General features: G+C 36.1%; 1 protein-coding gene and 2 long non-coding RNA genes across 23 annotated transcripts; 1 reads left to right on the top strand and 2 right to left on the bottom strand.

Annotated features, from left to right (window-relative positions):
• Positions 1 to 31,523: 31,523 nt before the first annotated feature.
• Positions 31,524 to 53,996, bottom strand: LOC138856187 (uncharacterized). Of its 5 annotated transcripts, none has more exons than XR_011395269.1 (3): positions 53,982 to 53,996; positions 31,844 to 32,072; positions 31,524 to 31,786 (listed from the first exon to the last, which is right to left on the bottom strand). It is a non-coding gene; the product is annotated as an uncharacterized lncRNA (long non-coding RNA). The 5 variants fall into 5 exon arrangements; XR_011395266.1 differs by lacking the exon at positions 53,982 to 53,996 and adding an exon at positions 42,812 to 42,940; XR_011395270.1 differs by lacking the exon at positions 53,982 to 53,996 and adding an exon at positions 42,812 to 42,830 and having other exon boundaries at positions 31,844 to 31,978.
• Positions 53,997 to 70,632: 16,636 nt separating this feature from the next.
• On the bottom strand, positions 70,633 to 140,014 carry LOC138856186 (uncharacterized). Of its 15 annotated transcripts, XR_011395252.1 has the most exons (5): positions 122,396 to 122,410; positions 112,791 to 114,436; positions 104,886 to 105,807; positions 73,178 to 73,398; positions 70,633 to 73,120 (listed from the first exon to the last, which is right to left on the bottom strand). It is a non-coding gene; the product is annotated as an uncharacterized lncRNA (long non-coding RNA). The 15 variants fall into 15 exon arrangements; XR_011395251.1 differs by lacking the exon at positions 122,396 to 122,410 and having other exon boundaries at positions 112,791 to 114,724; XR_011395253.1 differs by lacking the exon at positions 122,396 to 122,410 and having other exon boundaries at positions 113,515 to 113,529.
• Positions 95,201 to 104,364, top strand: LOC138856185 (uncharacterized). Of its 3 annotated transcripts, none has more exons than XM_070106616.1 (2): positions 95,201 to 95,721; positions 103,375 to 104,364. In XM_070106616.1, exon 2 carries the CDS (start codon positions 103,381 to 103,383, stop codon positions 103,999 to 104,001), a length of 621 nt encoding a protein of 206 aa, XP_069962717.1. In that variant the 5' UTR covers positions 95,201 to 95,721; positions 103,375 to 103,380; the 3' UTR covers positions 104,002 to 104,364. The 3 variants fall into 3 exon arrangements, with proteins under 3 accessions (XP_069962717.1, XP_069962718.1, XP_069962716.1); XM_070106617.1 differs by lacking the exon at positions 95,201 to 95,721 and adding an exon at positions 95,735 to 96,338; XM_070106615.1 differs by lacking the exon at positions 95,201 to 95,721 and having other exon boundaries at positions 101,428 to 104,364.
• Positions 140,015 to 144,179: the final 4,165 nt, after the last annotated feature.

Here is a 144,179-nt window from a genome sequence, read left to right as displayed (position 1 = left end):
TTTTGTTTTGCATATTGAACTTAAGAATATAAAGAAGAAATACAAAAAAGAATTGAACTGAATTACCTATTAACATTGTGCCGAAATTTGTTTAGAATGCTGGAAAACACACATAGTATATGAATAATTATAATGTATAATAACACAAAATATAATGTTTTTACAGGTGTAAAACAAATATGCATTAAAATCTTAATTTAAAAAAAATTAAACATAATATCTCGTAGTGGACGGCATTTTAGATTTCATGACAAAAATAGCACACTAAAACTGTTTGTTATATGTAGAAATAATAAAACTCGAGCTTTTAAAAATTAAAATAAAATTTAGTTTACTTGTCGACTATTCTAAATATTCTGTATTGCATCGACAGTATTCAGACATAAACAAAACATGTTACAATAGGCGTGTTTTATTTGACCAGCACGTTAAGCTATTAGCTTATTGTGTATGGGAGACTTAGCCAACGTATTTATATTAGCTTGTCAAAACCTATCTTAGCTTGTATGTATATTGCACTAGAGTCATAGCGCCTGTTTGCTCCTTTGAACCGTTTAAAATTTTAGGAGGATGACAAAAAAATATGTATATGTATAGAATGGAAATAACAGAAATTTAATTGTTTTACAAATGTATTTTTTGAAAAATAAAATTTCACAGTTTAAGATAATTGTTGCATATAGTTTATTTACTAATTCAATAATTAAATATGAGCAATAACATTTACATGTGCCCACAATTATCATTAAACTAATAACTATAAACATAAAAACATATATTTCTATTTAATAACTATTTTCCATAATTTTGAAAACTTATGTTTTGAATACTACTTTGCTAAATTGGAGACAAACCACCAAAATTACAGTTAATTGCTAGCAATGTATGGCATGAAATATATTCAGACATCAATTGCTAAACATAAGCAATATGCAGTATCTGTTGGCAATATTGTTAGCAATTCAGATTTTTAGCAATCTTTAATTGCATGGCGAGATGCCCCGTTACGTTGCTCGAATGCTCCCATTCTGTCCTATTGCTGAAAACAGTCACCGACGCAAAACGGTAGACCGAATCAGCTGATACAACATATCTTATGAGTGCCCAATGTATGTGTTGGGGTGATGTTAAAATTTAATGAACTTTTAATTATTTAAAATCATTGGGTTTTGCATCGATTCGCAAAAAGTTAGGGTTTTTTTTTCGCTTAATAATTTCAATTCGTCTAGATTTTCATTTATAAATGGCTTTCGTTTTTGGTACCACACCTTCATCCATTCTTTTTCTTATTCCAGGAGCCATTTTGAACACGCGAGATATGTATGAAAATATTGAAAGAGGAACGATTCCAATAATAACTTGAAACGATTTGTCAGTAAAAACGAGCAAGCTGTTTCCACATGTATTCGGTACTCTTCCAGAAAAAAACAGGTTTTTACATTGAAATTGGGATTGGTAAATTTTTACGCTAGATGTAGCCCGAATTTCGATATAAAGAAAATGTTGTGATTAATTTAGCAATTAATCGAATAATCAGAACAAAATATTCGATGCAATTGAAGCGCTTTTTAAAGAAAAATACGCGATTAAAGCTAATCATTTGATTAATCTTGCTATCCCTAGATACGAAGTCGGTTCTACTACGTCGAAATTAGCAACGTAGTAATGAAATCGGAATAGAATAATTACTGCAGCTTGCCATATCAAGTGAGAACCACGTCCTCTTAATAAAATATTTTGTGACCAAACCTTGATCCGGGATGACTCTTATCAGCACCGTACACCGACCATACAAAATTTTGAGCCGTTCGCCTAAATACTTTGCGATAGAAATAAAATAAAACAATTGGCGCTGTTGATTTTATGCTGGTTGATGCCCTTGCATGAACCTGTTAAAAACGGCCCATTTGAAAATTTGCATTTTCAAACATAAAAATGTGCGAAATACTTATTAATATTCTCACTGACGAGTAAGGTAGCCAAAATTATCGATTTATATTGGAAAAAAACAAAGAGATAATGAATCGTGTAACACAAAAGAAATTTTTTAATTGCGAATAGTTTTGAAATCAAACGGATTATTCCAAAAGTGATAGCTTTAGTGCATTTGACGCAATCTATTTATTATATATATTATACTATAAATTAAAACAAATAGACAAGTATAATAAAACAATAATACAAAAGTTATATTTAACATAAATAACTTACAATACTATTTTAGCTAGCACAGTTGGTTTTTGTGCAACTACTTTTCAAATGTTGCAAGTTGTGCGCAAAGTTGTTGCAACAGTGATGCTTTTTCGAAGTTTCAATTTTCGCAAAGCTGCCAGGTTTGCTTTTATGAAATGGTTGCATGCATACTACGCAGTTTGCGTTACCGAAAACTCTTGAAGTGCAAGTTTCCATTGATCGTCTGAAGCGAGCTTTTATCTCACCACCTACGACTATATACCATAGGGAGAGGGTACGGTGGCAACATTACCAACTCTAAAGACCCATTCACATACGACTTTCTTCGCTTTACGTGATAGATCATACTGAAACAACGAAGCGCAGAAAACAAAAGGTATGACACAATGAACGCGTTGTATTCAGTGCTTCTCTCTTATATAAATGACGACGGCTGCTGGGCAAAGCATAAAAAGATGAGAGTTGCCCAACATTTTGCTTGGCTTCGCGTCGAAAACTTTTTATGTGAACGTATTCGTTCAAAAGCGTACAGAAAATTTAAATGATAATGTTCTGTCAAAACGTCGATCGACGTAAATCGAGACAAAAGTTCTATGAGAATTGGCCATAATACGTTTTGGGTGTGCTATCTGTCATTATTCAAATAGCTACATACATATGTACATATATACTTATATCCTAATAAGTGCCTATATTTGTTTTAATAAAATTTGCAATCGTGTTTTCAATGCGTTATCATATTTTCTTATTTGAAATTTAATTAGAAGATTTTTCCATAGATGTAATTTTTGACCTTTTATAATTTACCACAATAGCCGATTTTTTTTAGTATGCTGGAAAATACACATAATATATGAATAATTATAATGAATAATAATACAAAATATAATTTTTTCACAGGTGAAAAACAAATATGCATTAAAATTTAAAATTAAAAGAAAATTATACATAATATCTCGTAGCGGAATTTTAGATTTCATGACAAAAATAGCACACTAAAACTGTTTGTTACTTTGTAGAAAAAATAAAACTCGAACTTTTAAAAAATTAAAAAAAAAACTTAAGGCCACTTGTCGACTATTCTAAATATTCTGTATTGCATCGACAGTATTCAGACATAAACAAAACATGTTACAATAGACGTGTTTTATTTGACCAGCACGTTAAGCAAATAACTTATTTTGTATGGGAGACTTAGCCAACATATTTATATTGGCTTGTCAAAACCTACCTTAGCTTGTATGTATATTGAACTGTTTGATCCCTGGAACCGTTTAAAAATTTTAAGTGGATGACAAAAATGTATATGTGTAGAATGGAAACATTAGAAATTTAATTGTTTTACATATGTATTTTTTGGAAAAATAAGATTTCACAGTTTAAGATAATTGTTGCATATAGTTTATATACCAATTCAATAATTAAATATGAGCAATAATATTTACATATGCTCACAATTAGTTTTACACATACAAACATATGTTTCTATTTAATAACTATTTTCCATAACTTTTAAAACTTATTTTTTGAATACTACTTTGCTAAATTGGAGTTTACGCAAAAAAACATAAAATATTGGCATTTCATCTTTGCTGGCATTACGCATGTATATGTTGCCTATTCAAAATTAGTGTACAAATCAAAACTGCTGTGTCAAACCACCAAAATTACAGTTAATTGCTAGCAATGTATGACATGAAATATATTCAGACATTAATTGCTAAACATAAGCAATATGCAGTCTCTATTGGCAATATTGCTAGCAATTCAGATTTTCAGCAATCTTTAATTGCCTGTCGAGATGCCCTGTTACGTTGCTCGAACGCACCCAAAACAGTCACCGACGCAAAACCGTAGACCGAATCAGCTGATACAACCTATCTTATGAGAACCCAATGTATGTGTTGGGTTGATGTTAAAATTCAATGAACTTTTTATTATTTAAAATCATGGGCTTTGAATCGAATCGATTTCGCTTGATAATTTCAATTATTCTAGAAGACTTTCATCTTTCATCATCATTTACATTCTTTTTTTCAATAAAACAACAACAGCCGCTTCCGATCACGACATGACAACCGAACGCTGTGAGAGTCAATATAAAATGATGTTTGACGTAATTTATTCGAATCCTTGAGGGCAGGTACAAATGAAGTTCACCCACGCATATGTAATGCTTGAATCAATAATTTGATCATATCCATGGGTCTTTATATAGACGACTAGGAATGGCAACAAACAAACCAAATTATTAACCTATTAATGAATCAAATAATTAATTGTAGAAGCAAAACAGTGATTTCAATTAATTGCAAGATATTAATCGAATAATCGTTAATGTTAAAAATTGAAATAGCTTCATTTCAATTTTTATATAGATTATAACCGCATACATTATACATATATGATATTGTACAAAACTGACATAATAAATATACATATTTTCCAACAAACTCCTGCTACTGAACAGTATTGCCTTATTACTCTCTTCAATTGCTTTCGCTACGGCATTATTGCTGGTATATGACTGCGGCACCGAAAATGTATGAAAAACTTATCTATGCATCTTTTATTATAATTCATTTATACTTAAGCTTTATTTGTTGAATCATGTTGGTTATGTTATTTGAAATCTTCTGCTTTTTCGCACAAAAAGTACATTTTACAAAATTTGCATCGTCGGTTGTTGTGAAACATTTCCAAATTTTACTGTACACAGGAGCCATTTTGAACACGAGAGATATGTATGAAAACATTGAAAGAGGAACGATTCCAATAATAACTTGAAACGATTTGTCGGTAGAAACGAGCAAGCCGTTTCCACATGTATTTGGTTTGAAACTCTTCCAGAAAAAAACAGTTTTTTACATTGAAATTGGGATTGATATATGTTTAAGCGAGAAAATGTTGTGATTAATTTAGTAATTCATCGATAATCACAACAAAAAATTCGATGTAATTAACATGCTTTCTGAAGAAAAAGATTAAAGCTAATCATTTGATTAATCATGGCATCCCTAAATACGAAGTCGGCTCTACTCCATCGAAATTAGAAACTTAGTAATGAAATCAAAACAAAAAATTACTGGAGCTTGCCATATCAGGTGAGAACCACGTCCTCTTAATAAAATATTTAGTGACCAAACCTTGATCCACGATGACTCTGTGAGTCATTATCAGCAACGTACACCGACCATACAAAATTTTGAGCCGTTCGCCTTAATACTTTGCGATAGGAATAAGAGACAACAAATGGCTTTTTCGGTAATTCAGTAAATACAGGCAACGATACGTAGTTTGTGCTGTTGATTTTATGCTAGCTGATGCCCTTGCATGAACCTGTTAAAAACGGCGCATTTGAAAATTCGTATTTTCAAACATAAAAATGTGCGGAATACTTATTAATACTCTCACTGAGGAGTGATATAGCCAAAATTATCGATTTATATTATTCAGGTACAAAAAGATAATGAATCGTGTAAAAATAAAATTAATTTATTAATTGCGAATAGTTTTGAAATCCAACGGATTATTCCAAAAGTGATAGCTTTAGTACATTTGACGCAATTTATTACTACTATATCCTATAAATTAAAAAAAATCCACAAGTATAATAAAACAATAACACAATAATTATATTTTACATAAATAACTTACAATAATATTTAAGCTAGCACAGTTGGTTTTTGTGCAACTACTTTTCAAATGTTGCAAGTTTTGCGCAAAGTTGTTGCAACAGTGATGCTTTTTCGAAGTTGCATCATGCAAACTACGCAGTTTGCTTTACCGAAAACGCTCAAAGTGAAAGTTTCCATCGATCATCTGAAGTAAGCTTTTATCTCACCATCTACGAATATATACCATAGGATGAGGGTACGGTGGCAACACTACTAACTCTAAAGGCACATTCGCATAAAACTTTCTTCGCTTTACGTGAACGTAGAACAAAGAAGCGCAGAAACCAAAGGGTATGCCACAATGAACGCGTTGTATTCAGTGCTTCTCTCTTATATAAATGACGACGGTTGCTGGGCAAAGCATAAGAATATGAGAGTTGCCCAACATTTTGCTTGGATTCGCGTCGAAAAGTTTTTATTTTAACGTATTCGTACAAATTTAAATCATAATTTTCTGTCAAAATAAATGTTCGACGTAAATCGAGGCAAAAGTTCTATGTGCATTGGCCATAATACGTTTTGGGCGTGCTATGTGTCATTATTCAACTAGCTACATACATATGTACATATGTATATAATTATATCCTTATAAGTGCCTCTATTAGTTTTAATAAAATTTGCAATCGTGGTTTCATTGCGTGATCATATTTTCTTATTTGAAATTTAATTAGAAGATTTTTTCATAGATGTAATTTTTTACCTTTAATAATTTACAACAATAGCCGAATTTTTTTAGTATGCTGGAAAATACACATAGTATATGAATAATTATAATGAATAATAATACAAAATATAATGTTTTCACAGGTGAAAAACAAATATGCATTAAAATTCAAATTTAAAAAAAATATATACATAATATCTCGTAGTGACGGCATTTTAGATTTCATGACAAAAATAGCACACTAAAACTGTTTGTTTCTTTGTAGAAAAAATAAAACTCGAGCTTTTAAAAATTAAAAAAAAAAAACTTTAGTTTACTTGTCGACTATTCTAAATATTCTGTATGTATAGAATGGAAACAACAGAAATTTAATTGTTTTACAAATGTATTTTTTGGAAAAATAAGATTTCACTGTTTAAGATAATTGTTGCACATAGTTTATTTACTAATTCAATAATTAAATATGAGCAATAACATTTACATATGCTCACAATTATCATTAAACTAATAACTATACACATAAAAACATATGTTTCTATTTAATAACTAGTTTCCATAATTTTTAAAATTTATGTTTTGTATACTACTTTGCTAAATTGGAGACAAACCACCAAAATTACAGTTAATTGCTAGCAATGTATGGCATAAAATATATTCAGAAATCAACTGCTAAATATAAGCGATATGCAGTATCTGTTGGCAATATTGTTAGCAATTCAGATTTTCAGCAATCTTTAATTGCATGTCGAATTGCCCCATTACGTTGCTCGAACGCACCCATTCTGTCGTAATGCTGAAAACAGTCACCGACACAAAGCCGTAGACCGAATCAGCTGATACAACATATCTTATGAGAGCCCAATGTATGTGTTGAGGTGATGTTAAAATTTAATGAACTTTTAATTATTTAAAATCATTGGGTTTTGCATCGATTCGCAAAAAGTTAGGGTTTTTTTTCGCTTGATAATTTCAATTCGTCTAGATTTTCATTTATAAATGGCTTTCGTTTTTGGTACCACACCTTCATCCATTCTCTTTCTTATTCCAGGAGCCATTTTGAACACACGAGATATGTATGAAAATATTGAAAGAGGAACGATTCCAATAATAACTTGAAACGATTTGTCGGTAAAAACGAGCAAGCTGTTTTCACGTGTATTTGGTATGCAACTCTTCCGGAAAAAAACAGTTTTTTACATTGAAATTGGGATTGGTAAATTTTTAAGCGAGATGTAGCCCGAATTTCGATATAAAGAAAATGTTGTGATTAATTTAGTAATTAATCGATTGATCAGAACAAAAAATTCGATGCAATTGAATCGGTTTCTAAAGAAAAATACGCGATTAAAGCTAATCCTTTGATTAATTTTGCTATCCCTAGATACGAAGTCGGTTCTACTACGTCGACATTAGCAACGTAGTAATGAAATCGGAATAGAATAATTACTACAGCTCCCATATCAAGTGAGAACCACGTCCTCTTAATAAAATATTTTGTGACCAAACCTTGATCCGCGATGACGCTGTGAGTCATTATAAGCACCGTACACCACCCATTCAAAAATTAAAGAAAACAAATGGCTTTTTCGGTAATTCAGTAAATACAGGCAACGATGCGCTGTGCAATTGATGCTGGTTCATGCATGGGCATCAGCATGAACCTGTTAAAATCGGCGCATTTGAAAGTTTGCATTTTCAAACATAAAAATGTGCGAAATACTTATTAATATTCACAGTGACGAGTAAGATAGCCAAAATTATCGATTTATATTATAAATGTAGAAAGAGATAATGAATCGTGTAAAAAAAAGGAAATTTATTAATTCCGAATAGTTTTGAAATCAAACGGATTATTCCAAAAGTGAAAGCTTTAGTACACTTGACGCAATCTACTTCTACTATATCCTATAAATTAAGAAAAAAAATCCACATTATAATAAACAATAGTATACAAATTATATATAAAATAAATAACTTACAATAATATTTAAGCTAACACAGTTGATGTTTGTACAACCACTTTTCAAATGTTGCAAGTTTTACGCAACAATTACAACAGTGATGCTTTTTCGAAGTTTCAATTATGGCAAAGGTGCCAGGTTTGATATTTTGAAATGGTTGCATCATGCATACTGCGGAGTTTGCGTTACTGAAAACGCTCAAAGTGAAAGTTTCCATCGATCGTCTGAAGTGAGCTTTTATCTCACCACCACCGACTGCATACCATAAGATGACGGTACGGTGGCAACACCTCCAACTATAAAGGCCCATTCACATACAACTTTCCTCGCTTTACGTGACAGTTCATACTGAAACAACGAAGCGCAGAAAAAAAGGGTATGCCACAATGAACAACGCGTTCAGTGCTTCTCTCTTAAAAAATTGACGACGGTTGCTGGGCAAAGCAAAAAAATATAAATGACTGACCTTAAGCGAAGCAAAAGTTCTAGGTGAGTTGACCATAATACGTGCAACCCAGCCATGCAACCCCACACCATAATTCCGCCACCTTCGTGTTTAACTGTACCATCAAGATTTTGCTTTTCAAGTTCAGTTCCTGACTTGCGCCACACAATTTAGGCCAAAAATGCAAAATTTACTTTCATCCGAAAATATTACTTGTCTCCAGAATTCCGGCGACTTATTTATATAATTATGAGTAAATTCAATGCGCTTTCGCCTGTTTACAAGTGAAATATATGGTTTCTTTCGAGCGACTCTACCATGATATCCAGCTTTTCGTAAAATTTTTCTAGTAGTTTCGGCACAAATTGTTTTTTTAATAGTTATATTTACGTTTTCACTAATCTTTGTGGACGTAATTCGAGGGTTAACTTTCCCCATATTTATTATTTTCCGTTCTTCCTGGGCTGATAATATTTTCGGACGGCCAGATCGCGGTTTTGACGTTAAAATTCCGGTTTTTTTTAAATTGTTTATGACGCCCCGGACCGAAGAATACGTTCTTCCAATAGTTTGCCCAATTTTTCTGAAACTTTCGCCATCTCTCCACAACTTAATTATAATTTTTCTTACCGACAGACTAATTTTTTTTCCTTTGGATTCCATTATTTTAAATATTATTAAAACGCGTCACGAGCTCTTTAAACGACTAAATATATTAAGACACAATAGAATCTACGCAAAAAGAACGAGCAAATACATGAGAAGTAACGGTATTTTCAATTCAAGCTAACTGAACGCAGACTTAATGGTGCCTATGTTTACTTGTTCTTGTACTAAAATCCCGTTATCACAAAAATGAAAATTGGAATATACATGTTTGTTTTGCATATTGAACTTAAGAATATAAAGAAGAAATACAAAAAAGAATTGAACTGAATTACCTATTAACATTGTGCCGAAATTGGTTTAGAATGCTGGAAAACACACATAGTATATGAATAATTATAATGTATAATAACACAAAATATAATGTTTTTACAGGTGTAAAACAAATATGCATTAAAAGCTTAATTTAAAAAAAATTAAACATAATATCTCGTAGTGGACGGCATTTTAGATTTCATGACAAAAATAGCACACTAAAACTGTTTGTTATATGTAGAAATAATAAAACTCGAGCTTTTAAAAATTAAAATAAAATTTAGATTACTTGTCGACTATTCTAAATATTCTGTATTGCATCGACAGTATTCAGACATAAACAAAACATGTTACAATAGGCGTGTTTTATTTGACCAGCACGTTAAACTATTAGCTTATTGTGTATGGGAGACTTAGCCAACGTATTTATATTAGCTTGTCAAAACCTATCTTAGCTTGTATGTATATTGCACTAGAGTCATAGCGCCTGTTTGCTCCTTTGAACCGTTTAAAATTTTAGGAGGATGACAAAAAAATATGTATATGTATAGAATGGAAATAACAGAAATTTAATTGTTTTACAAATGTATTTTTTGAAAAATAAAATTTCACAGTTTAAGATAATTGTTGCATATAGTTTATTTACTAATTCAATAATTAAATATGAGCAATAACATTTACATGTGCCCACAATTATCATTAAGCTAATAACTATAAACATAAAAACATATATTTCTATTTAATAACTATTTTCCATAATTTTGAAAACTTATGTTTTGAATACTACTTTGCTAAATTGGAGACAAACCACCAAAATTACAGTTAATTGCTAGCAATGTATGGCATGAAATATATTCAGACATCAATTGCTAAACATAAGCAATATGCAGTATCTGTTGGCAATATTGTTAGCAATTCAGATTTTTAGCAATCTTTAATTGCATGGCGAGATGCCCCGTTACGTTGCTCGAATGCACCCATTCTGTCCTATTGCTGAAAACAGTCACCGACGCAAAACCGTAGACCGAATCAGCTGATACAACATATCTTATGAGTGCCCAATGTATGTGTTGGGGTGATGTTAAAATTTAATGAACTTAAATTATTTATTTAAAATCATTGGGTTTTGCATCGATTCGCAAAAAGTTAGGGTTTTTTTTTCGCTTAATAATTTCAATTCGTCTAGATTTTCATTTATAAATGGCTTTCGTTTTTGGTACCACACCTTCATCCATTCTTTTTCTTATTCCAGGAGCCATTTTGAACACGCGAGATATGTATGAAAATATTGAAAGAGGAACGATTCCAATAATAACTTGAAACGATTTGTCAGTAAAAACGAGCAAGCTGTTTCCACATGTATTCGGTACTCTTCCAGAAAAAAACAGGTTTTTACATTGAAATTGGGATTGGTAAATTTTTACGCGAGATGTAGCCCGAATTTCGATATAAAGAAAATGTTGTGATTAATTTAGCAATTAATCGAATAATCAGAACAAAATATTCGATGCAATTGAAGCGCTTTTTAAAGAAAAATACGCGATTAAAGCTAATCATTTGATTAATCTTGCTATCCCTAGATACGAAGTCGGTTCTACTACGTCGAAATTAGCAACGTAGTAATGAAATCGGAATAGAATAATTACTGCAGCTTGCCATATCAAGTGAGAACCACGTCCTCTTAATAAAATATTTTGTGACCAAACCTTGATCCGGGATGACTCTTATCAGCACCGTACACCGACCATACAAAATTTTGAGCCGTTCGCCTAAATACTTTGCGATAGAAATAAAATAAAACAATTGGCGCTGTTGATTTTATGCTGGTTGATGCCCTTGCATGAACCTGTTAAAAACGGCCCATTTGAAAATTTGCATTTTCAAACATAAAAATGTGCGAAATACTTATTAATATTCTCACTGACGAGTAAGGTAGCCAAAATTATCGATTTATATTGGAAAAAAAACAAAGAGATAATGAATCGTGTAACACAAAAGAAATTTTTTAATTGCGAATAGTTTTGAAATCAAACGGATTATTCCAAAAGTGATAGCTTTAGTGCATTTGACGCAATCTATTTATTATATATATTATACTATAAATTAAAACAAATAGACAAGTATAATAAAACAATAATACAAAAGTTATATTTAACATAAATAACTTACAATACTATTTTAGCTAGCACAGTTGGTTTTTGTGCAACTACTTTTCAAATGTTGCAAGTTGTGCGCAAAGTTGTTGCAACAGTGATGCTTTTTCGAAGTTTCAATTTTCGCAAAGCTGCCAGGTTTGCTTTTATGAAATGGTTGCATGCATACTACGCAGTTTGCGTTACCGAAAACTCTTGAAGTGCAAGTTTCCATTGATCGTCTGAAGCGAGCTTTTATCTCACCACCTACGACTATATACCATAGGGAGAGGGTACGGTGGCAACATTACCAACTCTAAAGACCCATTCACATACGACTTTCTTCGCTTTACGTGATAGATCATACTGAAACAACGAAGCGCAGAAAACAAAAGGTGTGACACAATGAACGCGTTGTATTCAGTGCTTCTCTCTTATATAAATGACGACGGCTGCTGGGCAAAGCATAAAAAGATGAGAGTTGCCCAACATTTTGCTTGGCTTCGCGTCGAAAACTTTTTATGTGAACGTATTCGTTCAAAAGCGTACAGAAAATTTAAATGATAATGTTCTGTCAAAACGTCGATCGACGTAAATCGAGACAAAAGTTCTATGAGAATTGGCCATAATACGTTTTGGGTGTGCTATCTGTCATTATTCAAATAGCTACATACATATGTACATATATACTTATATCCTAATAAGTGCCTATATTTGTTTTAATAAAATTTGCAGTCGTGTTTTCAATGCGTTATCATATTTTCTTATTTGAAATTTAATTAGAAGATTTTTCCATAGATGTAATTTTTGACCTTTTATAATTTACCACAATAGCCGATTTTTTTTAGTTTGCTGGAAAATACACATAATATATGAATAATTATAATGAATAATAATACAAAATATAATTTTTTCACAGGTGAAAAACAAATATGCATTAAAATTTAAAATTAAAAGAAAATTATACATAATATCTCGTAGCGGAATTTTAGATTTCATGACAAAAATAGCACACTAAAACTGTTTGTTACTTTGTAGAAAAAATAAAACTCGAACTTTTAAAAAATTAAAAAAAAAACTTAAGGCCACTTGTCGACTATTCTAAATATTCTGTATTGCATCGACAGTATTCAGACATAAACAAAACATGTTACAATAGACGTGTTTTATTTGACCAGCACGTTAAGCAAATAACTTATTTTGTATGGGAGACTTAGCCAACATATTTATATTGGCTTGTCAAAACCTACCTTAGCTTGTATGTATATTGAACTGTTTGATCCCTGGAACCGTTTAAAAATTTTAAGTGGATGACAAAAATATATATGTGTAGAATGGAAACATTAGAAATTTAATTGTTTTACATATGTATTTTTTGGAAAAATAAGATTTCACAGTTTAAGATAATTGTTGCATATAGTTTATATACCAATTCAATAATTAAATATGAGCAATAATATTTACATATGCTCACAATTAGTTTTACACATACAAACATATGTTTCTATTTAATAACTATTTTCCATAACTTTTAAAACTTATTTTTTGAATACTACTTTGCTAAATTGGAGTTTACGCAAAAAAACATAAAATATTGGCATTTCATCTTTGCTGGCATTACGCATGTATATATTGCCTATTCAAAATTAGTGTACAAATCAAAACTGCTGTGTCAAACCACCAAAATTACAGTTAATTGCTAGCAATGTATGGCATGAAATATATTCAGACATCAATTGCTAAACATAAGCAATATGCAGTGTCTATTGGCAATATTACTAGCAATTAAGATTTTTAGCAATCTTTAATTGCCTGTCGAGATGCTCGAACGCACCCATTCTGTCGTAATGCTGAAAACAGTCACCGACGCAAAACCGTAGACCGAATCAACTGATTCAGCTGATACAACCTATCTTATGAGAGCCCAATGTATGTGTTGGGGTGATGTTAAAATTTAATGAACTTTTAATTATTTAAAATCATTGGATTTTGAATCGATTCGCAAAAAGTTAGGGTTATTTTTCGCTTGATAATTTCAATTCGTCTAGAAGATTTTCATCTGTAAATGGTTTTCGTTTTTGGTACCACACCTTCATCCACTCCTTCTTCTTATTCCTATTTAGATATTTTTTTTCAATAAAACAACAACAGCCGCTTACAATCACGAAATGACAACCGAACGCTGTGAGAGTTAGTATGAAATGATGTTTGACGTGATTTATTCGAATCCTTGAGGGCAGGTACAAATGAACTTCACCCACGCATATGTAATGCTTGAAGCAATAATTTGATCGTATCCAAGGGTCTTTACATAGACGACTAGGAATGGCAACAAACAAACCAAATTATTAACCTATTAATGAATCAAATAATAAATTGTAGGAGCAAAACAGTGATTTCAATTAATTACAAGATATTAATCGTTAATGTTAAAAAATGAAAAAGCTTCATCAATCTTTTATATAGATTATAACCGCATACATTACATATATGATACAAAACTGACATAATAAATATACATATTGTGACGAACACGGATGATAGAACAAAATCGAATCAACAATAAACTGCCAGAAGCAACTAGTTAACGAATTCGTAGTTGCCAGAATGTTGTAGAAGCAATGTTTTGTTACAGATTTACTATATAAGGGCTGCCGGATTGTGCAGCAAACACAGTTCTAGTTAGGGTGTTATCGTGATAAGAACAATTGAGACATAAGCAAGAAGTTGTAAGCTCGAATGACGAGCAATAAGTGTTAAGTTGTTGGAATTAGAAATAAAGATAAGTGTGTAGCCATTAAATTGGGACTTTTATTTAACAATCCAGTGATCGAACTCAAGAGAGAGTTACAGGTAGACGATATATCGAGGAATCCCTTACAATTGGTGTCAGAAGTGGGATTGTCAAATAAATTCCCAAAGAGAGAATTGTTTGAAAATGGCCAAGTTTAACGATCTGAAGATTCCACAACTGAAAAAGGAGCTGCAAAAACGTGGCTTGGCAACAAAGGGAGTAAAGTCCAAATTACAGTCGCGGTTAAGAAGAGCCATGGAAGCAAAGAACATTAATGTTGAGGAATATGTCTTTAGATCGGAATTAGAGGAAGAGACAACAAAGAAACAAGAGAAGGAAGTGACTCAATATTCAGTAGAGGTTATTTGTGCTGCGTTGGAATCGTTCTTTGAGGATTTTTCAGCACAGCTGTCAGCAGCGAAAGAGCTGGACGTGCATATGTCAGCGCAGGTATACTCACAGTTGGAAGTGGAGGAAGCGTGTGAACCATTGTCTTCACAGTATGAAGAGCAAGAAGCTTGTATACCAGCACAAGTGTCCTCGCAGTCGGAAGAACTGAACGAGCGGACAAGGGTCCTTACAGTCGGAAGAGCTGGACGTGCGTATGTCAGCGCAGGTGTCCTCGCAGTTGGAAGAGGAGGAAGCATGTGAACCAGTAAATGGGTCCTTACAGTCAGAAGAGCAAGAAGCTTGTATCCCAGCACAAGCGTCCTTACTGTTGGAAGAGCAAGAAGTGTGTATACCAGCACAGGTCCCCTCACAGGTGGAAGAGCAGGATAAAATTAAACCTTAAACGGATGACTCTTTGGAAAAAGGTCCAGAATTTTCGATAGAGGTTATTTATACTGCGTTGGAATCCTTCTTCGAGAGTTTTTCAGCACAGTTGTCAGCACCGAAAGAGCTCGCCGAGCATATGTCAGCGCAGGTATTCTCACATTTGGAAAAGGACGAAGCATGTGAGCCAGGATCTTCACAGTATGAAGAGCAAGAAGCTTGTATACCAGCACAAGTGTCTTCGCAGTCGGAAGAACTGAACGGGCGCATGCCAGCACAGGTGTCCTCACAGTCGGAAGAGGAGGAAGCGTGTGTACCAGTACAAGGTTCCTCACAGTTAGAAGAGCAAGCAGCTTGGATACCAGTACATGTCCTTACAGTTGGAAGAGCAGGAAACGTGTATACCATCACAGGTGGAGAAATAACTACTGGAAGGCCAGTCACAAAATCATATTGGGCAGAACGGAGCAGTTTAAAGTTAGTAAATGGCTGCTTGCATCGAGTATGGAAAAGTGAAAATGGGCAAACCTTCCGAGTACTTATGGTTGTTCCAAGGGTTGTAATTCCTGATGTTCTTAACGTGCAGTACAAATGTCCAAGAGGAGGGCACTTGAGAGACATGAAATCCTTGGAGCATTTGAAGCAAAGGTTTTATTGGACTGGTTGTCAATCAGCTATAAAAAGGATTGCGAAATATGCTGACTTCATCGTAGCTAAAGGATCAAGGTCCAGGAGTCATGGGCAGATGAAACAGCACAATTCGCGTGCGCCAGTTGAAAAAATAGGCGTATATGAAGATGGTCCATTCCCCACCAATAAATTAGGAAATAGTCATGTTTTGGTAGTCAAGGACCATTTCAATAAATGGCCACAAGTATACACAATTCCTAACCAAGAGACTAAACTAGTGGCGGAGGCATTCATCAACAGTGGGTAACGAGATTCGGTGTTCCAATGGAGTTACGTTCTGATCAAGAATGGAATTTCTAGTCAGCTTTAAATCAATGGATGTACCAGAAACTGAGTATCCGGAAAACGGATGAAATCAACTCCAAGAAGAGAACGACGGCTAACGATGTCAACACCAGCCTAGAAGACGAAATGGGGGACATAAAAGCTTTGTGTTTGGTACCGCAAATATGTCTAATCGGGACGATCAGACTTAGGTGGAGAGTAGTGTGACGAACACGGATGATAGAACAAAATCGAATCAACGAGAAACGCCCAGAAGCAACTAGTTAGCGAATTCGTAGTTGCCATGTTCTAGAAGCAATGTTTTGTTACAGATTTACTATATAAGGGCTGCCGGATTGTGCAGCAAACACAGTTCTAGTTAGAGTGTTGTCGTGATAAGAACAATTGAGACATAAGCAAGAAGTTGCAAGCTCGAATGACGAGCAATAATTGTTAAGTTGTTGGAATTAGAAATAAAGATAAGTGTGTAGCCATTAAATTGGGACTTTTATTTAACAATCCAGTGATCGAACTCAAGAGTAAGTTACAGGTAGACGATTTATCGAGGAATCCGTTACAATATTTTCCATCAAACTCCTGCTACTGAACAGTATTGCCTTATTACTCTCTTCAATTGCTCTCGCTACGGCATTATTGCTGGTATTTGACTGCGGCACCGAAAATGTATGAAAAACTTATCTATGCATCTTTTATTATAATTCATTTATACTTAAGCTTTATTTGCTGAATCATGTTGGTTGTGTTATTTGAAATCTTCTGCTTTTTCGCACAAAAAGTACATTTTACAAAATTTGCATCGTCGGTTGTTGTGAAACATTTCTAAATTTTTCTGTACACAGGAGCCATTTTGAACACGAGAGATATGTATGAAAATATTGAAAGAGGAACGATTCCAATAATAACTTGAAACGATTTGTCGTTGAAAACGAGCAAGCTGTTTCCACATGTATTTGGTTTGAAACTCTTCCAGAAAAAAACAGTTTTTTACATTGAAATTGGGATTGGTAAATGTTTAAGCGAGATGTAGCCGTAATTTCGATATAAAGAAAATGTTGTGATTAATTTAGTAATTCATCGAATAATCAGAAAAAAAAATTCGATGTAATTAAAATGCTTTCTGAAGAAAAAGATTAAAGCTAATCATTTGGTTAATCATGGCATCCCTAAATACGAAATCGGCTCTACTCCATCGAAATTAGCAACGTAGTAATGAAATCGAAACAAAAAATTACTGGAGCTTGCCATATCAGTTGAGAACCACGTCCTCTTAATAAAATATTTTGTGACCAAACCTTGATTCGCGATGACTCTGTGAGTCATTATCAGCAACGTACACCGACCATACAAAATTTTGAGCCGGTCGCCTTAATACTTTGCGATAGAAATAAAAGAAAACAAATGGCTTTTCCGGTAATTCAGTAAATAAAGGCAACAATGCGTAGTTTGTGCTGTTGATTTTATGCTAGCTGATGCCCTTGCATGAACCTGTTAAAAACGGCGCATTTGAAAATTCGTATTTTCAAACATAAAAATGTGCAAAACACGTATTAATACTCTCACTGAGGAGTAAGATAGCCAAACTTATTGATTTATATTATTAAGGTACAAAAAGATAATGAATCGTGTAAAAAAAAAAAATTTATTAATTGCGAATAGTTTTGAAATCAAACGGATTATTCCAAAAGTGATAGCTTTAGTACATTTGACGCAATTTATTTCTACTATATCCTATAGATTAAAAAAAATCCACAAGCATAATAAAACAATAATACAAAAATTATATTTTACATAAATAACTTACAATAATATTTAAGCTAGCACAGTTGGTTTTTGTGCAACTACTTTTCAAATGTTGCAAGTTTTGAGCAAAGTTGTTGCAACAGTGATGCTTTTTCGAAGTTGCATCATGCATACTACGCAGTTTGCCTTACCGAAAACGCTCAAAGTGAAAGTTTCCATCGATCATCTGAAGTAAGCTTTTATCTCACCATCGACGACTATATACCATAGGATGAGGGTACGGTGGCAACACTACTAACTCTAAAGGCCCATTCGCATAAAACTTTCTTCGCTTTACGTGAACGTAGAACAACGAAGCGCAGAAAACAAAGGGTATGCCACAATGAACGCGTTGTATTCAGTGCTTCTCTCTTATATAAATGACGACGGTTGCTGGGCAGAGCATAAAAAGATGAGAGTTGCCCAACATTTTGCTTGGATTCGCGTCGAAAAGTTTTTATTTTAACTCTATTAGTTTTAATAAAATTTGCAATCGTGGTTTCAATGCGTTATCATATTTTCTTATTTGAAATTTAATTAGAAGATTTTTCCATAGATGTAATTTTTTACCTTTAATAATTTACCACAATAGAAGAATTTTTTTAGTATGCTGTAAAATACACATAATATTTGAATAATTATAATGAATAAGAATACAAAATATAATGTTTTCACAGGTGAAAAACAAATATGCATTAAAATTAAAATTAAAAAAAATATATATACATAATATCTCGTAGCGGAATTTTAAATTTCATGACAAAAATAGCACACTAAAACTGTTTGTTTCTTTGTAGAGAAAATAAAACTTGAGCTTTTAAAAATTAAAAAAAAAACTAGTTTACTTGTCGACTATTCTAAATATTCTGCATTGCATCGCCAGTATTCAGACATAAACAAAAAATGTTACAATAAACGTGTTTTATTTGACCAGCACGTTAAGCTATTAACTTATTTTGTATGGGAGACTTAGCCAACATATTTATATTGGCTTGTCAGAACCTATTTAAGCTTGTATGTATATTGCACTAGAGTCATAGCGCCTGTTTGCTCCCTGGAACCGTTTAAAATTTTTAGGAGGATGACAAAAAAATATGTATATGTATAGAATGGAAATAACAGAAATTTAATTGTTTTACAAATGTATTTTTTGAAAAATAAAATTTCACAGTTTAAGATAATTGTTGCACATAGTTTATTTACTAATTCAATAATTAAATATGAGCAATAACATTTACATGTGCTCACAATTATCATTAAACTAATAACTATACACATAAAAACATATGTTTCTATTTAATAACTATTTTCCATAATTTTTAAAACTTATGTTTTGAATACTACTTTGCTAAATTGGAGACAAACCACCAAAATTACAGTTAATTACTAGCAATGTATGGCATGAAATATATTCAGACATCAATTGCTAAACATAAGCAATATGCAGTATCTGTTGGCAATATTGTTAGCAATTCAGATTTTTAGCAATCTTTAATTGCATGTCGAGATGCCCCGTTACGTTGCTCGAATGCACCCATTCTGTCCTATTGCTGAAAACAGTCACCGACGCAAAACCGTAGACCGAATCAGCTGATACAACATATCTTATGAGAGCCCAATGTATGTGTTGGGGTGATGTTAAAATTTAATGAACTTTTAATTATTTAAAATCATTGGGTTTTGCATCGATTCGCAAAAAGTTATGGTTTTTTTTTCGCTTAATAATTTCAATTCGTCTAGATTTTTATTTATAAATGGCTTTCGTTTTTGGTACCACACCTTCATTAATTCTTTTTCTTATTCCAGGAGCCATTTTGAACATGCGAGATATGTATGAAAATATTGAAAGAGGAACGATTCCAATAATAACTTGAAGCGATTTGTCAGTAAAAACGAGCAAGCTGTTTCCACATGTATTTGGTACTCTTCCAGAAAAAAAACAGGTTTTTACATTGAAATTGGGATTGGTAAATTTTTAAGCGAGATGTAGTCCGAATTTCGATATTAAGAAAATGTTGTGATTAATTTAGCAATTAATCGAATAATCAGAACAAAAAATTCGATGCAATTAAATTGCCTTCTGAAGAAAAATACGCGATTAAAGCTAATCATTTGATTAATCTTGCCATCCCTAGATACGAAGTCGGTTCCACTTCGTCGAAATTAGCAACGTAGTAATGAAATCGGAATAGAATAATTACTGGAGCTTGCCATATCAAGTGAGAACCACGTCCTCTTAATAAAATATTTTGTGACCAAACCTTGATCCGCGATGGCTGAGTCATTATCAGCACCGTACACCGCCCATTCAAAAATTAAAGAAAACAAATGGCTTTTTCGGTAATTGAGTAAATACAGGCAACGATGCGCTGTTTGCGCTGTGGAATTGATGATGGTTCATGCATGGGCATCAGCATGAACCTGTTAAAATCGGCGCATTTGAAAGTTTGCATTTTCAAACATAAAAATGTGCGAAATACTTATTAATATTCACAGTGACGAGTAAGATAGCCAAAATTATCGATTTATATTATAAATGTAGTATTTAAGTAACTAATAAGTTAATTTTACCTTCACTCACCGTTAGCAAATAATAATTAAAAAAGAAAGAGAGTCGATTTAGGCGGGTGCTCAAAGAACTGATCGCTAGCGAGTCGATGAAAAAAGGGAAGCGGGATCCTTCTTTTAGTCCCTTATATATCTGTTGATGTCTTCATGGTGGTGTGATCGGTGTTAAGTTGTATTTGTGTGCGTGTTGGTGCATGGTGTAGTGATGTGGAATGTATGGTATGTAGGTGTGGAATGTATGGTATGTAGGTGTGGAATGTATGGTAAGTAGGTGTGGTGAAGTGGATGTGAATTGGTGTAGTGTGACAGTGTCTTACGGTGCGGGGGATTGAGTGGTCATTTAGCCATCCCGGCCCCCTAGGCAAATTATTAGCCTAGTAGTCGATGCAGCTGTTGTAACGTTTCCACAACGCTGCTCAGACCATTGGAACGACGTGGTGGCGGTCTAGGCTGTCGACGCCGTGGTGTTACATTCCGCGGGTGTACCGCACGAGTTGAGGGTCGAGGTCCTGTTGCGCGGCTTCGCAGAGTAGGTGGCCGACCAACGTCGCGCCTCGAGATGCGCTGAAGTAGTGTGTGATGTGGTCTGCTGCAAATTTGGCACAGACCCGTGGACACACACTCTTGAGTCCCATGCGTGTGCGATAGGCAGTTTAGACAATGCCCGTGTGCCTTGGCAACTTGCTGTCGTTGCAATGGCCGCATACTTCTGAAAATCCCACAATGTTGCAGGCGATGTGGGCGCCGACAAATGGGACATCGTATGCGAGGTGCCTCTGAAGGCGGCGATGATAGCGTCGGTGAAGGTCGCGTGCCACCGCGAGGAATTGGTGCTGACATCGGTGTCGTTGCAGATGCGCTTGCAGGGGCAGCTGCAGCTGCAGATCGGGGCGTTGGGGTAGGCCCCGTGCGTGGCACGTTGGTAGCCGACCGCACAGTTGGCGTGGGAGTAGTTGGCGTATCCACATCCATGTTAATCTGTATGAAAGAGTTGTTTAATTATGCAGATTTGTCATATAAAGGATATGGATGCTCGTGCCACGTTATGGGGCATGAATGGGTCATCGTATTGATCGACCATTTTTTTTATTAGTTATTTGTTATTTTTAACGGTTATTAACGAGTTTTTCGGTTTTTTGCTTCTTGATTTGATTATTTTATTGTATTGCGGTAGTATCGGTTGATTGTTTGCGATTTGCTGTGTCGCAATTATCGGCGGTTGGGAGAAAGCATAGCTTCACGAGCGGTGTGGTTAGCATTTCGATTTGTGTACGAAGATCAACCACTCGTATGTGACCGTCGGAGCCGTAATGTAGCTTTTCAATGCGCCCAAGCCGTCATTCGGTAGGGGGTCGACAATTATCAGCCGTGAATTGAGAACGGCTTCAGTTCGAATTAATAATGTCGTGAATTCTTCGTAATTGAATTTGTAATTTCAAGCTACTTTTTTGAAGTGGGATTTGAAGCTTTTTACAGTTGATTCCCATAAACCACCCATATGAGGAGCGCTTGGGGGATGAATTGCTAATTAATGCCTTGGAGCGCGTACTTTTGTACAATCTCAGGTGAGACTTGGTTGATAAAGTCCACACAGTGTTTTTCGGTGGCTCTTTGAGCGCCAATAATTGTTTTACCATTATCGCTCATGATCTTCGCTGGAAAATCGCGTCGACCGACGAAGCGAGCAAATGCCGCAAGAAAAGCCTCCTTCGTCAGATTAGTACAAAGCTCAAGGTGCACTGCTTTTGTCGTAAAACAGACAAAAATAGCCACATAGCCTTTCATCAGAGTGGGAGACCTAAACATGGACGCCTTTATTTGAAAAGGCCCAGCAAAGTCGACACCTGTGATGGAGAAAGGCAGAGCGAAGTTGCAGCGTTCCGGGGGAAGTGCTGCCATAATCTGTGTTCTCATCTTTTGCTTGTGCGTGGTACAGATTTTGCACAAGAAAATTCCTGGCGGACCATATGTTGCATGAGGCGATGTTCGGCATGAAGCATTAATATGTGGACATAATTGATGAGTAGTGTGGCAAGTCGAGACTTCTCTGGAACAATTATGGGATGGCGTTCGTTATACGTTAGGCTTGAATTGGCAAGCCGACCATTCACACGAAGAAGACCTTTCGTGTCGAGGAATGGGTTTAGAACTAAGAGGGGACTTCTCCTGTCAATAGGTTTTGATTCTCTCAAAAGTGATATATCGCGGCTGAAGTAGCGCGCTTGCGTAGATGCGATAAGAGCGACCTTTGCTTTTTGTAAGTCTAGGTGCGTCATTGTATCGCATTGGGAGTGTAATAAAGTTACTCTTTTAAGTTTAATTTTGAGTCGCTCTATGAACTTGAGCATGTAAGCGATTACCCTGAGTGCTCGGGGATACGATGAAAATCGTTCGAGGATGTCAGTATCATCCACTGTTGTGTGAAAAGAGTCGACTTTTCGACTTTCTGGGCCAATTATATTGCGCATGGGCGATTGTGGCCAAGAATCGGGAGATTCTGTTAACCATCGGGGGCCATTCCACCAGAGGGTGGTGGTGGCAAGATGCAGGGGTTTGCATCCTCTTGTACCTAGATCAGCAGGATTGTCAGCACTGGCTACATGTCGCCAAGTGGCTGATCCTACTAGGTCAAGTATTTGAGACGTTCGGTTGGAAATATACGTCTTCCATGCATGTGGTGGTTTTTCTAACCAGGCTAGTACAATTTCGGAATCTGACCATAGATATAATTTATATTGTGCCATGTTTAAATGCGTTTGTACGATGGACACGAGTTTGGCTAGTAGTAGCGCTCCACATAATTCAAGTCGTGGCAGACTTATTGTTTTTAAAGGAGCCACTTTTGCTTTTGCTACTAGTAAGTGGCATGTGGTCGCAGTGTCGTTTTGTGTGCGAACATATATAGTTGCGCAATATGCCTTTTCAGAAGCGTCCCAGAAGCCGTGTAGTTCGACTTTGTGCTCTGGGGCATAATTTACCCATCGTGGGATTTGTATCTGTGAGATATCGTTTAGATTGCTCGCAAACTGGGACCACTTTTCTAAACGAAGTGGTTTTACTTGTTCATCCCAGTCGGTTCCATCTAACCATAATTCTTGTATTAGGATTTTGGCTTGTATCATAATTGGCGAAAGCCATCCTGCGGGGTCGAAAAGTTTTGCCACAGAGGATAAAATTTGGCGTTTTGTTATGGCGGATAATGCTGATATTGACTCTGTAGTGTATGAAAACTGGTCAGATATCGCATTCCATTGGATCCCCAGAGTTTTTGTTGTACTTTCCTTTTCGAATTTTAGGAAATTAGTATCTAACAAATTTTCATTAGGTATGTCCTTTAAAATATTAGGGTGGTTCGCCGTTATCTTTTTCAACGGAAAAGTTTTTGTTGTACTTTCCTTTTCGAATTTTAGGAAATTAGTATCTAACAAATTTTCATTAGGTATGTCCTTTAAAATATTAGGGTGGTTCGCCGTTATCTTTTTCAACGGAAACCCTGCGGTTTTGAGGGCTTTTACCACTTGTGAGAGTGACTCGTATGCTTGTGGAAGACTGTGACTTCCAGACAAGATATCGTCTACATATGTTTGTGTTTTTAACACTTTGGTTGCCAGAGGAAATTCTGACTTTGTGTTTTCTGCCAGTTCGTGGAGTGTTCGAATGGCTAAATATGGAGCACAGTTGACGCCAAAGGTAACTGTTTTAAGTTTATAGTCGCGTAGTGGACTATTAGGAGATTTTCGGAAAATAATTCGCTGAAAATCTTGATCGTCTTTATGTACGACTATTTGCCTATACATTTTTTCGACGTCTCCGTTAAGTACGTATTTGAATATACGCCAATTTAAAGTGAGTAGCATTAAATCTGGTTGAGCGTGGGGAATTCCCCGAGCTAGTAGATCTTTATGCATTAAAAACAACTCTTACTTTAGTTGTTTTTTTGTCTGGCTTTACCACTGCATGATGCGGCAAGTAAAATGAGTGGTATTTGCCGTTGATGATTTTTTCGCATGGACTTACTTCCTCCATGTGGTCTAAATGGAGATATTCTTCCAACACACCATCATATACTGGTTTGAGTTCGCCTTTTTTAAGTAGGTTTTTTTCCATACTTTGAAACTGCTGTATTGCAAAGGTGCGAGAGTGACCTAAGGCGATTGTGTTGGGAAATTGTTGTTTTAGTGGTAGTCGTACGACGTACCGACCATTATCTGATATAGTAGTTGTGGCTTTGTAAAAGTCTTCACAATACTGATCTTCAGGGGTTGTGATTGATATGGGGGGAGCTCTTCTAACTCCCAAAATTTTTTCAATTGTGAATTAAGGTATTCGTTTGAGATTTCCTCAACTTGAGTGGTCATAGTGGTAACTGGTTCCGTAACTAGTCCACTTAGGATCCAACCAAAAATAGTATTTTGTGCCAATAGTGTATTTGAAATTTTCTCCATACCCTCGAGTATTATCTGTGGTATGAGATCGCTGCCTAATAGAAGATCTATTTGAGCAGGAGTGTTGCAGTTGGGATCTGCTAGCTTTAGGTGTGAAAGCTTTTGCCAATGCTTGCTATTTATGTCATAGCTAGGAAGCATATTTGTAAGTTGCGGTAAGACTATAGCTTCTGCTTGTATGTGCTTATCTGCTTGGGGGGAAATTAGGGTAATGGGGCAGATTTTATTTGAGTTTTGGACAACTCTTCCGGCCATTCCCGTGATTTCAAAATTGGCTAGTTTTGTTGGCAGTTGTAGCCTATTTTGAGCCCTAGACGCTATGAAAGATCGTTGTGATCCTTGGTCTATTAAGGCTCTAAGTTTAAACAGCTCTCCTCGGTGTTCGATGGAGACAACTGCTGTGGGTAGTAGTACTCTACTTTGAACTTCGCTGTGTACAGTTTGAGTTTTTAATGCCTTTGCATGGTGCTTCTTGGCAATTTTCGGGATTTCGCACTTCGGGATTTGCTGTTGCAACTAAACCAGTGGCTCTTTTCATATTTGCGCTGTTTGGGGGTGAGCTGGAAAATGTGTTGTAATGCAGCATTGAATGATTCGTTTATGACAATAAACGCAAAAATGTTCCTATCGACAATATTTAATTTTTTGAATTTATCGCAAGATTTAAGTTTATGCCCTCCTGTACACAGTTCGCATGACGTTTGTTTATACTGCTCGGACGTGAACGATTGATTTAAAAAAAAAAATTCTATTTAAATGGTTATTGCTACTGGTTTGGGGTCTATTAACGCTTCTATTGAGGTCGTTTTGAACGTTTTTAGTTCTAACTAGTTTTTTGTCTACCCTTTCTGCTATTTCATTTTGGGTAGTTAGAAATTCTTTCATTTGCTGTCACGTTGGCATTTTTTCCGAGATGAGAGCGATTGCGCCCACAAAAGTAACGATTTTTCTGGTAATGCCGCGGTGCATATATTTACCAGAATAGGGTCCCAGCTGTCTGTGGGAATATTTTGTGTCGATAAAACCGACAAACAATTAGAAACAGTGGATTGTAGTCTAATAAATTCATCACTTGTTTCTTTCGGAATTTTAGGCAAGTTCATTAGTATCGTTACTTGTTTATCGACCAATATTCTTTCATTTTCGTATCTCGCTTTTAGAGCTTCCCAAGCCAGATTGAAATTATCGTCATTTAGTGCGAACTATTTGACTATGACGCCTGTTTGACCTTTTGTTTTGTATCGGAGGTGATACAATTTTTGTGCATTTGTTAATTTTGGGTGGTTTATGTAAACGGCTGTAAACATGTCCCGGAAGGAAGGCCATTGTTCATAACCACCATGAAAGATTTTTGTATCACATGTGGGCACCTTGAGATGGATGCCTGAATTTGACTCTTGACATTGAATTTGTGGCAGCTCTACTCTCGGATGTCTGCTCCACATCCTATGTGCTATGGCTTTAATTAATTTTAATTGATCCGAAATCATTGCTTTTGTTTCTTCAAACTGGTCTAAGCAGTTTTCGTACTTGGCCGAGGATTTAAAATTTTCAGGTAGATCTGAGTCGTCAGATTCTACTATTGCGTCATATGCAGCTTGGAGACGTGTCCAGAAATTATCAAGATTTTCCTTTTTGATTTCTAATACCGATTCAGAATTGTCCTGAATCGGCGAAGATGAGAATCTAGTGCAGTATCTTATTAAACTGTCACTTTCCGAAATGAATTTAGTGTAATTGTTAGTAAAATGTCTTTACCCCTCTTTTGCTTTGTAGCACCTTGCTTTGAGCGTGTAGCTTCTGCAGGTGTACATAGACTTTTATCATTTGAAATCATCTTTGGTACTTTTAACAACTGAGATGTTTTTGATTCTTTTGGGTCTGAGCTCATTTAAAAATTGTATGAAATAAATTCAAAATTCCTCAGTGTCGACTGATGGATAATTCAGGAAATTTCTTTGTATATAGAAATGTGTGAACGAAAGTTCTTTTTAGTGAATAGAGTTTTCCACTTTGAACAAAATTAAGATTAACTTTCGTATATATGTATAACCGCAAAAAATTTTTTTTTTGTTAATTAGCGTTCTTAATTTGAAATAAATAACTGAAATACCCGGATTCAGTTGTTATAGATACCGGTTCGTATTTATTTTTAATTTAATTTAACAATTTATTGAATAAATTGTTCATCTATTTTAATTTTTATTTTTAAGTGTATGTATTATTTGTCCGTAATTCCTATAAGGTATACCTATAAGCGGATCAGCTGATACATATGTACTTGTCGTTATGTGCAATTGAGAGCTCGTCTTAGAGATCAATGCACTTTGTACATATGTATCTTTGTATTATATTATGTTTTGCGCAACTCTGCTTGTTTTTGTTTGTCAAAGAACAAGGGGTATTGCGAATATGTCCCAATGTGGACTTAGAAGCGAAATACGTATGTATGTTTGTATACCTGCGCCGGTATGTATATATATATCTACGCAGTGCGAAAAGACCGCGAAAAGGAGAATAATTGACCGCAGGTATTCTCGTTAAATGTATGTATACATAGATGTATGAACGCTGTGCGGGAAGAGCGAGAAATTGCAATTGGTAATGTGCCGATATTTTACCGTATGCACTTACATATATACGTATCAATTTATAATCTTGTACACGTATATTAAAAGATAAAATTGAATTTATGGATGTATATGTATTGCTCTTGGCAATTATATAAAATGTATTTTCAGATATATATGTATATGGTTGTTGTTAGATTAAGTATATATATGTAAAAATGAATATGTGCATATGAATATGTGCTATATTGTATGTACGTATGTATATATTTTTGTAACTATATATATATGTATGTATGTAAATTGCTGCTTGTTTTTTTTTATGTTTTCTGTTAGGTTCTCAATTTGCCTTAGCTTACTTGGTTTGACGCAATCCTGCTTATTGCTTTGTTAAGCGTAAGGGGTATTGCTGGAAAAGTTTGCAAGTGAATACTTGAAATATTTTGGTGTGTTGTTGGAAACGTAAAGTGTGTTTTTAATACACAAATGTAAGCATACAAGGAAATCACCCTATTTTTCGATACACGTATATATATCTATATATATGTAGAGATATTTTTATTGTTTTATGTGTTTTTAATATTTATTGTGCTTTTATTATTTTTTTTTTGTTTAACAGCATTCTAGTGATGTGTGTATATGCACTGCACTGCACTTATTGCACTTATTGTGTTTTTCTTTTGTAACAGCACTTTGTTTTAAACTAAAGCGTTTTTTTTTCCTTTTTTTGTAACGGCACGTACACTGTTACGTTACTGTAATTTTGCTTTTTTTTCCTGTTTTGGTAACTGCACTGTATTTCTTCTTATTGTTTTTTCCTGTTTTTCACTTATTTTTGGCCATTTCACAGCCTTTCACTTTAGGTTTTTTTTTTTTATAAATGTTGTTTTTTGTTTTTTTTTTTTTTTTTAAACACCCATAGTGCCGTCCACTAGGGCGCGAAGGACCATAATTAAGTAACTAATAAGTTAATTTTACCTTCACTCACCGTTAGCAAATAATAATTAAAAAAGAAAGAGGGTCGATTTAGGCGGGTGCTCAAAGAACTGATCGCTAGCGAGTCGATGAAAAAAGGGAAGCGGGATCCTTTTTTTAGTCGCTTATATATCTGTTGATGTCTTCATGGTGGTGTGATCGGTGTTAAGTTGTATTTGTATGCGTGTTGGTGCATGGTGTAGTGATGTGGAATGTATGGTATGTAGGTGTGGAATGTATGGTAAGTAGGTGTGGTGATGGGGATGTGAATTGGTGTAGTGTGACAGTGTCTTACGGTGCGGGGGGATTGAGTGGTCATTTAGCCATGTAGAAAAAGATAATGAATCGTGTAAAAAAAAAGAAATTTATTAATTCCGAATAGTTTTGAAATCAAACGGATTATTCCAAAAGTGAAAGCTTTAGTACACTTGACGCAATCTACTTCTACTATATCCTATAAATTTAAAAAAAAATCCACATTATAATAAGCAATAGTATACAAATTATATTTAAAATAAATAACTTACAATAATATTTAAGCTAACACAGTTGATTTAGGTACAACTACTTTTCAAATGTTGCAAGTTTTACGCAACAATTACAACAATGATGCTTTTTCGAAGTTTCAATTATGGCAAAGGTACCAGGTTTGATATTTTGAAATGGTTGCATCATGCATATGCGAAGTTGCGTTACTGAAAACGCTCAAAGTGAAAGTTTCCATCGATCGTCTGAAGTGAGCTTTTATCTCACCACCACCGACTGTATACCATAGGATGACGGTACGGTGGCAACACCTCCAACTATAAAGGCCCATTCACATACAACTTTACTCGCTTTACGTGACAGTTCCTTCTGAAATAACAAAGCGCAGAAAAAAAGGGTATGCCACAATGAACAACGCGTTCAGTGCTTCTCTCTTAAAAAATTGACGACGGTTGCTGCGCAAAGCAAAAAAATATAAATGACTGACCTAAAGCGAAGCAAAAGTTCTAGGTGAGTTGACCATAATACGTTTTGGGGACATAGCGCGAGTCATTATTACAACTAGCTATGTATATATGCACATACACATAGCCAATAAAGTCTGCGTTTACTCGACACTATTTTTTAAGTGAAGTAAAAACACAATGTAAATAGGTAATTCAGTTCAAATATTCTACATGTTTTTTTCTTTATATTCTTAAGTTCAAAATCCAAAAACAAAAATGTATATTCCTATTTTCATTTTTGTGATAACGGGATTTTAGTGTAAGGAGAAGTAAACATAGGCACCATTAAGTCTGCGTTCCGCTTTAAAATTAGTTACAAAAGTATTAAAAATTATAAAGAAAAATTAAATTCAATAATTTGTTGGATAGCTGCGTTGTTTTAAAACCTCGCTCAATCGATTTGGCATTGATCTTACTAACTTATCTCATAACACTTCGCAAAGCCTCTTTACTTGTTATTGTATGCTGACGAATTATTTTTCCCAACAGATCCTATAGATATAGCTGCTCAATAGGATTGAGGTCAGGTGATTGAGGGGGCGTTTTAAGTTGTCTAGAAGTATTATACAAGAGCCAAAGTCTAACTATTTCGCAGTATGCTTCGGGTCATTATCTTGTTGGAACCAAAACGTCGAAGATTATCCAAGATTCTCTGCACTTTGTTTCAAATTGTTTTTAAAAATGTTCAAATAACCCCGTTTATCCATTGTGGATTCAATAATTTCAAGCTGACCCACAACAACCAGCCGCCATGCAACCCCACACCATAATTCCGTCACCTTCGTGTTTAACTGTACCAACAAGATTTTGCTTTTCAAGGGCAGTTCCTGACTTGCGCCACACAATTTATGGCAAAAATGCAAAATTTTCTGGGTTATATTTACGTTTCCAATAATCTTTGTGGACGTAATTCGAGGGTTAACTTTCACCATATTTATTATTTTCCGTTCTTCCCGGGCTAATAATATTTTCGGACGGCCAGATCGCGGTTTTGACGTTAAAATTCCGGTTTTTTTTTAATTGTTTGACGCCCCGGACAAAAGAATACGTTCTTCCAATAGTTTGCCCAATTATTCTGAAACTTTCGCCATCTTTCCACAACTTAATTATAATTTTCTTATAATCTTTGGTTTCCATTTTTTTAAATATTATTAAAACGCGTCCCGAGCTCTTTAAATGACTAATTATATTAAGACACAATAGAATCTACGCAAAAAGAACGAACAAATTCATGAGAAGTAACGGTATTTTCAATTCAAGCTAGCTGAACGCAGACTCAATGGTGCCTATGTTTACTTGTTCTGAAAATTGGAATATACATTGCTTTGAAAATTGGAATATACATTTTTGTTTTGCATATTGAACTAAAGAATATAAAGAAGAAATACATGCAGAAAATTTGAACTGAATTATCTATTTACATTGTGTTTTTACTTCACTTAAAAAAATGTTTCGGGTGAACCCAGATTTTATGGGCTATGTGTATATATTATCCTTATTAGTGCCTCTATTAGTTTTAATGCAATTTGCATTCGTGGTTTCAATGCGTGATCACATTTTCTTATTTAAAATTTAATTAGAAGATTTTTTCATTGATGAAATTTTTGACGTTTAATTTACCGAAAATCTTTTATAATGGAAATTACATATACGAATAATTACTAAATGGAGCACATAGATTACTCTCAAATTTAATTGCCTTTGTGCTATTCTGATTACACTGATCAATGTAATATAAAAAGTTATGCTGAGTTTTCCGTTGATTCCATCCATCCTTCACTATCATCATCAGAATCTGATTCCTCCGATTCGGAAAGTTCAATGGCAACTCGTCTAGCCAAAATAGAAGCTACATCATGTAAGGCCGTGTTCCTTTCGATTTCCTTTTGCTCACATTTCTCCACTTTCCTAAGAGTAATACCTAAACACAAAATATTAATTAATAATAAGAAATACCTTACAGATAAATGCATTTTACCATCCCGAATTGCTTTCATAAGATCGGTCCGGGAATCGTAAAATGGGGGCAAGTGCTTTTTCTTATCAACTGTCTCTCCAGTAATTCTATTATTAACGTCCCCATTTATAGTAGAAGTTACGTCCACTCCAGAGCCTTGAGGTATATATTCAGTTTGTAAAAGAGGTGGTGGTGGTGGAGGGGGGGGGGGGGGGGGTGGTCCCACAATAGCTGAATTTGGTTTAGAATGCTGGAAAATACACATAGTATATGAATAATGAATAATAATAACACAAAATATAATATTTTTACAGGTGTAAAACAAATATGCATTAAAATCTAAATTAAACAAAAAATTATACATAATATCTTCTAGTGGACGGCATTTAGATTTCACCACAAAAATTGCACACTAAAACTGTTTGTTTTTGTAGAAATAATAAAACTCGAGCTTTTAAACGTTGAAAAAAACTAGTTTACTTGTCGACTATTCTAAATATTCTGCATTGCATCGACAGTATTCAGACATAAACAAAAAATGTTACAATAGGTCTGTTTTATTTGACCAGCACGTTAAGCTATTAGCTTATTTTGTATGGGAGACTTAGCCAACATATTTATATTGGCTTGTCAAAACCTATCTTAATCTTAGCTTGTATGTTTATTGAAATAGAGTCATAGCGCCTGATTGCGCCCTTGAACCGTTTAAAAATGTTATGAGGATGACAATATATATATGTATTGAATGGTAAAATTGGAAATAAAACTTTTTTAAAAATGTATTTTTTGGAAAAATAAGATTTCATATTTTAAGATAATTGTTGCATATAGTTTATTTACCAATTCAATAATTAAATATGAGCAATAATGTTTACATATGCTCACAATTATCATTAATCTAATAACCATACACATACAAACATATGTTTCTATTTAATAACTATTTTCCATAATTTTTAAAACTTATGTTTTGAATACTACTTTGCTAAATTGGAGTTCACGCAACAAAACATAAAATATTGGAATTTCATCCTTGCTGGCATAACGCATGTACATGTTGCCTATTCAAAATTAGTGTACAAATTAAAACTGCTCTGTCAAACCACCAAAATTACAGTTAATTGCTAGCAATGTATGACATGAAATATATTCAGACATCAATTGCTGAACATAAGCAATATGCAGTCTCTATTGGCAATATTGCGCGAACGCACCCAAAACAGTCACCGACGCAAAACCGTAGACCGAATCAGCTGATACAACCTATCTTATGAGAGCCCAATATATGTGTTGGGTTGATGTTAAAATTAAATGAACTTTTTATTATTTAAAATCATGGGCTTTGAATCGAATCGATTTCGCTTGATAATTTCAATTATTCTAGAAGACTTTCATCTGTAAATAGCTTTCGTTTTTGGTACCACACCTTGAATCCTTGAGGGCAGGTACAAATGAAGTTCACCCACGCATATGTAATGCTTGAAGCAATAATTTGATCGTATCCAAGGGTCTTTATATAGCCTACTAGGAATGGCAACAAACAAACCAAATTATTAAGCTATTAATGAATCAAATAATTAATTGTAGAAGCAAAACAGTGATTTCAATTAATTGCAAGATATTAATCGAATAATCGTTAATGTTAAAAAATGAAATAGCTTCATTTCAATTTTTTATATAGATTATAACCGCATACATTACATATATGATATTGTACAAAACTGACATAATAAATATACATATTTTCCAACAAACTCCTGCTACTGAACAGTATTGCCTTATTACTCTCTTCAATTATTGGTTGTGTTATTTGAAATCTTCTGCTTTTTCGCACAAAAAGTACATTTTACAAAATTTGTATTGTCTTTTGTTGTGAAACATTTCCAATTTTACTGTACACAAGAGCCATCTTGAAACCGCGAGATATGTATAAAAATATTGAAAGAGGAACGATTCCAATAATAACCTGAAACGATTTGTCGGTAAAACGAGCAAGCTGTTTACACATGTATTTGGTTTGAAACTCTTCCAGAAAAAAACAGTGAAATTGGGATTGGTAAATTTTTAAGCGAGATGTAGCCCGAATTTCGATATAAAGAAAATGTTGTGATTAATTTAGTAATTCATCGATAATCACAACAAAAAATTCGATGTAATTAAAATGCTTTCTGAAGAAAAATATTAAAGTTAATCATTTGATTAATCATGGCATCCCTAAATACGAAGTCGGTTCTACTCCGTCGAAATTAGCAACGTAGTAATGAAATCGAAACAGAAAATTACTGGAGCTTGTCATATCAGATGAGAACCACGTCCTCTTAGCAAAATATTTTGTGACCAAACCTTGATCCGCGATGACTCTGTGAGTCATTATCAGCACCATACACCGACCATACAAAATTTTGAGCCGTTCGCCTTAATACTTTGCGATAGAAATAAAATAAAACCAATGGCGCTGTTGATTTTATGCTGGCTGATGCCCTTGCATGTACCTGTTAAAAACGGCGCGTTTGAAAATTTGCTTTTTCAAACATAAAAATGTGCGAAATACTTATTAATATTCTCACTGAGGTGTAAGATAGCCATAATTATCGATTTATATTAGTAAGGTACAAAAAGATAATGAATCGTGTAAAAAAAAAAGAAATTTATTAATTGCGAATAGTTTTGAAATCAAACGGATTATTCCAAATGTGATAACTTTGGTGCATTTGACGCAATCTATTTATTATATATATTATACAATAAATTAAAACAAATAGACAAGTATAATAAAACAATAATACAAAAATTATATTTAACAAATAACTTACAATACTATTTTAGCCAGCACAGTTGTATTTTGTTGTTGCAAACACTACTTTTCAAATGTTGCAAGTTGTGCGCAAAGTTGTTGCAACAGTGATGCTTTTTCGAAGTTTCAATTTTCGCAAAGCTGCCAGGTTTGCTTTTATGAAATGGTTGCATGCATACTACGCAGTTTGCGTTACCGAAAACTCTTGAAGTGCAAGTTTCCATTGATCGTCTGAAGTGAGCTTTTATCTCACCACCTACGACTATATACCATAGGGAGAGGGTACGGTGGCAACATTACCAACTCTAAAGACCCATTCACATACAACTTTCCTCGCTTTACGTGACAGTTCATACTGAAACAACGAAGCGCAGAAAACAAAGGGTATGCCACAATGAACGCGTTGTATTCAGTGCTTCTCTCTTATATAAATGACGACGGCTGCTGGGCAAAGCATAAAAAGATGAGAGTTGCCCAACATTTTGCTTGGCTTCGCGTCGAAAACTTTTTGTTCTGTCAAAATGTCGACCGACGTAAATCGAGGCAAAAGTTGGCCATAATACGTTTTGGGTGTGCTATCTGTCATTATTCAACTAGCTACATACATATGTACATATATACTTATATCCTTATAAGTGCCTATATTTGTTTTAATAAAATTTGCAATCGTGGTTTCAATGCGTTATCATATTTTCTTATTTGAAATTTAATTAGAAGATTTTTCCATAGATGTAATTTTTGACCTTTAATAATTTACCACAGTAGCCGAATTTTTTTAGTATGCTGGAAAATACACATAATATATGAATAATTATAATGAATAATAATACAAAATATAATTTTTTCACAGGTGAAAAACAAATATGCATTAAAATTAAAATTTAAAAGAAAATTATACATAATATCTCGTAGCGGAATTTTAGATTTCATGACAAAAATAGCACACTAAAACTGTTTGTTACTTTGTAGAAAAAATAAAAATCGAACTTTTAAAAATTAAAAAAAAAAACTTTAGTTCACTTGTCGACTATTCTAAATATTCTGCATTGCATCGACAGTATTCAGACATAAACAAAACATGTTACAATAGACGTGTTTTATTTGACCAGCACGTTAAGCGCTTAACTTATTTTGTATGGGAGACTTAGCCAACATATTTATATTGGCTTGTCAAAACCTATCTTAGCTTGTATGTATATTGAACTGTTAAAATATATATGTGTAGAATGGAAACATTAGAAATTTAATTGTTTTACATATGTATTTTTTGGAAAAATAAGATTTCACAGTTTAAGATAATTGTTGCATATAGTTTATATACCAATTCAATTCATTCATTCATTCATTTGAAGCAAAGGTTTTATTGGACTGGTTGTCAATCAGCTATAGAAAGGATTGCGAAATATGCTGACAACATTGTAGCTAAAGGATCAAGGTCCAGGAATCATGGGCAGATGAAACAGCACAATTCGCGTGCTCCAGTTGAGAAAATAGGCGTATATGAAGATGGTCCATTCCCCACCAATAAATTAGGAAATAGTCATGTTTTGGTAGTCAAGGACCATTTCAATGAATGGCCACAAGTATACACAAATCCTAACCAAGAGACTAAACCAGTGGCGGAGGCATTCATCAACAAGTGGGTAACGAGATTCGGTGTTCCAATGGAGTTACGTTCTGATCAAGAATGGAATTTCGAGTCAGCTTTAAATCAATGGATGTACCAGAAACTAACGATGTCAACACCAGCCTAGAAGACGAAATGGGGGCATAAAAGCTTTGTGTTTGGTACCGCAAATATGTCTAATCGGGACGAACACGGATGCTAGAACAAAATCGAATCAACGATATCAAGAGCCATGGAAGCATAGAACATTAATGTTGAGGAATATGTCTTTTGATCGGAATTAGAGGAAGAGACAACAAAGAAACAAGAGAAGGAAGTGACTCAATATTCAGTAGAGGTTATTTGTGCTGCGTTGGAATCGTTCTTTGAGGATTTTTCAGCACAGTTGTCAGCATCGAAAGAGCTGGACGTGCATATGTCAGCGCAGGTATACTCACAGTTGGATGTGGAGGAAGCGTGTGAACCATTGTCTTCACAGTATGAAGAGCAAGAAGCTTGTATACCAGCACAAGTGTCCTCGCAGTTGGAAGAACTGAACGAGCGGACACGGGTCCTTACAGTCGAAAGAGCTGGACGTGCGTATGTCAGCGCAGGTGTCCTCGCACACGGATGATAGAACAAAATCGAATCAACGATAAACTGCCAGAAGCAACTAGTTAGCGAATTCGTAGTTGCCAGGATGTTGTAGAAGCAATGCTTTGTTACAGATTTACTATATAAGGGCTGCCGGATTGTGCAGCAAACACAGTTCTAGTTAGAGTGTTGTCGTGATAAGAACAATTGAGACATAAGCAAGAAGTTGCAAGCTCGAATGACGAGCAATAAGTGTTAAGTTGTTGGAATTAGAAATAAAGCTAAGTGTGTAGCCATTAAATTGGGACTTTTATTTAACAATCCAGTGATCGAACTCAAGAGAAGGTTACAGGTAGACGATTTATCGAGGAATCCGTTACAATATTTTCCATCAAACTCCTGCTACTGAACAGTATTGCCTTATTACTCTCTTCAATTGCTTTCGCTACGGCATTATTGCTGGTATTTGACTGCGGCACCGAAAATGTATGAAAAACTTATCTATGCATCTTTTATTATAATTCATTTATACTTAAGCTTTGTTTGCTGAATCATGTTGGTTGTGTTATTTGAAATCTTCTGCTTTTTCGCACAAAAAGTACATTTTACAAAATTTGCATCGTCGGTTGTTGTGAAACATTTCCAAATTTTACTGTACACAGGAGCCTCTTGTACCTAGATCAGCAGGATTGTCAGCACTGGCTACATGTCGCCAAGTGGCTGATCCTACTAGGTCAAGTATTTGAGACGTTCGGTTAGAAATATACGTCTTCCATGCATGTGGTGGTTTTTCTAACCAGGCTAGTACAATTTCGGAATCGGACCATAGATATAATTTATATTGTGCCATGTTTAAATGCGTTTGTACGATGGACACGAGTTTGGCTAGTAGTAGCGCTTCACATAATTCAAGTCGTGGCAGACTTATTGTTTTTAAAGGAGCCACTTTTGCTTTTGCTACTAGTAAGTGGCATGTGGTCGCCGTGTCGTTTTGTGTGCGAACATATATAGTTGCGCAATATGCCTTTTCAGAAGCGTCACAGAAGCCGTGTAGTTCGACTTTGTGCTCTGGGGCATAATTTACCCATCGTGGGATTTGTATCTGTGAGATATCGTTTAGATTGCTCGCAAACTGGGACCACTTTTCTAAACGAAGTGGTTTTACTTGTTCGTCCCAGTCGGTTCTATCTAACCATAATTCTTGTATTAGGATTTTGGCTTGTATCATAATTGGCGAAAGCCATCCTGCGGGGTCGAAAAGTTTTGACACAGAGGATAAAATTTGGCGTTTTGTTATGGCGGATAATGCTGATATTGACTCTGTAGTGTATGAAAACTGGTCAGATATCGCATTCCATTGGATCCCCAGAGTTTTTGTTGTACTTTCCTTTTCGAATTTTAGGAAATTAGTATCTAACAAATTTTCATTAGGTATGTCCTTTGAAATATTAGGGTGGTTCGCCGTTATCTTTTCCAACGGAAACCCTGCGGTTTTGAGGGCTTTTACCACTTGTGAGAGTGACTCGTATGCTTGTGGAAGACTGTGACTTCCAGACAAGATATCGTCTACATATGTTTGTGTTTTTAACACTTTGGTTGCCAGAGGAAATTCTGACTTTGTGTTTTCTGCCAGTTCGTGGAGTGTTCGAATGGCTAAATATGGAGCACAGTTGACGCCAAAGGTAACTGTTTTAAGTTTATAGTCGCGTAGTGGACTATTAGGAGATTTTTGGAAAATAATTCGCTGAAAATCTTGATCGTCTTTATGTACGACTATTTGCCTATACATTTTTTCGACGTCTCCGTTAAGTACGTATTTGAATATACGCCAATTTAAAGTGAGTAGCATTAAATCTGGTTGAGCGTGGGGAATTCCCCGAGCTAGTAGATCTTTATGCATTAAAAACAACTCTTACTTTAGTTTTTTTTTTGTCTGGCTTTACCACTGCATGATGCGGCAAGTAAAATGAGTGGTATTTGCCGTTGATGATTTTTTCGCATGGACTTACTTTCTCCATGTGGTCTAAATGGAGATATTCTTCCAACACACCATCATATACTGGTTTGAGTTCGCCTTTTTTAAGTAGGTTTTTTTCCATACTTTGAAACTGCTGTATTGCAAAGGTGCGAGAGTGACCTAAGGCGATTGTGTTGGGAAATTGTTGTTTTAGTGGTAGTCGTACGACGTACCGACCATTATCTGATATAGTAGTTGTGGCTTTGTAAAAGTCTTCACAATACTGATCTTCAGGGGTTGTGATTGATATGGGGGGAGCCCTTCTAACTCCCAAAATTTTTTCAATTGTGAATTAAGGTATTCGTTTGAGATTTCCTCAACTTGAGTGGTCATAGTGGTAACTGGTTCCGTAACTAGTCCACTTAGGATCCAACCAAAAATAGTATTTTGTGCCAATAGTGTATTTGAAATTTTCTCCATACCCTCGAGTATTATCTGTGGTATGAGATCGCTACCTAATAGAAGATCTATTTGAGCAGGAGTGTTGCAGTTGGGATCTGCTAGCTTTAGGTGTGAAAGCTTTTGCCAATGCTTGCTATTTATGTCATAGCTAGGAAGCATATTTGTAAGTTGCGGTAAGACTATAGCTTCTGCTTGTATGTGCTTATCTGCTTGGGGGGAAATTAGGGTAATGGGGCAGATTTTATTTGAGTTTTGGACAACTCTTCCGGCCATTCCCGTGATTTCAAAATTGGCTAGTTTTGTTGGCAGTTGTAGCCTATTTTGAGCCCTAGACGCTATGAAAGATCGTTTTGATCCTTGGTCTATTAAGGCTCTAAGTTTAAACAGCTCTCCTCGGTGTTCGATGGAGACGACTGCTGTCGGTAGTAGTACTCTACTTTGAACTTCGCTGTGTACAGTTTGAGTTTTTAATGCCTTTGCATGGTGCTTCTTGGCAATTTTCGGGATTTCGCACTTCGGGATTTGCTGTTGCAACTAAACCAGTGGCTCTTTTCATATTTGCGCTGTTTGGGGGTGAGCTGGAAAATGTGTTGTAATGCAGCATTGAATGATTCGTTTATGACAATAAACGCAAAAATGTTCCTATCGACAATATTTAATTTTTTGAATTTATCGCAAGATTTAAGTTTATGCCCTCCTGTACACAGTTCGCATGACGTTTGTTTATACTGCTCGGACGTGAACGATTGATTTAAAAAAAAAAATTCTATTTAAATGGTTATTGCTACTGGTTTGGGGTCTATTAACGCTTCTATTGAGGTCGTTTTGAACGTTTTTAGTTCTAACTAGTTTTTTGTCTACCCTTTCTGCTATTTCATATTGGGTAGTTAGAAATTCTTTCATTTGCTGCCACGTTGGCATTTTTTCCGAGATGAGAGCGATTGCTATCACAAAAGTAACGATTTTTCTGGTAATGCCGCGGTGCATATATTTACCAGAATAGGGTCCCAGCTGTCTGTGGGAATATTTTGTGTCGATAAAACCGACAAACAATTAGAAACAGTGGATTGTAGTCTAATAAATTCATCACTTGTTTCTTTCTGAATTTTAGGCAAGTTCATTAGTATCGTTACTTGTTTATCGACCAATATTCTTTCATTTTCGTATCTCGCTTTTAGAGCTTCCCAAGCCAGATTGAAATTATCGTCATTTAGTGCGAACTATTTGACTATGACGCCTGCTTGACCTTTTGTTTTGTATCGGAGGTGATACAATTTTTGTGCATTTGTTAATTTTGGGTGGTTTATGTAAACGGCTGTAAACATGTCCCGGAAGGAAGGCCATTGTTCATAACCACCATGAAAGATTTTTGTATCACATGTGGGCACCTTGAGATGGATGCCTGAATTTGACTCTTGACATTGAATTTGTGGCAGCTCTACTCTCGGATGTCTGCTCCACATCCTATGTGCTATGGCTTTAATTAATTTTAATTGATCCGAAATCATTGCTTTTGTTTCTTCAAACTGGTCTAAGCAGTTTTCGTACTTGGCCGAGGATTTAAAATTTTCAGGTAGATCTGAGTCGCCAGATTCTACTATTGCGTCATATGCAGCTTGGAGACGTGTCCAGAAATTATCAAGATTTTCCTTTTTGATTTCTAATACCGATTCAGAATTGTCCTGAATCGGCGAAGATGAGAATCTAGTGCAGTATCTTATTAAACTGTCACTTTCCGAAATAAATTTAGTGTAATTGTTAGTAAAATGTCTTTACCCCTCTTTTGCTTTGTAGCACCTTGCTTTGAGCGTGTAGCTTCTGCAGGTGTACATGGACTTTTATCATTTGAAATCATCTTTGGTACTTTTAACAACTGAGATGTTTTTGATTCTTTCGGGTCTGAGCTCATTTAAAAATTGTATGAAATAAATTCAAAATTCCTCAGTGTCGACTGATGGATAATTCAGGAAATTTCTTTGTATATAGAAATGTGTGAACGAAAGTTCTTTTTAGTGAATAGAGTTTTCCACTTTGAACAAAATTAAGATTAACTTTCGTATATATGTATAACCGCAAAAAATTTTTTTTTTGTTAATTAGCGTTCTTAATTTGAAATAAATAACTGAAATACCCGGATTCAGTTGTTATAGATACCGGTTCGTATTTATTTTTAATTTAATTTAACAATTTATTGAATTAATTGTTCATCTATTTTAATTTTTATTTTTAAGTGTATGTATTATTTGTCCGTAATTCCTATAAGGTATACCTATAAGCGGATCAGCTGATACATATGTACTTGTCGTTATGTGCAATTGAGAGCTCGTCTTAGAGATCAATGCACTTTGTATATATGTATCTTTGTATTATATTATGTTTTGCGCAACTCTGCTTGTTTTTGTTTGTCAAAGAACAAGGGGTATTGCGAATATGTGCCAATGTGGACTTAGAAGCGAAATACGTATGTATGTTTGTATACCTGCGCCGGTATGTATATATATATCTACGCAGTGCGAAAAGACCGCGAAAAAGAGAATAATTGACCGCAGGTATTCTCGTTAAATGTATGTATACATAGATGTATGAACGCTGTGCGGGAAGAGCGAGAAATTGCAATTGGTAATGTGCCGATATTTTACCGTATGCACTTACATATATACGTATCAATTTATAATCTTGTACACGTATATTAAAAGATAAAATTGAATTTATGGATGTATATGTATTGCTCTTGGCAATTATATAAAATGTATTTTCAGATATATATGTATATGGTTGTTGTTAGATTAAGTATATATATGTAAAAATGAATATGTGCATATGAATATGTGCTATATTGTATGTACGTATGTATATATTTTTGTAACTATATATATATGTATGTATGTAAATTGCTGCTTGTTTTTTTTTATGTTTTCTGTTAGGTTCTCAATTTGCCTTAGCTTACTTGGTTTGACGCAATCCTGCTTATTGCTTTGTTAAGCGTAAGGGGTATTGCTGGAAAAGTTTGCAAGTGAATACTTGAAATATTTTGGTGTGTTGTTGGAAACGTAAAGTGTGTTTTTAATACACAAATGTAAGCATACAAGGAAATCACCCTATTTTTCGATACACGTATATATATCTATATATATGTAGAGATATTTTTATTGTTTTATGTGTTTTTAATATTTATTGTGCTTTTATTATTTTTTTTTTGTTTAACAGCATTCTAGTTATGTGTGTATATGCACTGCACTGCACTTATTGCACTTATTGTGTTTTTCTTTTGTAACAGCACTTTGTTTTAAACTAAAGCGTTTTTTTTTCCTTTTTTTGTAACGGCACGTACACTGTTACGTTACTGTAATTTTGCTTTTTTTTCCTGTTTTGGTAACTGCACTGTATTTCTTCTTATTGTTTTTTCCTGTTTTTCACTTATTTTTGGCCATTTCACAGCCTTTCACTTTAGGTTTTTTTTTTTTATAAATGCTGTTTTTTGTTTTTTTTTTTTTTTTTAAACACCCATAGTGCCGTCCACTAGGGCGCGAAGGACCATAATTAAGTAACTAATAAGTTAATTTTACCTTCACTCACCGTTAGCAAATAATAATTAAAAAAGAAAGAGGGTCGATTTAGGCGGGTGCTCAAAGAACTGATCGCTAGCGAGTCGATGAAAAAAGGGAAGCGGGATGCTTCTTTTAGTCGCTTATATATCTGTTGATGTCTTCATGGTGGTGTGATCGGTGTTAAGTTGTATTTGCATGCGTGTTGGTGCATGGTGTAGTGATGTGGAATGTATGGTATGTAGGTGTGGAATGTATGGTAAGTAGGTGTGGTGATGGGGATGTGAATTGGTGTAGTGTGACAGTGTCTTACGGTGCGTGGGGATTGAGTGGTCATTTAGCCATGTAGAAAAAGATAATGAATCGTGTAAAAAAAAAGAAATTTATTAATTCCGAATAGTTTTGAAATCAAACGGATTATTCCAAAAGTGAAAGCTTTAGTACACTTGACGCAATCTACTTCTACTATATCCTATAAATTAAAAAAAAAATCCACATTATAATAAGCAATAGTATACAAATTATATTTAAAATAAATAACTTACAATAATATTTAAGCTAACACAGTTGATTTGGGTACAACTACTTTTCAAATGTTGCAAGTTTTACGCAACAATTACAACAATGATGCTTTTTCGAAGTTTCAATTATGGCAAAGGTACCAGGTTTGATATTTTGAAATGGTTGCATCATGCATATGCGAGGTTGCGTTACTGAAAACGCTCAAAGTGAAAGTTTCCATCGATCGTCTGAAGTGAGCTTTTATCTCACCATCACCGACTGTATACCATAGGATGACGGTACGGTGGCAACACCTCCAACTATAAAGGCCCATTCACATACAACTTTACTCGCTTTACGTGACAGTTCCTTCTGAAATAACAAAGCGCAGAAAAAAAGGGTATGCCACAATGAACAACGCGTTCAGTGCTTCTCTCTTAAAAAATTGACGACGGTTGCTGCGCAAAGCAAAAAAATATAAATGACTGACCTAAAGCGAAGCAAAAGTTCTAGGTGAGTTGACCATAATACGTTTTGGGGACATAGCGCGAGTCATTATTACAACTAGCTATGTATATATGCACATACACATAGCCAATAAAGTCTGCGTTTACTCGACACTATTTTTTAAGTGAAGTAAAAACACAATGTAAATAGGTAATTCAGTTCAAATATTCTACATGTTTTTTTCTTTATATTCTTAAGTTCAAAATCCAAAAACAAAAATGTATATTCCTATTTTCATTTTTGTGATAACGGGATTTTAGTGTAAGGAGAAGTAAACATAGGCACCATTAAGTCTGCGTTCCGCTTTAAAATTAGTTACAAAAGTATTAAAAATTATAAAGAAAAATTAAATTCAATAATTTGTTGGATAGCTGCGTTGTTTTAAAACCTCGCTCAATCGATTTGGCATTGATCTTACTAACTTATCTCATAACACTTCGCAAAGCCTCTTTACTTGTTATTGTATGCTGACGAATTATTTTTTCCAACAGATCCTATAGATATAGCTGCTCAATAGGATTGAGGTCAGGTGATTGAGGGGGCGTTTTAAGTTGTCTAGAAGTATTATACAAGAGCCAAAGTCTAACTATTTCGCAGTATGCTTCGGGTCATTATCTTGTTGGAACCAAAACGTCGAAGATTATCCAAGATTCTCTGCACTTTGTTTCAAATTGTTTTTAAAAATGTTCAAATAACCCCGTTTATCCATTGTGGATTCAATAATTTCAAGCTGACCCACAACAACCAGCCGCCATGCAACCCCACACCATAATTCCGTCACCTTCGTGTTTAACTGTACCAACAAGATTTTGCTTTTCAAGGGCAGTTCCTGACTTGCGCCACACAATTTATGGCAAAAATGCAATATTTTCTGGGTTATATTTACGTTTCCAATAATCTTTGTGGACGTAATTCGAGGGTTAACTTTCACCATATTTATTATTTTCCGTTCTTCCCGGGCTAATAATATTTTCGGACGGCCAGATCGCGGCTTTGACGTTAAAATTCCGTTTTTTTTTAATTGTTTGACGCCCCGGACAGAAGAATACGTTCTTCCAATAGTTTGCCCAATTATTCTGAAACTTTCGCCATCTTTCCACAACTTAATTATAATTTTCTTATAATCTTTGGTTTCCATTTTTTTAAATATTATTAAAACGCGTCCCGAGCTCTTTAAACGACTAATTATATTAAGACACAATAGAATCTACGCAAAAAGAACGAACAAATTCATGAGAAGTAACGGTATTTTCAATTCAAGCTAGCTGAACGCAGACTCAATGGTGCCTATGTTTACTTGTTCTGAAAATTGGAATATACATTGCTTTGAAAATTGGAATATACATTTTTGTTTTGCATATTGAACTAAAGAATATAAAGAAGAAATACATGCAGAAAATTTGAACTGAATTATCTATTTACATTGTGTTTTTACTTCACTTAAAAAAATGTTTCGGGTGAACCCAGATTTTATGGGCTATGTGTTTATATTTATATCCTTATAAGTGCCTCTATTAGTTTTAATGCAATTTGCATTCGTGGTTTCCACAATAGCTGAATTTGGTTTAGAACGCTGGAAAATACACATAGTATATGAATAATGAATAATAATAACACAAAATATAATATTTTTACAGGTGTAAAACAAATATGCATTAAAATCTAAATTAAACAAAAAATTATACATAATATCTCGTAGTGGACGGCATTTTAGATTTCACCACAAAAATTGCACACTAAAACTGTTTGTTTTTGTAGAAATAATAAAACTCGAGCTTTTAAACGTTGAAAAAAACTAGTTTACTTGTCGACTATTCTAAATATTCTGCATTGCATCGACAGTATTCAGACATAAACAAAAAATGTTACAATAGGTCTGTTTTATTTGACCAGCACGTTAAGCTATTAGCTTATTTTGTATGGGAGACTTAGCCAACATATTTATATTGGCTTGTCAAAACCTATCTTAATCTTAGCTTGTATGTTTATTGAAATAAAGTCATAGCGCCTGATTGCGCCCTTGAACCGTTTAAAAATGTTATGAGGATGACAATATATATATGTATTGAATGGTAAAATTGGAAATAAAACTTTTTTAAAAATGTATTTTTTGGAAAAATAAGATTTCATATTTTAAGATAATTGTTGCATATAGTTTATTTACCAATTCAATAATTAAATATGAGCAATAATGTTTACATATGCTCACAATTATCATTAATCTAATAACCATACACATACAAACATATGTTTCTATCTAATAACTATTTTCCATAATTTTTAAAACTTATGTTTTGAATACTACTTTGCTAAATTGGAGTTCACGCAACAAAACATAAAATATTGGAATTTCATCCTTGCTGGCATAACGCATGTACATGTTGCCTATTCAAAATTAGTGTACAAATTAAAACTGCTCTGTCAAACCACCAAAATTACAGTTAATTGCTAGCAATGTATGACATGAAATATATTCAGACATCAATTGCTGAACATAAGCAATATGCAGTCTCTATTGGCAATATTGCGCGAACGCACCCAAAACAGTCACCGACGCAAAACCGTAGACCGAATCAGCTGATACAACCTATCTTATGAGAGCCCAATATATGTGTTGGGTTGATGTTAAAATTAAATGAACTTTTTATTATTTAAAATCATGGGCTTTGAATCGAATCGATTTCGCTTGATAATTTCAATTATCCTAGAAGACTTTCATCTGTAAATAGCTTTCGTTTTTGGTACCACACCTTGAATCCTTGAGGGCAGGTACAAATGAAGTTCACCCACGCATATGTAATGCTTGAAGCAATAATTTGATCGTATCCAAGGGTCTTTATATATACGACTAGGAATGGCAACAAACAAACCAAATTATTAAGCTATTAATGAATCAAATAATTAATTGTAGAAGCAAAACAGTGATTTCAATTAATTGCAAGATATTAATCGAATAATCGTTAATGTTAAAAAATGAAATAGCTTCATTTCAATTTTTTATATAGATTATAACCGCATACATTACATATATGATATTGTACAAAACTGACATAATAAATATACATATTTTCCAACAAACTCCTGCTACTGAACAGTATTGCCTTATTACTCTCTTCAATTGCTTTCGCTACGGCATTATTGCTGATATTTGACTGCGGCACCGAAAATGTATGAAAAACTTATCTATGCATCTTTTATTATAATTCATTTATACTTAAGCTTTATTTGCTGAATCATGTTGGTTGTGTTATTTGAAATCTTCTGCTTTTTCGCACAAAAAGTACATTTTACAAAATTTGTATTGTCTTTTGTTGTGAAACATTTCCAATTTTACTGTACACAAGAGCCATCTTGAAACCGCGAGATATGTATAAAAATATTGAAAGAGGAACGATTCCAATAATAACCTGAAACGATTTGTCGGTAAAACGAGCAAGCTGTTTACACATGTATTTGGTTTGAAACTCTTCCAGAAAAAAACAGTGAAATTGGGATTGGTAAATTTTTAAGCGAGATGTAGCCCGAATTTCGATATAAAGAAAATGTTGTGATTAATTTAGTAATTCATCGATAATCACAACAAAAAATTCGATGTAATTAAAATGCTTTCTGAAGAAAAATATTAAAGTTAATCATTTGATTAATCATGGCATCCCTAAATACGAAGTCGGTTTTACTCCGTCGAAATTAGCAACGTAGTAATGAAATCGAAACAGAAAATTACTGGAGCTTGTCATATCAGATGAGAACCACGTCCTCTTAGCAAAATATTTTGTGACCAAACCTTGATCCGCGATGACTCTGTGAGTCATTATCAGCACCATACACCGACCATACAAAATTTTGAGCCGTTCGCCTTAATACTTTGCGATAGAAATAAAATAAAACCAATGGCGCTGTTGATTTTATGCTGGCTGATGCCCTTGCATGTACCTGTTAAAAATGTGCGAAATACTTATTAATATTCTCACTGAGGTGTAAGATAGCCATAATTATCGATTTATATTAGTAAGGTACAAAAAGATAATGAATCGTGTAAAAAAAAAAAGAAATTTATTAATTGCGAATAGTTTTGAAATCAAACGGATTATTCCAAATGTGATAACTTTGGTGCATTTGACGCAATCTATTTATTATATATATTATACTATAAATTAAAACAAATAGACAAGTATAATAAAACAATAATACAAAAATTATATTTAACAAATAACTTACAATACTATTTTAGCCAGCACAGTTGGTTTTTGTTGTTGCAAACACTACTTTTCAAATGTTGCAAGTTGTGCGCAAAGTTGTTGCAACAGTGATGCTTTTTCGAAGTTTCAATTTTCGCAAAGCTGCCAGGTTTGCTTTTATGAAATGGTTGCATGCATACTACGCAGTTTGAAGTGAGCTTTTATCTCACCACCTACGACTATATACCATAGGGAGAGGGTACGGTGGCAACATTACCAACTCTAAAGACCCATTCACATACAACTTTCCTCGCTTTACGTGACAGTTCATACTGAAACAACGAAGCGCAGAAAACAAAGGGTATGCCACAATGAACGCGTTGTATTCAGTGCTTCTCTCTTATATAAATGACGACGGCTGCTGGGCAAAGCATAAAAAGATGAGAGTTGCCCAACATTTTGCTTGGCTTCGCGTCGAAAACTTTTTGTTCTGTCAAAATGTCGACCGACGTAAATCGAGGCAAAAGTTGGCCATAATACGTTTTGGGTGTGCTATCTGTCATTATTCAACTAGCTACATACATATGTACATATATACTTATATCCTTATAAGTGCCTATATTTGTTTTAATAAAATTTGCAATCGTGGTTTCAATGCGTTATCATATTTTCTTATTTGAAATTTAATTAGAAGATTTTTCCATAGATGTAATTTTTGACCTTTAATAATTTACCACAGTAGCCGAATTTTTTTAGTATGCTGGAAAATACACATAATATATGAATAATAATACAAAATATAATTTTTTCACAGGTGAAAAACAAATATGCATTAAAATTAAAATTTAAAAGAAAATTATACATAATATCTCGTAGCGGAATTTTAGATTTCATGACAAAAATAGCACACTAAAACTGTTTGTTACTTTGTAGAAAAAATAAAAATCGAACTTTTAAAAATTAAAAAAAAAAACTTTAGTTCACTTGTCGACTATTCTAAATATTCTGCATTGCATCGACAGTATTCAGACATAAACAAAACATGTTACAATAGACGTGTTTTATTTGACCAGCACGTTAAGCGCTTAACTTATTTTGTATGGGAGACTTAGCCAACATATTTATATTGGCTTGTCAAAACCTATCTTAGCTTGTATGTATATTGAACTGTTAAAATATATATGTGTAGAATGGAAACATTAGAAATTTAATTGTTTTACATATGTATTTTTTGGAAAAATAAGATTTCACAGTTTAAGATAATTGTTGCATATAGTTTATATACCAATTCAATTTATTCATTCATTCATTTGAAGCAAAGGTTTTATTGGACTGGTTGTCAATCAGCTATAGAAAGGATTGCGAAATATGCTGACAACATTGTAGCTAAAGGATCAAGGTCCAGGAATCATGGGCAGATGAAACAGCACAATTCGCGTGCGCCAGTTGAGAAAATAGGCGTATATGAAGATGGTCCATTCCCCACCAATAAATTAGGAAATAGTCATGTTTTGGTAGTCAAGGACCATTTCAATGAATGGCCACAAGTATACACAAATCCTAACCAAGAGACTAAACCAGTGGCGGAGGCATTCATCAACAAGTGGGTAACGAGATTCGGTGTTCCAATGGAGTTACGTTCTGATCAAGAATGGCATTTCGAGTCAGCTTTAAATCAATGGATGTACCAGAAACTAACGATGTCAACACCAGCCTAGAAGACGAAATGGGGGACATAAAAGCTTTGTGTTTGGTACCGCAAATATGTCTAATCGGGACGAACACGGATGCTAGAACAAAATCGAATCAACGCTATCAAGAGCCATGGAAGCATAGAACATTAATGTTGAGGAATATGTCTTTCGATCGGAATTAGAGGAAGAGACAACAAAGAAACAAGAGAAGGAAGTGACTCAATATTCAGTAGAGGTTATTTGTGCTGCGTTGGAATCGTTCTTTGAGGATTTTTCAGCACAGTTGTCAGCATCGAAAGAGCTGGACGTGCATATGTCAGCGCAGGTATACTCACAGTTGGATGTGGAGGAAGCGTGTGAACCATTGTCTTCACAGTATGAAGAGCAAGAAGCTTGTATACCAGCACAAGTGTCCTCGCAGTCGGAAGAACTGAACGAGCGGACACGGGTCCTTACAGTCGAAAGAGCTGGACGTGCGTATGTCAGCGCAGGTGTCCTCGCACACGGATGATAGAACAAAATCGAATCAACGATAAACTGCCAGAAGCAACTAGTTAGCGAATTCGTAGTTGCCAGGATGTTGTAGAAGCAATGCTTTGTTACAGATTTACTATATAAGGGCTGCCGGATTGTGCAGCAAACACAGTTCTAGTTAGAGTGTTGTCGTGATAAGAACAATTGAGACATAAGCAAGAAGTTGCAAGCTCGAATGACGAGCAATAAGTGTTAAGTTGTTGGAATTAGAAATAAAGCTAAGTGTGTAGCCATTAAATTGGGACTTTTATTTAACAATCCAGTGATCGAACTCAAGAGAAGGTTACAGGTAGACGATTTATCGAGGAATCCGTTACAATATTTTCCATCAAACTCCTGCTACTGAACAGTATTGCCTTATTACTCTCTTCAATTGCTTTCGCTACGGCATTATTGCTGGTATTTGACTGCGGCACCGAAAATGTATGAAAAACTTATCTATGCATCTTTTATTATAATTCATTTATACTTAAGCTTTGTTTGCTGAATCATGTTGGTTGTGTTATTTGAAATCTTCTGCTTTTTCGCACAAAAAGTACATTTTACAAAATTTGCATCGTCGGTTGTTGTGAAACATTTCCAAATTTTACTGTACACAGGAGCCATTTTGAACACGAGAGATATGTATGAAAATATTGAAATAGGAACGATTCCAATAATAACTTGAAACGATTTGTCGGTAAAAACGAGCAAGCTGTTTCCACATGTATTTGGTTTGAAACTCTTCCAGAAAAAAACAGTTTTTTACATTGAAATTGGGATTGGTAAATGTTTAAACGAGATGTAGCCGTAATTTCGATATAAAGAAAATGTTGTGATTAATTTAGTAATTCATCGAATAATCAGAAAAAAAAATTCAATGTAATTAAAATGCTTTCTGAAGAAAAATATTAAAGTTAATCATTTGACTAATCATGGCATCCCTAAATACGAAGTCGGCTCTACTCTATCGAAATTAGCAACTTAGTAATGAAATCGAAACAAAAAATTACTGGAGCTTGCCATATCAGGTGAGAACCACGTCCTCTTAATAAAATATTTAGTGACCAAACCTTGATCCACGATGACTCTGTGAGTCATTATCAGCAACGTACACCGACCATACAAAATTTTGAGCCGTTCGCCTTAATACTTTGCGATAGGAATAAGAGACAACAAATGGCTTTTTCGGTAATTCAGTAAATACAGGCAACGATACGTAGTTTGTGCTGTTGATTTTATGCTAGCTGATGCCCTTGCATGAACCTGTTAAAAACGGCGCATTTGAAAATTCGTATTTTCAAACATAAAAATGTGCGGAATAAGTATTAATACTCTCACTGAGGAGTAAGATAGCCAAACTTATTGATTTATATTATTAAGGTACAAAAAGATAATGAATCGTGTAAAAAAAAAAAAATTTATTAATTGCGAATAGTTTTGAAATCAAACGGATTATTCCAAAAGTGATAGCTTTAGTACATTTGACGCAATTTATTTCTACTATATCCTATAGATTAAAAAAAATCCACAAGCATAATAAAACAATAATACAAAAATTATATTTTACATAAATAACTTACAATAATATTTAAGCTAGCACAGTTGGTTTTTGTGCAACTACTTTTCAAATGTTGCAAGTTTTGAGCAAAGTTGTTGCAACAGTGATGCTTTTTCGAAGTTGCATCAGGCATACTACGCAGTTTGCCTTACCGAAAACGCTCAAAGTGAAAGTTTCCATCGATCATCTGAAGTAAGCTTTTATCTCACCATCTACGACTATATACCATAGGATGAGGGTACGGTGGCAACACTACTAACTCTAAAGGCCCATTCGCATAAAACTTTCATCGCTTTACGTGAACGTAGAACAACGAAGCGCAGTAAACAAAGGGTATGCCACAATGAACGCGTTGTATTCAAAAATATAATTTTTTTACAGGTGAAAAACAAATATGCATTAAAATTAAAATTAAAAAAAAAATATATACATAATATCTCGTGGTGAAATTTTAGATTTCATGACATAAATAGCACACTTAAACTGTTTGTTTCTTTGTAGAGAAAATGAGCTTTTAAAAATTAAAAAAAAACTAGTTTACTTGTCGACTATTCTAAATATTCTGCATTGCATCGCCAGTATTCAGACATAAACAAAACATGTTACAATACAAGTGTTTTAATTGACCAGCACGTTAAGCTATTAACTTATTTTGTATGGGAGACTTAGCCAACATATTTATATTGGCTTGTCAGAACCTATTTAAGCTTGTATGTATATTGAACTAGAGTCATAGCGCCTGTTTGCTCCCTGGAACCGTTAAAAAATTTTAGGAGGATGACAAAAAAATATGTATATGTATAGAATGGAAATAACAGAAATTTAATTGTTTTACAAATGTAAAAAGTTTAAGATAATTGTTGCACATAGCTTATTTACTAATTCAATAATTAAATATGAGCAATAACATTTACATGTGCTCACAATTATCATTAAACTAATAACTATACACATAAAAACATATGTTTCTATTTAATAACTATTTTCCATAATTTTTAAAACTTATGTTTTGAATACTACTTTGCTAAATTGGAGACAAACCACCAAAATTACAGTTAATTACTAGCAATGTATGGCATGAAATATATTCAGACATCAATTGCTAAACATAAGCAATATGCAGTATCTGTTGGCAATATTGTTAGCAATTCAGATTTTTAGCAATCTTTAATTGCATGTCGAGATGCCCCGTTACGTTGCTCGAATGCACCCATTCTGTCCTATTGCTGAAAACAGTCACCGACGCAAAACCGTAGACCGAATCAGCTGATACAACATATCTTAAGAGAGCCCAATGTATGTGTTGGGGTGATGTTAAAATTTAATGAACTTTTAATTATTTAAAATCATTGGGTTTTGCATCGATTCGCAAAAAGTTATGGTTTTTTTTTCGCTTAATAATTTCAATTCGTCTAGATTTTTATTTATAAATGGCTTTCGTTTTTGGTACCACACCTTCATTAATTCTTTTTCTTATTCCAGGAGCCATTTTGAACACGCGAGATATGTATGAAAATATTGAAAGAGGAACGATTCCAATAATAACTTGAAACGATTTGTCAGTAAAAACGAGCAAGCTGTTTCCACATGTATTTGGTACTCTTCCAGAAAAAACCAGGTTTTTACATTGAAATTGGGATTGGTAAATTTTTAAGCGAGATGTAGCCCGAATTTCGATATTAAGAAAATGTTGTAATTAATTTAGCAATTAATCGAATAATCAGAACAAAATATTCGATGCAATTGAAGCGCTTTCTAAAGAAAAATACGCGATTAAAGCTAATCATTTGATTAATCTTGCTATCCCTAGATACGAAGTCGGTTCCACTACGTCGAAATTAGCAACGTAGTAATGAAATCGGAATAGAATAATTACTGCAGCTTGCCATATCAAGTGAGAACCACGTCCTCTTAATAAAATATTTTGTGACCAAACCTTGATCCGCGATGGCTGAGTCATTATCATCACCGTACACCGCCCATTCAAAAATTAAAGAAAACAAATGGCTTTTTCGGTAATTCAGTAAATACAGGCAACGATGCGCTGTGGAATTGATGATGGTTCATGCATGGGCATCATCATGAACCTGTTAAAATCGGCGCATTTGAAAGTTTGCATTTTCAAACATAAAAATGTGCGAAATACTTATTAATATTCACAGTGACGAGTAAGATAGCCAAAATTATCGATTTATATTATAAATGTAGTATTTAAGTAACTAATAAGTTAATTTTACCTTCACTCACCGTTAGCAAATAATAATTAAAAAAGAAAGAGAGTCGATTTAGGCGGGTGCTCAAAGAACTGATCGCTAGCGAGTCGATGAAAAAAGGGAAGCGGGATCCTTCTTTTAGTCCCTTATATATCTGTTGATGTCTTCATGGTGGTGTGATCGGTGTTAAGTTGTATTTGTGTGCGTGTTGGTGCATGGTGTAGTGATGTGGAATGTATGGTATGTAGGTGTGGAATGTATGGTAAGTAGGTGTGGTGAAGTGGATGTGAATTGGTGTAGTGTGACAGTGTCTTACGGTGCGGGGGGATTGAGTGGTCATTTAGCCATGTAGAAAAAGATAATGAATCGTGTAAAAAAAAAGAAATTTATTAATTCCGAATAGTTTTGAAATCAAACGGATTATAAACAATAGTATACAAATTATATTTAAAATAAATAACTTACAATAATATTTAAGCTAACATAGTTGGTTTGGGTACAACTACTTTTCAAATGTTGCAAGTTTTACGCAACAATTACAACGATGCTTTTTCGAAGTTTCAATTATGGCAAAGGTACCAGGTTTGATATTTTGAAATGGTTGCATCATGCATACTGCGCAGTTTGCGTTACTGAAAACGCTCAAAGTGAAAGTTTCCATCGATCGTCTGAAGTGAGCTTTTATCTCACCACCACCGACTGTATACCATAGGATGACGGTATGGTGGCAACACCTCCAACTATAAAGGCCCATTCACATACAACTTTACTCGCTTTACGTGACAGTTCATACTGAAATAACAAAGCGCAGAAAAAAAGGGTATGCCACAATGAACAACGCGTTCAGTGCTTCTCTCTTAAAAAATTGACGACGGTTGCTGGACAAAGCAAAAAAATATAAATGACTGACCTAAAGCGAAGCAAAAGTTCTAGGTGAGTTGACCATAATACGTTTTGGGGACATAGCGCGAGTCATTATTACAACTAGCTATGTATATATGCACATACACATAGCCAATAAAGTCTGCGTTTACTCGACACTATTTTTTAAGTGAAGTAAAAACACAATGTAAATAGGTAATTCAGTTCAAATATTCTACATGTTTTTTTCTTTATATTCTTAAATTCAAAATCCAAAAACAAAAATGTATATTCCTATTTTCATTTTTGTGATAACGGGATTTTAGTGTAAGGAGAAGTAAACATAGGCACCATTAAGTCTGCGTTCCGCTTTAAAATTAGTTACAAAAGTATTAAAAATTATAAAGAAAAATTAAATTCAATAATTTGTTGGATAGCTGCGTTGTTTTAAAACCTCGCTCAATCGATTTGGCATTGATCTTACTAACTTATCTCATAACACTTCGCAAAGCCTCTTTACTTGTTATTGTATGCTGACGAATTCTTTTTTCCAACAGATCCTATAGATATAGCTGCTCAATAGGATTGAGGTCAGGTGATTGAGGGGGCGTTTTAAGTTGTCTAGGAGCATTGTACAAGAGCCAAAGTCTAACTATTTCGCAGTATGCTTCGGGTCATTATCTTGTTGGAACCAAAACGTCGAAGATAATCCAAGATTCTCTGCACTTTTTTTCAAATTGTTTTTTTAAAATGTTCAAATAACCCCGTTTATCCATTGTGGATTCAATAATTTCAAGCTGACCCACAACAACCAGCCGCCATGCAACCCCACACCATAATTCCGTCACCTTCGTGTTTAACTGTACCAACAAGATTTTGCTTTTCAAGGGCAGTTCCTGACTTGCGCCACACAATTTATGCCAAAAATTCAAAATTTTCTTGGTTATATTTACGTTTCCAATAATCTTTGTGGACGTAATTCGAGGATTAACTTTCACCATATTTATTATTTTCCGTTCTTCCCGGGCTGATAATATTTTCGGACGGCCAGATCGCGGTTTTGACTTTAAAATTCCGTTTTTTTTTTAATTGTTTGACGCCCCGGACAGAAGAATACGTTCTTCCAATAGTTTGCCCAATTATTCTGAAACTTTCGCCATCTTTCCACAACTTAATTATAATTTTCTTATAATCTTTGGTTTCCATTTTTTTAAATATTATTAAAACGCGTCCCGAGCTCTTTAAACGACTAATTATATTAAGACACAATAGAATCTACGCAAAAAGAACGAACAAATTCATGAGAAGTAACGGTATTTTCAATTCAAGCTAGCTGAACGCAGACTCAATGGTGCCTATGTTTACTTGTTCTGAAAATTGGAATATACATTGCTTTGAAAATTGGAATATACATTTTTGTTTTGCATATTGAACTAAAGAATATAAAGAAGAAATACATGCAGAAAATTTGAACTGAAATAGCTGAATCTGGTTTAGAATGCTGGAAAATACACATAGTATATGAATAATGAATAATAATAACACAAAATATAATATTTTTACAGGTGTAAAACAAATATGCATTAAAATCTAAATTAAAAAAAAAATTATACATAATATCTCGTAGTGGACGGCATTTTAGATTTCACCACAAAAATTGCACACTAAAACTGTTTGTTTTTGTAGAAATAATAAAACTCGAGCTTTTAAACGTTGAAAAAAACTATTTTACTTGTCGACTATTCTAAATATTCTGCATTGCATCGACAGTATTCAGACATAAACAAAAAATGTTACAATAGGTCTGTTTTATTTAACCAGCACGTTAAGCTATTATCTTATTTTGTATGGGAGAAGTAGCCAACATATTTATATTGGCTTGTCAAAACCTATCTTAATCTTAGCTTGTATGTTTATTGAAATAGAGTCATAGCGCCTGATTGCGCCCTTGAGCCGTTTAAAAATGTTATGAGGATGACAATATATATATGTATTGAATGGTAAAATTTGAAATAAAACTTTTTTAAAAATGTATTTTTTGGAAAAATAAGATTTCATATTTTAAGATAATTGTTGCATATAGTTTATTTACCAATTCAATAATTAAATATGAGCAATAATGTTTACATATGCTCACAATTATCATTAATCTAATAACCATACACATACAAACATATGTTTCTATTTAATAACTATTTTCCATAATTTTTAAAACTTATGTTTTGAATACTACTTTGCTAAATTGGAGTTCACGCAACAAAACATAAAATATTGGAATTTCATCCTTGCTGGCATAACGCATGTACATGTTGCCTATTCAAAATTAGTGTACAAATTAAAACTGCTCTGTCAAACCACCAAAATTACAGTTAATTGCTAGCAATGTATGACATGAAATATATTCAGACATCAATTGCTGAACATAAGCAATATGCAGTCTCTATTGGCAATATTGCGCGAACGCACCCAAAACAGTCACCGACGCAAAACCGTAGACCGAATCAGCTGATACAACCTATCTTATGAGAGCCCAATATATGTGTTGGGTTGATGTTAAAATTAAATGAACTTTTTATTATTTAAAATCATGGGCTTTGAATCGAATCGATTTCGCTTGATAATTTCAATTATTCTAGAAGACTTTCATCTGTAAATAGCTTTCGTTTTTGGTACCACACCTTGAATCCTTGAGGGCAGGTACAAATGAAGTTCACCCACGCATATGTAATGCTTGAAGCAATAATTTGATCGTATCCAAGGGTCTTTATATAGCCTACTAGGAATGGCAACAAACAAACCAAATTATTAAGCTATTAATGAATCAAATAATTAATTGTATATTTAATTTTTGTATATATAATTTAAAATTAGTTACAAAAGTATTAAAAATTATAAAGAAAAATTAAATTCAATAATTTGTTGGATAGCTGCGTTGTTTTAAAACCTCGCTCAATCGATTTGGCATTGATCTTACTAACTTATCTCATAACACTTCGCAAAGCCTCTTTACTTGTTATTGTATGCTGACGAATTCTTTTTTCCAACAGATCCTATAGATATAGCTGCTCAATAGGATTGAGGTCAGGTGATTGAGGGGGCGTTTTAAGTTGTCTAGGAGCATTGTACAAGAGCCAAAGTCTAACTATTTCGCAGTATGCTTCGGGTCATTATCTTGTTGGAACCAAAACGTCGAAGATAATCCAAGATTCTCTGCACTTTTTTTCAAATTGTTTTTTTAAAATGTTCAAATAACCCCGTTTATCCATTGTGGATTCAATAATTTCAAGCTGACCCACAACAACCAGCCGCCATGCAACCCCACACCATAATTCCGTCACCTTCGTGTTTAACTGTACCAACAAGATTTTGCTTTTCAAGGGCAGTTCCTGACTTGCGCCACACAATTTATGCCAAAAATTCAAAATTTTCTTGGTTATATTTACGTTTCCAATAATCTTTGTGGACGTAATTCGAGGGTTAACTTTCACCATATTTATTATTTTCCGTTCTTCCCGGGCTGATAATATTTTCGGACGGCCAGATCGCGGTTTTGACTTTAAAATTCCGTTTTTTTTTTAATTGTTTGACGCCCCGGACAGAAGAATACGTTCTTCCAATAGTTTGCCCAATTATTCTGAAACTTTCGCCATCTTTCCACAACTTAATTATAATTTTCTTATAATCTTTGGTTTCCATTTTTTTAAATATTATTAAAACGCGTCCCGAGCTCTTTAAACGACTAATTATATTAAGACACAATAGAATCTACGCAAAAAGAACGAACAAATTCATGAGAAGTAACGGTATTTTCAATTCAAGCTAGCTGAACGCAGACTCAATGGTGCCTATGTTTACTTGTTCTGAAAATTGGAATATACATTGCTTTGAAAATTGGAATATACATTTTTGTTTTGCATATTGAACTAAAGAATATAAAGAAGAAATACATGCAGAAAATTTGAACTGAAATAGCTGAATCTGGTTTAGAATGCTGGAAAATACACATAGTATATGAATAATGAATAATAATAACACAAAATATAATATTTTTACAGGTGTAAAACAAATATGCATTAAAATCTAAATTTAAAAAAAAATTATACATAATATCTCGTAGTGGACGGCATTTTAGATTTCACCACAAAAATTGCACACTAAAACTGTTTGTTTTTGTAGAAATAATAAAACTCGAGCTTTTAAACGTTGAAAAAAACTAGTTTACTTGTCGACTATTCTAAATATTCTGCATTGCATCGACAGTATTCAGACATAAACAAAAAATGTTACAATAGGTCTGTTTTATTTAACCAGCACGTTAAGCTATTATCTTATTTTGTATGGGAGAAGTAGCCAACATATTTATATTGGCTTGTCAAAACCTATCTTAATCTTAGCTTGTATGTTTATTGAAATAGAGTCATAGCGCCTGATTGCGCCCTTGAGCCGTTTAAAAATGTTATGAGGATGACAATATATATATGTATTGAATGGTAAAATTTGAAATAAAACTTTTTTAAAAATGTATTTTTTGGAAAAATAAGATTTCATATTTTAAGATAATTGTTGCATATAGTTTATTTACCAATTCAATAATTAAATATGAGCAATAATGTTTACATATGCTCACAATTATCATTAATCTAATAACCATACACATACAAACATATGTTTCTATTTAATAACTATTTTCCATAATTTTTAAAACTTATGTTTTGAATACTACTTTGCTAAATTGGAGTTCACGCAACAAAACATAAAATATTGGAATTTCATCCTTGCTGGCATAACGCATGTACATGTTGCCTATTCAAAATTAGTGTACAAATTAAAACTGCTCTGTCAAACCACCAAAATTACAGTTAATTGCTAGCAATGTATGACATGAAATATATTCAGACATCAATTGCTGAACATAAGCAATATGCAGTCTCTATTGGCAATATTGCGCGAACGCACCCAAAACAGTCACCGACGCAAAACCGTAGACCGAATCAGCTGATACAACCTATCTTATGAGAGCCCAATATATGTGTTGGGTTGATGTTAAAATTAAATGAACTTTTTATTATTTAAAATCATGGGCTTTGAATCGAATCGATTTCGCTTGATAATTTCAATTATTCTAGAAGACTTTCATCTGTAAATAGCTTTCGTTTTTGGTACCACACCTTGAATCCTTGAGGGCAGGTACAAATGAAGTTCACCCACGCATATGTAATGCTTGAAGCAATAATTTGATCGTATCCAAGGGTCTTTATATAGCCTACTAGGAATGGCAACAAACAAACCAAATTATTAAGCTATTAATGAATCAAATAATTAATTGTATATTTAATTTTTGTATATATAATTTAAAATTAGTTACAAAAGTATTAAAAATTATAAAGAAAAATTAAATTCAATAATTTGTTGGATAGCTGCGTTGTTTTAAAACCTCGCTCAATCGATTTGGCATTGATCTTACTAACTTATCTCATAACACTTCGCAAAGCCTCTTTACTTGTTATTGTATGCTGACGAATTCTTTTTTCCAACAGATCCTATAGATATAGCTGCTCAATAGGATTGAGGTCAGGTGATTGAGGGGGCGTTTTAAGTTGTCTAGGAGCATTGTACAAGAGCCAAAGTCTAACTATTTCGCAGTATGCTTCGGGTCATTATCTTGTTGGAACCAAAACGTCGAAGATAATCCAAGATTCTCTGCACTTTTTTTCAAATTGTTTTTTTAAAATGTTCAAATAACCCCGTTTATCCATTGTGGATTCAATAATTTCAAGCTGACCCACAACAACCAGCCGCCATGCAACCCCACACCATAATTCCGTCACCTTCGTGTTTAACTGTACCAACAAGATTTTGCTTTTCAAGGGCAGTTCCTGACTTGCGCCACACAATTTATGCCAAAAATTCAAAATTTTCTTGGTTATATTTACGTTTCCAATAATCTTTGTGGACGTAATTCGAGGGTTAACTTTCACCATATTTATTATTTTCCGTTCTTCCCGGGCTGATAATATTTTCGGACGGCCAGATCGCGGTTTTGACTTTAAAATTCCGTTTTTTTTTTAATTGTTTGACGCCCCGGACAGAAGAATACGTTCTTCCAATAGTTTGCCCAATTATTCTGAAACTTTCGCCATCTTTCCACAACTTAATTATAATTTTCTTATAATCTTTGGTTTCCATTTTTTTAAATATTATTAAAACGCGTCCCGAGCTCTTTAAACGACTAATTATATTAAGACACAATAGAATCTACGCAAAAAGAACGAACAAATTCATGAGAAGTAACGGTATTTTCAATTCAAGCTAGCTGAACGCAGACTCAATGGTGCCTATGTTTACTTGTTCTGAAAATTGGAATATACATTGCTTTGAAAATTGGAATATACATTTTTGTTTTGCATATTGAACTAAAGAATATAAAGAAGAAATACATGCAGAAAATTTGAACTGAAATAGCTGAATCTGGTTTAGAATGCTGGAAAATACACATAGTATATGAATAATGAATAATAATAACACAAAATATAATATTTTTACAGGTGTAAAACAAATATGCATTAAAATCTAAATTAAAAAAAAAATTATACATAATATCTCGTAGTGGACGGCATTTTAGATTTCACCACAAAAATTGCACACTAAAACTGTTTGTTTTTGTAGAAATAATAAAACTCGAGCTTTTAAACGTTGAAAAAAACTAGTTTACTTGTCGACTATTCTAAATATTCTGCATTGCATCGACAGTATTCAGACATAAACAAAAAATGTTACAATAGGTCTGTTTTATTTAACCAGCACGTTAAGCTATTAGCTTATTTTGTATGGGAGAAGTAGCCAACATATTTATATTGGCTTGTCAAAACCTATCTTAATCTTAGCTTGTATGTTTATTGAAATAGAGTCATAGCGCCTGATTGCGCCCTTGAGCCGTTTAAAAATGTTATGAGGATGACAATATATATATGTATTGAATGGTAAAATTTGAAATAAAACTTTTTTAAAAATGTATTTTTTGGAAAAATAAGATTTCATATTTTAAGATAATTGTTGCATATAGTTTATTTACCAATTCAATAATTAAATATGAGCAATAATGTTTACATATGCTCACAATTATCATTAATCTAATAACCATACACATACAAACATATGTTTCTATTTAATAACTATTTTCCATAATTTTTAAAACTTATGTTTTGAATACTACTTTGCTAAATTGGAGTTCACGCAACAAAACATAAAATATTGGAATTTCATCCTTGCTGGCATAACGCATGTACATGTTGCCTATTCAAAATTAGTGTACAAATTAAAACTGCTCTGTCAAACCACCAAAATTACAGTTAATTGCTAGCAATGTATGACATGAAATATATTCAGACATCAATTGCTGAACATAAGCAATATGCAGTCTCTATTGGCAATATTGCGCGAACGCACCCAAAACAGTCACCGACGCAAAACCGTAGACCGAATCAGCTGATACAACCTATCTTATGAGAGCCCAATATATGTGTTGGGTTGATGTTAAAATTAAATGAACTTTTTATTATTTAAAATCATGGGCTTTGAATCGAATCGATTTCGCTTGATAATTTCAATTATTCTAGAAGACTTTCATCTGTAAATAGCTTTCGTTTTTGGTACCACACCTTGAATCCTTGAGGGCAGGTACAAATGAAGTTCACCCACGCATATGTAATGCTTGAAGCAATAATTTGATCGTATCCAAGGGTCTTTATATAGCCTACTAGGAATGGCAACAAACAAACCAAATTATTAAGCTATTAATGAATCAAATAATTAATTGTAGAAGCAAAACAGTGATTTCAATTAATTGCAAGATATTAATCGAATAATCGTTAATGTTAAAAAATGAAATAGCTTCATTTCAATTTTTTAAATAGATTATAACCGCATACATTACATATATAATATTGTACAAAACTGACATAATAAATATACATATTTTCCAACAAACTCCTGCTACTGAACAGTATTGCCTTATTACTCTCTTCAATTGCTTTCGCTACGGCATTATTGCTGATATTTGACTGCGGCACCGAAAATGTATGAAAAACTTATCTATGCATCTTTTATTATAATTCATTTATACTTAAGCTTTATTTGCTGAATCATGTTGGTTGTGTTATTTGAAATCTTCTGCTTTTTCGCACAAAAAGTACATTTTACAAAATTTGTATCGTCTTTTGTTGTGAAACATTTCCAATTTTACTGTAGACAAGAGCCATCTTGAAACCGCGAGATATGTATAAAAATATTGAAAGAGGAACGATTCCAATAATAACCTGAAACGATTTGTCGGTAAAACGAGCAAGCTGTTTACACATGTATTTGGTTTGAAACTCTTCCAGAAAAAAACAGTGAAATTGGGATTGGTAAATTTTTAAGCGAGATGTAGCCCGAATTTCGATATAAAGAAAATGTTGTGATTAATTTAGTAATTCATCGATAATCACAACAAAAAATTCGATGTAATTAAAATGCTTTCTGAAGAAAAATATTAAAGTTAATCATTTGATTAATCATGGCATCCCTAAATACGGAGTCGGTTCTACTCCGTCGAAATTAGCAACGTAGTAATGAAATCGAAACAGAAAATTACTGGAGCTTGTCATATCAGATGAGAACCAAGTCCTCTTAGCAAAATATTTTGTGACCAAACCTTGATTCGCGATGACTCTGTGAGTCATTATCAGCACCATACACCGACCATATAAAATTTTGAGCCGTTCGCCTTAATACTTTGCGATAGAAATAAAATAAAACCAATGGCGCTGTTGATTTTATGCTGGCTGATGCCCTTGCATGTACCTGTTAAAAACGGCGCATTTGAAAATTTGCTTTTTCAAACATAAAAATGTGCGAAATACTTATTAATATTCTCACTGAGGTGTAAGATAGCCATAATTATCGATTTATATTAGTAAGGTACAAAAAGATAATGAATCGTGTAAAAAAAAAAAAGAAATTTATTAATTGCGAATAGTTTTGAAATCAAACGGATTATTCCAAATGTGATAACTTTGGTGCATTTGACGCAATCTATTTATTATATATATTATACTATAAATTAAAACAAATAGACAATTATAATAAAACAATAATACAAAAATTATATTTAACATAAATAACTTACAATACTATTTTAGCTAGCATGGTTGGTTTTTGTTGTTGCAAACACTACTTTTCAAATGTTGCAAGTTGTGCGCAAAGTTGTTGCAACAGTGATGCTTTTTCGAAGTTTCAATTTTCGCAAAGCTGCCAGGTTTGCTTTTATGAAATGGTTGCATGCATACTACGCAGTTTGCGTTACCGAAAACTCTTGAAGTGCAAGTTTCCATTGATCGTCTGAAGTTAGCTTTTATCTCATCACCTACGACTATATACTATAGGGAGAGGGTACGGTGGCAACATTACCAACTCTAAAGACCCATTCACATACAACTTTCCTCGCTTTACGTGACAGTTCATACTGAAACAACGAAGCGCAGAAAACAAAGGGTAAGCCACAATGAACGCGTTGTATTCAGTGCTTCTCTCTTATATAAATGACGACGGCTGCTGGGCAAAGCATAAAAAGATGAGAGTTGCCCAACATTTTGCTTGGCTTCGCGTCGAAAACTTTTTATGTGAACGTATTCGTTCAAAAGCGTACAGAAAATTTAAATGATAATGTTCTGTCAAAATGTCGACCGACGTAAATCGAGGCAAAAGTTGGCCATAATACGTTTTGGGTGTGCTATCTGTCATTATTCAACTAGCTACATACATATGTACATATATACTTATATCCTTATAAGTGCCTATATTTGTTTTAATAAAATTTGCAATCGTGGTTTCAATGCGTTATCATATTTTCTTATTTGAAATTTAGTTAGAAGATTTTTCCATAGATGTAATTTTTGACCTTTAATAATTTACCACAGTAGCCGAATTATTTTAGTATGCTGGAAAATACACATAATATATGAATAATTATAATGAATAATAATACAAAATATAATTTTTTCACAGGTGAAAAACAAATATGCATTAAAATTAAAATTTAAAAGAAAATTATACATAATATCTCGTAGCGGAATTTTAGATTTCATGACAAAAATAGCACACTAAAACTGTTTGTTACTTTGTAGAAAAAATAAAAATCGAACTTTTAAAAATTAAAAAAAAAACTTTAGTTCACTTGTCGACTATTCTAAATATTCTGCATTGCATCGACAGTATTCAGACATAAACAAAACATGTTACAATAGACGTGTTTTATTTGACCAGCACGTTAAGCGCTTAACTTATTTTGTATGGGAGACTTAGCCAACATATTTATATTGGCTTGTCAAAACCTATCTTAGCTTGTATGTATATTGAACTGTTAAAATATATATGTGTAGACTGGAAACATTAGAAATTTAATTGTTTTACATATGTATTTTTTGGAAAAATAAGATTTCACAGTTTAAGATAATTTTTGCATATAGTTTATATACCAATTCAATTCATTCATTCATTCATTTGAAGCAAAGGTTTTATTGGACTGGTTGTCAATCAGCTATAGAAAGGATTGCGAAATATGCTGACAACATTGTAGCTAAAGGATCAAGGTCCAGGAGTCATGGGCAGATGAAACAGCACAATTCGCGTGCGCCAGTTGAGAAAATAGGCGTATATGAAGATGGTCCATTCCCCACCAATAAATTAGGAAATAGTCATGTTTTGGTAGTCAAGGACCATTTCAATGAATGGCCACAAGTATACACAAATCCTAACCAAGAGACTAAACCAGTGGTGGAGGCATTCATCAACAAGTGGGTAACGAGATTCGGTGTTCCAATGGAGTTACGTTCTGATCAAGAATGGAATTTCGAGTCAGCTTTAAATCAATGGATGTACCAGAAACTAACGATGTCAACACCAGCCTAGAAGACGAAATGGGGGACATAAAAGCTTTGTGTTTGGTACCGCAAATATGTCTAATCGGGACGAACACGGATGCTAGAACAAAATCGAATCAACGCTATCAAGAGCCATGGAAGCATAGAACATTAATGTTGAGGAATATGTCTTTCGATCGGAATTAGAGGAAGAGACAACAAAGAAACAAGAGAAGGAAGTGACTCAATATTCAGTAGAGGTTATTTGTGCTGCGTTGGAATCGTTCTTTGAGGATTTTTCAGCACAGTTGTCAGCATCGAAAGAGCTGGACGTGCATATGTCAGCGCAGGTATACTCACAGTTGGATGTGGAGGAAGCGTGTGAACCATTGTCTTCACAGTATGAAGAGCAAGAAGCTTGTATACCAGCACAAGTGTCCTCGCAGTCGGAAGAACTGAACGAGCGGACACGGGTCCTTACAGTCGAAAGAGCTGGACGTGCGTATGTCAGCGCAGGTGTCCTCGCACACGGATGATAGAACAAAATCGAATCAACGATAAACTGCCAGAAGCAACTAGTTAGCGAATTCGTAGTTGCCAGGATGTTGTAGAAGCAATGCTTTGTTACAGATTTACTATATAAGGGCTGCCGGATTGTGCAGCAAACACAGTTCTAGTTAGAGTGTTGTCGTGATAAGAACAATTGAGACATAAGCAAGAAGTTGCAAGCTCGAATGACGAGCAATAAGTGTTAAGTTGTTGGAATTAGAAATAAAGCTAAGTGTGTAGCCATTAAATTGGGACTTTTATTTAACAATCCAGTGATCGAACTCAAGAGAAGGTTACAGGTAGACGATTTATCGAGGAATCCGTTACAATATTTTCCATCAAACTCCTGCTACTGAACAGTATTGCCTTATTACTCTCTTCAATTGCTTTCGCTACGGCATTATTGCTGGTATTTGACTGCGGCACCGAAAATGTATGAAAAACTTATCTATGCATCTTTTATTATAATTCATTTATACTTAAGCTTTGTTTGCTGAATCATGTTGGTTGTGTTATTTGAAATCTTCTGCTTTTTCGCACAAAAAGTACATTTTACAAAATTTGCATCGTCGGTTGTTGTGAAACATTTCCAAATTTTACTGTACACAGGAGCCATTTTGAACACGAGAGATATGTATGAAAATATTGAAATAGGAACGATTCCAATAATAACTTGAAACGATTTGTCGGTAAAAACGAGCAAGCTGTTTCCACATGTATTTGGTTTGAAACTCTTCCAGAAAAAAACAGTTTTTTACATTGAAATTGGGATTGGTAAATGTTTAAACGAGATGTAGCCGTAATTTCGATATAAAGAAAATGTTGTGATTAATTTAGTAATTCATCGAATAATCAGAAAAAAAAATTCAATGTAATTAAAATGCTTTCTGAAGAAAAAGATTAAAGCTAATCATTTGACTAATCATGGCATCCCTAAATACGAAGTCGGCTCTACTCTATCGAAATTAGCAACTTAGTAATGAAATCGAAACAAAAAATTACTGGAGCTTGCCATATCAGTTGAGAACCACGTCCTCTTAATAAAATATTTTGTGACCAAACCTTGATCCGCGATGACTCTGTGAGTCATTATCAGCAACGTACACCGATCATACAAAATTTTGAGCCGGTCGCCTTAATACTTTGCGATAGAAATAAAAGAAAACAAATGGCTTTTCCGGTAATTCAGTAAATAAAGGCAACAATGCGTAGTTTGTGCTGTTGATTTTATGCTAGCTACCAAACTTATTGATTTATATTATTAAGGTACAAAAAGATAATGAATCGTGTAAAAAAAAAATAAATTTATTAATTGCGAATAGTTTTGAAATCAAACGGATTATTCCAGAAGTGATAGCTTTAGTACATTTGACGCAATTTATTTCTACTATATCCTATAGATTAAAAAAAATCCACAAGCATAATAAAACAATAATACAAAAATTATATTTTACATAAATAACTTACAATAATATTTAAGCTAGCACAGTTAGTTTTTGTGCAACTACTTTTCAAATGTTGCAAGTTTTGAGCAAAGCTGTTGCAACAGTGATGCTTTTTCGAAGTTGCATCAGGCATACTACGCAGTTTGCCTTACCGAAAACGCTCAAAGTGAAAGTTTCCATCGATCATCTGAAGTAAGCTTTTATCTCACCATCTACGACTATATACCATAGGATGAGGGTACGGTGGCAACACTACTAACTCTAAAGGCCCATTCGCATAAAACTTTCATCGCTTTACGTGAACGTAGAACAACGAAGCGCAGAAAACAAAAGGCATGTCACAATGAACGCGTTGTATTCAGTGCTTCTCTCTTTTATAAATGACGACGGTTGCTGGGCAAAGCATAAAAAGATGAGAGTTGCCCAAAATGCAAATTCGCGTCGAAAAGTTTTTATTTTAACTCTATTAGTTTTAATAAAATTTGCAATCGTGGTTTCAATGCGTTATCATATTTTCTTATTTGAAATTTAATTAGAAGATTTTTCCATAGATGTAATTTTTTACCTTTAATAATTTACCACAATAAAAGAATTTTTTTAGTATGCTGGAAAATACACATAATATATAAATAATTATAATGAATAATAAAAAAAATATAATTTTTTTACAGGTGAAAAACAAATATGCATTAAAATTAAAATTGAAAAAAAATATATACATAATATCTCGTGGTGGAATTTTAGATTTCATGACAAAAATAGCACACTTAAACTGTTTGTTTCTTTGTAGAGAAAATGAGCTTTTAAAAATTAAAAAAAAACTAGTTTACTTGTCGACTATTCTAAATATTCTGCATTGCATCGCCAGTATTCAGACATAAACAAAAAATGTTACAATACAAGTGTTTTAATTGACCAGCACGTTAAGCTATTAACTTATTTTGTATGGGAGACTTAGCCAACATATTTATATTGGCTTGTCAGAACCTATTTAAGCTTGTATGTATATTGAACTAGAGTCATAGCGCCTGTTTGCTCCCTGGAACCGTTTAAAAATTTTAGGAGGATGACAAAAAAATATGTATATTTATAGAATGGAAATAACAGAAATTTAATTGTTTTACAAATGTATTTTTTGAAAAATAAAATTTCACAGTTTAAGATAATTGTTGCACATAGTTTATTTACTAATTCAATAATTAAATATGAGCAATAACATTTACATGTGCTCACAATTATCATTAAACTAATAACTATACACATAAAAACATATGTTTCTATTTAATAACTATTTTCCATAATTTTTAAAACTTATGTTTTGAATACTACTTTGCTAAATTGGAGACAAACCACCAAAATTACAGTTAATTACTAGCAATGTATGGCATGAAATATATTCAGACATCAATTGCTAAACATAAGCAATATGCAGTATCTGTTGGCAATATTGTTAGCAATTCAGATTTTTAGCAATCTTTAATTGCATGTCGAGATGCCCCGTTACGTTGCTCAAATGCACCCATTCTGTCCTATTGCTGAAAACAGTCACCGACGCAAAACCGTAGACCGAATCAGCTGATACAACATATCTTATGAGAGCCCAATGTATGTGTTGGGGTGATGTTAAAATTTAATGAACTTTTAATTATTTAAAATCATTGGGTTTTGCATCGATTCGCAAAAAGTTATGGTTTTTTTTTCGCTTAATAATTTCAATTCGTCTAGATTTTTATTTATAAATGGCTTTCGTTTTTGGTACCACACCTTCATTAATTCTTTTTCTTATTCCAGGAGCCATTTTGAACACGCGAGATATGTATGAAAATATTGAAAGAGGAACGATTCCAATAATAACTTGAAACGATTTGTCAGTAAAAACGAGCAAGCTGTTTCCACATGTATTTGGTACTCTTCCAGAAAAAAACAGGTTTTTACATTGAAATTGGGATTGGTAAATTTTTAAGCGAGATGTAGCCCGAATTTCGATATTAAGAAAATGTTGTAATTAATTTAGCAATTAATCGAATAATCAGAACAAAATATTCGATGCAATTGAAGCGCTTTCTAAAGAAAAATACGCGATTAAAGCTAATCATTTGATTAATCTTGCTATCCCTAGATACGAAGTCGGTTCCACTACGTCGAAATTAGCAACGTAGTAATGAAATCGGAATAGAATAATTACTGCAGCTTGCCATATCAAGTGAGAACCACGTCCTCTTAATAAAATATTTTGTGACCAAACCTTGATCCGCGATGGCTGAGTCATTATCATCACCGTACACCGCCCATTCAAAAATTAAAGAAAACAAATGGCTTTTTCGGTAATTCAGTAAATACAGGCAACGATGCGCTGTGGAATTGATGATGGTTCATGCATGGGCATCATCATGAACCTGTTAAAATCGGCGCATTTGAAAGTTTGCATTTTCAAACATAAAAATGTGCGAAATACTTATTAATATTCACAGTGACGAGTAAGATAGCCAAAATTATCGATTTATATTATAAATGTAGTATTTAAGTAACTAATAAGTTAATTTTACCTTCACTCACCGTTAGCAAATAATAATTAAAAAAGAAAGAGAGTCGATTTAGGCGGGTGCTCAAAGAACTGATCGCTAGCGAGTCGATGAAAAAAGGGAAGCGGGATCCTTCTTTTAGTCCCTTATATATCTGTTGATGTCTTCATGGTGGTGTGATCGGTGTTAAGTTGTATTTGTGTGCGTGTTGGTGCATGGTGTAGTGATGTGGAATGTATGGTATGTAGGTGTGGAATGTATGGTATGTAGGTGTGGAATGTATGGTATGTAGGTGTGGAATGTATGGTAAGTAGGTGTGGTGAAGTGGATGTGAATTGGTGTAGTGTGACAGTGTCTTACGGTGCGGGGGGATTGAGTGGTCATTTAGCCATGTAGAAAAATATAATGAATCGTGTAAAAAAAAAGAAATTTATTAATTCCGAATAGTTTTGAAATCAAACGGATTATAAACAATAGTATACAAATTATATTTAAAATAAATAACTTACAATAATATTTAAGCTAACACAGTTGATTTGGGTACAACTACTTTTCAAATGTTGCAAGTTTTACGCAACAATTACAACAATGATGCTTTTTCGAAGTTTCAATTATGGCAAAGGTACCAGGTTTGATATTTTGAAATGGTTGCATCATGCATACTGCGCAGTTTGCGTTACTGAAAACGCTCAAAGTGAAAGTTTCCATCGATCGTCTGAAGTGAGCTTTTATCTCACCACCACCGACTGTATACCATAGGATGACGGTACGGTGGCAACACCTCCAACTATAAAGGCCCATTCACATACAACTTTACTCGCTTTACGTGACAGTTCCTTCTGAAATAACAAAGCGCAGAAAAAAAGGGTATGCCACAATGAACAACGCGTTCAGTGCTTCTCTCTTAAAAAATTGACGACGGTTGCTGCGCAAAGCAAAAAAATATAAATGACTGACCTAAAGCGAAGCAAAAGTTCTAGGTGAGTTGACCATAATACGTTTTGGGGACATAGCGCGAGTCATTATTACAACTAGCTATGTATATATGCACATACACATAGCCAATAAAGTCTGCGTTTACTCGACACTATTTTTTAAGTGAAGTAAAAACACAATGTAAATAGGTAATTCAGTTCAAATATTCTACATGTTTTTTTCTTTATATTCTTAAGTTCAAAATCCAAAAACAAAAATGTATATTCCTATTTTCATTTTTGTGATAACGGGATTTTAGTGTAAGGAGAAGTAAACATAGGCACCATTAAGTCTGCGTTCCGCTTTAAAATTAGTTACAAAAGTATTAAAAATGATAAAGAAAATTTAAATTCAATAATTTGTTGGATAGCTGCGTTGTTTTAAAACCTCGCTCAATCGATTTGGCATTGATCTTACTAACTTATCTCATAACACTTCGCAAAGCCTCTTTACTTGTTATTGTATGCTGACGAATTCTTTTTTCCAACAGATCCTATAGATATAGCTGCTCAATAGGATTGAGGTCAGGTGATTGAGGGGGCGTTTTAAGTTGTCTAGGAGCATTGTACAAGAGCCAAAGTCTAACTATTTCCCAGTATGCTTCGGGTCATTATCTTGTTGGAACCAAAACGTCGAAGATAATCCAAGATTCTCTGCACTTTTTTTCAAATTGTTTTTTTAAAATGTTCAAATAACCCCGTTTATCCATTGTGGATTCAATAATTTCAAGCTGACCCACAACAACCAGCCGCCATGCAACCCCACACCATAATTCCGTCACCTTCGTGTTTAACTGTACCAACAAGATTTTGCTTTTCAAGGGCAGTTCCAGACTTGCGCCACACAATTTATGCCAAAAATGCAAAATTTTCTTGGTTATATTTACGTTTCCAATAATCTTTGTGGACGTAATTCGAGGGTTAACTTTCACCATATTTATTATTTTCCGTTCTTCCCGGGCTGATAATATTTTCGGACGGCCAGATCGCGGTTTTGACTTTAAAATTCCGTTTTTTTTTTAATTGTTTGACGCCCCGGACAGAAGAATACGTTCTTCCAATAGTTTGCCCAATTATTCTGAAACTTTCGCCATCTTTCCACAACTTAATTATAATTTTCTTATAATCTTTGGTTTCCATTTTTTTAAATATTATTAAAACGCGTCCCGAGCTCTTTAAACGACTAATTATATTAAGACACAATAGAATCTACGCAAAAAGAACGAACAAATTCATGAGAAGTAACGGTATTTTCAATTCAAGCTAGCTGAACGCAGACTCAATGGTGCCTATGTTTACTTGTTCTGAAAATTGGAATATACATTGCTTTGAAAATTGGAATATACATTTTTGTTTTGCATATTGAACTAAAGAATATAAAGAAGAAATACATGCAGAAAATTTGAACTGAATTATCTATTTACATTGTGTTTTTACTTCACTTAAAAAAATGTTTCGGGTGAACCCAGATTTTATGGGCTATGTGTATATATTATCCTTATTAGTGCCTCTATTAGTTTTAATGCAATTTGCATTCGTGGTTTCAATGCGTGATCACATTTTCTTATTTAAAATTTAATTAGAAGATTTTTTCATTGATGAAATTTTTGACGTTTAATTTACCGAAAATCTTTTATAATGGAAATTACATATACGAATAATTACTAAATGAAGCACATAGATTACTCTCAAATTTAATTGCCTTTGTGCTATTCTGATTACACTGATCAATGTAATATAAAAAGTTATGCTGAGTTTTCCGTTGATTCCATCCATCCTTCACTATCATCATCAGAATCTGATTCCTCCGATTCGGAAAGTTCAATGGCAACTCGTCTAGCCAAAATAGAAGCTACATCATGTAAGGCCGTGTTCCTTTCGATTTCCTTTTGCTCACATTTCTCCACTTTCCTAAGAGTAATACCTAAACACAAAATATTAATTAATAATAAGAAATACCTTACAGATAAATGCATTTTACCATCCCGAATTGCTTTCATAAGATCGGTCCGGGAATCGTAAAATGGGGGCAAGTGCTTTTTCTTATCAACTGTCTCTTCAGTAATTCTATTATTAACGTCCCCATTTATAGTAGAAGTTACGTCCACTCCAGAGCCTTGAGGTATATATTCAGTTTGTAAAAGAGGTGGCGGTGGTGGAGGGGGGGGGTGGTCCCACAATAGCTGAATTTGGTTTAGAATGCTGGAAAATACACATAGTATATGAATAATGAATAATAATAACACAAAATATAATATTTTTACAGGTGTAAAACAAATATGCATTAAAATCTAAATTAAAAAAAAAATTATACATAATATCTCGTAGTGGACGGCATTTTAGATTTCACCACAAAAATTGCACACTAAAACTGTTTGTTTTTGTAGAAATAATAAAACTCGAGCTTTTAAACGTTGAAAAAAACTAGTTTACTTGTCGACTATTCTAAATATTCTGCATTGCATCGACAGTATTCAGACATAAACAAAAAATGTTACAATAGGTCTGTTTTATTTAACCAGCACGTTAAGCTATTAGCTTATTTTATATGGGAGACTTAGCCAACATATTTATATTGGCTTGTCAAAACCTATCTTAATCTTAGCTTGTATGTTTATTGAAATAGAGTCATAGCGCCTGATTGCGCCCTTGAACCGTTTAAAAATGTTATGAGGATGACAATATATATATGTATTGAATGGTAAAATTGGAAATAAAACTTTTTTAAAAATGTATTTTTTGGAAAAATAAGATTTCATATTTTAAGATAATTGTTGCATATAGTTTATTTACCAATTCAATAATTAAATATGAGCAATAATGTTTACATATGCTCACAATTATCATTAATCTAATAACCATACACATACAAACATATGTTTCTATTTAATAACTATTTTCCATAATTTTTAAAACTTATGTTTTGAATACTACTTTGCTAAATTGGAGTTCACGCAACAAAACATAAAATATTGGAATTTCATCCTTGCTGGCATAACGCATGTACATGTTGCCTATTCAAAATTAGTGTACAAATTAAAACTGCTCTGTCAAACCACCAAAATTACAGTTAATTGCTAGCAATGTATGACATGAAATATATTCAGACATCAATTGCTGAACATAAGCAATATGCAGTCTCTATTGGCAATATTGCGCGAACGCACCCAAAACAGTCACCGACGCAAAACCGTAGACCGAATCAGCTGATACTTATGAGAGTCTTATGAGACCCCAATATATGTGTTGGGTTGATGTTAAAATTAAATGAACTTTTTATTATTTAAAATCATGGGCTTTGAATCGAATCGATTTCGCTTGATAATTTCAATTATTCTAGAAGACTTTCATCTGTAAATAGCTTTCGTTTTTGGTACCACACCTTGAATCCTTGAGGGCAGGTACAAATGAAGTTCCCCCACGCATATGTAATGCTTGAAGCAATAATTTGATCGTATCCAAGGGTCTTTATATAGACGACTAGGAATGGCAACAAACAAACCAAATTATTAAGCTATTAATGAATCAAATAATTAATTGTAGAAGCAAAACAGTGATTTCAATTAATTGCAAGATATTAATCGAATAATCGTTAATGTTAAAAAATGAAATAGCTTCATTTCAATTTTTTATATAGATTATAACCGCATACATTACATATATGATATTGTACAAAACTGACATAATAAATATACTTATTTTCCAACAAACTCCTGCTACTGAACAGTATTGCCTTATTACTCTCTTCAATTGCTTTCGCTACGGCATTATTGCTGATATTTGACTGCGGCACCGAAAATGTATGAAAAACTTATCTATGCATCTTTTATTATAATTCATTTATACTTAAGCTTTATTTGCTGAATCATGTTGGTTGTGTTATTTGAAATCTTCTGCTTTTTCGCACAAAAAGTACATTTTACAAAATTTGCATCGTCTTTTGTTGTGAAACATTTCCAATTTTACTGTACACAAGAGCCATCTTGAAACCGCGAGATATGTATAAAAATATTGAAAGAGGAACGATTCCAATAATAACCTGAAACGATTTGTCGGTAAAACGAGCAAGCTGCTTACACATGTATTTGGTTTGAAACTCTTCCAGAAAAAAACAGTGAAATTGGGATTGGTAAATTTTTAAGCGAGATGTAGCCCGAATTTCGATATAAAGAAAATGTTGTGATTAATTTAGTAATTCATCGATAATCACAACAAAAAATTCGATGTAATTAAAATGCTTTCTGAAGAAAAATATTAAAGTTAATCATTTGATTAATCATGGCATCCCTAAATACGAAGTCGGTTCTACTCCGTCGAAATTAGCAACGTAGTAATGAAATCGAAACAGAAAATTACTGGAGCTTGTCATATCAGATGAGAACCACGTCCTCTTAGCAAAATATTTTGTGACCAAACCTTGATCCGCGATGACTCTGTGAGTCATTATCAGCACCATACACCGACCATACAAAATTTTGAGCCGTTCGCCTTAATACTTTGCGATAGAAATAAAATAAAACCAATGGCGCTGTTGATTTTATGCTGGCTGATGCCCTTGCATGTACCTGTTAAAAACGGCGCATTTGAAAATTTGCTTTTTCAAACATAAAAATGTGCGAAATACTTATTAATATTCTCACTGAGGTGTAAGATAGCCATAATTATCGATTTATATTAGTAGGGTACAAAAAAATAATGAATCGTGTAAAAAAAAAAAAGAAATTTATTAATTGCGAATAGTTTTGAAATCAAACGGATTATTCCAAATGTGATAACTTTGGTGCATTTGACGCAATCTATTTATTATATATATTATACTATAAATTAAAACAAATAGACAAGTATAATAAAACAATAATACAAAAATTATATTTAACATAAATAACTTACAATACTATTTTAGCTAGCACAGTTGGTTTTTGTTGTTGCAAACACTACTTTTCAAATGTTGCAAGTTGTGCGCAAAGTTGTTGCAACAGTGATGCTTTTTCGAAGTTTCAATTTTCGCAAAGCTGCCAGGTTTGCTTTTATGAAATGGTTGCATGCATACTACGCAGTTTGCGTTACCGAAAACTCTTGAAGTGCAAGTTTCCATTGATCGTCTGAAGTGAGCTTTTATCTCACCACCTACGACTATATACTATAGGGAGAGGGTACGGTGGCAACATTACCAACTCTAAAGACCCATTCACATACAACTCTCCTCGCTTTACGTGACAGTTCATACTGAAACAACGAAGCGCAGAAAACAAAGGGTATGCCACAATGAACGCGTTGTATTCAGTGCTTCTCTCTTATATAAATGACGACGGCTGCTGGGCAAAGCATAAAAAGATGAGAGTTGCCCAACATTTTGCTTGGCTTCGCGTCGAAAACTTTTTATGTGAACGTATTCGTTCAAAAGCGTACAGAAAATTTAAATGATAATGTTCTGTCAAAATGTCGACCGACGTAAATCGAGGCAAAAGTTGGCCATAATACGTTTTGGGTGTGCTATCTGTCATTATTCAACTAGCTACATACATATGTAAATATATACTTATATCCTTATAAGTGCCTATATTTGTTTTAATAAAATTTGCAATCGTGGTTTCAATGCGTTATCATATTTTCTTATTTGAAATTTAATTAGAAGATTTTTCCATAGATGTAATTTTTGACCTTTAATAATTTACCACAGTAGCCGAATTATTTTAGTATGCTGGAAAATACACATAATATATGAATAATTATAATGAATAATAATACAAAATATAATTTTTTCACAGGTGAAAAACAAATATGCATTAAAATTAAAATTTAAAAGAAAATTATACATAATATCTCGTAGCGGAATTTTAGATTTCATGACAAAAATAGCACACTAAAACTGTTTGTTACTTTGTAGAAAAAATAAAAATCGAACTTTTAAAAATTAAAAAAAAAACTTTAGTTCACTTGTCGACTATTCTAAATATTCTGCATTGCATCGACAGTATTCAGACATAAACAAAACATGTTACAATAGACGTGTTTTATTTGACCAGCACGTTAAGCGCTTAACTTATTTTGTATGGGAGACTTAGCCAACATATTTATATTGGCTTGTCAAAACCTATCTTAGCTTGTATGTATATTGAACTGTTAAAATATATATGTGTAGACTGGAAACATTAGAAATTTAATTGTTTTACATATGTATTTTTTGGAAAAATAAGATTTCACAGTTTAAGATAATTGTTGCATATAGTTTATATACCAATTCAATTCATTCATTCATTCATTTGAAGCAAAGGTTTTATTGGACTGGTTGTCAATCAGCTATAGAAAGGATTGCGAAATATGCTGACAACATTGTAGCTAAAGGATCAAGGTCCAGGAATCATGGGCAGATGAAACAGCACAATTCGCGTGCGCCAGTTGAGAAAATAGGCGTATATGAAGATGGTCCATTCCCCACCAATAAATTAGGAAATAGTCATGTTTTGGTAGTCAAGGACCATTTCAATGAATGGCCACAAGTATACACAAATCCTAACCAAGAGACTAAACCAGTGGCGGAGGCATTCATCAACAAGTGGGTAACGAGATTCGGTGTTTCAATGGAGTTACGTTCTGATCAAGAATGGAATTTCGAGTCAGCTTTAAATCAATGGATGTACCAGAAACTAACGATGTCAACACCAGCCTAGAAGACGAAATGGGGGACATAAAAGCTTTGTGTTTGGTACCGCAAATATGTCTAATCGGGACGAACACGGATGCTAGAACAAAATCGAATCAACGATATCAAGAGCCATAGAAGCATAGAACATTAATGTTGAGGAATATGTCTTTCGATCGGAATTAGAGGAAGAGACAACAAAGAAACAAGAGAAGGAAGTGACTCAATATTCAGTAGAGGTTATTTGTGCTGCGTTGGAATCGTTCTTTGAGGATTTTTCAGCACAGTTGTCAGCATCGAAAGAGCTGGACGTGCATATGTCAGCGCAGGTATACTCACAGTTGGATGTGGAGGAAGCGTGTGAACCATTGTCTTCACAGTATGAAGAGCAAGAAGCTTGTATACCAGCACAAGTGTCCTCGCAGTCGGAAGAACTGAACGAGCGGACACGGGTCCTTACAGTCGAAAGAGCTGGACGTGCGTATGTCAGCGCAGGTGTCCTCGCACACGGATGATAGAACAAAATCGAATCAACGATAAACTGCCAGAAGCAACTAGTTAGCGAATTCGTAGTTGCCAGGATGTTGTAGAAGCAATGCTTTGTTACAGATTTACTATATAAGGGCTGCCGGATTGTGCAGCAAACACAGTTCTAGTTAGAGTGTTGTCGTGATAAGAACAATTGAGACATAAGCAAGAAGTTGCAAGCTCGAATGACGAGCAATAAGTGTTAAGTTGTTGGAATTAGAAATAAAGCTAAGTGTGTAGCCATTAAATTGGGACTTTTATTTAACAATCCAGTGATCGAACTCAAGAGAAGGTTACAGGTAGACGATTTATCGAGAAATCCGTTACAATATTTTCCATCAAACTCCTGCTACTGAACAGTATTGCCTTATTACTCTCTTCAATTGCTTTCGCTACGGCATTATTGCTGGTATTTGACTGCGGCACCGAAAATGTATGAAAAACTTATCTATGCATCTTTTATTATAATTCATTTATACTTAAGCTTTGTTTGCTGAATCATGTTGGTTGTGTTATTTGAAATCTTCTGCTTTTTCGCACAAAAAGTACATTTTACAAAATTTGCATCGTCGGTTGTTGTGAAACATTTCCAAATTTTACTGTACACAGGAGCCATTTTGAACACGAGAGATATGTATGAAAATATTGAAATAGGAACGATTCCAATAATAACTTGAAACGATTTGTCGGTAAAAACGAGCAAGCTGTTTCCACATGTATTTGGTTTGAAACTCTTCCAGAAAAAAACAGTTTTTTACATTGAAATTGGTATTGGTAAATGTTTAAACGAGATGTAGCCGTAATTTCGATATAAAGAAAATGTTGTGATTAATTTAGTAATTCATCGAATAATCAGAAAAAAAAATTCAATGTAATTAAAATGCTTTCTGAAAAAAAAGATTAAAGCTAATCATTTGACTAATCATGGCATCCCTAAATACGAAGTCGGCTCTACTCTATCGAAATTAGCAACTTAGTAATGAAATCGAAACAAAAAATTACTGGAGCTTGCCATATCAGTTGAGAACCACGTCCTCTTAATAAAATATTTTGTGACCAAACCTTGATCCGCGATGACTCTGTGAGTCATTATCAGCAACGTACACCGATCATACAAAATTTTGAGCCGGTCGCCTTAATACTTTGCGATAGAAATAAAAGAAAACAAATGGCTTTTCCGGTAATTCAGTAAATAAAGGCAACAATGCGTAGTTTGTGCTGTTGATTTTATGCTAGCTGATGCCCTTGCATGAACCTGTTAAAAACGGCGCATTTGAAAATTCGTATTTTCAAACATAAAAATGTGCGGAATAAGTATTAATACTCTCACTGAGGAGTAAGATAGCCAAACTTATTGATTTATATTATTATGGTACAAAAAGATAATGAATCGTGTAAAAAAAAAAAAATTATTAATTGCGAATAGTTTTGAAATCAAACGGATTATTCCAAAAGTGATAGCTTTAGTACATTTGACGCAATTTATTTCTACTATATCCTATAGATTAAAAAAAATCCACAAGCATAATAAAACAATAATACAAAAATTATATTTTACATAAATAACTTACAATAATATTTAAGCTAGCACAGTTGGTTTTTGTGCAACTACTTTTCAAATGTTGCAAGTTTTGAGCAAAGCTGTTGCAACAGTGATGCTTTTTCGAAGTTGCATCAGGCATACTACGCAGTTTGCCTTACCGAAAACGCTCAAAGTGAAAGTTTCCATCGATCATCTGAAGTAAGCTTTTATCTCACCATCTATGACTATATACCATAGGATGAGGGTACGGTGGCAACACTACTAACTCTAAAGGCCCATTCGCATAAAACTTTCATCGCTTTACGTGAACGTAGAACAACGAAGCGCAGAAAACAAAGGGTATGCCACAATGAACGCGTTGTATTCAGTGCTTCTCTCTTTTATAAATGACGACGGTTGCTGGGCAAAGCATAAAAAGATGAGAGTTGCCCAAAATGCAAATTCGCGTCGAAAAGTTTTTATTTTAACTCTATTAGTTTTAATAAAATTTGCAATCGTGGTTTCAATGCGTTATCATATTTTCTTATTTGAAATTTAATTAGAAGATTTTTCCATAGATGTAATTTTTTACCTTTAATAATTTACCACAATAAAAGAATTTTTTTAGTATGCTGGAAAATACACATAATATATAAATAATTATAATGAATAATAAAAAAAATATAATTTTTTTACAGGTGAAAAACAAATAAGCATTAAAATTAAAATTAAAAAAAAATATATACATAATATCTCGTGGTGGAATTTTAGATTTCATGACAAAAATAGCACACTTAAACTGTTTGTTTCTTTGTAGAGAAAATGAGCTTTTAAAAATTAAAAAAAAACTAGTTTACTTGTCGACTATTCTAAATATTCTGCATTGCATCGCCAGTATTCAGACATAAACAAAAAATGTTACAATAAAAGTGTTTTAATTGACCAGCACGTTAAGCTATTAACTTATTTTGTATGGGAGACTTAGCAACATATTTATATTGGCTTGTCAGAACCTATTTAAGCTTGTATGTATATTGAACTAGAGTCATAGCGCCTGTTTGCTCCCTGGAACCGTTTAAAAATTTTAGGAGGATGACAAAAAAATATGTATATTTATAGAATGGAAATAACAGAAATTTAATTGTTTTACAAATGTATTTTTTGAAAAATAAAATTTCACAGTTTAAGATAATTGTTGCACATAGTTTATTTACTAATTCAATAATTAAATATGAGCAATAACATTTACATGTGCTCACAATTATCATTAAACTAATAACTATACACATAAAAACATATGTTTCTATTTAATAACTATTTTCCATAATTTTTAAAACTTATGTTTTGAATACTACTTTGCTAAATTGGAGACAAACCACCAAAATTACAGTTAATTGCTAGCAATGTATGGCATGAAATATATTCAGACATCAATTGCTAAACATAAGCAATATGCAGTATCTGTTGGCAATATTGTTAGCAATTCAGATTTTTAGCAATCTTTAATTGCATGTCGAGATGCCCCGTTACGTTGCTCGAATGCACCCATTCTGTCCTATTGCTGAAAACAGTCACCGACGCAAAACCGTAGACCGAATCAGCTGATACAACATATCTTATGAGAGTCCAATGTATGTGTTGGGGTGATGTTAAAATTTAATGAACTTTTAATTATTTAAAATCATTGGGTTTTGCATCGATTCGCAAAAAGTTATGGTTTTTTTTTCGCTTAATAATTTCAATTCGTCTAGATTTTTATTTATAAATGGCTTTCGTTTTTGGTACCACACCTTCATTAATTCTTTTTCTTATTCCAGGAGCCATTTTGAACACGCGAGATATGTATGAAAATATTGAAAGAGGAACGATTCCAATAATAACTTGAAACGATTTGTCAGTAAAAACGAGCAAGCTGTTTCCACATGTATTTGGTACTCTTCCAGAAAAAAAACAGGTTTTTACATTGAAATTGGGATTGGTAAATTTTTAAGCGAGATGTAGCCCGAATTTCGATATTAAGAAAATGTTGTAATTAATTTAGCAATTAATCGAATAATCAGAACAAAATATTCGATGCAATTGAAGCGCTTTCTAAAGAAAAATACGCGATTAAAGCTAATCATTTGATTAATCTTGCTATCCCTAGATACGAAGTCGGTTCCACTACGTCGAAATTAGCAACGTAGTAATGAAATCGGAATAGAATAATTACTGCAGCTTGCCATATCAAGTGAGAACCACGTCCTCTTAATAAAATATTTTGTGACCAAACCTTGATCCGCGATGGCTGAGTCATTATCATCACCGTACACCGCCCATTCAAAAATTAAAGAAAACAAATGGCTTTTTCGGTAATTCAGTAAATACAGGCAACGATGCGCTGTGGAATTGATGATGGTTCATGCATGGGCATCATCATGAACCTGTTAAAATCGGCGCATTTGAAAGTTTGCATTTTCAAACATAAAAATGTGCGAAATACTTATTAATATTCACAGTGACGAGTAAGATAGCCAAAATTATCGATTTATATTATAAATGTAGTATTTAAGTAACTAATAAGTTAATTTTACCTTCACTCACCGTTAGCAAATAATGATTAAAAAAGAAAGAGACTTGATTTAGGCGGGTGCTCAAAGAACTGATCGCTAGCGAGTCGATGTAAAAAGGGAAGCGGGATCCTTCTTTTAGTCCCTTATATATCTGTTGATGTCTTCATGGTGGTGTGATCGGTGTTAAGTTGTATTTGTGTGCGTGTTGGTGCATGGTGTAGTGATGTGGAATGTATGGTAAGTAGGTGTGGTGAAGTGGATGTGAATTGGTGTAGTGTGACAGTGTCTTACGGTGCGGGGGGATTGAGTGGTCATTTAGCCATCCCGACCCCCCTAGGCAAATTATTAGCCTAGTAGTCTCTGCAGCTGTTGTAACGTTTCCACAACGCTGCTCAGACCATTGGAACGACGTGGTGGCGGTCTAGGCTGTCGACGCCGTGGTGTTACATTCCGCGGGTGTACCACACGAGTTGAGGGTCGAGGTCCTGTTGCGCGGCTTCGCAGAGTAGGTGGCTGACCAACGTCGCGCCTCGAGATGCGATGAAGTAGTGTGTGATGTGGTCTGCTGCAAATTTGGCACAGACCCGTGGACACACACTTTTGAGTCCCATGCGTGTGCGGTAGGCAGTTTAGACAGTGCCCGTGTGCCTGGGCAACTTGCTGTCGTTGCAATGGTCGCATACTTCTGAAAATCCCACAATGTTGCAGGCGATGTGGGCGCCGACAAATGGGACATCGTATACGAGGTGCCTCTGAAGGCGGCGATGATAGCGTCGGTGAAGGTCGCGTGCCACCGCGAGGAATTGGTGCTGACATCGGTGTCGTTGCAGATGCGCTTGCAGGGGCAGCTGCAGCTGCAGATCGGGGCGTTGGGGTAGGCCCCGTGCGTGGCACGAGTTGTTTAATTATGCAGATTTGTCATATAAAGGATATGGATGCTCGTGCCACGTTATGTGGCATGAATGGGTCATCGTATTGATCGACCATTTTTTTATTAGTTATTTGTTATTTTTAACGGTTATTAACGAGTTTTTCGGTTTTTTGCTTCTTGATTTGATTATTTTATTGTATTGCGGTAGTATCGGTTGATTGTTTGCGATTTGCTGTGTCGCAATTATCGGCGGTTGGGAGAAAGCATAGCTTCACGAGCGGTGTGGTTAGCATTTCGATTTGTGTACGAAGATCAACCACTCGTACGTGACCGTCGGAGCCGTAATGTAGCTTTTCAATGCGCCCAAGCCGTCATTCGGTAGGGGGTAGACAATCATCATGGATGATGACACAATCTCCAAGTTTTGGTGCTTGTTCAGGAGTCTTCCAACGGTATCGTTTATGGAGATCCTTTATGTATTCTTCTTTCCATCGACGGCTGAAATCGTGATGGAGAATTTTAATTCTTTCCCAGCGATTTAATAAGGATAGCGACTCCAAGCCTGGCTCAGGTATGGCCAGAATGGGTGTTCCTTTGAGAAAGTGCCCTGGAGTTAAGGCTGTGAAATCGGAGGGATCTTGCGAAAGGATTGAAAAAGGCCGTGAATTGAGAACGGCTTCAATTCGAATTAATAATGTCGTGATTTCTTCGTAATTGAATTTGTAATTTCCAGCTACTTTTCTGAAGTGGGATTTGAAGATTTTTACAGCTGATTCCCATAAACCACCCATATGAGGAGCGCTTGGGGGGATGAATTGCCAATTAATGCCTTGGGGCGCGTACTTTTGTACAATCTCAGGTGAGACTTGTTTGATAAAGTCCACACATTGTTTTTCGGTGGCTCTTTGAGCGCCAATAATTGTTTTACCATTATCGCTCATGATCTTCGATGGGAAGCCGCGTCGACCGACGAAACGAGCAAATGCCGCAAGAAGACCCTCCTTCGTCAGGTTAGTACAAAGCTTATCTTTTTCAACGGAAACCCTGCGGTTTTGAGGGCTTTTACCACTTGTGAGAGTGACTCGTATGCTTGTGGAAGACTGTGACTTCCAGACAAGATATCGTCTACATATGTTTGTGTTTTTAACACTTTGGTTGCCAGAGGAAATTCTGATTTTGTGTTTTCTGCCAGTTCGTGGAGTGTTCGAATGGCTAAATATGGAGCACAGTTGACGCCAAAGGTAACTGTTTTAAGTTTATAGTCGCGTAGTGGACTATTGGGAGATTTTCGGAAAATAATTCGCTGAAAATCTTGATCGTCTTTATGTACGACTATTTGCCTACACATTTTTTCGACGTCTCCGTTATGTGCGTATTTGAATATACGCCAATTTAAAATGAGTAGCATTAAATCTGGTTGGAGCGTGGGGAATTCCCCGAGCTAGTAGATCTTTATGCATTAAAAACAACTCTTACTTTAGTTGTTTTTTTGTCTGGCTTTACCACTGCATGATGCGGCAAGTAAAATGAGTGGTATTTGCCGTTGATGATTTTTTCGCATGGACTTACTTCCTCCATGTGGTCTAAATGGAGATATTCTTCCAACACACCATCATATACTGGTTTGAGTTCGTCTTTTTTACAGATTTACTATATAAGGGCTGCCGGATTGTGCAGCAAACACAGTTCTAGTTAGAGTGTTGTCGTGATAAGAACAATTGAGACATAAGCAAGAAGTTGCAAGCTCGAATGACGAGCAATAAGTGTTAAGTTGTTGGAATTAGAAATAAAGCTAAGTGTGTAGCCATTAAATTGGGACTTTTATTTAACAATCCAGTGATCGAACTCAAGAGAAGGTTACAGGTAGACGATTTATCGAGAAATCCGTTACAATATTTTCCATCAAACTCCTGCTACTGAACAGTATTGCCTTATTACTCTCTTCAATTGCTTTCGCTACGGCATTATTGCTGGTATTTGACTGCGGCACCGAAAATGTATGAAAAACTTATCTATGCATCTTTTATTATAATTCATTTATACTTAAGCTTTGTTTGCTGAATCATGTTGGTTGTGTTATTTGAAATCTTCTGCTTTTTCGCACAAAAAGTACATTTTACAAAATTTGCATCGTCGGTTGTTGTGAAACATTTCCAAATTTTACTGTACACAGGAGCCATTTTGAACACGAGAGATATGTATGAAAATATTGAAATAGGAACGATTCCAATAATAACTTGAAACGATTTGTCGGTAAAAACGAGCAAGCTGTTTCCACATGTATTTGGTTTGAAACTCTTCCAGAAAAAAACAGTTTTTTACATTGAAATTGGTATTGGTAAATGTTTAAACGAGATGTAGCCGTAATTTCGATATAAAGAAAATGTTGTGATTAATTTAGTAATTCATCGAATAATCAGAAAAAAAAATTCAATGTAATTAAAATGCTTTCTGAAAAAAAAGATTAAAGCTAATCATTTGACTAATCATGGCATCCCTAAATACGAAGTCGGCTCTACTCTATCGAAATTAGCAACTTAGTAATGAAATCGAAACAAAAAATTACTGGAGCTTGCCATATCAGTTGAGAACCACGTCCTCTTAATAAAATATTTTGTGACCAAACCTTGATCCGCGATGACTCTGTGAGTCATTATCAGCAACGTACACCGATCATACAAAATTTTGAGCCGGTCGCCTTAATACTTTGCGATAGAAATAAAAGAAAACAAATGGCTTTTCCGGTAATTCAGTAAATAAAGGCAACAATGCGTAGTTTGTGCTGTTGATTTTATGCTAGCTGATGCCCTTGCATGAACCTGTTAAAAACGGCGCATTTGAAAATTCGTATTTTCAAACATAAAAATGTGCGGAATAAGTATTAATACTCTCACTGAGGAGTAAGATAGCCAAACTTATTGATTTATATTATTATGGTACAAAAAGATAATGAATCGTGTAAAAAAAAAAAAAATTATTAATTGCGAATAGTTTTGAAATCAAACGGATTATTCCAAAAGTGATAGCTTTAGTACATTTGACGCAATTTATTTCTACTATATCCTATAGATTAAAAAAAATCCACAAGCATAATAAAACAATAATACAAAAATTATATTTTACATAAATAACTTACAATAATATTTAAGCTAGCACAGTTGGTTTTTGTGCAACTACTTTTCAAATGTTGCAAGTTTTGAGCAAAGCTGTTGCAACAGTGATGCTTTTTCGAAGTTGCATCAGGCATACTACGCAGTTTGCCTTACCGAAAACGCTCAAAGTGAAAGTTTCCATCGATCATCTGAAGTAAGCTTTTATCTCACCATCTATGACTATATACCATAGGATGAGGGTACGGTGGCAACACTACTAACTCTAAAGGCCCATTCGCATAAAACTTTCATCGCTTTACGTGAACGTAGAACAACGAAGCGCAGAAAACAAAGGGTATGCCACAATGAACGCGTTGTATTCAGTGCTTCTCTCTTTTATAAATGACGACGGTTGCTGGGCAAAGCATAAAAAGATGAGAGTTGCCCAAAATGCAAATTCGCGTCGAAAAGTTTTTATTTTAACTCTATTAGTTTTAATAAAATTTGCAATCGTGGTTTCAATGCGTTATCATATTTTCTTATTTGAAATTTAATTAGAAGATTTTTCCATAGATGTAATTTTTTACCTTTAATAATTTACCACAATAAAAGAATTTTTTTAGTATGCTGGAAAATACACATAATATATAAATAATTATAATAAATAATAAAAAAAAAATAATATTTTTAAAGGTGAAAAACAAATAAGCATTAAAATTAAAATTAAAAAAAAATATATACATAATATCTCGTGGTGGAATTTTAGATTTCATGACAAAAATAGCACACTTAAACTGTTTGTTTCTTTGTAGAGAAAATGAGCTTTTAAAAATTAAAAAAAAACTAGTTTACTTGTCGACTATTCTAAATATTCTGCATTGCATCGCCAGTATTCAGACATAAACAAAAAATGTTACAATAAAAGTGTTTTAATTGACCAGCACGTTAAGCTATTAACTTATTTTGTATGGGAGACTTAGCAACATATTTATATTGGCTTGTCAGAACCTATTTAAGCTTGTATGTATATTGAACTAGAGTCATAGCGCCTGTTTGCTCCCTGGAACCGTTTAAAAATTTTAGGAGGATGACAAAAAAATATGTATATTTATAGAATGGAAATAACAGAAATTTAATTGTTTTACAAATGTATTTTTTGAAAAATAAAATTTCACAGTTTAAGATAATTGTTGCACATAGTTTATTTACTAATTCAATAATTAAATATGAGCAATAACATTTACATGTGCTCACAATTATCATTAAACTAATAACTATACACATAAAAACATATGTTTCTATTTAATAACTATTTTCCATAATTTTTAAAACTTATGTTTTGAATACTACTTTGCTAAATTGGAGACAAACCACCAAAATTACAGTTAATTGCTAGCAATGTATGGCATGAAATATATTCAGACATCAATTGCTAAACATAAGCAATATGCAGTATCTGTTGGCAATATTGTTAGCAATTCAGATTTTTAGCAATCTTTAATTGCATGTCGAGATGCCCCGTTACGTTGCTCGAATGCACCCATTCTGTCCTATTGCTGAAAACAGTCACCGACGCAAAACCGTAGACCGAATCAGCTGATACAACATATCTTATGAGAGTCCAATGTATGTGTTGGGGTGATGTTAAAATTTAATGAACTTTTAATTATTTAAAATCATTGGGTTTTGCATCGATTCGCAAAAAGTTATGGTTTTTTTTTCGCTTAATAATTTCAATTCGTCTAGATTTTTATTTATAAATGGCTTTCGTTTTTGGTACCACACCTTCATTAATTCTTTTTCTTATTCCAGGAGCCATTTTGAACACGCGAGATATGTATGAAAATATTGAAAGAGGAACGATTCCAATAATAACTTGAAACGATTTGTCAGTAAAAACGAGCAAGCTGTTTCCACATGTATTTGGTACTCTTCCAGAAAAAAAACAGGTTTTTACATTGAAATTGGGATTGGTAAATTTTTAAGCGAGATGTAGCCCGAATTTCGATATTAAGAAAATGTTGTAATTAATTTAGCAATTAATCGAATAATCAGAACAAAATATTCGATGCAATTGAAGCGCTTTCTAAAGAAAAATACGCGATTAAAGCTAATCATTTGATTAATCTTGCTATCCCTAGATACGAAGTCGGTTCCACTACGTCGAAATTAGCAACGTAGTAATGAAATCGGAATAGAATAATTACTGCAGCTTGCCATATCAAGTGAGAACCACGTCCTCTTAATAAAATATTTTGTGACCAAACCTTGATCCGCGATGGCTGAGTCATTATCATCACCGTACACCGCCCATTCAAAAATTAAAGAAAACAAATGGCTTTTTCGGTAATTCAGTAAATACAGGCAACGATGCGCTGTGGAATTGATGATGGTTCATGCATGGGCATCATCATGAACCTGTTAAAATCGGCGCATTTGAAAGTTTGCATTTTCAAACATAAAAATGTGCGAAATACTTATTAATATTCACAGTGACGAGTAAGATAGCCAAAATTATCGATTTATATTATAAATGTAGTATTTAAGTAACTAATAAGTTAATTTTACCTTCACTCACCGTTAGCAAATAATGATTAAAAAAGAAAGAGACTTGATTTAGGCGGGTGCTCAAAGAACTGATCGCTAGCGAGTCGATGTAAAAAGGGAAGCGGGATCCTTCTTTTAGTCCCTTATATATCTGTTGATGTCTTCATGGTGGTGTGATCGGTGTTAAGTTGTATTTGTGTGCGTGTTGGTGCATGGTGTAGTGATGTGGAATGTATGGTAAGTAGGTGTGGTGAAGTGGATGTGAATTGGTGTAGTGTGACAGTGTCTTACGGTGCGGGGGGATTGAGTGGTCATTTAGCCATCCCGACCCCCCTAGGCAAATTATTAGCCTAGTAGTCTCTGCAGCTGTTGTAACGTTTCCACAACGCTGCTCAGACCATTGGAACGACGTGGTGGCGGTCTAGGCTGTCGACGCCGTGGTGTTACATTCCGCGGGTGTACCACACGAGTTGAGGGTCGAGGTCCTGTTGCGCGGCTTCGCAGAGTAGGTGGCTGACCAACGTCGCGCCTCGAGATGCGATGAAGTAGTGTGTGATGTGGTCTGCTGCAAATTTGGCACAGACCCGTGGACACACACTTTTGAGTCCCATGCGTGTGCGGTAGGCAGTTTAGACAGTGCCCGTGTGCCTGGGCAACTTGCTGTCGTTGCAATGGTCGCATACTTCTGAAAATCCCACAATGTTGCAGGCGATGTGGGCGCCGACAAATGGGACATCGTATACGAGGTGCCTCTGAAGGCGGCGATGATAGCGTCGGTGAAGGTCGCGTGCCACCGCGAGGAATTGGTGCTGACATCGGTGTCGTTGCAGATGCGCTTGCAGGGGCAGCTGCAGCTGCAGATCGGGGCGTTGGGGTAGGCCCCGTGCGTGGCACGAGTTGTTTAATTATGCAGATTTGTCATATAAAGGATATGGATGCTCGTGCCACGTTATGTGGCATGAATGGGTCATCGTATTGATCGACCATTTTTTTATTAGTTATTTGTTATTTTTAACGGTTATTAACGAGTTTTTCGGTTTTTTGCTTCTTGATTTGATTATTTTATTGTATTGCGGTAGTATCGGTTGATTGTTTGCGATTTGCTGTGTCGCAATTATCGGCGGTTGGGAGAAAGCATAGCTTCACGAGCGGTGTGGTTAGCATTTCGATTTGTGTACGAAGATCAACCACTCGTACGTGACCGTCGGAGCCGTAATGTAGCTTTTCAATGCGCCCAAGCCGTCATTCGGTAGGGGGTAGACAATCATCATGGATGATGACACAATCTCCAAGTTTTGGTGCTTGTTCAGGAGTCTTCCAACGGTATCGTTTATGGAGATCCTTTATGTATTCTTCTTTCCATCGACGGCTGAAATCGTGATGGAGAATTTTAATTCTTTCCCAGCGATTTAATAAGGATAGCGACTCCAAGCCTGGCTCAGGTATGGCCAGAATGGGTGTTCCTTTGAGAAAGTGCCCTGGAGTTAAGGCTGTGAAATCGGAGGGATCTTGCGAAAGGATTGAAAAAGGCCGTGAATTGAGAACGGCTTCAATTCGAATTAATAATGTCGTGATTTCTTCGTAATTGAATTTGTAATTTCCAGCTACTTTTCTGAAGTGGGATTTGAAGATTTTTACAGCTGATTCCCATAAACCACCCATATGAGGAGCGCTTGGGGGGATGAATTGCCAATTAATGCCTTGGGGCGCGTACTTTTGTACAATCTCAGGTGAGACTTGTTTGATAAAGTCCACACATTGTTTTTCGGTGGCTCTTTGAGCGCCAATAATTGTTTTACCATTATCGCTCATGATCTTCGATGGGAAGCCGCGTCGACCGACGAAACGAGCAAATGCCGCAAGAAGACCCTCCTTCGTCAGGTTAGTACAAAGCTTATCTTTTTCAACGGAAACCCTGCGGTTTTGAGGGCTTTTACCACTTGTGAGAGTGACTCGTATGCTTGTGGAAGACTGTGACTTCCAGACAAGATATCGTCTACATATGTTTGTGTTTTTAACACTTTGGTTGCCAGAGGAAATTCTGATTTTGTGTTTTCTGCCAGTTCGTGGAGTGTTCGAATGGCTAAATATGGAGCACAGTTGACGCCAAAGGTAACTGTTTTAAGTTTATAGTCGCGTAGTGGACTATTGGGAGATTTTCGGAAAATAATTCGCTGAAAATCTTGATCGTCTTTATGTACGACTATTTGCCTACACATTTTTTCGACGTCTCCGTTATGTGCGTATTTGAATATACGCCAATTTAAAATGAGTAGCATTAAATCTGGTTGGAGCGTGGGGAATTCCCCGAGCTAGTAGATCTTTATGCATTAAAAACAACTCTTACTTTAGTTGTTTTTTTGTCTGGCTTTACCACTGCATGATGCGGCAAGTAAAATGAGTGGTATTTGCCGTTGATGATTTTTTCGCATGGACTTACTTCCTCCATGTGGTCTAAATGGAGATATTCTTCCAACACACCATCATATACTGGTTTGAGTTCGCCTTTTTTAAGTAGGTTTTTTTCCATACTTTGAAACTGCTGTATTGCAAAGGTGCGAGAGTGACCTAAGGCGATTGTGTTGGGAAATTGTTGTTTTAGTGGTAGTCGTACGACGTACCGACCATTATCTGATCTAGTAGTTGTGGCTTTGTAAAAGTCTTCACAATACTGATCTTCAGGGGTTGTGATTGATATGGGGGGAGCTCTTCTAACTCCCAAAATTTTTTCAATTGTGAATTAAGGTATTCGTTTGAGATTTCCTCAACTTGAGTGGTCATAGTGGTAACTGGTTCCGTAACTAGTCCACTTAGGATCCAACCAAAAATAGTATTTTGTGCCAATAGTGTATTTGAAATTTTCTCCATACCCTCGAGTATTATCTGTGGTATGAGATCGCTGCCTAATAGAAGATCTATTTGAGCAGGAGTGTTGCAGTTGGGATCTGCTAGCTTTAGGTGTGAAAGCTTTTGCCAATGCTTGCTATTTATGTCATATCTAGGAAGCATATTTGTAAGTTGCGGTAAGACTATAGCTTCTGCTTGTATGTGCTTATCTGCTTGGGGGGAAATTAGGGTAATGGGGCAGATTTTATTTGAGTTTTGGACAACTCTTCCGGCCATTCCCGTGATTTCAAAATTGGCTAGTTTTGTTGGCAGTTGTAGCCTATTTTGAGCCCTAGACGCTATGAAAGATCGTTGTGATCCTTGGTCTATTAAGGCTCTAAGTTTAAACAGCTCTCCTCGGTGTTCGATGGAGACGACTGCTGTCGGTAGTAGTACTCTACTTTGAATTTCGCTGTGTACCGTTTGGGTTTTTAATGCCTTTGCATGGTGCTTCTTGGCAATTTTCGGGATTTCGCACTTCGGGATTTGCTGTTGCAACTAAACCAGTGGCTCTTTTCATATTTGCGCTGTTTGGGGGTGAGCTGGAAAATGTGTTGTAATGCAGCATTGAATGATGTCGTTTATGACAATAAACGCAATTAAATTTGCTTGCGCACTCTTTAAGTGTATGTGCATGTGATAGGCAATTTGTACAAAGTCTTTTTGTTCTCACAAAAATGTTCCTATCGACAATATTTAATTTTTTGAATTTATCGCAAGATTTAAGTTTATGCCCTCCTGTACACAGTTCGCATGACGTTTGTTTATACTGTTCGGACGTGAACGATTGATTTAAAAAAAAAATTCTATTTAAATGGTTATTGCTACTGGTTTGGGGTCTATTAAAGCTTCTATTGAGGTCGTTTTGAACGTTTTTAGTTCTAACTAGTTTTTTGTCTACCCTTTCTGCTATTTCATAATGGGAAGTTAGAAATTCTTTCATTTGCTGCCACGTTGGGCATTTTTTCCGAGATGAGAGCGATTGCTCCTACAAAAGTAACGATTTTTCTGGTAATGCCGTGGTGCATATATTTACCAGAATAGGGTCCCAGCTGTCTGTGGGAATATTTTGTGTCGATAAAACCGACAAACAATTAGAAACAGTGGATTGTAGTCTAATAAATTCATCACTTGTTTCTTTCTGAATTTTAGGCAAGTTCATTAGTATCGTTACTTGTTTATCGACCAATATTCTTTCATTTTCGTATCTCGCTTTTAGAGCTTCCCAAGCCAGATTGAAATTATCGTCATTTAGTGCGAACTATTTGACTATGACGCCTGCTTGACCTTTTGTTTTGTATCGGAGGTGATACAATTTTTGTGCATTTGTTAATTTTGGGTGGTTTATGTAAACGGCTGTAAACGTGTCCCGGAAGGACGGCCATTGTTCATAACCACCATGGAAGATTTCTGTATCACATGTGGGCACCTTGAGATGGATGCCTGAATTTGACTCTTGACATTGAATTTGTGGCAGCTCTACTCTCGGATGTGGAGCAGGTGCTATGGCTATAATTAATTTTAATTGATCCGAAATCATTGCTTTTGTTTCTTCAAACTGGTCTAAGCAGTTTTCGTACTTGGCCGAGGATTTAAAATTTTCAGGTAGATCTGAGTCGTCAGATTCTACTATTGCGTCATATGCAGCTTGGAGACGTGTCCAGAAATTATCAAGATTTTCCTTTTTGATTTCTAATACCGATTCAGAATTGTCCTGAATCGGCGAAGATGAGAATCTAGTGCAGTATCTTATTAAACTGTCACTTTCCGAAATGAATTTAGTGTAATTGTTAGTAAAATGTCTTTATCCCTCTTTTGCTTTGTAGCACCTTGCTTTGAGCGTGTAGCTTCTGCAGGTGTACATGGACTTTTATCATCTGAAATCATCTTTGGTACTTTTAACAACTGAGATGTTTTTGATTCTTTTGGGTCTAAGCTCATTTAAAAATTGTATGAAATAAATTCAAAATTCCTCAGTGTCGACTGATGATTCAGGAAATTTCTTTGTATATAGAAATGTGTGAACGAAAGTTCTTTTTAGTGAATAGAGTTTTCCACTTTGAACAAAATTAAGATTCATTTTCGTATATATGTATAACCGCAAAAATTTTTTTTTTTGTTAATTAGCGTTCTTAATTTGAAATAAATAACTGAAATACCCGGATTCAGTTGTTATAGATACCGGTTCGTATTTATTTTTAATTTAATTTAACAATTTATTGAATAAATTGTTCATCTATTTTTCTTTTTATTTTTATGTGTATGTATTATGTGTCCGTAATTCCTATAGGGTATACCTATAAGCGGATCAGCTGATACATATATACTTGTCGTTATGCGCAATTGAGACCTCGTCTTAGAGATCAATGCACTTTGTACATATGTATCTTTGTATTATATTATGTTTTGCGCAATCCTGCTTGTTTTTGTTTGTCAAAGAACAAGGGGTATTGCGAATATGTGCCAATGTGGACTTAGAAGCGAAGTACGTATGTATGTTTGTATACCTGCGCCGGTATGTATATATATATCTACGCAGTGCGAAAAGACCGCGAAAAGGAGAATAATTGACCGCAGGTATTCTCGTAAAATGTATGTATACATAGATGTATGAACGCTGTGCGGGAAGAGCGAGAAATGGCAATTGGTAATGTGCCGATATTTTACCGTATGCACTTACATATACACGTATCAATTTATAATCTTGTACACGTATATTAAGAGATAAAATTGAATTTATGGATGTATATGTATTGCTCTTGGCAATTATATAAAATGTATTTTCAGATATATATGTATATGGTTGTTGTTAGATTAAGTATATATATGTAAAAATGAATATGTGCATATGAATATGTGCTATATTGTGTGTACGTATGTATATATTTTTGTAACTATATATATATGTATGTATGTAAATTTCTGCTGGTTTTTTTTTATGTTTTCTGTTAGGTTCTCAATTTGCCTTAGCTTACTTGGTTTGACGCAATCCTGCTTATTGCTTTGTTAAGCGTAAGGGGTATTGCTGGAAAAGTTTGCAAGTGAATACTTGAAATATTTTGGTGTGTTGTTGGAAACGTAAAGTGTGTTTTTAATACACAAATGTAAGCATACAAGGAAATCACCCTATTTTTCGATACACGTATATATATCTATATATATATGTATATATATGTAGAGATATATATATAATATGTACCAAACTGTTTTCGGCTTTTTCCGTAAATTAAACCGTAAATTGAGACAGTTTGGTGTCCGTTATATTTAAATATTAATTTCGTTTTTTATATGGGGAAAAAACGTAATTTGCCATACATATATACATATAAATATACTCATTAAGAAGAAGTGATACAACTCACTCTGATTTCCTGCAGGGGTTGTGGGAGATATAACGTGGACGTTATAAGGTTTGGTTGTCCCAGCTGTTGGGTTATATGTTTTTTGTATCGCGCCCGCTGTTGGTTTATATGTATTTTGATTGGTATGTATTTTGTATCGCGCCCGCTTATTTGATTTATGTTTTGTATTAAGATTCGCGCCCGTTTTGTTATTTTTATTGTTTTATGTGTGGTTAAATGAGCAATTCACATCCACATCACCACACCTGCATTCCACACACACATTCCACACCAACCCTATCATCACGATCACACCACACATGAAGACACACTACACACCACACCGAAGGAGGTAAAAAGGGGACGACGAGCGACCACCGGCCCTCTTGCGCATCGTACTCGTACCAATCGCTATCTCCACTATCAACCGTCACAACCTGTGAATAATTTAAAATATTATTAATTTTGTGCGACAATAAAGTGTGAATTTCTTTAAAAAACATAAAAAAAAAACCAATTTATTAGTGAAAGCAAGATAAAAAGGTGAGTGCTAGACAAGGTGGCGCATAAAGAAATACATGGTCCTTCGAGCCTTACGGAAAGGCACTATTAGGAAAAAAAAAATAATAATAATAAATAATTAAATAAAATAAAGTGCGGAGATCAAATACTTACATACAATACATATAACTAAATACATATACCTAAATCAAAAAAAAAAAAAAAACAAACAGTGTACAGTGAAACAAGTGCAGTACAAGTGAATATACATTAAAAAAAAAAAAAAAAAAAGTACCGAAGACAATAATATACATATACAGTGCCGTAAAAATAAAATACATAAAAAAGTGCAACAAACCTTTCACATACTTTCGGTGAACAAACATAAGACATATGAAACACGGGCGCGAAACCTGTACAATAACACAAATTAAACGGGCGCGATTACTAAACATAATATACCTACAATACATACCAACAAAATTAAATAGTAACCGGGCGCGAAATAAAAATAAAACACAAAAATTTTATACAACAACCTAAGGGACAAAGGACAACAAAAGCAAGCTCGGACAGCAGAGAGGAGGAAAGGATTTTTCTGCATTGGCACACGTATATCAACATATACAACCCCCAAAATACCCTTGAGGCGGTACAAAGTGAGTCGTATCGATTCCTTTTACTTTTTATAATTTATTGGCATATATGTATGTTAGAAGTAACAAAATCGGGTTATATTCAAATATAGCGGTTACGGCCAAACTGTTTTAACGTACGGTTAATTTCGAGAAAACCGAATACAGTTTGGTGCATTATATACATCCATATATACAATATATATATATATATATATATATATATACGTATATACATATATGTATATATAAAGCATATTTATTTTAAAGAAACCAAAGCCTATACATGCTTACCTTTGTGTATCCAAACACACAAATTTAATCAACAAAAAAAAAAAAAATAAAAATTTTCAAGTACTTACTTGACCACTTTTTCCGGCAATACCCCTTATGTTTAATAAATCATAAGCAGGATTGCGAAAAATAAGTAAGCAAGGCAAATTGGAAAAATAAAATAAAATTCAAACGAAAAAAAAAAAAGAGAGAGAAAAACATACATACATATATGCACGATTACTTGCCAAGTACTTACCAATATATATTATATATATTTCATTTAATATACGTTTATATACGTAACTAACAAAGTTACGAAGAGAATAATTCTTAAAATATATACACGAACGATACGAACTAAAAACTGTGTACCTGCACATTATTTATTTTCTTTTCCCGCGTCATTCTTATAGCCAACCGAACAAGCATATACATACAAACACACGGCTTAAAATTTGCCTATGTCGGTATACCCTACACACATTGGGTACAATATTTAAAATTATTTTCGTTAAAATTATTGCTAATAATAAAAGACTTAAACGTAATAATAACAAAATTTCCTAACACTAAGCGTTGCGGTACATAAGTAGGAATTATTAAATTTTTAGACAGAATTAAAATTTATTACAACAAAAAACAAAGACAAATTTATACTTGGTGGGAATAGCGCATAATTAGTACACACACAGTTGTACATATATTCAAAGACCGTATCGGCACTTTTCTTGCAATACCCCTTGTTCTTGTTAAAACACAAACAAGCAGGATTGCAAACAAAACTTTTAAGCATATTACATATGCACAAAAAAAAAAAAACGCACATAACGTGCACGCTTATGTACAAAGGTTAATAACCTCATTTTTAATGCGGTAATATACACAATTAAAATACATACAAACGAGTACGTAACAATAAATTATAAAATACAAAGAGTAAAGAAAAAAAAAAAAAAAGCGGAACTAAATAAAACCCGATAGTAAGAAAAACGAAATACGCGTTTGTTATTGGCGAAGTCCGGATACAACAAAAAATAAAATATACTATTTATCTAAAAGGTAATCTCTTCATTTATCCAATATCATCAGTACACACTGAGAGAAAAAATAGATAAAATATATCTAAACAAAAAAAAAAAAAAATTTTTAATTTTACTTTAATCTTATTAAATGAACGCAGATTCTAAGGAATCTAAAGCAATTCAACATCTAAAAGTACCAAAAATGATTTCGGACGAAAAGAGTCCATGTACACCTGCAGAAGCTACACGCTCAAAGCAAGGTGCTACAAAACAAAAAAAGATAAAAGATATTTCATACACCAAATTTATCTCAGAGAGTGACAGTCTAATACGATACTGCACTCGATTTTCATCTTCGCCGATTCAGGACAATTCTGAATCGGTATTAGAAATTAAAAAAGACAATCTTGACAATTTTTGGACACGTCTCCAAGCTGCATATGACGCAATCGTAGAATCTGACGACTCAGATCTACCGGAAAATTTCAAATCTTCTGCTTACGCCAAATACGAAAACTGCTTAGACCAGTTCGAAGAAACAAAAGCAATGATTTCTGACCAATTAAAATTAATCAAAGCAATTGCACCTACTCCACAGCTAAGAGTAGAGCTGCCACAAATCCAATGCCAAGAGGCAAGTTCGGGCATCCATCTCAAGGTGCCCGCATGTGACACAGAAATCTTTCATGGTGGTTATGAACAATGGCCGTCCTTCCGAGACATGTTTACTGCCGTTTACATAAACCATCCAAAATTAACAAATGCTCAAAAATTGTATCACCTTCGATACAAAACAAAAGGTCAAGCAGGCGTAATAGTAAAACAGTTCGCACTAAATGACGATAATTTCAATTTGGCGTGGGAAGCTCTTAAATCAAGATTCGAAAACGAAAGAATATTGGTCGATAAACAAATATCGATATTAATGAACTTGCAAAAAATTCAGAAGGAAACAAGTGAAGAATTTATCAAACTTCAATCCACTGTTTCAAATTGTTTGTCGGTTTTATCGACACAAAATATTCCCACAGACAGCTGGGACCCTATACTGGTAAACATATGCACTGCCGCATTACCAGAAAAATCATTACTTCTATGGGAGCAATCGCTCTCATCACGAAGAAAATGCCCCACGTGGCAACAAATGAAAGATTTCCTAACTACCCAGTACGAAATCGCAGAAAGGGTAGATAAAAAAATGGTCAGAACGAAAACTGTTCAACACGACCTAAATAGAAGCTTCCACAGGCCACAAGCCAGTAGCAACAACAATTTAAATAGAAGCTTCTTCAGAAATCAAACGTTCACATCCGAACAGTACAAACAAACGTCGTGCGAACTGTGTACAGGGGGGCATAAGCTCAAATCTTGCGAGAAATTCAAGAAAATGAATATTACCGATCGAAACAATTATGTACGAACAAAAAGGCTTTGTACAAATTGCCTATCACATGCACATACACTTAAAGAGTGCGAAAGCAAATTTAATTGCGTTTATTGTCATAAACGACATCATTCAATGCTGCATTACAGCACATTTTCCAGCTCACCCCCAAACAGCGCAAATATGAAAAGAGCCACGGGTTTAGTTGCAACAGCAAATCCCGAAGTGCGAAATCCCGATAATTGCCAAGAAGCACCATGCTGCTCAAAGGCATTAAAAACCCAAACGCTACACAGCGAAAACCAAAGTAGGGTACTACTACCCACAGCAGTCGTCTCCATCGAACACCGAGGAGAGCTGTTTAAACTTAGAGCCTTAATAGACCAAGGATCACAACGATCATTCATAGCGTCTAGGGCTCAAAATAGGCTACAACTGCCAACAAAACTAGCCAATTTTGAAATTACGGGAATGGGCGGAAGAGTAGTCCAAAACTCGAATAAGATCTGCCCCATTACCCTAATTTCCCCCCAAGCGGATAAGCACATACAAGCAGAAGCTATAGTCTTACCGCAACTTACAAATATGCTTCCAAGCTATCACATAAATAGCAAGCATTGGCAAAAGGTTTCACACCTAAAGCTAGCAGATCCCAACTGCAACACTCCCGCTCAAATAGACCTTCTATTAGGCAGCGATCTCATACCACAGATAATACTCGAAGGTATTGAGAAAATTTCAAATACACTTCTGGCACAAAATACTATTTTTGGGTGGATCCTAAGTGGACTAGTTTCGGAACCAGTTACCACCATGACCACTCAGGTTGAGGAAATCTCAAACGAATACCTCAATTCACAATTGAAAAAATTTTGGGAGTTAGAAGAACTCCCCCCCATATCAATCACAACCCCTGAAGATCAGTATTGTGAAGACTTTTACAAAGCCACAACTACTAGATCAGATAATGGTCGGTATGTCGTACGACTACCACTAAAACAACAATTTCCTAACACAATCGCCTTAGGTCACTCTCGCACCTCTGCTATACAGCAGTTTTTAAGTATGGAAAAAAACTTACTTAAAAAAGGTGAGCTTAAGCCAGAATACGATGGCGTGTTGGAAGAATACCTCCATTTAAACCACATGGAGGAAGTAAGCCCATGCGAAAAAATCACAAATGGCAAATATCACTCATGTTACTTGCCTCATCACGCAGTAGTAAAGCCAGACAAAAAAACAACTAAAGTAAGAGTTGTCTTTAATGCATCAAGATCTACTAGCTCGGGGAATTCCCTAAATGATATTCTATTCACGGGACCCACGCTCCAACCAGATTTAATGCTACTCATTTTAAATTGGCGTATATTCAAATACGTATTTAACGGAGACGTCGAAAAAATGTATAGGCAAATAGTCGTACATAAAGACGATCAAGATTTTCAGCGAATTATTTTCCGAAAATCTCCCAATAGTCCACTACGCGACTATAAACTTAAAACAGTTACCTTTGGCGTCAACTGTGCTCCATATTTAGCCATTCGAACACTCCACGAACTGGCAGAAAACACAAGGTCAGAATTTCCTCTGGCAACCAAAGTGTTAAAAACACAAACATATGTAGACGATATCTTGTCTGGAAGTCACAGTCTTTCACAAGCATACGAGTCACTCTCACAAGTGGTAAAAGCCCTCAAAACCGCAGGGTTTCCGTTGAAAAAGATAACGGCGAACCACCCTAATATTTTAAAGGACATACCTAATGAAAATTTGTTAGATACTAATTTCCTAAAATTCGAAAAGGAAAGTACAACAAAAACTCTGGGGATCCAATGGAATGCGATATCTGACCATTTTTCATACACTACAGAGTCAATATCTGCATTATCCGCCATAACGAAGAGACAAATTCTATCCTCTGTGGCGAAACTTTTCGACCCCGCAGGATGGCTTTCGCCAGTTATGATACAAGCAAAAATTCTAATACAAGAATTATGGCTAGATGGAACCGACTGGGACGAACAAGTAAAACCACTTCGTTTAGAAAAGTGGTCCCAGTTTGCAAACAATCTAAACGATATCTCACAGATACAAATCCCACGATGGGTAAATTATGCCCCAGAGCACAAAGTCGAACTACACGGCTTCTGTGACGCTTCTGAAAAGGCATATTGCGCAACTATATATGTTCGCACGCAAAGCGACTTTGCGACCACAAGCCACTTGCTAGTAGCAAAAGCAAAAGTAGCTCCGTTAAAAACAATAAGTCTGCCACGACTTGAACTGTGCGGAGCGCTACTACTAGCCAAACTAGTATCCATGGTGCAAATGCATTTAAATATGGCAAAATACAAATTGTATCTGTGGTTCGATTCTGAAATTGTACTAGCCTGGTTAGAAAAACCACCACATGCATGGAAGACGTATATTTCCAATCGAACGTCTCAAATACTTGACCTAGTGGGATCAGCCACTTGGCGACACGTAGCCAGTGCTGACAATCCTGCCGATCTAGGTACAAGAGGGTGCAAACCGCTGCACCTTACCACCACCACCCTCTGGTGGAATGGTCCCCGATGGTTAACAGAATCTCCCGATTCTTGGCCACAATCGCCCATGCGCAATATAATAGCCCCAGAAAGTCGAAAAATCGACTCCTTTCACACAGCAGTGGAGGATACTGACATCCTTGAGCGATTTTCATCGTTCTCCCGAGCCCTCAGAGTAATCGCCTATATGTTAAAGTTCATAGAGCGACTTAAAATTAAAGTTAAGGGAGTTCCCTCAGAGTACCCCCAATGCGATACATTGACGCACCTAGAATTGCAAAAGGCAAAGGTCGCTCTAATCGCATCAACTCAAACGCGCTACTTCAGCCGCGATATAACACTATTAAGAGAATCAAAACCCATTGACAAAAGGAGTTCACTCTTAGTTCTTAACCCATTCCTAGACACGAAAGGTCTGCTTCGTGCGAATGGTCGGCTTGCCAATTCAAGCCTCACGTATAATGAACGCCACCCTCTAATCTTACCAGAGAAATCTCGACTTGCCACTTTACTCCTCAATTATATCCACCTACTTATGCTCCACGCAGAACATCGCCTAATGCAACATATAGTCCGCCAAGAGTTCTATATTCCCCGACTTAAGCCCCAAATCAAAAAATGCATTTTCATGTGCAAGATCTGCACTCTGCATAAGCAGAAGTTGCGAACGCAGATTATGGCAGCACTTCCTCCGGAACGCTGTAACTTCACTCTGCCTTTCACAGTCACAGGTGTCGATTTTGCTGGGCCTTTTCAAATAAAGGCGTCCATGCTAAGGTCGCCCACCATAATGAAAGGCTATGTGGCTGTCTTTGTCTGTTTCACGACAAAAGCAGTGCACCTCGAGCTATGTACAAATCTGACTAAGGAGGCTTTTCTCGCGGCATTTGCTCGCTTTGTCGGACGACGCGGCTTCCCCTCAAAACTAATGAGCGATAATGGCAAAACCTTCATTGGAGCCCAAAGAGCCACTGAAAAACAGTTTGTGGATTTTATTAAACAAGTATCACCTGAAATTGTTCAGAAGTATGCTCCACAAGGCATTAATTGGCAGTTTATCCCCCCAAGCGCTCCTCATATGGGTGGTTTATGGGAATCAGCTGTAAAAAGCTTCAAATCCCACTTCAAAAAAGTAGCTGGAAATTACAAATTCAGTTACGAAGAATTTACAACATTACTAATCCGTATCGAAGCCGTTCTCAATTCACGGCCACTAACGACACTCTCGCAAGATCCCTCAGATTTGACAGCCCTAACTCCAGGGCATTTTCTCAGAGGAACACCCATTCTGGCCATACCTGAGCCAGGCGTGGAGTCGCTATCCTTATTAAATCGATGGGAAAGAGTCAAAATTCTCCATCATGACTTTAGCCGTCGATGGAAAGAAGAATATTTAAAGGACCTCCACAAGAGGTACCGCTGGAAAACTCCAGAAAAGGCGCCAAAGCTTGGAGATTGCGTCCTAATCCATGATGATTGTCTCCCCCCCACCGAATGGCGGCTTGGCCGCATAGAAAAGCTTCATTCCGGGTCCGACGGTCATATCCGAATTGTAGATCTCCGCACGCAATCGGGAACGCTAACCAGACCGCTCGTAAAACTATGCTTCCTGCCCACCGACCATACTACCGAAACTAAAATGGTATTAAATTCAAATAAATCGAATCAATAAACCCGCAAATAAATAAAAATAAAAAAAACGTTAACAACAATTCCTAACAGAAATGGTCGATCAATATGCCGACCCACGCGTGCCACATCAAGTGGCACAACTGCCCATATTCAATTATATGCCACAAACATATACTAAATCTAATCTTTTCATACAGATTAATATGGACGTGGAAATGCCGACAAATCCAACGCCAACCATTCGATCGGCTATCAACGTGCCGCGCACTGGGCCGATTCCAGCGCCTCGAGCCACCGCTGCAACAACTGTCACAGCTGTCGCGCGGAACACAGCACAACCACCGTCAGCGTCGCCATTGGTGCAACCGGAGCCGCACCGCACCCGATGTCCGCTGTGTCGCCGCTCACACCGGCTACAGCACTGTAGCATCTTCAAATCCATGCAACCCAGTCAACGTCAGCGGGTAGCCCAGGCGCATGGACACTGCCTCAATTGCCTGAGTCTCACCCATACGACGCAAGAGTGTGACTCGGAGTGTTCATGTCAATTGTGCGGAAGGCTACACCATACGTTCCTTCACCGCACCTCCAGGCGCGACGTTCGGCGACCACCCGCACCACGCAGTCGCGGCGCTGTCAGGCGACCGCCGCTCCGCCACCCGATACAACATCAACGCCCAGCTGCCGCTCCACAGTATCGTCCAAGGAATGTAGGGAACGAAACACCTGCACGGCACCGACGGCCCAGACTATCATCCCGCCGCTCCACTGGCCTCAGCAGTGTTGTAGCAACGTTGCAACAACTGCAGAATTTGCTAGGCTAAATATTTGCCTAGGTGGGCCGGGATGGTTAAATGAGCAATTCACATCCACATCACCACACCTGCATTCCACACACACATTCCACACCAACCCTATCATCACGATCACACCACACATGAAGACACACTACACACCACACCGAAGGAGGTAAAAAGGGGACGACGAGCGACCACCGGCCCTCTTGCGCATCGTACTCGTACCAATCGCTATCTCCACTATCAACCGTCACAACCTGTGAATAATTTAAAATATTATTAATTTTGTGCGACAATAAAGTGTGAATTTCTTTAAAAAACATAAAAAAAAAACCAATTTATTAGTGAAAGCAAGATAAAAAGGTGAGTGCTAGACAAGGTGGCGCATAAAGAAATTTTAATATTTATTGTGCTTTTATTATTTTTTTTTTGTATAACAGAATTCTAGTGAGTTGTGTATATGCACTGCACTGCACTTATTTTGCACTTATATGTACATATGAGTAATTATACTTTGCAATTTTTTTTATCGTTTAACAGCATTCTAGGGGTGTGTGTATGCACTGCTCTGCACTTATTGCACTTATATATGTACATATGTATTTTTCTTTTGTAACAGCACTTTGTTTTAAACTAAAGCGTTTTTTTTCCTTTTTTTGTAACTGCACGTACACTGTTACGTTACTGTAATTTTGCTTTTTTTTTTTACTTTTTTGGTAACTGCACTGTATTTCTTCTTATTGTTTTTTCCTGTTTTTCACTTATTTTTGGCCATTTCACAGCCTTTAATTTTAGGTTTTGTTTTTATAAATGGTTTTTTTTTTTTTTTTTTTAAACACCCATAGTGCCGTCCACTAGGGCTCGAAGGACCAGAATTAAGTAACTAATAAGTTAATTTTACCTTCACTCACCGTTAGCAAATAATGATTTAAAAAGAAAGAGAGTCGATTTAGGCGGGTGCTCAAAGAACTGATCGCTAGCGAGTCGATGAAAAAAGGGAAGCGGGATCCTTCTTTTAGTCGCTTATATATCTGTTGATGTCTTCATGGTGGTGTGATCGGTGTTAAGTTGTATTTGTGTGCGTGTTGGTGCATGGTGTAGTGATGTGAAATGTATGGTAGTAGGTGTGGTGAAGTGGATGTGAATTGGTGTAGTGTGACAGTGTCTTACGGTGCGGGAGGATTGAGTGGTCATTTAGCCATCTCGGCCCCCCTAGGCAAATTATTAGCCTAGTAGTCGCTGCAGCTGTTGTAACGTTTCCACAACGCTGTTCAGACCATTGGAACGACGTGGTGGCGGTCTAGGCTGTCGACGCCGTGGTGTTACATTCCGCGGGTGTACCACACGAGTTGAGGGTCGAGGTCCTGTTGCGCGGCTTCGCAGAGTAGGTGGCCGACCAACGTCGCGCCTCGAGATGCGATGAAGTAGTGTGTGATGTGGTCTGCTGCAAATTTGGCACAGACCCGTGGACACACACTCTTGAGTCCCATGCGTGTGCGATAGGCAGTTTAGACAGTGCCCGTGTGCCTGGGCAATTTGCTGTCGTTGCAATGGTCGCATACTTCTGAAAATCCCACAATGTTGCAGGCGATGTGGGCGCCGACAAATGGGACATCGTATACGAGGTGCCTCTGAAGGCGGCGATGATAGCGTCGGTGAAGGTCGCGTGCCACCGCGAGGAATTGGTGCTGACATCGGTGTCGTTGCAGATGCGCTTGCAGGGGCAGCTGCAGCTGCAGATCGGGGCGTTGGGGTAGGCCCCGTCCGTGGCACGTTGGTAGCCGACCGCACAGTTGGCGTGGGAGTAGTTGGCGTATCCACATCCATGTTAATCTGTATGAAAGAGTTGTTTAATTATGCAGATTTGTCATATAAAGGATATGGATGCTCGTGCCACGTTATGTGGCATGAGTGGGTCATCGTATTGATCGACCATTTTTTTATTAGTTATTTGTTATTTTTAACGGTTATTAACGAGTTTTTCGGTTTTTTGCTTCTTGATTTGATTATTTTATTGTATTGCGGTAGTATCGGTTGATTGTTTGCGATTTGCTGTGTCGCAATTATCGGCGGTTGGGAGAAAGCATAGCTTCACGAGCGGTGTGGTTAGCATTTCGATTTGTGTACGAAGATCAACCACTCGTATGTGACCGTCGGAGCCGTAATGTAGCTTTTCAATGCCCCCAAGCCGTCATTCGGTAGGGGGTAGACAATCATCATGGATGATGACACAATCTCCAAGTTTTGGTCTGAACAAGTCTTCCAACGGTATCGTTTATGGAGATCCTTTATGTATTCTTCTTTCCATCGACGGCTGAAATCGTGATGGAGAATTTTAATTCTTTCCCAGCGATTTAATAAGGATAGCGACTCCAAGCCTGGCTCAGGTATGGCCAGAATGGGTGTTCCTTTGAGAAAGTGCCCTGGAGTTAAGGCTGTGAAATCGGAGGGATCTTGCGGAAGGATTGTAAAAGGCCGTGAATTGAGAACGGCTTCAATTCGAATTAATAATGTCGTGAATTCTTCGTAATTGAATTTGTAATTTCAAGCTACTTTTTTGAAGTGGGATTTGAAGCTTTTTACAGTTGATTCCCATAAACCACCCATATGAGGAGCGCTTGGGGGGATGAATTGCCAATTAATGCCTTGGAGCGCGTACTTTTGTACAATCTCAGGTGAGACTTGTTTGATAAAGTCCACACAGTGTTTTTCGGTGGCTCTTTGAGCGCCAATAATTGTTTTACCATTATCGCTCATGATCTTCGATGGAAAGCCGCGTCGACCGACGAAGCGAGCAAATGCCGCAAGAAAAGCCTCCTTTGTCAGATTAGTACAAGGTTCAAGGTGCACTGCTTTTGTCGTAAAACAGACAAAAACAGCCACATAGCCTTTCATCAGAGTGGGAGACCTTAACATGGACGCCTTTATTTGAAAAGGCCCAGCAAAGTCGACACCTGTGATGGAGAAAGGCAGAGCGAAGTTGCAGCGTTCCGGGGGAAGTGCTGCCATAATCTGTGCTCTCATCTTTTGCTTGTGCGTGGTACAGATTTTGCACAAGAAAATTCCTGGCGGACCATATGTTGCATGAGGCGATGTTCGGCATGAAGCATTAATATGTGGATATAATTGATGAGTAGTGTGGCAAGTCGAGACTTCTCTGGAACTATTATGGGATGGCGTTCGTTATACGTTAGGCTTGAATTGGCAAGCCGACCATTCACACGAAAAAGACCTTTCGTGTCGAGGAATGGGTTTAGAACTAAGAGGGGACTTCTCCTGTCAATAGGTTTTGATTCTCTCAAAAGTGATATATCGCGGCTGAAGTAGCGCGTTTGCGTAGATGCGATAAGAGCGACCTTTGCTTTTTGTAAGTCTAAGTGCGTCACTGTATCGCATTGGGAGTGTAATGAAGTTACTCCCTTAAGTTTAATTTTGAGTCGCTCTATGAACTTGAGCATGTAAGCGATTACCCTGAGTGCTCGGGGATACGATGAAAATCGTTCGAGGATGTCAGTATCATCCACTGAAAAGAGTCGATTTTTCGACTTTCTGGGGCAATTATATTGCGCATGGGCGATTGTGGCCAAGAATCGGGAGATTCTGTTAACCATCGGGGGCCATTCCACCAGAGGGTGGTGGTGGCAAGATGCAGGGGTTTGCATCCTCTTGTACCTAGATCAGCAGGAGTGTCAGCACTGGCTACATGTCGCCAAGTGGTTGATCCTATTAGGTCAAGTATTCGAGACGTTCGGTTGGAAATATACGTCTTCCATGCATGTGGTGGTTTTTCTAACCAGGCTAGTACAATTTCGGAATCGGACCATAGATATAATTTATATTGTGCCATGTTTAAATGCGTTTGTACGATGGACACGAGTTTGGCTAGTAGTAGCGCTTCACATAATTCAAGTCGTGGCAGACTTATTGTTTTTAAAGGAGCCACTTTTGCTTTTGCTACTAGTAAGTGGCATGTGGTCGCAGTGTCGTTTTGTGTGCGAACATATATAGTTGCGCAATATGCCTTTTCAGAAGCGTCACAGAAGCCGTGTAGTTCGACTTTGTGCTCTGGGGCATAATTTACCCATCGTGGGATTTGTATCTGTGAGATATCGTTTAGATTGCTCGCAAACTGGGACCACTTTTCTAAACGAAGTGGTTTTACTTGTTCGTCCCAGTCGGTTCTATCTAACCATAATTCTTGTATTAGGATTTTGGCTTGTATCATAATTGGCGAAAGCCATCCTGCGGGGTCGAAAAGTTTTGACACAGAGGATAAAATTTGGCGTTTTGTTATGGCGGATAATGCTGATATTGACTCTGTAGTGTATGAAAACTGGTCAGATATCGCATTCCATTGGATCCCCAGAGTTTTTGTTGTACTTTCCTTTTCGAATTTTAGGAAATTAGTATCTAACAAATTTTCATTAGGTATGTCCTTTAAAATATTAGGGTGGTTCGCCGTTATCTTTTCCAACGGAAACCCTGCGGTTTTGAGGGCTTTTACCACTTGTGAGAGTGACTCGTATGCTTGTGGAAGACTGTGACTTCCAGACAAGATATCGTCTACATATGTTTGTGTTTTTAACACTTTGGTTGCCAGAGGAAATTCTGACTTTGTGTTTTCTGCCAGTTCGTGGAGTGTTCGAATGGCTAAATATGGAGCACAGTTGACGCCAAAGGTAACTGTTTTAAGTTTATAGTCGCGTAGTGGACTATTGGGAGATTTTCGGAAAATAATTCGCTGAAAATCTTGATCGTCTTTATGTACGACTATTTGCCTATACATTTTTTCGACGTCTCCGTTAAGTACGTATTTGAATATACGCCAATTTAAAGTGAGTAGCATTAAATCTGGTTGAGCGTGGGGAATTCCCCGAGCTAGTAGATCTTTATGCATTAAAAACAACTCTTACTTTAGTTGTTTTTTTGTCTGGCTTTACCACTGCATGATGCGGCAAGTAAAATGAGTGGTATTTGCCGTTGATGATTTTTTCGCGTGGACTTACTTCCTCCATGTGGTCTAAATGGAGATATTCTTCCAACACACCATCATATACTGGTTTGAGTTCGCCTTTTTTAAGTAGGTTTTTTTCCATACTTTGAAACTGCTGTATTGCAAAGGTGCGAGAGTGACCTAAGGCGATTGTGTTGGGAAATTGTTGTTTTAGTGGTAGTCGTACGACGTACCGACCATTATCTGATCTAGTAGTTGTGGCTTTGTGAAAGTCTTCACAATACTGATCTTCAGGGGTTGTGATTGATATGGGGGGAGCTCTTCTAACTCCCAAAATTTTTTCAATTGTGATTTAAGGTATTCGTTTGAGATTTCCTCAACTTGAGTGGTCATAGTGGTAACTGGTTCCGTAACTAGTCCACTTAGGATCCAACCAAAAATAGTATTTTGTGCCAATAGTGTATTTGAAATTTTCTCCATACCCTCGAGTATTATCTGTGGTATGAGATCGCTGCCTAATAGAAGATCTATTTGAGCAGGAGTGTTGCAGTTGGGATCTGCTAGCTTTAGGTGTGAAAGCTTTTGCTAATGCTTGCTATTTATGTCATAGCTAGGAAGCATATTTGTAAGTTGCGGTAAGACTATAGCTTCTGCTTGTATGTGCTTATCTGCATGGGGGGAAATTAGGGTAATGGGGCAGATTTTATTTGAGTTTTGGACAACTCTTCCGGCCATTCCCGTGATTTCAAAATTGGCTAGTTTTGTTGGCAGTTGTAGCCTATTTTGAGCCCTAGACGCTATGAAAGATCGTTGTGATCCTTGGTCTATTAAGGCTCTAAGTTTAAACAGCTCTCCTCGGTGTTCGATGGAGACGACTGCTGTCGGTAGTAGTACTCTACTTTGAATTTCGCTGTGTACCGTTTGGGTTTTTAATGCCTTTGCATGGTGCTTCTTGGCAATTTTCGGGATTTCGCACTTCGGGATTTGCTGTTGCAACTAAACCAGTGGCTCTTTTCATATTTGCGCTGTTTGGGGGTGAGCTGGAAAATGTGTTGTAATGCAGCATTGAATGATGTCGTTTATGACAATAAACGCAATTAAATTTGCTTGCGCACTCTTTAAGTGTATGTGCATGTGATAGGCAATTTGTACAAAGTCTTTTTGTTCTCACAAAAATGTTCCTATCGACAATATTTAATTTTTTGAATTTATCGCAAGATTTAAGTTTATGCCCTCCTGTACACAGTTCGCATGACGTTTGTTTATACTGTTCGGACGTGAACGATTGATTTAAAAAAAAAAATTCTATTTAAATGGTTATTGCTACTGGTTTGGGGTCTATTAAAGCTTCTATTGAGGTCGTTTTGAACGTTTTTAGTTCTAACTAGTTTTTTGTCTACCCTTTCTGCTATTTCATATTGGGAAGTTAGAAATTCTTTCATTTGCTGCCACGTTGGGCATTTTTTCCGAGATGAGAGCGATTGCTCCCACAAAAGTAACGATTTTTCTGGTAATGCCGTGGTGCATATATTTACCAGAATAGGGTCCCAGCTGTCTGTGGGAATATTTTGTGTCGATAAAACCGACAAACAATTAGAAACAGTGGATTGTAGTCTAATAAATTCATCACTTGTTTCTTTCTGAATTTTAGGCAAGTTCATTAGTATCGTTACTTGTTTATCGACCAATATTCTTTCATTTTCGTATCTCGCTTTTAGAGCTTCCCAAGCCAGATTGAAATTATCGTCATTTAGTGCGAACTATTTGACTATGACGCCTGCTTGACCTTTTGTTTTGTATCGGAGGTGATACAATTTTTGTGCATTTGTTAATTTTGGGTGGTTTATGTAAACGGCTGTAAACATGTCCCGGAAGGACGGCCATTGTTCATAACCACCATGGAAGATTTCTGTATCACATGTGGGCACCTTGAGATGGATGCCTGAATTTGACTCTTGACATTGAATTTGTGGCAGCTCTACTCTCGGATGTGGAGCAGGTGCTATGGCTATAATTAATTTTAATTGATCCGAAATCATTGCTTTTGTTTCTTCAAACTGGTCTAAGCAGTTTTCGTACTTGGCCGAGGATTTAAAATTTTCAGGTAGATCTGAGTCGTCAGATTCTACTATTGCGTCATATGCAGCTTGGAGACGTGTCCAGAAATTATCAAGATTTTCCTTTTTGATTTCTAATACCGATTCAGAATTGTCCTGAATCGGCGAAGATGAGAATCTAGTGCAGTATCTTATTAAACTGTCACTTTCCGAAATGAATTTAGTGTAATTGTTAGTAAAATGTCTTTATCCCTCTTTTGCTTTGTAGCACCTTGCTTTGAGCGTGTAGCTTCTGCAGGTGTACATGGACTTTTATCATCTGAAATCATCTTTGGTACTTTTAACAACTGAGATGTTTTTGATTCTTTTGGGTCTAAGCTCATTTAAAAATTGTATGAAATAAATTCAAAATTCCTCAGTGTCGACTGATGATTCAGGAAATTTCTTTGTATATAGAAATGTGTGAACGAAAGTTCTTTTTAGTGAATAGAGTTTTCCACTTTGAACAAAATTAAGATTCATTTTCGTATATATGTATAACCGCAAAAATTTTTTTTTTTGTTAATTAGCGTTCTTAATTTGAAATAAATAACTGAAATACCCGGATTCAGTTGTTATAGATACCGGTTCGTATTTATTTTTAATTTAATTTAACAATTTATTGAATAAATTGTTCATCTATTTTTCTTTTTATTTTTATGTGTATGTATTATGTGTCCGTAATTCCTATAGGGTATACCTATAAGCGGATCAGCTGATACATATATACTTGTCGTTATGCGCAATTGAGACCTCGTCTTAGAGATCAATGCACTTTGTACATATGTATCTTTGTATTATATTATGTTTTGCGCAATCCTGCTTGTTTTTGTTTGTCAAAGAACAAGGGGTATTGCGAATATGTGCCAATGTGGACTTAGAAGCGAAGTACGTATGTATGTTTGTATACCTGCGCCGGTATGTATATATATATCTACGCAGTGCGAAAAGACCGCGAAAAGGAGAATAATTGACCGCAGGTATTCTCGTAAAATGTATGTATACATAGATGTATGAACGCTGTGCGGGAAGGGCGAGAAATGGCAATTGGTAATGTGCCGATATTTTACCGTATGCACTTACATATACACGTATCAATTTATAATCTTGTACACGTATATTAAGAGATAAAATTGAATTTATGGATGTATATGTATTGCTCTTGGCAATTATATAAAATGTATTTTCAGATATATATGTATATGGTTGTTGTTAGATTAAGTATATATATGTAAAAATGAATATGTGCATATGAATATGTGCTATATTGTATGTACGTATGTATATATTTTTGTAACTATATATATATGTATGTATGTAAATTTCTGCTGGTTTTTTTTTTATGTTTTCTGTTAGGTTCTCAATTTGCCTTAGCTTACTTGGTTTGACGCAATCCTGCTTATTGCTTTGTTAAGCGTAAGGGGTATTGCTGGAAAAGTTTGCAAGTGAATACTTGAAATATTTTGGTGTGTTGTTGGAAACGTAAAGTGTGTTTTTAATACACAAATGTAAGCATACAAGGAAATCACCCTATTTTTCGATACACGTATATATATCTATATATATATGTATATATATGTAGAGATATATATATAATATGTACCAAACTGTTTTCGGCTTTTTCCGTAAATTAAACCGTAAATTGAGACAGTTTGGTGTCCGTTATATTTAAATATTAATTTCGTTTTTTATATGGGGAAAAAACGTAATTTGCCATACATATATACATATAAATATACTCATTAAGAAGAAGCGATACAACTCACTCTGATTTCCTGCAGGGGTTGTGGGAGATATAACGTGGACGTTATAAGGTTTGGTTGTCCCAGCTGTTGGGTTATATGTTTTTTGTATCGCGCCCGCTGTTGGTTTATATGTATTTTGATTGGTATGTATTTTGTATCGCGCCCGCTTATTTGATTTATGTTTTGTATTAAGATTCGCGCCCGTTTTGTTATTTTTATTGTTTTATGTGTTTTTAATATTTATTGTGCTTTTATTATTTTTTTTTTGTTTAACAGAATTCTAGTGAGTTGTGTATATGCACTGCACTGCACTTATTTTGCACTTATATGTACATATGAGTAATTATACTTTGCAATTTTTTTATCGTTTAACAGCATTCTAGGGGTGTGTGTATGCACTGCTCTGCACTTATTGCACTTATATATGTACATGTGTATTTTTCTTTTGTAACAGCACTTTGTTTTAAACTAAAGCGTTTTTTTCCTTTTTTTGTAACTGCACGTACACTGTTACGTTACTGTAATTTTGCTTTTTTTTTTTACTTTTTTGGTAACTGCACTGTATTTCTTCTTATTGTTTTTTCCTGTTTTTCACTTATTTTTGGCCATTTCACAGCCTTTAATTTTAGGTTTTGTTTTTATAAATGGTTTTTTTTTTTTTTTTTTTAAACACCCATAGTGCCGTCCACTAGGGCTCGAAGGACCATAATTAAGTAACTAATAAGTTAATTTTACCTTCACTCACCGTTAGCAAATAATGATTTAAAAAGAAAGAGAGTCGATTTAGGCGGGTGCTCAAAGAACTGATCGCTAGCGAGTCGATGAAAAAAGGGAAGCGGGATCCTTCTTTTAGTCGCTTATATATCTGTTGATGTCTTCATGGTGGTGTGATCGGTGTTAAGTTGTATTTGTGTGCGTGTTGGTGCATGGTGTAGTGATGTGAAATGTATGGTAGTAGGTGTGGTGAAGTGGATGTGAATTGGTGTAGTGTGACAGTGTCTTACGGTGCGGGAGGATTGAGTGGTCATTTAGCCATCTCGGCCCCCCTAGGCAAATTATTAGCCTAGTAGTCGCTGCAGCTGTTGTAACGTTTTCACAACGCTGCTCAGACCATTGGAACGACGGGGTGGCGGTCTAGGCTGTCGACGCCGTGGTGTTACATTCCGCGGGTGTACCACACGAGTTGAGGGTCGAGGTCCTGTTGCGCGGCTTCGCAGAGTAGGTGGCCGACCAACGTCGCGCCTCGAGATGCGATGAAGTAGTGTGTGATGTGGTCTGCTGCAAATTTGGCACAGACCCGTGGACACACACTCTTGAGTCCCATGCGTGTGCGATAGGCAGTTTAGACAGTGCCCGTGTGCCTGGGCAATTTGCTGTCGTTGCAATGGTCGCATACTTCTGAAAATCCCACAATGTTGCAGGCGATGTGGGCGCCGACAAATGGGACATCGTATACGAGGTGCCTCTGAAGGCGGCGATGATAGCGTCGGTGAAGGTCGCGTGCCACCGCGAGGAATTGGTGCTGACATCGGTGTCGTTGCAGATGCGCTTGCAGGGGCAGCTGCAGCTGCAGATCGGGGCGTTGGGGTAGGCCCCGTCCGTGGCACGTTGGTAGCCGACCGCACAGTTGGCGTGGGAGTAGTTGGCGTATCCACATCCATGTTAATCTGTATGAAAGAGTTGTTTAATTATGCAGATTTGTCATATAAAGGATATGGATGCTCGTGCCACGTTATGTGGCATGAGTGGGTCATCGTATTGATCGACCATTTTTTTATTAGTTATTTGTTATTTTTAACGGTTATTAACGAGTTTTTCGGTTTTTTGCTTCTTGATTTGATTATTTTATTGTATTGCGGTAGTATCGGTTGATTGTTTGCGATTTGCTGTGTCGCAATTATCGGCGGTTGGGAGAAAGCATAGCTTCACGAGCGGTGTGGTTAGCATTTCGATTTGTGTACGAAGATCAACCACTCGTATGTGACCGTCGGAGCCGTAATGTAGCTTTTCAATGCGCCCAAGCCGTCATTCGGTAGGGGGTAGACAATCATCATGGATGATGACACAATCTCCAAGTTTTGGTGCTTGTTCAGGAGTCTTCCAACGGTATCGTTTATGGAGATCCTTTATGTATTCTTCTTTCCATCGACGGCTGAAATCGTGATGGAGAATTTTAATTCTTTCCCAGCGATTTAATAAGGATAGCGACTCCAAGCCTGGCTCAGGTATGGCCAGAATGGGTGTTCCTTTGAGAAAGTGCCCTGAAGTTAAGGCTGTGAAATCGGAGGGATCTTGCGGAAGTATTGTAAAAGGCCGTGAATTGAGAACGGCTTCAATTCGAATTAATAATGTCGTGAATTCTTCGTAATTGAATTTGTAATTTCAAGCTACTTTTTTGAAGTGGGATTTGAAGCTTTTTACAGTTGATTCCCATAAACCACCCATATGAGGAGCGCTTGGGGGGATGAATTGCCAATTAATGCCTTGGAGCGCGTACTTTTGTACAATCTCAGGTGAGACTTGTTTGATAAAGTCCACACAGTGTTTTTCGGTGGCTCTTTGAGCGCCAATAATTGTTTTACCATTATCGCTCATGATCTTCGATGGAAAGCCGCGTCGACCGACGAAGCGAGCAAATGCCGCAAGAAAAGCCTCCTTTGTCAGATTAGTACAAGGTTCAAGGTGCACTGCTTTTGTCGTAAAACAGACAAAAACAGCCACATAGCCTTTCATCAGAGTGGGAGACCTTAACATGGACGCCTTTATTTGAAAAGGCCCAGCAAAGTCGACACCTGTGATGGAGAAAGGCAGAGCGAAGTTGCAGCGTTCCGGGGGAAGTGCTGCCATAATCTGTGCTCTCATCTTTTGCTTGTGCGTGGTACAGATTTTGCACAAGAAAATTCCTGGCGGACCATATGTTGCATGAGGCGATGTTCGGCATGAAGCATTAATATGTGGATATAATTGATGAGTAGTGTGGCAAGTCGAGACTTCTCTGGAACTATTATGGGATGGCGTTCGTTATACGTTAGGCTTGAATTGGCAAGCCGACCATTCACACGAAAAAGACCTTTCGTGTCGAGGAATGGGTTTAGAACTAAGAGGGGACTTCTCCTGTCAATAGGTTTTGATTCTCTCAAAAGTGATATATCGCGGCTGAAGTAGCGCGTTTGCGTAGATGCGATAAGAGCGACCTTTGCTTTTTGTAAGTCTAAGTGCGTCACTGTATCGCATTGGGAGTGTAATGAAGTTACTCCCTTAAGTTTAATTTTGAGTCGCTCTATGAACTTGAGCATGTAAGCGATTACCCTGAGTGCTCGGGGATACGATGAAAATCGTTCGAGGATGTCAGTATCATCCACTGAAAAGAGTCGATTTTTCGACTTTCTGGGGCAATTATATTGCGCATGGGCGATTGTGGCCAAGAATCGGGAGATTCTGTTAACCATCGGGGGCCATTCCACCAGAGGGTGGTGGTGGCAAGATGCAGGGGTTTGCATCCTCTTGTACCTAGATCAGCAGGAGTGTCAGCACTGGCTACATGTCGCCAAGTGGTTGATCCTATTAGGTCAAGTATTTGAGACGTTCGGTTGGAAATATACGTCTTCCATGCATGTGGTGGTTTTTCTAACCAGGCTAGTACAATTTCGGAATCGGACCATAGATATAATTTATATTGTGCCATGTTTAAATGCGTTTGTACGATGGACACGAGTTTGGCTAGTAGTAGCGCTTCACATAATTCAAGTCGTGGCAGACTTATTGTTTTTAAAGGAACCACTTTTGCTTTTGCTACTAGTAAGTGGCATGTGGTCGCAGTGTCGTTTTGTGTGCGAACATATATAGTTGCGCAATATGCCTTTTCAGAAGCGTCACAGAAGCCGTGTAGTTCGACTTTGTGCTCTGGGGCATAATTTACCCATCGTGGGATTTGTATCTGTGAGATATCGTTTAGATTGCTCGCAAACTGGGACCACTTTTCTAAACGAAGTGGTTTTACTTGTTCGTCCCAGTCGGTTCTATCTAACCATAATTCTTGTATTAGGATTTTGGCTTGTATCATAATTGGCGATAGCCATCCTGCGGGGTCGAAAAGTTTTGACACAGAGGATAAAATTTGGCGTTTTGTTATGGCGGATAATGCTGATATTGACTCTGTAGTGTATAAAAACTGGTCAGATATCGCATTCCATTGGATCCCCAGAGTTTTTGTTGTACTTTCCTTTTCGAATTTTAGGAAATTAGTATCTAACAAATTTTCATTAGGCATGTCCTTTGAAATATTAGGGTGGTTCGCCGTTATCTTTTCCAACGGAAACCCTGCGGTTTTGAGGGCTTTTACCACTTGTGAGAGTGACTCGTATGCTTGTGGAAGACTGTGACTTCCAGACAAGATATCGTCTACATATGTTTGTGTTTTTAACACTTTGGTTGCCAGAGGAAATTCTGACTTTGTGTTTTCTGCCAGTTCGTGGAGTGTTCGAATGGCTAAATATGGAGCACAGTTGACGCCAAAGGTAACTGTTTTAAGTTTATAGTCGCGTAGTGGACTATTGGGAGATTTTTGGAAAATAATTCGCTGAAAATCTTGATCGTCTTTATGTACGACTATTTGCCTATACATACTGATCTAGTAGTTGTGGCTTTGTAAAAGTCTTCACAATACTGATCTTCAGGGGTTGTGATTGATATGGGGAGGAGCTCTTCTAACTCCCAAAATTTTTTCAATTGTGAATTGAGGTATTCCTCAACTTGAGTGGTCATAGTGGTAACTGGTTCCGTAACTAGTCCACTTAGGATCCAACCAAAAATAGTATTTTGTGCCAATAGTGTATTTGAAATTTTCTCCATACCCTCTAGTATTATCTGTGGTAAGAGATCGCTGCCTAATAGAAGATCTATTTGAGCAGGAGTGTTGCAGTTGGGATCTGCTAGCTTTAGGTGTGAAAGCTTTTGCCAATGCTTGCTATTTATGTCATAGCTAGGAAGCATATTTGTAAGTTGCGGTAAGACTATAGCTTCTGCTTGTATGTGCTTATCTGCTTGGGGGGAAATTAGGGTAATGGGGCAGATTTTATTTGAGTTTTGGACAACTCTTCCGGCCATTCCCGTGATTTCAAAATTGGCTAGTTTTGTTGGCAGTTTTGTAGCCTATTTTGAGCCCTAGACGCTATGAAAGATCGTTGTGATCCTTGGTCTATTAAGGCTCTAAGTTTAAACAGCTCTCCTCGGTGTTCGATGGAGACGACTGCTGTCGGTAGTAGTACTCTACTTTGAATTTCGCTGTGTACCGTTTGGGTTTTTAATGCCTTTGCATGGTGCTTCTTGGCAATTTTCGGGATTTCGCACTTCGGGATTTGCTGTTGCAACTAAACCAGTGGCTCTTTTCATATTTGCGCTGTTTGGGGGTGAGCTGGAAAATGTGTTGTAATGCAGCATTGAATGATGTCGTTTATGACAATAAACGCAATTAAATTTGCTTTCGCACTCTTTAAGTGTATGTGCATGTGATAGGCAATTTGTACAAAGTCTTTTTGTTCTCACAAAAATGTTCCTATCGACAATATTTAATTTTTTGAATTTATCGCAAGATTTAAGTTTATGCCCTCCTGTACACAGTTCGCATGACGTTTGTTTATACTGTTCGGACGTGAACGATTGATTTAAAAAAAAAAATTCTATTTAAATGGTTATTGCTACTGGTTTGGGGTCTATTAAAGCTTCTATTGAGGTCGTTTTGAACGTTTTTAGTTCTAACTAGTTTTTTGTCTACCCTTTCTGCTATTTCATATTGGGTAGTTAGAAATTCTTTCATTTGCTGCCACGTTGGGCATTTTTTCCGAGATGAGAGCGATTGCTCCCACAAAAGTAACGATTTTTCTGGTAATGCCGTGGTGCATATATTTACCAGAATAGGGTCCCAGCTGTCTGTGGGAATATTTTGTGTCGATAAAACCGACAAACAATTAGAAACAGTGGATTGTAGTCTAATAAATTCATCACTTGTTTCTTTCTGAATTTTAGGCAAGTTCATTAGTATCGTTACTTGTTTATCGACCAATATTCTTTCATTTTCGTATCTCGCTTTTAGAGCTTCCCAAGCCAGATTGAAATTATCGTCATTTAGTGCGAACTATTTGACTATGACGCCTGCTTGACCTTTTGTTTTGTATCGGAGGTGATACAATTTTTGTGCATTTGTTAATTTTGGGTGGTTTATGTAAACGGCTGTAAACATGTCCCGGAAGGACGGCCATTGTTCATAACCACCATGAAAGATTTCTGTATCACATGTGGGCACCTTGATATGGATGCCTGAATTTGACTCTTGACATTGAATTTGTGGCAGCTCTACTCTCGGATGTGGAGCAGGTGCTATGGCTATAATTAATTTTAACTGATCCGAAATCATTGCTTTTGTTTCTTCAAACTGGTCTAAGCAGTTTTCGTACTTGGCCGAGGATTTAAAATTTTCAGGTAGATCTGAGTCGTCAGATTCTACTATTGCGTCATATGCAGCTTGGAGACGTGTCCAGAAATTATCAAGATTTTCCTTTTTGATTTCTAATACCGATTCAGAATTGTCCTGAATCGGCGAAGATGAGAATCTAGTGCAGTATCTTATTAAACTGTCACTTTCCGAAATGAATTTAGTGTAATTGTTAGTAAAATGTCTTTATCCCTCTTTTGCTTTGTATCACCTTGCTTTGAGCGTGTAGCTTCTGCAGGTGTACATGGACTTTTATCATCTGAAAACATCTTTGGTACTTTTAACAACTGAGATGTTTTTGATTCTTTTGGGTCTAAGCTCATTTAAAAATTGTATGAAATAAATTCAAAATTCCTCAGTGTCGACTGATGATTCAGGAAATTTCTTTGTATATAGAAATGTGTGAACGAAAGTTCTTTTTAGTGAATAGAGTTTTCCACTTTGAACAAAATTAAGATTCATTTTCGTATATATGTATAACCGCAAAAATTTTTTTTTTTTGTTAATTAGCGTTCTTAATTTGAAATAAATAACTGAAATACCCGGATTCAGTTGTTATAGATACCGGTTCGTATTTATTTTTAATTTAATTTAACAATTTATTGAATAAATTGTTCATCTATTTTTCTTTTTATTTTTATGTGTATGTATTATGTGTCCGTAATTCCTATAGGGTATACCTATAAGCGGATCAGCTGATACATATGTACTTGTCGTTATGCGCAATTGAGACCTCGTCTTAGAGATCAATGCACTTTGTACATATGTATCTTTGTATTATATTATGTTTTGCGCAATCCTGCTTGTTTTTGTTTGTCAAAGAACAAGGGGTATTGCGAATATGTGCCAATGTGGACTTAGAAGCGAAGTACGTATGTATGTTTGTATACCTGCGCCGGTATGTATATATATATCTACGCAGTGCGAAAAGACCGCGAAAAGGAGAATAATTGACCGCAGGTATTCTCGTAAAATGTATGTATACATATATATGTATAATATGTACTAAACTGTTTTCGTCTTTTTCCGTAAATTAAACCGTAAATTGAGACAGTTTGGTGTCCGTTATATTTAAATATTAATTTCGTTTTTTATATGGGGAAAAAACGTAATTTGCCATACATATAAGGTTGTCAAATATCTCCTTTCCGCTTTTTTGTCTTTTGAATTTCGCGGCTATGTACAAAGCGCTACAGAGCTCGTATCTGGCAACACTATACATAATTTGAAAGGTCTTGACATAACCTACAAAACAACGCTATGCATGATTAGTTTGGATATTGCGTTCAACAGTTATAGACGTGTAAACATGGAGTTCACTAACGCCGAAATTCGCGCTATTTTAAAGTTTTCCTTCGTTAAAGGCAAATCCGCTAGAGAAACGTTCCGTGAGATTATGGTGTTTTGGGGGATGGTACTCTATCACTTCGAACCGCGGAGGAATGGTTTCGACGATTCAGAGCCGGTGAAAACGACACCATGGATAAGCCAGCCGGCGGAAGACCTGTGACGACAAATACCGATCAAATCATGGAATACATCGAGTTAGACCGGCATATGGCATCTCGTGACATCGCCCAGGGGATGGGAGTTAGTCACCAAACTATTTTGAACCATCTGCAGAAGGCTGGATACAAAAAAATGTTTGATGTTTGGGTGCCGCATAATTTGACGCAAAAAAACCTTCTGGACCGAATCAACGCCTGCGATATGCTGCTGAAACGGAACGAACTCGTTCCATTCTTGAAGCGGATGGTGACTGGCGACGAAAAATGGATCACATACGACAATATCAAGCGAAAACGGTCGTGGTCGAAGGCCGGTGAATCGTCCCAAACAGTGGCCAAGCCGGGATTGACGGCCAGGAAGGTTTTGCTGTGTGTTTGGTGGGATTGGAAGGGAATCATCCACTATGAGCTGCTCCCATATGGCCAGACGCTTAATTCTACCATCTACTGCGAACAACTGGACCGCTTGAAGCAGGCGATCGACCAGAAGCGTCCAGAATTGGCCAACAGGAAGATTGTAGTGTTCCACCAGGACAACGCCAGACCACACACTTCGTTGATGACTCGTCAGAAGCTACGGGAGCTCGGATGGGAGGTTTTATCGCATCCACCATATAGCCCGGACGTAGCGCCAAGTGATTACCACCTGTTCCTGTCCATAGCGAATGCCCTTGGTGGTGTTAAGTTGAACTCAAAAGAGGCTTGTGAAAAGTGGCTGTCCGAATTCTTCGCAAATAAGGAGGGGGGCTTCTACGAGGAAGGTATTATGAAGTTGCCGTCTAGATGGAAACAGATTAACAAAACGGCGCATATTTTAACTAAATCCGATCACTGTAACACTTTTTATAAAGCATTGAATGAAGAGCAAAAAAGCGGAAGGGAAATAACGGCCAACCTTATATATACATGTAAATATACTCATTAAGAAGAAGCGATACAACTCACTCTGATTTCCTGCAGGGGTTGTGGGAGATATAACGTGGACGTTATAAGGTTTGGTTGTCCCAACTGTTGGATTATATGTGTTTTGTATCGCGCCCGCTGTTGGTTTATGTGTATTTTGATTGGTATGTATTTTGTATCGCGCCCGCTTATTTGATTTATGTTTTGTATTAAGATTCGCGCCGATTGTTATTTTGATTGTTTTATGTGTTTTTAATATTTATTGTTCTTTTATTTTTTTTTTTTTTTGTTTAACAGCATTCTAGTGATGTGTGTATATGCACTGCCCTGCACTTATTTTGCACTTATATGTACATATGAGTAATTATACTTTGCAATTTTTTTTATTGTTTAACAGCATTCTAGTGATGTGGGTATATGCACTGCACTGCACTTATTGCACTTATATATGTACATATGTATTTTTCTTTTGTAACAGCACTTTGTTTTAAACTAAAGCGTTTTTTTTTTCCTTCTTTTGTAACTGCACGTACACTGTTACTTTAATGTAATTTTGCTTTTTTTTTCCTTTTTTGGTAACTGCACTGTATTTCTTCTTATTGTTTTTTCCTGTTTTTCACTTATTTTTGGCCATTTCACAGCCTTTCACTTTAGGTTTTTTTTTTTTTTTAAATGTTTTTTTTTTTTAATTAAGTAACTAATAAGTTAATTTTACCTTCACTCACCGTTAGCAAATAATAATTAAAAAAGAAAGAGAGTCGATTTAGGCGGGTGCTCAAAGAACTGATCGCTAGCGAGTCGATGAAAAAAGGGAAGCGGGATCCTTCTTTTAGTCGCTTATATATCTGTTTATGTCTTCATGGTGGTGTGATCGGTGTTAAGTTGTATTTGTGTGCGTGTTGGTGCATGGTGTAGTGATGTGGAATGTATGGTATGTAGGTGTGGAATGTATGGTAAGTAGGTGTGGTGATGTGGATGTGAATTGGTGTAGTGTGACAGTGTCTTACGGTGCGGGGGGATTGAGTGGTCATTTAGCCATGTAGAAAAAGATAATGAATCGTGTAAAAAAAAAGAAATTTATTAATTCCGAATAGTTTTGAAATCAAACGGATTATAAACAATAGTATACAAATTATATTTAAAATAAAATATTTAAGCTAACACAGTTGATTTGGGTACAACTACTTTTCAAATGTTGCAAGTTTTACGCAACAATTACAACAATGATGCTTTTTCGAAGTTTCAATTATGGCAAAGGTACCAGGTTTGATACTTTGAAATGGTTGCATCATGCATACTGCGCAGTTTGCGTTACTGAAAACGCTCAAAGTGAAAGTTTCCATCGATCGTCTGAAGTGAGCTTTTATCTCACCACCACCGACTGTATACCATAGGATGACGGTATGGTGGCAACACCTCCAACTATAAAGGCCCATTCACATACAACTTTACTCGCTTTACGTGACAGTTCATACTGAAATAACAAAGCGCAGAAAAAAAGGGTATGCCACAATGAACAACGCGTTCAGTGCTCTCTCTTAAAAAATTGACGACGGTTGCTGGGCAAAGCAAAAAAATATAAATGACTGACCTAAAGCGAAGCAAAAGTTCTAGGTGAGTTGACCATAATACGTTTTGGGGACATAGCGCGAGTCATTATTACAACTAGCTATGTATATATGCACATACACATAACCAATAAAGTCTGCGTTTACTCGACACTATTTTTTAAGTGAAGTAAAAACACAATGTAAATAGGTAATTCAGTTCAAATATTCTACATGTTTTTTTTCTTTATATTCTTAAGTTCAAAACCCAAAAACAAAAATGTATATTCCTATTTTCATTTTTGTGATAACGGGATTTTAGTGTAAGGAGAAGTAAACATAGGCACCATTAAGTCTGCGTTCCGCTTTAAAATTAGTTACAAAAGTATTAAAAATTATAAAGAAAAATTAAATTCAATAATTTGTTGGATAGCTGCGTTGTTTTAAAACCTCGCTCAATCGATTTGGCATTGATCTTACTAACTTATCTCATAACACTTCGCAAAGCCTCTTTACTTGTTATTGTATGCTGACGAATTCTTTTTTCCAACAGATCCTATAGATATAGCTGCTCAATAGGATTGAGGTCAGGTGATTGAGGGGGCGTTTTAAGTTGTCTAGAAGTATTATACAAGAGCCAAAGTCTAACTATTTCGCAGTATGCTTCGGGGCATTATCTTGTTGGAACCAAAACGTCGAAGATTATCCAAGATTCTCTGCACTTTGTTTCCAATTGTTTTTAAAAATGTTCAAATAACCCCGTTTATCCATTGTGGATTCAATAATTTCAAGCTGACCCACAACAACCAGCCGCCATGCAACCCCACACCATAATTCCGTCACCTTCGTGTTTAACTGTACCAACAAGATTTTGCTTTTCAAGGGCAGTTCCTGACTTGCGCCACACAATTTATGGAAAAAATGCAAAATTTTCTTGGTTATATTTACGTTTCCAATAATCTTTGTGGACGTAATTCGAAGGTTAACTTTTACCATATTTATTATTTTCCGTTCTTCCCGGGCTGATAATATTTTCAGACGGCCAGATCGCAGTTTTGACGTTAAAATTCCGGTTTTTTTTTAATTGTTTATGACGCCCCGGACAGAAGAATACGTTCTTCCAATAGTTTGCCCAATTATTCTGAAACTTTCGCCATCTTTCCACAACTTAATTATAATTTTCTTATAATTCTTTCTTCTTATTGTTTTTTTCCTGTTTTTCACTTATTTTTGGCCATTTCACAGCCTTTCACTTTAGGTTTTTTTTTTTTTTTAAACACCCATAGTGCCGTCCACTACGGCTCGAAGGACCATAATTAAGTAACTAATAAGTTAATTTTACCTTCACTCACCGTTAGCAAATAATAATTAAAAAAGAAAGAGACTTGATTTAGGCGGGTGCTCAAAGAACTGATCGCTAGCGAGTCGATGTAAAAAGGGAAGCGGGATCCTTCTTTTAGTCGCTTATATATCTGTTGATGTCTTCATGGTGGTGTGATCGGTGTTAAGTTGTATTTGTGTGCGTGTTGGTGCATGGTGTAGTGATGTGGAATGTATGGTATGTAGGTGTGGCATGTATGGTAAGTAGGTGTGGTGAAGTGGATGTGAATTGGTGTAGTGTGACAGTGTCTTACGGTGCGGGAGGATTGAGTGGTCATTTAGCCATCCCGGCCCCCCTAGGCAAATTATTAGCCTAGTAGTCGCTGCAGCTGTTGTAACGTTTCCACAACGCTGCTCAGACCATTGGAACGACGTGGTGGCGGTCTAGGCGGTGTCGCTGTGGTGTTACATTCCGCGGGTGTACCGCACGAGTTGAGGGTCGAGGTCCTGTTGCGCGGCTTCGCAGAGTAGGTGGCCGACCAACGTCACGCCTCGAGATGCGATGAAGTAGTGTGTGATGTGGTCTGCTGCAAATTTGACACAGACCCGTGGACACACATTCTTGAGTCCCATGCGTGTGCGATAGGCAGTTTAGACAGTGCCCGTGTGCCTGGGCAACTTGCTGTCGTTGCAATGGTCGCATACTTCTGAAAATCCCACAATGTTGCAGGCGATGTGGGCGCCGACAAATGGGACATCGTATACGAGGTGCCTCTGAAGGCGGCGATGATAGCGTCGGTGAAGGTTGCGTGCCACCGCGAGGAATTGGTGCTGACATCGGTGTCGTTGCAGATGCGCTTGCAGGGGCAGCTGCAGCTGCAGATCGGGGCGTTGGGGTAGGCCCCGTGCGTGGCACGTTGGTAGCCGACCGCACAGGCGTGGGAGTAGTTGGCGTATCCACATCCATGTTAATCTGTATGAAAGAGTTGTTTAATTATGCAGATTTGTCATATAAAGGATATGGATGCTCGTGCCACGTTATGTGGCATGAGTGGGTCATCGTATTGATCGACCATTTTTTTATTAGTTATTTGTTATTTTTAACGGTTATTAACGAGTTTTTCGGTTTTTTGCTTCTTGATTTGATTATTTTATTGTATTGCGGTAGTATCGGTTGATTGTTTGCGATTTGCTGTGTCGCAATTATCGGCGGTTGGGAGAAAGCATAGCTTCACGAGCGGTGTGATTAGCATTCCGCCTTGTGTACGAAGATCAACCACTGGTATGTGACCGTCGGAGCCGTAATGTAGCTTTTCAATGCGCCCAAGCCGTCATTCGGTAGGGGGTAGACAATCATCATGGATGATGACACAATCTCCAAGTTTTGGTGCTTGTTCAGGAGTCTTCCAACGGTATCGTTTATGGAGATCCTTTATGTATTCTTCTTTCCATCGACGGCTGAAATCGTGATGGAGAATTTTAATTCTTTCCCAGCGATTTAATAAGGATAGCGACTCCAAGCCTGGCTCAGGTATGGCCAGAATGGGTGTTCCTTTGAGAAAGTGCCCTGGAGTTAAGGCTGTGAAATCGGAGGGATCTTGCGAAAGGATTGTAAAAGGCCGTGAATTGAGAACGGCTTCAATTCGAATTAATAATGTCGTGAATTCTTCGTAATTGAATTTGTAATTTCCAGCTACTTTTTTGAAGTGGGATTTGAAGATTTTTACAGCTGATTCCCATAAACCACCCATATGAGGAGCGCTTGGGGGGATGAATTGCCAATTAATGCCTTGGGGCGCGTACTTTTGTACAATCTCAGGTGAGACTTGTTTGATAAAGTCCACACATTGTTTTTCGATGGCTCTTTGAGCGCCAATAATTGTTTTACCATTATCGCTCATGATCTTCGATGGAAAGCCGCGTCGACCGACGAAGCGAGCAAATGCCGCAAGAAAAGCCTCCTTCGTCAGGTTAGTACAAAGCTCAAGGTGCACTGCTTTTGTCGTAAAACAGACAAAAACAGCCACATAGCCTTTCATCAGAGTGGGAGACCTTAACATGGACGCCTTTATTTGAAAAGGCCCAAAGTCGACACCTGTGATGGAGAAAGGCAGAGCGAAGTTGCAGCGTTCCGCGGGAAGTGCTGCCATAATCTGTGTTCGCATCTTTTGCTTGTGCGTGGTACAGATTTTGAACAAGAAAATGCACTTCTTTATTTGGGGCTTAAGTCGGGGAATGTAAAATTCCTGGCGGACCATATGTTGCATGAGGCGATGTTCGGCATGAAGCATTAATATGTGGATATAATTGATGAGTAGTGTGGCAAGTCGAGACTTCTCTGGAACAATTATGGGATGGCGTTCGTTATACGTTAGGCTTGAATTGGCAAGCCGACCATTCACACGAAGAAGACCTTTTGTGTCGAGGAATGGGTTTAGAACTAAGAGGGGACTTCTCCTGTCAATAGGTTTTGATTCTCTCAAAAGTGATATATCGCGGCTGAAGTAGCGCGTTTGCGTAGATGCGATAAGAGCGACCTTTGCTTTTTGTAAGTCTAGGTGCGTCACTGTATCGCATTGGGAGTGTAATGAAGTTACTCCCTTAAGTTTAATTTTGAGTCGCTCTATGAACTTCAGCATTTAAGCGATTACCCTGAGTGCTCGGGGATACGATGAAAATCGTTCGAGGATGTCAGTATCATCCACTGTTGTGTGAAAAGAGTCGATTTTTCGAATTTCTGGGGCAATTATATTGCGCATGGGCGATTGTGGCCAAGAATCGGGAGATTCTGTTAACCATCGGGGGCCATTCCACCAGAGGGTGGTGGTGGCAAGATGCAGGGGTTTGCATCCTCTTGTACCTAGATCAGCAGGATTGTCAGCACTGGCTACATGCCGCCAAGTGGCTGATCCTACTAGGTCAAGTATTTGAGACGTTCGGTTGGAAATATACGTCTTCCATGCATGTGGTGGTTTTTCTAACCAGTCTAGTACAATTTCGGAATCGGACCATAGATATAATTTATATTGTGCCATGTTTAAATGCGTTTGTACGATGGACACGAGTTTGGCTAGTAGTAGCGCTCCACATAATTCAAGTCGTGGCAGACTTATTGTTTTTAAAGGAGCCACTTTTGCTTGTGCTACTAGTAAGTGGCATGTGGTCGCAGTGTCGTTTTGTGTGCGAACATATATAGTTGCGCAATATGCCTTTTCAGAAGCGTCACAGAAGCCGTGTAGTTCGACTTTGTGCTCTGGGGCATAATTTACCCATCGTGGGATTTGTATCTGTGAGATATCGTTTAGATTGCTCGCAAACTGGGACCACTTTTCTAAACGAAGTGGTTTTACTTGTTCGTCCCAGTCGGTTCCATCTAACCATAATTCTTGTATTAGGATTTTGGCTTGTATCATAATTGGCAAAAGCCATCCTGCGGGGTCGAAAAGTTTTGCCACAGAGGATAAAATTGGGGGTTTTGTTATGGCGGATAATGCTGATATTGACTCTGTAGTGTATGAAAACTGGTCAGATATCGCATTCCATTGGATCCCCAGAGTTTTTGTTGTACTTTCCTTTTCGAATTTTAGGAAATTAGTATCTAACAAATTTTCATTAGGTATGTCCTTTAAAATATTAGGGTGGTTCGCCGTTATCTTTTTCAACGGAAACCCTACGGTTTTGAGGGCTTTTACCACTTGTGAGAGTGACTCGTATGCTTGTGGAAGACTGTGACTTCCAGACAAGATATCGTCTACATATGTTTGTGTTTTTAACACTTTGGTTGCCAGAGGAAATTCTGACTTTGTGTTTTCTGCCAGTTCGTGGAGTGTTCGAATGGCTAAATATGGAGCACAGTTGACGCCAAAGGTAACTGTTTTAAGTTTATAGTCGCGTAGTGGACTATTGGGAGATTTTTGGAAAATAATTCGCTGAAAATCTTGATCGTCTTTATGTACGACTATTTGCCTATACATACTGATCTAGTAGTTGTGGCTTTGTAAAAGTCTTCACAATACTGATCTTCAGGGGTTGTGATTGATATGGGGAGGAGCTCTTCTAACTCCCAAAATTTTTTCAATTGTGAATTGAGGTATTCCTCAACTTGAGTGGTCATAGTGGTAACTGGTTCCGTAACTAGTCCACTTAGGATCCAACCAAAAATAGTATTTTGTGCCAATAGTGTATTTGAAATTTTCTCCATACCCTCTAGTATTATCTGTGGTAAGAGATCGCTGCCTAATAGAAGATCTATTTGAGCAGGAGTGTTGCAGTTGGGATCTGCTAGCTTTAGGTGTGAAAGCTTTTGCCAATGCTTGCTATTTATGTCATAGCTAGGAAGCATATTTGTAAGTTGCGGTAAGACTATAGCTTCTGCTTGTATGTGCTTATCTGCTTGGGGGGAAATTAGGGTAATGGGGCAGATTTTATTTGAGTTTTGGACAACTCTTCCGGCCATTCCCGTGATTTCAAAATTGGCTAGTTTTGTTGGCAGTTGTAGCCTATTTTGAGCCCTAGACGCTATGAAAGATCGTTGTGATCCTTGGTCTATTAAGGCTCTAAGTTTAAGCAGCTCTCCTCGGTGTTCGATGGAGACGACTGCTGTCGGTAGTAGTACTCTACTTTGAATTTCGCTGTGTACCGTTTGGGTTTTTAATGCCTTTGCATGGTGCTTCTTGGCAATTTTCGGGATTTCGCACTTCGGGATTTGCTGTTGCAACTAAACCAGTGGCTCTTTTCATATTTGCGCTGTTTGGGGGTGAGCTGGAAAATGTGTTGTAATGCAGCATTGAATGATGTCGTTTATGACAATAAACGCAATTAAATTTGCTTTCGCACTCTTTAAGTGTATGTGCATGTGATAGGCAATTTGTACAAAGTCTTTTTGTTCTCACAAAAATGTTCCTATCGACAATATTTAATTTTTTGAATTTATCGCAAGATTTAAGTTTATGCCCTCCTGTACACAGTTCGCATGACGTTTGTTTATACTGTTCGGACGTGAACGATTGATTTAAAAAAAAAAATTCTATTTAAATGGTTATTGCTACTGGTTTGGGGTCTATTAAAGCTTCTATTGAGGTCGTTTTGAACGTTTTTAGTTCTAACTAGTTTTTTGTCTACCCTTTCTGCTATTTCATATTGGGTAGTTAGAAATTCTTTCATTTGCTGCCACGTAGGCATTTTTTCCGAGATGAGAGCGATTGCTCCCACAAAAGTAACGATTTTTCCGACTAACAATTAGAAACAGTGGATTGTAGTCTAATAAATTCATCACTTGTTTCTTTCTGAATTTTAGGCAAGTTCATTAGTATCGTTACTTGTTTATCGACCAATATTCTTTCATTTTCGTATCTCGCGTTTAGAGCTTCCCAAGCCAGATTGAAATTATCGTCATTTAGTGCGAACTATTTGACTATGACGCCTGCTTGACCTTTTGTTTTGTATCGGAGGTGATACAATTTTTGTTCATTTGTTAATTTTGGGTGGTTTATGTAAACGGCTGTAAACATGTCCCGGAAGGGCGGACATTGTTCATAACCACCATGAAAGATTTCTGTATCACATGTGGGCACCTTGAGATGGATGCCTGAATTTGACTCTTGACATTGAATTTGTGGCAGCTCTACTCTCGGATGTCTGCTCCACATCCTATGTGCTATGGCTTTAATTAATTTTAATTGATCCGAAATCATTGCTTTTGTTTCTTCAAACTGGTCTAAGCAGTTTTCGTACTTGGCCGAGGATTTAAAATTTTCAGGTAGATCTGAGTCGTCAGATTCTACTGTTGCGTCATATGCAGCTTGGAGACGTGTCCAGAAATTATCAAGATTTTCCTTTTTGATTTCTAATACCGATTCAGAATTGCCCTGAATCGGCGAAGATGTTTCTTGTTAAACTGTCACTTTCCGAAATGAATTTAGTGTAATTGTTAGTAAAATGTCTTTACCCTCTTTTGCTTTGTAGCACCTTGCTTTGAGCGTGTAGCTTCTGCAGGTGTACATGGACTTTTATCATCTGAAATCATCTTTGGTACTTTTAACAACTGAGATGTTTTTGATTCTTTTGGGTCTGAGCTCATTTAAAAATTGTATGAAATAAATTCAAAATTCCTCAGTGTCGACTGATGGATAATTTAGGAAATTTCTTTGTATATAGAAATGTGTGAACGAAAGTTCTTTTTAGGGAATAGAGTTTTCCACTTTAAACAAAATTAAGATTCATTTTCGTATATATGTATAACCGCAAAAATTTTTTTTTTTGTTAATTAGCGTTCTTAATTTGAAATAAATAACTGAAATACCCGGATGCAGTTGTTAAAGATACCGGCTCATATTTATTTTTAATTTAATTGAACAATTATGGTATGTATATATATATCTACGCAGTGCGAAAAGACCGCGAAAAGGAGAATAATTGACCGCAGGTATTCTCGTAAAATGTATGTATACATAGATGTATGAACGCTGTGCGGGAAGAGCGAGAAATTGCAATTGGTAATGTGCCGATATTTTACCGTATGCACTTACATATATACGTATCAATTTATAATCTTGTACACGTATATTAAAAGATAAAATTGAATTTATGGATGTATATGTATTGCTCTTGGCAATTATATAAAATGTATTTTCAGATATATATGTATATGGTTGTTGTTAGATTAAGTATATATATGTAAAAATGAATATGTGCATATGAATATGTGCTATATTGTATGTACGTATGTATATATTTTTGTAACTATATATATATGTATGTATGTAAATTGCTGCTTGTTTTTTTTTATGTTTTCTGTTAGGTTCTCAATTTGCCTTAGCTTACTTGGTTTGACGCAATCCTGCTTATTGCTTTGTTAAGCATAAGGGGTATTGCCGGAAAAGTTTGCAAGTGAATACTTGAAATATTTTGGTGTGTTGTTGGAAACGTAAAGTGTGTTTTTAATACACAAATGTAAGCATACAAGGAAATCACCCTATTTTTCGATACACGTATATATATCTATATATATATGTATATATATGTAGAGATATATATATAATATGTACCAAACTGTTTTCGGCTTTTTCCGTAAATTAAACCGTAAATTGAGACAGTTTGGTGTCCGTTATATTTAAATATTAATTTCGTTTTTTATATGGGGGAAAAACGTAATTTGCCATACATATATACATATAAATATACTCATTAAGAAGAAGCGATACAACTCACTCTGATTTCCTGCAGGGTTTGTGGGAGATATAACGTGGACGTTATAAGGTTTGGTTGTCCCAGCTGTTGGGTTATATGTTTTTTGTATCGCGCCCGCTGTTGGTTTATATGTATTTTGATTGGTATGTATTTTGTATCGCGCCCGCTTATTTGATTTATGTTTTGTATTAAGATTCGCGCCCGTTTTGTTATTTTTATTGTTGTATGTGTTTTTAATATTTATTGTGCTTTTATTATTTTTTTTTTGTTTAACAGCATTCAAGTGAGTTGTGTATATGCACTGCACTGAACTTATTTTGCACTTCTATGTACATATGAGTAATTATACTTTGCAATTTTTTTATCGTTTAACAGCATTCTAGTGATGTGTGTATATGCACTGCACTGCACTTATTGCACTTATATATGTACATATGTATTTTTCTTTTGCAACAGCACTTTGTTTTAAACTAAAGCGTTTCTTTTACTTTTTTTGTAACTGCACGTACACTGTTACGTTACTGTAATTTTGCTTTTTTTTTTTCCTTTTTTGGTAACTGCACTGTATTTCTTCTTATTGTTTTTTCCTGTTTTTCACTTATTTTTGGCCATTTCACAGCCTTTCACTTTAGGTTTTGTTTTTGTTTTTTAAACACCCATAGTGCCGACCACTAGGGCTCGAAGGACCATAATTAAGTAACTAATAAGTTAATTTTACCTTCACTCACCGTTAGCAAATAATAATTAAAAAAGAAAGAGACTTGATTTAGGCGGGTGCTCAAAGAACTGATCGCTAGCGAGTCGATGTAAAAAGGGAAGCGGGATCCTTCTTTTAGTCGCTTATATATCTGTTGATGTCTTCATGGTGGTGTGATCGGTGTTAAGTTGTATTTGTGTGCGTGTTGGTGCATGGTGTAGTGATGTGGAATGTATGGTATGTAGGTGTGGAATGTATGGTAAGTAGGTGTGGTGAAGTGGATGTGAATTGGTGTAGTGTGACAGTGTCTTACGGTGCGGGGGGATTGAGTGGTCATTTAGCCATCCCGGCCCCCCTAGGCAAATTATTAGCCTAGTAGTCGCTGCAGCTGTTGTAACGTTTTCACAACGCTGCTCAGACCATTGGAACGACGTGGTGGCGGTCTAGGCTGTCGACGCCGTGGTGTTACATTCCGCGGGTGTACCACACGAGTTGAGGGTCGAGGTCCTGTTGCGCAGCTTCGCAGAGTAGGTGGCCGACCAACGTCGCGCCTCGAGATGCGAAGAAGTAGTGTGTGATGTGGTCTGCTGCAAATTTGGCACAGACCCGTGGACACACACTCTTGAGTCCCATGCGTGTGCGATAGGCAGTTTAGACAGTGCCCGTGTGCCTGGGCAATTTGCTGTCGTTGCAATGGTCGCATACTTCTGAAAATCCCACAATGTTGCAGGCGATGTGGGCGCCGACAAATGGGACATCGTATACGAGGTGCCTCTGAAGGCGGCGATGATAGCGTCGGTGAAGGTCGCGTGCCACCGCGAGGAATTGGTGCTGACATCGGTGTCGTTGCAGATGCGCTTGCAGGGGCAGCTGCAGCTGCAGATCGGGGCGTTGGGGTAGGCCCCGTGCGTGGCACGTTGGTAGCCGACCGCACAGTTGGCGTGGGAGTAGTTGGCGTATCCACATCCATGTTAATCTGTATGAAAGAGTTGTTTAATTATGCAGATTTGTCATATAAAGGATATGGATGCTCGTGCCACGTTATGTGGCATGAATGGGTCATCGTATTGATCGACCATTTTTTTATTAGTTATTTGTTATTTTTAACGGTTATTAACGAGTTTTTCGGTTTTTTGCTTCTCGATTTGATTATTTTATTGTATTGCGGTAGTATCGGTTGATTGTTTGCGATTTGCTGTGTCGCAATTATCGGCGGTTGGGAGAAAGCATAGCTTCACGAGCGGTGTGATTAGCATTCCGCCTTGTGTACGAAGATCAACCACTGGTATGTGACCGTCGGAGCCGTAATGTAGCTTTTCAATGCGCCCAAGCCGTCATTCGGTAGGGGGTAGACAATCATCATGGATGATGACACAATCTCCAAGTTTTGGTGCTTGTTCAGGAGTCTTCCAACGGTATCGTTTATGGAGATCCTTTATGTATTCTTCTTTCCATCGACGGCTGAAATCGTGATGGAGAATTTTAATTCTTTCCCAGCGATTTAATAAGGATAGCGACTCCAAGCCTGGCTCAGGTATGGCCAGAATGGGTGTTCCTTTGAGAAAGTGCCCTGGAGTTAAGGCTGTGAAATCGGAGGGATCTTGCGAAAGGATTGAAAAAGGCCGTGAATTGAGACCGGCTTCAATTCGAATTAATAATGTCGTGATTTCTTCGTAATTGAATTTGTAATTTCCAGCTACTTTTCTGAAGTGGGATTTGAAGATTTTTACAGCTGATTCCCATAAACCACCCATATGAGGAGCGCTTGGGGGGATGAATTGCCAATTAATGCCTTGGGGCGCGTACTTTTGTACAATCTCAGGTGAGACTTGTTTGATAAAGTCCACACATTGTTTTTCGGTGGCTCTTTGAGCGCCAATAATTGTTTTATCATTATCGCTCATGATCTTCAATGGAAAGCCGCGTCGACCGACGAAGCGAGCAAATGCCGCAAGAAAAGCCTCCTTCGTCAGGTTAGTACAAAGCTCAAGGTGCACTGCTTTTGTCGTAAAACAGACAAAAACAGCCACATAGCCTTTCATCAGAGTGGGAGACCTTAACATGGACGCCTTTATTTGAAAAGGCCCAGCAAAGTCGACACCTGTGATGGAGAAAGGCAGAGCGAAGTTGCAGCGTTCCGGGGGAAGTGCTGCCATAATCTGTGTTCACATCTTTTGCTTGTGCGTGGTAGAGATTTTGAACAAGAAAATGCACTTCTTTATTTGGGGCTTAAGTCGGGGAATGTAAAATTCCGGGCGGACCATATGTTGCATGAGGCGATGTTCGGCATGAAGCATTAATATGTGGATATAATTGATGAGTAGTGTGGCAAGTCGAGACTTCTCTGGAACAATTATGGGATGGCGTTCGTTATACGTTAGGCTTGAATTGGCAAGCCGACCATTCACACGAAGAAGACCTTTCGTGTCGAGGAATGGGTTTAGAACTAAGAGGGGACTTCTCCTGTCAATAGGTTTTGATTCTCTCAAAAGTGATATATCGCGGCTGAAGTAGCGCCTTTGCGTAGATCCGATAAGAGCGACCTTTGCTTTTTGTAAGTCTAGGTGCGTCACTGTATCGCATTGGGAGTGTAATGAAGTTACTCCCTTAAGTTTAATTTTGAGTCGCTCTATGAACTTGAGCATTTAAGCGATTACCCTGAGTGCTCGGGGATACGATGAAAATCGTTCGAGGATGTCAGTATCATCCACTGTTGTGTGAAAAGAGTCGATTTTTCGAATTTTGTGGCCAATAACATTGCGCATGAATCCGGAGATTCTGTTAACCATCAGGGGCCATTCCACCAGAGGGTGGTGGTGGCAAGATGCAGGGGTTTGCATCCTCTTGTACCTAGATCAGCAGGATTGTCAGCACTGGCTACATTTCGCCAAGTGGCTGATCCTACTAGGTCAAGTATTTGAGACGTTCGGTTGGAAATATACGTCTTCCATGCATGTGGTGGTTTTTCTAACCAGGCTAGTACAATTTCGGAATCGGACCATAGATATAATTTATATTGTGCCATGTTTAAATGCGTTTGTACGCTAGTAGTAGCGCTCCACATAAACGAAGTGGTTTTACTTGTTCGTCCCAGTCGGTTCCATCTAACCATAATTCTTGTATTAGGATTTTGGCTTGTATCATAATTGGCGAAAGCCATCCTGTGGGGTCGAAAAGTTTTGCCACATAGGATAAAATTTGGGGTTTTTTATGGCGGATAATGCTGATATTGACTCTGTAGTGTATGAAAACTGGTCAGATATCGCATTCCATTGGATCCCCAGAGTTTTTGTTGTACTTTCCTTTTCGAATTTTAGGAAATTAGTATCTAATAAATTTTCATTAGGTATGTCCTTTAAAATATTAGGGTGGTTCGCCGTTATCTTTTTCAACGGAAACCCTGCGGTTTTGAGGGCTTTTACCACTTGTGAGAGTGACTCGTATGCTTGTGGAAGACTGTGACTTCCAGACAAGATATCGTCTACATATGTTTGTGTTTTTAACACTTTGGTTGCTGATTTTGTGTTTTCTGCCAGTTCGTGGAGTGAGGTTGGAAATTCTGATTTTGTGTTTTCTGCCAGTTCGTGGAGTGTTCGAATGGCTAAATATGGAGCACAGTTGACGCCAAAGGTAACTGTTTTAAGTTTATAGTCGCGTAGTGGACTATTGGGAGATTTTCGGAAAATAATTCGCTGAAAATCTTGATCGTCTTTATGTACGACTATTTGCCTATACATTTTTTCGACGTGTCCGTTATGTGCCAATAGTGTATTTGAAATTTACTCCATACCCTCGAGTATTATCTGTGATATGAGATCGCTGCCTAATAGAAGATCTATTTGAGCAAGAGTGTTGCAGTTGGGATCTGCTAGCTTTAGGTGTGAAAGCTTTTGCCAATGCTTGCTATTTATGTCATAGCTAGGAAGCATATTTGTAAGTTGCGGTAAGACTATAGCTTCTGCTTGTATGTGCTTATCTGCTTGGGGGGAAATTAGGGTAATGGGGCAGATTTTATATGAGTTTTGGACAACTCTTCCGGCCATTCCCGTGATTTCAAAATTGGCTAGTTTTGTTGGCAGTTGTAGCCTATTTTGAGCCCTAGACGCTATGAAAGATCGTTGTGATCCTTGGTCTATTAAGGCTCTAAGTTTAAACAGCTCTCCTCGGTGTTCGATGGAGACGACTGCTGTCGGTAGTAGTACTCTACTTTGAATTTCGCTGTGTACCGTTTGGGTTTTTAATGCCTTTGCATGGTGCTTCTTGGCAATTTTCGGGATTTCGCACTTCGGGATTTGCTGTTGCAACTAAACCAGTGGCTCTTTTCATATTTGCGCTGTTTGGAGGTGAGCTGGAAAATGTGTTGTAATGCAGCATTGAATGATGTCGTTTATGACAATAAACGCAATTAAATTTGCTTTCGCACTCTTTAAGGGTATGTGCATGTGATAGGCAATTTGTACAAAGTCTTTTTGTTCTCACAAAAATGTTCCTTTCGACAATATTTAATTTTTTGAATTTATCGCAAGATTTAAGTTTATGCCCTCCTGTACACAGTTCGCATGACGTTTGTTTATACTGTTCGGACGTGAACGATTGATTTTTAAGAAAAAATTCTATTTAAATGGTTATTGCTACTGGTTTGGGGTCTATTAACGCTTCTATTGAGGTCGTTTTGAACGTTTTTAGTTCTAACTAGTTTTTTGTCTACCCTTTCTGCTATTTCATATTGGGTAGTTAGAAATTCTTTCATTTGCTGCCACGTTGGCATTTTTTCCGAGATGAGAGCGATTGCTCCCACAAAAGTAACGATTTTTCTGGTAATGCCGCGGTGCATATATTTACCAGAATAGGGTCCCAGCTGTCTGTGGGAATATTTTGTGTCGATAAAACCGACAAACAATTAGAAACAGTGGATTGTAGTCTAATGAATTCATCACTTGTTTCTTTCTGAATTTTAGGCAAGTTCATTAGTATCGTTACTTGTTTATCGACCAATATTCTTTCATTTTCGTATCTCGCTTTTAGAGCTTCCCAAGCCAGATTGAAATTATCGTCATTTAGTGCGAACTATTTGACTATGACGCCTGCTTGACCTTTTGTTTTGTATCGGAGGTGATACAATTTTTGTGCATTTGTTAATTTTGGGTGGTTTATGTAAACGGCTGTAAACATGTCCCGGAAGGACGGTCATTGTTGATAACCACTATGAAAGATTTTTGTATCACATGTGGGCACCTTGAGATGGATGCCTGAATTTGACTCTTGACATTGAATTTGTGGCAGCTCTACTCTCGGATGTCTGCTCCACATCCTATGTGCTATGGCTTTAATTAATTTTAATTGATCCGAAATCATTGCTTTTGTTTCTTCAAACTGGTCTAAGCAGTTTTCGTACTTGGCCGAGGATTTAAAATTTTCAGGTAGATCTGAGTCGTCAGATTCTACTATTGCGTCATATGCAGCTTGGAGACGTGTCCAGAAATTATCAAGATTTTCCTTTTTGATTTCTTATACCGATTCAGAATTGTCCTGAATCGGCGAAGATGAGAATCTAGTGCAGTATCTTATTAAACTGTCACTTTCCGAAATGAATTTAGTGTAATTGTTAGTAAAATGTCTTTACCCCTCTTTTGCTTTGTAGCACCTTGCTTTGATCGTGTAGCTTCTGCAGGTGTACATGGTAGCTTCTGCAGGTGTACATGGACTTTTATCATCTGAAATCATCTTTGGTACTTTTAACAATTGAGATGTTTTTGATTCTTTTGGGTCTGAGCTCATTTAAAAATTGTATGAAATAAATTCAAAATTCCTCAGTGTCGACTGATGGATAATTCAGGAAATTTCTTTGTATATAGAAATGTGTGAACGAAAGTTCTTTTTAGTGAATAGAGTTTTCCACTTTGAACAAAATTAAGATTAATTTTCGTATATATGTATAACCGCAAACAATTTTTTTTTGTTAATTAGCGTTCTTAATTTGAAATAAATAACCGAAATACCCGGATTCAGTTGTTATAGATACCGGTTCGTATTTATTTTTAATTTAATTTAACAATTTATTGAATAAATTGTTCATCTATTTTATTTTTTATTTTTATGTGTATGTATTATTTGTCCGTAATTCCTATAGGGTATACCTATAAGCGGATCAGCTGATACATATGCACTTACATATATACGTATCAATTTATAATCTTGTACACGTATATTAAAAGATAAAATTGAATTGATGGATGTATATGTATTGCTCTTGGCAATTATATAAAATGTATTTTCAGATATATATGTATATGGTTGTTGTTAGATTAAGTATATATATGTAAAAATGAATATGTGCATATGAATATGTGCTATATTGTATGTACGTATGTATATATTTTTGTAACTATATATATATGTATGTATGTAAATTGCTGCTTGTTTTTTTTATGTTTTCTGTTAGGTTCTCAATTTGCCTTAGCTTACTTGGTTTGACGCAATCCTGCTTATTGCTTTGTTAAGCGTAAGGGGTATTGCTGGAAAAGTTTGCAAGTGAATACTTGAAATATTTTGGTGTGTTGTTGGAAACGTAAAGTGTGTTTTTAATACACAAATGTAAGCATACAAGGAAATCACCCTATTTTTCGATACACGTATATATATCTATATATATATGTATATATATGTAGAGATATATATATAATATGTACCAAACTGTTTTCGGCTTTTTCCGTAAATTAAACCGTAAATTGAGACAGTTTGGTGTCCGTTATATTTAAATATTAATTTCGTTTTTTATATGGGGAAAAAACGTAATTTGCCATACATATATGCATGTAAATATACTCATTAAGAAGAAGCGATACAACTCACTCTGATTTCCTGCAGGGGTTGTGGGAGATATAACGTGGACGTTATAAGGTTTGGTTGTCCCAGCTGTTGGATTATATGTTTTTTGTATCGCGCCCGCTGTTGGTTTATATGTATTTTGATTGGTATGTATTTTGTATCGCGCCCGCTTATTTGATTTATGTTTTGTATTAAGATTCGCGCCCGTTTTGTTATTTTTATTGTTTTATGTGTTTTTAATATTTATTGTGCTTTTATTATTTTTTTTTTTGTTTAACAGCATTCTAGTGAGTTGTGTATATGCACTGCACTGCACTTATTTTGCACTTATATGTACATATGAGTAATTATACTTTGCAATTTTTTTATCGTTTAACAGCATTCTAGGGGTGTGTGTATGCACTGCTCTGCACTTATTGCACTTATATATGTACATATGTATTTTTCTTTTGTAACAGCACTTTGTTTTAAACTAAAGTGTTTTTTTTCCTTTTTTTGTAACTGCACGTACACTGTTACGTTACTGTAATTTTGCTTTTTTTTTCCTTTTTTGGTAACTGCACTGTATTTCTTCTTATTGTTTTTTTCTGTTTTTCACTTATTTTTGGCCATTTCACAGCCTTTCATTTTAGGTTTTTTTTTTATAAATGGTTTTTTTTTTTTTTGTTTTTAAACACCCATAGTGCCGTCCACTAGGGCTCGAAGGACCATAATTAAGTAACTAATAAGTTAATTTTACCTTCACTCACCGTTAGCATATAATGATTTAAAAAGAAAGAGAGTCGATTTAGGCGGGTGCTCAAAGAACTGATCGCTAGCGAGTCGATGAAAAAAGGGAAGCGGGATCCTTCTTTTAGTCGCTTATATATCTGTTGATGTCTTCATGGTGGTGTGATCGGTGTTAAGTTGTATTTGTGTGCGTGTTGGTGCATGGTGTAGTGATGTGGAATGTATGGTATGTAGGTGTGGAATGTATGGTAAGTAGGTGTGGTGATGTGGATGTGAATTGGTGTAGTGTGACAGTGTCTTACGGTGCGGGGGGATTGAGTGGTCATTTAGCCATGTAGAAAAAGATAATGAATCGTGTAAAAAAAAAGAAATTTATTAATTCCGAATAGTTTTGAAATCAAACGGATTATAAACAATAGTATACAAATTATATTTAAAATAAATAACTTACAATAATATTTAAGCTAACACAGTTGATTTGGGTACAACTACTTTTCAAATGTTGCAAGTTTTACGCAACAATTACAACAATGATGCTTTTTCGAAGTTTCAATTATGGCAAAGGTACCAGGTTTGATATTTTGAAATGGTTGCATCATGCATACTGCGCAGTTTGCGTTACTGAAAACGCTCAAAGTGAAAGTTTCCATCGATCGTCTGAAGTGAGCTTTTATCTCACCACCACCGACTGTATACCATAGGATGACGGTACGGTGGCAACACCTCCAACTATAAAGGCCCATTCACATACAACTTTACTCGCTTTACGTGACAGTTCATACTGAAATAACAAAGCGCAGAAAAAAAGGGTATGCCACAATGAACAACGCGTTCAGTGCTTCTCTCTTAAAAAATTGACGACGGCTGCTGGGCAAAGCAAAAAAATATAAATGACTGACCTAAAGCGAAGCAAAAGTTCTAGGTGAGTTGACCATAATACGTTTTGGGGACATAGCGCGAGTCATTATTACAACTAGCTATGTATATATGCACATACACATAGCCAATAAAGTCTGCGTTTACTCGACACTATTTTTTAAGTGAAGTAAAAACACAATGTAAATAGGTAATTCAGTTCAAATATTCTACATGTTTTTTTTCTTTATATTCTTAAGTTCAAAATCCAAAAACCAAAATGTATATTCCTATTTTCATTTTTGTGATAACGGGATTTTAGTGTAAGGAGAAGTAAACATAGGCACCATTAAGTCTGCGTTCCGCTTTAAAATTAGTTACAAAAGTATTTAAAATTATAAAGAAAAATTAAATTCAATAATTTGTTGGATAGCTGCGTTGTTTTAAAACCTCGCTCAATCGATTTGGTATTGATCTTACTAACTTATCTCATAACACTTCGCAAAGCCTCTTTACTTGTTATTGTATGCTGACGAATTCTTTTTTCCAACAGATCCTATAGATATAGCTGCTCAATAGGATTGAGGTCAGGTGATTGAGGGGGCGTTTTAAGTTGTCTAGAAGTATTATACAAGAGCCAAAGTCTAACTATTTCGCAGTATGCTTCGGGGCATTATCTTGTTGGAACCAAAACGTCGAAGATTATCCAAGATTCTCTGCACTTTGTTTCCAATTGTTTTTAAAAATGTTCAAATAACCCCGTTTATCCATTGTGGATTCAATAATTTCAAGCTGACCCACAACAACCAGCCGCCATGCAACCCCACACCATAATTCCGTCACCTTCGTGTTTAACTGTACCAACAAGATTTTGCTTTTCAAGGGCAGTTCCTGACTTGCGCCACACAATTTATGGCAAAAATGCAAAATTTTCTGGGTTATATTTACGTTTCCAATAATCTTTGTGGACGTAATTCGAGGGTTAACTTTCACCATATTTATTATTTTCCGTTCTTCAAGGGCTGATAATATTTTCAGACGGCCAGATCGCGGTTTTGACTTTAAAATTCCGGTTTTTTTTAAAATTGTTTATGACGCCCCGGACAGAAGAATATGTTCTTCCAATAGTTTGCCCAATTATTCTGAAACTTTCGCCATCTTTCCACAACTTAATTATAATTCTCTTATAATTCATTCTTCTTATTGTTTTTTCCTGTTTTTCACTTATTTTTGGCCATTTCACAGCCTTTCACTTTAGGTTTTGTTTTTGTTTTTTAAACACCCATAGTGCCGTCCACTAGGGCTCGAAGGACCATAATTAAGTAACTAATAAGTTAATTTTACCTTCACTCACCGTTAGCAAATAATAATTAAAAAAGAAAGAGACTTGATTTAGGCGGGTGCTCAAAGAACTGATCGCTAGCGAGTCGATGTAAAAAGGGAAGCGGGATCCTTCTTTTAGTCCCTTATATATCTGTTGATGTCCTCATGGTGGTGTGATCGGTGTTAAGTTGTATTTGTGTGCGTGTTGGTGCATGGTGTAGTGATGTGGAATGTATGGTATGTAGGTGTGGAATGTATGGTAAGTAGGTGTGGTGAAGTGGATGTGAATTGTAGTGGTACAGGGTCTAACGGTGCGGGGGGATTGAGTGGTCATTTAGCCATCCCGGCCCCCTAGGCAAATTATTAGCCTAGTAGTCGCTGCAGCTGTTGTAACGTTTCCACAACGCTGCTCAGACCATTGGAACGACGTGGTGGCGGTCTAGGCGGTGTCGCTGTGGTGTTACATTCCGCGGGTGTACCGCACGAGTTGAGGGTCGAGGTCCTGTTGCGCGGCTTCGCAGAGTAGGTGGCCGACCAACGTCACGCCTCGAGATGCGATGAAGTAGTGTGTGATGTGGTCTGCTGCAAATTTGACACAGACCCGTGGACACACATTCTTGAGTCCCATGCGTGTGCGATAGGCAGTTTAGACAGTGCCCGTGTGCCTGGGCAACTTGCTGTCGTTGCAATGGTCGCATACTTCTGAAAATCCCACAATGTTGCAGGCGATGTGGGCGCCGACAAATGGGACATCGTATACGAGGTGCCTCTGAAGGCGGCGATGATAGCGTCGGTGAAGGTTGCGTGCCACCGCGAGGAATTGGTGCTGACATCGGTGTCGTTGCAGATGCGCTTGCAGGGGCAGCTGCAGCTGCAGATCGGGGCGTTGGGGTAGGCCCCGTGCGTGGCACGTTGGTAGCCGACCGCACAGTTGGCGTGGGAGTAGTTGGCGTATCCACATCCATGTTAATCTGTATGAAAGAGTTGTTTAATTATGCAGATTTGTCATATAAAGGATATGGATGCTCGTGCCACGTTATGTGGCATGAATGGGTCATCGTATTGATCGACCATTTTTTTATTAGTTATTTTTAACGGTTATTAACGAGTTTTTCGGTTTTTTGCTTCTCGATTTGATTATTTTATTGTATTGCGGTAGTATCGGTTGATTGTTTGCGATTTGCTGTGTTGCAATTATCGGCGGTTGGGAGAAAGCATAGCTTCACGAGCGGTGTGGTTAGCATTCCGCCTTGTGTACGAAGATCAACCACTGATATGTGACCGTCGGAGCCGTAATGTAGCTTTTCAATGCGCCCAAGCCGTCATTCGGTAGGGGGTAGACAATCATCATGGATGATGACACAATCTCCAAGTTTTGGTGCTTGTTCAGGAGTCTTCCAACGGTATCGTTTATGGAGATCCTTTATGTATTCTTCTTTCCATCGACGGCTGAAATCGTGATGGAGAATTTTAATTCTTTCCCAGCGATTTAATAAGGATAGCGACTCCAAGCCTGGCTCTGGTATGGCCAGAATGGGTGTTCCTTTGAGAAAGTGCCCTGGAGTTAAGGCTGTGAAATCGGAGGGATCTTGCGAAAGGATTGAAAAAGGCCGTGAATTGAGAACGGCTTCAATTCGAATTAATAATGTCGTGATTTCTTCGTAATTGAATTTGTAATTTCCAGCTACTTTTCTGAAGTGGGATTTGAAGATTTTTACAGCTGATTCCCATAAACCACCCATATGAGGAGCGCTTGGGGGGATAAATTGCCAATTAATGCCTTGGGGCGCGTACTTTTGTACAATCTCAGGTGAGACTTGTTTGATAAAGTCCACACATTGTTTTTCGGTGGCTCTTTGAGCGCCAATAATTGTTTTACCATTATCGCTCATGATCTTCGATGGGAAGCCGCGTCGACCGACGAAGCGAGCAAATGCCGCAAGAAAAGCCTCCTTCGTCAGGTAAGTACAAAGCTCAAGGTGCACTGCTTTTGTCGTAAAACAGACAAAAACAGCCACATAG

This window comes from Bactrocera oleae, chromosome 3, assembly GCF_042242935.1.
Source record: "Bactrocera oleae isolate idBacOlea1 chromosome 3, idBacOlea1, whole genome shotgun sequence".
NCBI classification, from domain to species: Eukaryota; Metazoa; Arthropoda; class Insecta; order Diptera; family Tephritidae; genus Bactrocera; species Bactrocera oleae.
The sequence above is the reverse complement of the archived record's forward strand: the minus strand, read 5'-3'. Positions and strand labels throughout refer to the sequence as shown.

Coding starts and splice junctions, on each gene's coding strand:
- LOC138856185 (XM_070106615.1), top strand. CDS start 103,270: ATGGTCGATCAATATGCCGACCCACGCGTGCCACATCAAGTGGCACAA.